The 141070-nt window shown below is 43.6% G+C and overlaps 12 protein-coding genes across 12 annotated transcripts; 3 read left to right on the top strand and 9 right to left on the bottom strand.

The window, feature by feature from the left end:
• Window positions 1-1497: 1497 nt before the first annotated feature.
• Window positions 1498-2439, bottom strand: LOC134497424 (olfactory receptor 10C1-like). The gene has a single exon (XM_063303083.1). It carries the CDS (start codon window positions 2437-2439, stop codon window positions 1498-1500), a length of 942 nt encoding a protein of 313 aa, XP_063159153.1.
• A 5599-nt stretch (window positions 2440-8038) lies between these two features.
• LOC134496812 (olfactory receptor 10AG1-like) lies at window positions 8039-8980 on the bottom strand. Its single transcript, XM_063302525.1, has one exon. It carries the CDS (start codon window positions 8978-8980, stop codon window positions 8039-8041), a length of 942 nt encoding a protein of 313 aa, XP_063158595.1.
• Window positions 8981-20571: 11591 nt separating this feature from the next.
• LOC134496811 (vomeronasal type-2 receptor 26-like) lies at window positions 20572-23672 on the bottom strand. The gene is made up of 4 exons (XM_063302524.1): window positions 23571-23672; window positions 22560-22787; window positions 21752-21878; window positions 20572-21476 (listed from the first exon to the last, which is right to left on the bottom strand). The coding sequence occupies exons 1-4, from the start codon at window positions 23670-23672 to the stop codon at window positions 20572-20574; spliced, it is 1362 nt and encodes a 453-aa protein (XP_063158594.1).
• A 4323-nt stretch (window positions 23673-27995) lies between these two features.
• LOC134497423 (olfactory receptor 10C1-like) lies at window positions 27996-28937 on the bottom strand. Its single transcript, XM_063303082.1, has one exon. It carries the CDS (start codon window positions 28935-28937, stop codon window positions 27996-27998), a length of 942 nt encoding a protein of 313 aa, XP_063159152.1.
• A 5569-nt stretch (window positions 28938-34506) lies between these two features.
• On the bottom strand, window positions 34507-35448 carry LOC134496810 (olfactory receptor 10AG1-like). The gene has a single exon (XM_063302523.1). The coding sequence runs from the start codon at window positions 35446-35448 to the stop codon at window positions 34507-34509; it is 942 nt and encodes a 313-aa protein (XP_063158593.1).
• A 5881-nt stretch (window positions 35449-41329) lies between these two features.
• LOC134496809 (vomeronasal type-2 receptor 26-like) lies at window positions 41330-42650 on the bottom strand. The gene is made up of 2 exons (XM_063302522.1): window positions 42572-42650; window positions 41330-42234 (listed from the first exon to the last, which is right to left on the bottom strand). The coding sequence occupies exons 1-2, from the start codon at window positions 42648-42650 to the stop codon at window positions 41330-41332; spliced, it is 984 nt and encodes a 327-aa protein (XP_063158592.1).
• Window positions 42651-51396: 8746 nt separating this feature from the next.
• On the top strand, window positions 51397-67049 carry LOC134496808 (vomeronasal type-2 receptor 26-like). The gene is given in 6 exon segments (XM_063302521.1): window positions 51397-51537; window positions 55550-55789; window positions 63852-64079; window positions 65577-65703; window positions 66155-66757; window positions 66760-67049. Coding segments are annotated over 6 exon segments (1629 nt in total).
• Window positions 67050-78042: 10993 nt separating this feature from the next.
• LOC134496807 (vomeronasal type-2 receptor 26-like) lies at window positions 78043-87591 on the top strand. The gene is made up of 5 exons (XM_063302520.1): window positions 78043-78167; window positions 80142-80433; window positions 84366-84593; window positions 86091-86217; window positions 86669-87591. The coding sequence occupies exons 1-5, from the start codon at window positions 78043-78045 to the stop codon at window positions 87589-87591; spliced, it is 1695 nt and encodes a 564-aa protein (XP_063158590.1).
• Window positions 87592-98581: 10990 nt separating this feature from the next.
• On the top strand, window positions 98582-114746 carry LOC134496806 (vomeronasal type-2 receptor 26-like). Its single transcript, XM_063302519.1, has 5 exons — window positions 98582-98706; window positions 100679-100970; window positions 110319-110546; window positions 113246-113372; window positions 113824-114746. Exons 1-5 carry the CDS (start codon window positions 98582-98584, stop codon window positions 114744-114746), a joined length of 1695 nt encoding a protein of 564 aa, XP_063158589.1.
• Window positions 114747-119087: 4341 nt separating this feature from the next.
• On the bottom strand, window positions 119088-122181 carry LOC134496805 (vomeronasal type-2 receptor 26-like). Its single transcript, XM_063302517.1, has 4 exons — window positions 122080-122181; window positions 121076-121303; window positions 120268-120394; window positions 119088-119992 (listed from the first exon to the last, which is right to left on the bottom strand). Exons 1-4 carry the CDS (start codon window positions 122179-122181, stop codon window positions 119088-119090), a joined length of 1362 nt encoding a protein of 453 aa, XP_063158587.1.
• Window positions 122182-126502: 4321 nt separating this feature from the next.
• Window positions 126503-127444, bottom strand: LOC134497422 (olfactory receptor 10C1-like). The gene has a single exon (XM_063303080.1). The coding sequence runs from the start codon at window positions 127442-127444 to the stop codon at window positions 126503-126505; it is 942 nt and encodes a 313-aa protein (XP_063159150.1).
• A 5508-nt stretch (window positions 127445-132952) lies between these two features.
• Window positions 132953-133894, bottom strand: LOC134496804 (olfactory receptor 10AG1-like). The gene has a single exon (XM_063302516.1). The coding sequence runs from the start codon at window positions 133892-133894 to the stop codon at window positions 132953-132955; it is 942 nt and encodes a 313-aa protein (XP_063158586.1).
• Window positions 133895-141070: the final 7176 nt, after the last annotated feature.

The following is a 141070-nucleotide window of genomic DNA, read 5'->3' as shown; positions in this document are numbered from 1 at the left end:
GTTCAGACATCTGCTGGAAGGATCACTCAGCCCTCCTATGACCACAATTACATGAAGAGCTAAGCCCCAACCCAACCGTGCCATGCTGATAGTCAGCCCTCACCTGCAACATCTGTCTCGGCAGAAGATTTGGGAAAAAGAAGGACAGAACTGTGGTGCCATCCAGTGCAGCTCATGGGTGGGTGGGAAAAGACCTTTGAACAAGGTTTTTATAGACTGAGCACAATTTAGCAGACTTGAAGTGAGCTCTGGAGACCACGATTTTCTAGCTCTCAGCTAGTTCTGAAATTTGTTCCACTAAGCACAGTAATTGTAGTAATTATAGGGCACAGATGCAGTTTTGGTAAAGAAAGCAATCTCCGTATAAGCCATAGGGGATGCTGATGTTAGTCCCACAGAGGAGAGAAATAGAAATTTATAATTTACTATAATTCAGTGGCCTCCCAGTTCCAAATGTCTCTGGGCAGCTTATGCTTAAAACAAAGTAAAAGAGAGAGAGAGAGAGAGAAAGAGAAATCATCAGCATCTAGAAGGCAAGCTCTCTAGAACAAACAAAATGTCCCACAGAAGCTCAACCACCATCTTGCCCCAAGGCCTGGGAGAATACCCAAGTCTTTGGTGATTTTTCTGAATGGCATCTGGGCAGGAGTCATGGAGATCTCTGGTAGGTTGCTATTCCAGAGGAGAGGCACCACAGCAGGTAAGGCATGTTTCCTAAGTCCTGAAGAACCACACTGTTTAATGGAAGAGACCCAAAGCGCACCCACATTGCCCAGTCTCTGCGGAGGTCTCATTGCAGTCCCTCAAATAGCCAGGACATCTGCCATGAAGGGCTTTATCAGTGGTATTCAGCACCTTGAATTGCACCTGGAAGCCAACTGGTACAATGTATTTGCTATCCAGTTTACACAATAAATACCTCCTGACAAATTTACAAGTTCTCCTTGTACTTCCATTGAGCCAGATAAGAAGTAAGAATTAAGAGAAGAAAATTGTAGAACAGAAAAAAGTTTATCAGGATCTATTAATAAAGGACGTCCCTGGCCAGGAACAGACAGATCACACAAAGGGGCCAGACTGGTTAACGGACAGGAAAGCACACTCATGGCTGGTAGAATCGGGGCTTCTGCTAACCTGAGGAAACAGAGTGGGTCCAAAGTCTCAGCCTCCTTGCCTCTGACCTTGGTCCCTCTAGCCCTCACGCTGCCCTCTTCTCTCTTTCAGCCACATTTTCTCCTAATTGTCTGAGTTCTATGGTAGACTTCCTTCTGAGGGAATGGCCAGTGAATCCTTTACTTGCGTTCTAGCAGGATATTCAACTTAGGTTTTCTGCAGGGCTTCTCCCATTGTTTTCCATACCTCTGTCTCCAACTGTGGGTTATTCCACAGTTAAGCGTAACATCTGCCACTGGCATCTCCTAGAATTCATTCCACTGCCTAAATATGTGCATAATAACTGTAATCTGATGAAGAGGTGAAAGAGGTATAATTGGATTATTACCTAAGGAAGACCTGTTTCCTTACTGCTGATTTCATGAAAGCAGCTTTAATCTCTTTATTCCTCAAGCTGTAAATGATGGGGTTCAAGCTTGGGGTCACTACTATGTACAGCACTGCAAGGAATCTGTTACTGTCCATGGAATATGCTGAGTTGGGACGAATGTAGGTAAAAATGCCAGTTCCATAGAAAATGCAGACCACAGTGAGATGTGAGGAACACGTGGAAAATGCTTTGCGCCTGTTCTTGGCCACTGGCATCCTGAAAATAGTGGAGATGATGAGGATGTAGGAAAAAAGGATGAGCAAAAAGGGTACCAGGATAACTAGAACTGCCATTGTGGCAATGGCCACTTCATTTTTGTAGGTATTGGTGGAAGCCAGTCTCAGAACAGGCAAAACATCACAGAAGAAGTGGCTGATTCTATTTGACCCACAGAAGGGAAGAGTCAATATTGAAATGGATTGGCCCAAACCTATGAAAACCCCAATGGCCCATGAGGCAGCAGCAAGCTTAGTACATTCCCTGTAGTTCATGATATAGGGATATTGCAAGGGTTTGCAAATGGCAACATAGCGGTCATAAGCCATGACACAAAGAAGACAACAATCAGTGCTACCAAAGAGAATGAAGAAACACATTTGACATCCACAGCCCCAAAAAGATATAGTCTGGTTCTCTGATAATAAATTCATTAGCAAATTTGGGCCGATGGTCGAGGTGTAGCCGATTTCCAGAAAGGACAAGTTCCAGAGGAAGAAGTACATTGGAGTATGAAGGGTAGGATTGAGAATGATGAGGATCAAAATCAGGCTGTTGCCCATCAAGGCCATGAAGTAGAATGTCAGAACCAGGCAAAAGAGAAGTTCTTGCAGAGTCTGGAAATCAGAGAAGCCCAGCAGGGCAATCTCAGTGAAGCAGGTGCCATTGTCTTTTTTCATGGTACCACCCAGATAGGACCTTGGGAACACAAGAGAAGTATGAAATAAGAAATTAAATAATTCTTTTAAGCATTTTTTTAAAAAATAAATCAGCTTGTCATACTTCGCAACCTATATCCTAATTCTTTCATGTTTACTCAGAAGTGGTAAATTGAATCAAGTGATTAGTTGGTTCAAGTAGTAAACTGGATGACTGCAATGTTAGTTTAATGTTGTCTGCATTCCGTGTATAATTCCATCATCTTAGTGAATCATGCAAGCACTGTAGGATACTTTCTCACAATTCATTTTTAGCATTTTCAATCCTGTTTAAGACACAGGTTTGATTGCATGTGCTGCCCGCTTATGATTTCTTTCTTCATCATTTCAGGGATTCTGTCCAGAATAGGAAGTCTATAAGAATAAAGTCCAATTTTAAAGTATTGTCTTGGAATAACACCCTTTTCATACCTGAAATTATGCACGTATGTTTTAACTCAGAATTCTGAAATGCTAATGTAATGGGAGGATTGCCAGAAAAGGGAACTGGGTCATACTGAAGGCAGCTCAGTTTCCCATTAAATGTGACTTCTGCCTATTGTTTACCATCTACAGTGAGCCATTCCTGTTAGGTAAAAAAGGTCCCTTTCCATCCAAGGCAGAATATCAACTTGTGCAGAAATTTCAGGCATGATCTCTTCAAGCATCAAAAGAATCAAATATTAACCATAAGCAAAAAGCTGACAATAAAACTCTCTTAATGTTCCCCTAAATATCACTTAAAATTAAAATTCCTTTTCATGAAGTTCCAGAATGGGAGGTACCAACCCAACAATCATGACCTTTAGCAAATTATGAGGTATTGATCTTACTTTGCAAAGGGTTTTCTGACGATTTCAGATCGATGGGCTATTGCTTCTTAAGGAACTCTGAAAGTGCTGTATTATTCACTGGCAATTTGAGGGCTTCAATGCCCCTGCCATACCTAAGTCTTCACGCAGTCTCTCCTCTGGAAAAAAAAAAAATGATACTATGTAGGGTTCTTACATCAGCCGACATCAAGGACTCTGAAGGAGTCACTGGATTCCTAGAGGGTCTGAAACTCCAGAGAAACTAGAGGACTTTTTCTCTAACAAGATCTCATGACAGAAGCCCAAGGATTCATCCTGGGGATTTGGTAAATGAACACCAGAGGACAATCTAGACCTGGGGAAAGCTGCCCAGAGTCACTTGCTGAGATGGGCAGCTATAGAAATCAAATAATTAATAGATAGATAGATGATTGATAGATAGATAGATAGATAGATAGATAGATAGATAGATAGATAGATAGATAAATTCCTTACAGCAGAATTAGCAAACCCAGTCCCCTCAGAAGCTGGATATTTTCGGGTCCAGTTTCTATGATTCTCTGACCGTTCACCATGATTATTTGTCTTACAGGAATCGGAGAGCCAAGCCAGTTTGGTGTAGTGGTTAAGGCACCAGGCTAGAAATGGGGAGATGGTGAGTTCTAGTCCCATCTTAGTCACAAAGCCAGCTGGGTGACTTTGGGCCAGTCACTCTCTCTCAGCTCTAGGAAGGAGACAATGGCAAACTGCTTCCCAAATCTTATCAAGAAAACTTCAGGGACTTGTCCAGGCAGTCGCCAGGAGTCAGCACTGACGCAAAGACACCCCCAAAAGTCCAAAAGATAATACCTTCGGTGATATCGTTGATATTGCTCCTGCACTTCCTGCCATGGTGATCAATAACCACATGGGAGATATAGCATTTGCCCAGAGCACCATTTTAATATGTCTCCTCCTCTTCCCTGAACTCAGAAATGCCTGTTAAGTTCAGATCCATTCATATTTCTTCCCTACTCATTGATACCCACACTGTTTGAATCTCAAAGTGCACGCTTTGCTCGTCATAATTAAACTACGCCTTTTGTTGGGTTTAACACAAGTCCATCACCAAAACCCTGAATGACTGGGCAGGCCTTGATCTGGAGCTTCTAGCAATCAGTCTTGGCCTTGCAATCTTGAGAGTGCATGAACAGCTCTTCTAGTGGCGGCAGATTTGTTACGTTATTCCAAGTCAGGTGGTACAGAGCAGATCCCGGCAGAAGGAACATTTGTTGACATTACACATTCATCTAAACTTTAAAGGCTGCCTATCTAGCTGTGCTGTTCAGACTGAGCACCAGACAGGTTCTCCAAGAACAATCTTTATTAGATAACTGTTTACAATAATGAAGTGCTTGATATGCTATTCTTGGTTAAGCAAGCCCAACTGGGCCAACTGGAGGCAAAGTGCATTGGCACTTTGCTGGGCAGCCCTGATCAAAAGCAGACCCAGGGCTTATATACCCTCGTCCTACTACATTGCAAAGACAAGACAAAGAACAAGGCAGACACGTGGAAATTACAGCAGGAGGTTGGAATGTTTTTGATAAAGCCATCGGTGCAACCTTATTGATCCCTTCCCAGTAGGTCAGCATGGCAGCCATACCGTCTCTGAGATATGGTCGGTGAATAAAAACCATTTGCCTTACCAGGCCACAGGTTCCTGGCTGATTTTTCTCTCTGTCACCACTCTGGGTCACTTCAGCTTGCTGTGAATGTTTTCCAGCAAGGGCACCTTAAGTGGTTCACATGTATTGGGGTGCATCACATAGACTTGGTACTGAATGCAGTTCACATGTGTGGGGGGGATAACTTTTACCACCACACCCTGAAGTTGAAAGTATTTAATCCCCAACAGCAGAAGTCCCCAATTCAGGAGATGATATTATTGATAGCCACGTATGCAGTATCCCCACCCTTTATCTGATTGTCTCATCTGGGCCAGCTTCGGCTGTGGAAAAAGAAGAAAAAATTCTAAAGGCAGCCCCTCAACAGCAGTGGGCCAAAACGCCCCTTTTTGCTGCACTCCTGGGTGGGGCTGAGCTAACTTTGTGTTCAAAACAGGAAAAAAGCCTCAGCAGTCGCTTTGCAGAGCTGCTGGGTGGGGCTGAGATAAAGAGCTGCTGAGCTTAGTTTAGCTTAGCTTAGCTTAGCTTAGCTTAGCTTAGTTTAGCTTATCTTAGCTTAGCTTAGCTTAGCTTAGTTTAGTTTAGTTTAGCTTAGCTCAGCCCCGCCCAGCAGCTCTTTGCAACACCCAGCCCAGCCTGGCCCAGCAGCAAAGGTCAGCTGGAGCGGCAAAGTGCAGAGCGCCAGGGACTCGGAGTGCAGGGTGGAAGGGCAACTGCTGCTGGGGCTGGGCTGGGGCAACTGTGGCTTCACAGGGCATGGCAAGCAGCCTCAGAGCCACGTGGTTCTGGGGCTGCTTGCTGCCCTGCAAGGCGGGGTGCAGGGCAACCAAAAGGGCAGAGATATGGGGAAGATAGGTGGGGGGAGAGTTGGAGGCAGTCCCCTACCTTATTGAGAATCAGGGCTGGGAAGAACTCAGGTGCTTGGCTAAGGACCAGTAAAATTCACTTAACAACAGCAAGGGGAATTGCCAGGATTGCCGTCACTAAGTGATGCAGTCACCTGACACCTTACTTTACAGCCACATCGTTTAGCGATGGAAATTCCAGTCCCAAGTACTGTCATTAAGGGAGGACCAGCTGTTATGCTTTCTGGGTGTCTGCAGAGTGATTTCTGGGGATAGCTCATCCATGACAATGATGGTAATTCAAGGTCACCAGAGTGAAGTGGAAAGCGCTGACTGAGAAGGCCTTCTACTTCCCTGCTAAGGAGTTTCTCAAGATGACCAGTGGAACTAAATGGATGCTACAGTGATAAACACCAAGGCTGCCAAGGTCACATTCATGCAGAGAAGAAGGATATGCGTCTCAGGATGGTTGTTCTGCAAGTAGAAGCTGCTCATAAGTGAAATGGTTTATTCCCTTGGGTCTCCAAAAATATAACACCAACAATGCTGCACTGCTAGGGAAGCTATGGTGAGGCCTGAGAAACAGGAAGCTTGAAGTTCATAATGACCTTGTAGTAGAGTAGTTTGCTGATGAGCAAGTTATGATGTTAAAAGTTAGCACGCATCACAAGGAAAATCACCGTACGATGGAGAGAGAAATATACCTGGTTTTTTTCACAGAGTAAATGCTTTTCCTTCTTCATTTCCTGGTTGCTGGAGGGGGGAATGAGATTTGAAATGTCTGCGATATACCTGATACTTTCTAGGTCTTGGAAAGGTTATATTATGGGTTGTAGTTCACACCATTCTGTTTGCGTTATAGGAGAAAACAGAATTAAAATGAATTAAAATCAACCCATTTATTAGAAGTTCCTTTTTGCATTAGGACCAAAGGGCCTGGTTCGTTAACTGGGTGAGGCTTAATTTCTTCTGTTTTGAGGATGAACAGACATACTAGAAAATCCCAGTGCTACCACCCAAAACTCATACTGCACATGGATCTGATATTGTTAGCTCCCCTCTTCTCAATTCTTCTCTTACTAATGCAGTACCTCAGACAGAGAGACTGGGGCAAAAGGCCTGTTATATTCCACCTGCTTTATACAGAGGATCAGTTATTTATCAACAATGAAAGCATTAATAACATTGTTTGAAGAGAGAGTATAATTGTTCCTCTTTGAAGGATGCATCATCCAAACTCCTTGTTTGTTCTTTGTTAAAACAAAACAAACAAACAAAACAAGGCTGCTTGATTAATCACAAGAGCTACCGGAGCCTCTTCCCTTCTTGTCACCTCTTTTTTGTTTCTTTCTTTCTTTTGGATTCCATCCAGCTTTCAACTTGCCTGTTCGGCTTCACTCAGACCATTTAATAATACAGATATTAGAGAAACCAAAACAGAGCAGGGAACTGGCAGCTGCCAACTCTAGGCCTCAAACCACATATACAGCAGTCCCGCAGTTGAGATCTTCTGCTTCTTTCTGCTGCACAAGCACCTTGAAGGAGACTTTTCAGGGTCAAGTTAAAAGCCCCTAACCCACATATATATCTTCCCAGGGAGAGCAAAGCACTGGCCCGACTATATATTCGCAAATTAGGCAGCTACCCCTTCTACAAAAAACACTTTCCCAGGGTAATTAAAAGTATCCGCTCAGTCATAAAACTTGGAGAAGGCCAAGGAAAGATGGTAAATTTGAAGAAAGAGAAGATACCACCAGATGAGCAGAGCTCTGGGAAAGCAAAAGATAGTAACTCCCTACACAGAAACGATGTTCATAGAATATTGCCTCTTTGTTTTTTCAAAAACTATCTTCATAGTCTTCCCCATTGCTTCATAGTTACACACTAATTACCTCATGGACCTCACTAGGCCCCTGATATGTTCCATCCAAGGAAATAAGTTGTTGCTGTATCCAGTCACATGTCTATTCTAATCTGAATAAGACTTTAACCCCATGCCTCTTCATGCCTGCCTTTTCATCCAGTGCTGTCAGTAAATCAACTTACACTTCAATGTGCTTGTGCCCTGCTCTCTGATTCAAATGTAACCCTAAGAAATCCTTCTACAACCCCAATGGACCAAGAGCCCCCTGTTCCTCAATCAGAGAAGAGGTTGACATCCGTGCATTGTTCTTGCAGATGACCTGTATGGTCTCAAGCTCCTTGCATTGACTTGTAATCTGATGAAGGGATGAAAACAGTTCATGCAATTGTATGATTACATAAAGAAGATTCGTTTCCTTGCTACCGATTTCTTGAAAGCAGCTTTTATCTCTTCATTCCTCAAGCTGTAAATGATGGGATTCAAGGCTGGGGTCACTACCGTGTAGAGCAGGGCAAGGAACCTGTTCCTATCCAAGGAAGAAGCCAAATTGGGACGAATGTGGGTAGCAGTGATGGCTCCATAGTAAAGGAAGACAACAATTAGATGTGAGGAACAGGTGGAAAATGCTTTGTGCCGATTCCTGGCCACTGGCATCATGAGAACAGTGGAGATGATAAGGATGTAGGAATAGAGGATGAGTAAAAGGGGTACCAGGACAAAAACCACAGTTAGTATGGCATTGGCTACTTCATATTTGTAGGTATTGGTGGAAGCCAGCCTTAGAACTGGCATAAGATCACAGAAGAAATGGCGAATTCTATTCAACCCACAGAAGGGAAGAGTAAAGATTGAAATGGAGTGCCCCAAACCCATCAAAATCCCAAAGGTCCATGAGGTGGCAGCAAGCTTAGCACACTCCTTATAGTTCATGATATATGGGTACTGCAAACGTTTGCAAATGGCAACATAGTGGTCATATGCCATGACACAAAGAAGACAACACTCAGTGACACTAAAGAGAACAAAGAAACACAATTGAAACCCACAACCGCAAAGGGATATACTCGGTTTCTCTGTTAACAAATTCACTAGAATCTTTGGGCTGATGGTCGAGGTGTAGCCAATTTCCAAAAAGGACAAGTTCCAGAGGAAGAAGTACATTGGGGTGTGAAGGGTGGGACTGACAATAGTGAGGGTCAAAATCAGGCTGTTGCCCATCAAGGCCATGACATAGAACATTAGGACCAGACAAAACAAAAGTTCTTCTATCATCTTGAAATCTGAGAAGCCCAGCAGGACGATCTCGGTCAAGCAGGTCCAGTTGTCTTTTCTCATGATTTCATCCAGATAGCACCTTGGGAATACAACAGGAGTATGAAATAAGGCATTATACAACGTTTTTTTACCATTTGGGTTTTGAAGAAGCAGGATGGCAAGAGTATTGGAGCTTTTGAACTTGGTGTTGCAGAACACTTCTGAGAACACCAGGAAAACAAACAAATGGCTCATCAAACAAATCAACCCAGAGTTCTCACTTGTGGCACAAATGACCAGGCTGAAGTTACCCTAATTGATTTGTCAGAATTTTCAGTGCCCAGTATTTAAATATGGCCTCTGGAGATCAGGGGACAGAGATGTTTGCAACATGCTGCCTTCTTTGTTTATTTATTTTGCTTGTTTATTGTTGCAAGCATTCTGTCCATAGTAAGAATTCAGTAAGAATTATCTTCATGTTTACAGATGTCCCTTGAATTAAAAACCGTTCATAACCGTACTAAACTCAAAGTGAAAATTTGACAATAAAACTCCCTTAATATACCACCAAACTTCAATTAAAAGTAAAACTCCTTTTCATGAAGTTGCAGACCAGGAGGAACCATCCCACCCAACATGACCTTGGTAATTACAAGGTATCAATCTTACTTTGTGAATCGTTTTCTGATGTTTTTTATATAGAGGGGGTATTTCTCCTTAAGGAAAACTGGAAATGCTCTAATATTCTCTGCCTAGAGATGGTCCTGAAGATTCCACTGCCCTATATGAGTCTTCATGTATTCTTTCCTCTGGAAAAAAATAATTGATATTATGTAGGCTGTTTACATCAGCCAACATCAATGATCCAAAGGAACCACTGGATTCCTAGAGGATCTGAAATTCCAGAGAGACTGGAAGACTTTTTCTCTAACAAGGCCTCATGACGGAAACACGAGGATTCATCCTGGGGATTTGGTGAATGGACACCAGAGGACAACCTGGATCCTGGGGGAAGCATTCCTTCCAGAAGAGCGAGGAAACCTCGTGCCCTCAGATGCTAGATATTTTGGTTTACAGTTTACATGACTGCCTGACCATTTGGGGTGCTGGCTGCTCTTATAGGAATTGTAGTGTCAAAGTTAATGCCTACCATATCATAACTGACATTGTCCCTACATTTCCTGCCAGGGGGATCCATAAGCACATGGAAAATCTTTGGGCAGAGCACCATTGTAACATCTCTCCTCTTCCCTGAGCTCTAGAAATGCCAGTTGATTTCAGTCCCATTCACATTCTTTCCGTACCACCTGATGCTCACGTCATCTGAATCTCAAACAGTGTGGTTTGATGCCGTACTTACTGCATATGGCATTTCTTCTACTTCTTGCTTTGAAATACCCAGGAAATGTTGCTGCCAATGGATACTGGGAACATCTGGATAGGGAGCTGGTCAGATTGGGAATTAGCCCATCTTTGTCTAAATTTAATAAAATATAGTATGATTCAGAATTAGTTATCTCTTGGGATGCATATATGGCCTTCTGTTATCGTTGCCTAAAGCTTTTCCCATCTTTAATAAATCTGTTTTTATTTGAAATGCTGGCGAATCTCTTGCTGAAACACAGTAATTACCTTGTAATTTAACAAGGGACAGGTTTGGTGAGTTGGTACCTCCCGTTCTGGAACTTCATGAAAAGAAGGTTGGTTTTTAAATAATATTTAGTGGAACATTAAGAGAGTTTTATTGTCAGGGTTTGGTGTTGCTATTGTTGTTGTTAGGGTTAATATTTAATTCTTTTGAGCCTGGTACGGACCATGCCTGAAATGTTGATGTTCTGTCTAGGTGGAAAAGGCCATTCTTTATGTAACAGGAATGGCTGATGAATGATGGTAAACAATGAAAGCAAATTACATTTAATAGAAAACTAAGCTGCCTTTGGTCTAAATCAGTTTTCTCCAATCTGCAATCCTCCCACTACATTAGGATTTCAGAATTTCCAGCTAGAATGTCAGTGCACAATTTCAGATATGAAAAATACGTAGTTTGGTCTAGTGGTTACGGTGCCGGGCTAGAAACCAGGAGTCTGTGAGTTCTAGTCCCGCCTTAGGCATGAAAGCCGGCTGGGTGACCTTGGGCCAGTCCCTCTCTCTCAGCCCAACTCAACTCACAGGGTGGTTGTCGTGGGGAGAATAGGAGGAAGAAGGAGTATTAAGTATGTTTGCCGCCTTGAGTTATTTATAAAAATAATAAAGGAGGGATAAAAATTAAATAAATAAATAAATCAGTAAAAATAGACCTGATTTTTATTTAATTATCATTACTGACAGTATCCTTGCAATAATAACAGAACTTATTAGAGACCATACCAAACAAATCAAACATAAACTTGAGGGGCCATATTGACAGTTTGAGGACTGAACATTCTGAGAAATCAATTCTGAGAAAAGGTCCTAGAATGGTTGTGTGATTCACTAAGATGATGTAATCACACAAAAATTGCACATGACACTACATTAAAACTGCGGTCTCCCTTTCCTATTAAGGAAAGTCTCCTATTAAGAACTTAATCAAAGGTGCTATTTCTGAGTAAATATACAGGAAGCAATATAGAGGTCTCTAGTATGAGAAATGTGTTTAGTTGTTAATAATTGTTTGAATTCATTCTTCAGTTCCTTTCCAAACATTTCTCTTATGTTCTCAAGCTTTGAACTGGATGATACCATAAAAAAAGACAACCAGACCTGCTTGACCAAGATTGTCCTGCTGGGCTTCTCAGACTTCCAGACTAGGCGAGAACTTCTGTTTTGCCTGGTTCTAATGTTCTACTTCATGGCCTTGATGGGCAACAGCCTGATTTTGATCCACATCATTCTCAGTCCTAACCTTCACTCCCCAATGTACTTCTTCCTCTGGAACTTGTCCTTTCTGGAAATTGGCTTTTGTTTGTTGTTTATTCGTTTAGTCGCTTCCGACTCTTCGTGACTTCATGGACCAGCCCACGCCAGAGCTTCCTGTCGGTTGTCAACACCCCCAGCTCCCCCAGGGACGAGTCCGTCACCTCTAGAATATCATCCATCCATCTTGCCCTTGGTCGGCCCCTCTTCCTTTTGCCTTCCACTCTCCCTAGCATCAGCATCTTCTCCAGGGTGTCCTGTCTTCTCATTATGTGGCCAAAGTATTTCAGTTTTGCCTTTAATATCATTCCCTCAAGTGAGCAGTCTGGCTTTATTTCCTGGAGGATGGACTGGTTGGATCTTCTTGCAGTCCAAGGCACTCTCAGAATTTTCCTCCAACACCACAGTTCAAAAGCATCGATCTTCCTTCGCTCAGCCTTCCTTATGGTCCAGCTCTCGCAGCCGTATGTTACTACAGGGAACACCATTGCTTTAACTATGCGGGCCTTTGTTGTCAGTGTGATGTCTCTGCTCTTAACTATTTTATCGAGATTTGTCATTGTTCTTCTTCCAAGGATTAAGCATCTTCTGATTTCCTGACTGCAGTCAGCATCTGCAGTAATCTTTGCACCTAGGAATACAAAGTCTTTCACTGCTTCTACATTTTCTCCCTCTATTTGCCAGTTATCAATCAAGCTGGTTGCCATAATCTTGGTTTTTTTGAGGTTTAGCTGCAAACCAGCTTTTGCACTTTCTTCTTTCACCTTCATCATAAGGCTCCTCAGTTCCTCTTCACTTTCAGCCATCAAGGTGGTATCATCTGCATATCTGAGATTGTTAATGTTTCTTCCAGAGATTTTAACTCCAGCCTTGGATTCCTCAAGGCCAGCTTGTCGCATGATGTGTTCTGCATACAAGTTGAATAGGTAGGGTGAGAGTATACAGCCCTGCCGTACTCCTTTCCCAATCTTAAACCAGTCTGTTGTTCCGTGGTCTGTTCTTACTGTTGCTACTTGGTCGTTATACAGATTCTTCAGGAGGCATACAAGATGACTTGGTATCCCCATACCACTAAGAACTTGCCACAATTTGTTATGGTCCACACAGTCAAAGGCTTTAGAATAGTCAATAAAACAGAAATAGATGTTTTTCTGAAACTCCCTGGCTTTTTCCATTATCCAGCGGATATTGGCAATTTGGTCTCTAGTTCCTCTGCCTTTTCTAAACCCAGCTTGTACATCTGGCAATTCTCGCTCCATGAACTGCTGAAGTCTACCTTGCAGGATCTTGAGCATTACCTTACTGGCATGTGAAATGAGTGCCACTGTTCGATAGTTTGAACATTCTTTAGTGTTTCCCTTTTTTGGTATGGGGATATAAGTTGATTTTTTCCAGTCTGATGGCCATTCTTGTGTTTTCCAAATTTGCTGGCATATAGCATGCATTACCTTGACAGCATCATCTTGCAAGATTTTGAACAGTTCAGCTGGGATGCCATCGTCTCCTGTTGCCTTGTTATTAGCAATGCTTCTTAAGGCCCACTCAACCTCACTCTTCAGGATGTCTGGCTCTAGCTCACCGACCACACCGTCAAAGCTATCCCCAATATTGTTATCCTTCCTATACAGGTTTTCTGTATATTCTTGCCACCTTTTCTTGATCTCTTCTTCTTCTGTTAGGTCCTTGCCATCTTTGTTTTTGATCATACCCATTTTTGCCTGGAATTTACCTCCAATGTTTCTAATTTTCTGGAAGAGGTCTCTTGTCCTTCCTATTCTATTGTCTTCTTCCACTTCCGCGCATTGCTTGTTTAAAAATAATTCCTTATCTCTTCTGGCTAACCTCTGGAATTTTGCATTTAATTGGGCATATCTCCCCCTATCACTGTTGCCTTTTGCTTTCCTTCTTTCTTGGGCTACTTCTAGTGTCTCAGCAGACAGCCATTTTGCCTTCTTGGTTTTCTCTTTCTTTGGGATGTATTTTGTTGCCGCCTCCTGAACAATGCTGCCAACTTCTGTCCAGAGTTCTTCCGGGACCCTATCTACTAAGTCCAGTCCCTTAAATCTATTCTTCACCTCCACTGCATATTCCTTAGGAATATTAGTGAGCTCATATCTAGCTGATCTGTGAGTCTTCCCTAATCTCTTTAGTCTGATCCTAAATTGTGCAAGAAGAAGTTTGTGATCTGAACTACAGTCAGCTCCAGGCCTTGTTTTTACCGACTGTACAGATGTCCGCCACCTTTGGCTGCAAAGGATGTAATCAATCTGATTTCGGTGTTGTCCATCTGGTGAAGTCCATGTATAAAGCCGTCTCTTAGGTTGTTGGAAGAGAGTGTTTGTTATGCAGACTGAATTGTCTTGGCAAAATTCTATCAGCCTGTGTCCTGCTTCGTTTTGTTCTCCCAGGCCATACTTACCTGTAATTCAAGGTGTCATTTGACTGCCCACCTTAGCATTCCAGTCTCCTGTGATGAAAATAACATCTCTTTTAGGCGTGTTGTCCAGTAGGTGCTGCAGATCCTCATAGAACTGCTCTACTTCAGCTTCTTCAGCATTTGTGGTTGGGGCGTATATTTGGATCACTGTGATGTTAGATGGCTTGCCCTGAATTCGAATTGAGATCATTCTGTCATTTTTTGGGTTGTATCCAAGCACTGCTTTAGCCACTTTACTATTAATTATGAAGGCTACTCCATTTCTTCTGTGGTCCTCTTGTCCGCAGTAGTAGATCTGGTGGTCATTTGATGTGAAGTGGCCCATTCCAGTCCATTTCACTTCACTGATGCCCAGAATGTCTATCTTTAATCTTGACATCTCACCAATAACCACATCCAATTTGCCCTGGCTCATAGATCTTACATTCCAGGTTCCGATGGTGTGTTGATCCTTAGAACATCGGATTCGCCGTTCACCACCAGCACCGTCGGCCGCTAGCCGTCCTTCCGGCTTTGAGCTAGCTGCGTCATCACGTCTGGGGCTAGTTGAGCTCATCCTCTGTTCCTCCCCAGTAGCATTTTGACCATCTTCCGACCTGGGGGTCTCATCTTCCGATGGTATACCGACATATCTCTGGTTGTACTGATCCATTTAGTTTTCACGGCAAGAATACTGAGGTGGGTTGCCATTACCTTCCCCAGGGATCGCATTTAGTCTGACCTCTCTGTCATGACCTTCCCGTCTTGGGTGGCCCTTCACGGTTTAGCTCATGGCATCATTGAGGTGCTCAAGCTCCAGCACCACGACAAGGTAACGATCCTTTGCTGAAGGGAAATTGGCTACACCCCGTCTATCAGCCCAAAGATCCTAGTGAACTTATTATCAGAGAACCAGACTATATCATTTTGGGGGTGTGGATGTCAAATGTGTTTCTTCCTTCTCTTTGGTGACACTGAACGTTGTCTTCTTTGTGTCATGGCATATGACTTCTATGTTGCCATTTGCAAACCCTTGCAATATCCCTATATCATGAACTACAAATTTTGTTCAGTATCTACCCTCCCCTTTTCGGGGAAGGTGGTGGAGATGGTCGTCGCACAGCAGCTTTAGAGATCTCTGGATGAAGCGTATTATCTGGATCCCTTTCAGTCAGGATTCAGGCCTGGGTATAGGACAGAAATGGCATTCGTCGTGCTTTTTGATGACCTCTGGCAGGAATGGGATGGGGTTTGTGCATCCACCCTTGCTCTGCTTGACCTCTCAGCGGCCTTCGATACCATCAACCAGGGTCTCCTTCTAGACCAGCTCCAGGGATTGCGGGTGGGCAGTGTGGTATGATGCCGGTTCTCCTCCTTTCTACGGGATCAATACCAGTCAGTGGTGATTGAGGGGGAGAGATCCTGCCCTCAGCCCCTATTTTGTGGGGTGCCGCAGGGTTCAGTACTCTCTCCGCTCCTATTCAACATCTGCATGAAGCTGCTGGGTGAGTTCATCCATCACCATGGAATCATCCTGAGGAATCATCAGGATGCTGATGATATCCAATTATACATCTCTGCCCATGGTGAATTAAGAGGGACTGTTGAGGTCCTATCCCATTGTCTGAAGGCTGTGGGGAACTGGATGGGGAACTACAGGCTTCAACTGAACCTTAGTAAGACTGAGTGGCTCTGGGTTTTGGGCCTTCTTGTTCTGGGACTATACCATCCTTGCTACTGAATGGGGTTGCACTGCACTGCCCCAGACAGACCTGGTGCACAACTTGGGGGGTCTTCACCTTGAAGAGCAGGTGGCAGTCATGGCTAGGAGGCCCTTTGTACAGCTTCGAGTTGTGCATCAGTTGTGCCCATGCCTTCATCAGGAGGCTCTGCTCATGGTCACTCATGCCATGATCACCCCCTGGGTGGACTATTGTAATGCGCTCTTCATGGCACTGCCCTTGAGTGCAGTGCCATGAAGCTTCAGCTAGTACAAAATGCAGCAGCGCAGGCAGTTATTGTGCCTCTAGGACAGCACACATTACACCTCTTCTCCACAAGTTGCATTGGCTGCCAGTTTGCTTCTGAGTCCAATTCAAGGTGCTGGTTTTGACCTTTAAAGCCCTTCATGGCATGGGGCTGGGTTATCTGAGGGATCACCTCTTCCCGATTACTTCCACCTGTCCCATCAGGTCTGGCAGAAAAGGCATGCTCCAGGTCCCATCTCTTAAGGAACTACATTTGGTGGGACCCAGGAGACAGGCTTTTTCTGCCATGGTGCCCACCCTGTAGAACATCATCCCCTCCAGGTAAGACTGGCCCCTTCTTTGACATCTTCTGTCCTTCAAGGGAAGACCCTTAAAACTTCGTTATGTCAACACACTTGGGGGTTTCATGGAAATGAGGATTTAGTGAGGTGGCCACATTCTGTGTAACATCTGTGGTGTCTCCACCCTTTTTAGTTTTTTTTTATAGTAATAATATTTATGTTTTAATTTTAGAGTATTTTTGTAATAATTGTTTTTTATAGTTTTATTGTACACCGCCCAGAGTCAGGTTTCTGTGAGATGGGCAGCATATAAACATGATTGATTGATTGATTGATTGATTGATAGATAGATAAATAAATAAATAAAGACAAAGGGAAGAAGAGGATGAGCCTAGGATTGAGGGCAGAGCCTGCCAAGGGATGGGGTGACATTAAGAAAGGAGGGTGATTAAAAGTACAAGAAAGCAGTAGAGACCCATATAAAGGTAACAGACATTGATTAGAGAGGAAGATTGATACATGAGAAAAGCAGAAAAATGTCACTGTTTCTCTCTCTTTGCTGTTTACTTAATAAACGTTCTCTGTTTCATCATTTTTTTTCTGTTTTTCCAAAATCTTCCAATATTGTCTTAAACAAAGAATAACTTTTTTTTAATCAAAGTGCGGCCCAAGAATTGTAAGGAGAAAAAAAAAAAGTATTTACTTGCATACAGAAAATAAATGTGTATGCAAGTAAATGGCATAGTACAGTGCAGGAGAAAAGATGGCCTTCGTTAGGGCAAGCAAAACATCCTCCTCCTTGCTTCGAATTACTCACATTCTATTCTCTATTTAATGAATGTTTTGAATTCTCAGGGTTCTCTGAGATCCCTTAGTTAACTATATGAATAAACTGAACCTGAGATATGATGCTTTAAAGAAAAAAAAAACCCTCTGGCCTGGAGATCAAATACTTCATACAGGCTGGTTGTATCCAAAATGTTTGATTCTGTCCATCAGTTCCAGTGAAATGATACATCTAGGATGTAACTCCAATGCTCTATGACTGAGAGCTATCTAAGATAATGTGAAGGAAGAACTGATCACATATTGGGATTTTGTATAGGAGCAATATGGTTAAAATGGACTGTCTTCTTAGAGTGGGCCATTGAGCGCCACAATGTTTCTTTATGCAGCTACAAGCAAGTTCTTCACATGGGAGTAGAGAATCTACAATGACCTTCTAATATTCTCAGTAATATGGGGATGAGTTAAAGAAAGCTTTTCAATACAAGGAAGAAAGAGATTACTTTCTGATGGATTGTGATCAGGAAATTAGGTTCACACTTCTCTTCTTCTTCTGAAATAACTAAGGTCAAACATTTATTAATGTCAAATATTCATTAATTATTTATAATGAGATAGTTAGAAAGATAGATGGCTACATAGATGGATGAATCATGAAGACTTTAGTAAAAAGCAAACAGTTAGCATTCAACCATTCTAAACTGTGCACCTAACAAATGGGCCAATCTTCACTCTGAATCTTTCAGGGATGGCCCTTTTCAGCCACAGGAACAATCGTATTTTTCTATTTTAGAGCTACCACATGCTACTCCTAGCTCCTTCTAATGCAGTATCAATCATTCCTTTTCCTTACCAATTGCTCCTTCTTATTTAATTCAGAAAATTAATGTCAGAAATTAGTGTCAGAAAATGCTAATATCTTCAAATTTAATACAAAAATTAATAATAGGAAAACTATGGTTTACTCTCAATCCTCCTTTATATTTGGAAGGAAAACAAATCCAAAACTTAAAAAAACAATTTAAGTAATCCCAAAAATAAGTTAAGCACCAAGAGAACCAGCTTCTCCTCTCTGTAGAAAGCGTCTCTTGGGGTACATATAATTTTACAAAAATACAAATTGGTGATTTAGAAACAGGGTGGCCGGTCTTAGTGTCCCTTTAAGGCTGCAGTGCAGCATGAAAAGTGATGAAATCCCTCCCCCCCCCCCCCCCGCTGGCTCTTACCAGTTGAATAGGAAACACTGTTTGCAATCTTCTGGCTGCAAGCAGCCATCCGGAAGACAGATGGGATGATTCCAGGTATTCTCCTTTATCTGGAGAATGTTTCTGGGCTTCAGAAAAACCTGCCTGAGCCCAAAAAAGTTACTGCGTTGCCAGCTCCACCCACTGAACCCATGGGCACAGCCGTTCAGTCCGCCATTCCTGCCAGAAGGCCAAGATCTCCTCTCCTCTCGATGGGGCCTTTGCACACTCCTGAAGCCAGTGGTGCAGTCAGAGCTGGGCCTTGGGGCAGAGAGTATAAGGGAGGTATTAAAATACCTTAAGAAAATAAGATACAAGGAATGAAAAGAGAGCCGACTTGAGGATTACCTTTTTACAACTACCAAATGGCCCTCCCTAGAAAAAAAGGGACTAATAAGAAGGAAGGTTCGATGTGTGCTCAGCTATTTGTTTTGCCTCATTCCCTTTCTTCCTGCAATGCCAATTTTGCCTCACCACCACTCAGACTTCTTGGAGGTCAGCCAAATCAGTCCTGTACTTGTGGAAACAATTACTGCCTTCCAGCTTCCTACCATGAAAGGCTGGCAGAGGAAGGCATGCCATAACATACTGAAATCTACATGTCTGGCATGCTATGGATAAACAAAATACAACTGTCACTCTAGATGAGTCTTGGGCTCAGACTTGGAGAAATAAAGGGGAAGTGAATGTTATCACTCAGTGGGTTGGAAAGCATAAGAATGCATTTTAAAGTAGATATGTATTACAGCAAACTAATGATTCATTATTAGCAATATTACTTCAACTTGCAATGTTTATGCAATTTTGTTATATTGCCAAAACACTCTCTTTGCCATCTTGTCTCTTGCATGGTATCATGTCGGAATTACTGAGATCCCGGTTGAAGCCCAAACTAAAAGTGAATAAGAACAGCACATATTTACTCACCTAAGTTAGAATAAAATGAGTGCCCAGCTTGCTGGGGAAGGTGACAACTGGGGAAGGCAATGGCAAATCACCGCGCTATAGTCTGCCAACAAAATATCTGGAAGCAGCATCCCCAAAAAGGGTCAGACATGACTTGGTGCTTGCAGAGGGGACCTTTCACCTTTTTTTTCAAGTTAGAATACACAGTTCTAGCCCAGTCTGTCCTGATGCAAAAAGCTCTATGAAACTCTAGCTATAATTTGTCAAGCAGAACATTACTGCTGCAGCCACACTAGAAAAAGGAATATCCAATGTGGCCATTCTCACATCACACCTGATGTTTGCAGCCAAACCATCATTAGCATTCCAGGCACTGTCTTTTGGACATGGTCATGGGGACAAGGACTCTCAAGCCCTAATTGGGCTAATCAGAATTAAAGAGCAGGCAAGAGAAGACAAGGCAGGCAAAGGATAGCAAGAGAAGACTCTTCTTTATTAAGAATGTGTGTGAGATAATTGATTACACAGATGGAGAGTCTAATAACTTTCAGTTAGTGTCTTGCATCACAAGGACAGGATAGTGTATATGGTGCTTTAATAATAATGGGAAGCAAGGCCACAGTAAGAAAAATCCACCAGAAAGAACTCCAAAGAAACTATCTGTGTTCATGAAATAATGTCTTTGTCTCTCAATAGCCTTTGTTTTTGTACCTCCAATTCACGACATCATCAAATCTACCCTACACCTGACTTCACCACCTGCACCAATCAGAAGTATCCTCAGTCCAGTGGCAATGGTCAATCCTGCATGTAGTCTAATTAGTATCTCCATCCATTCCAAGATTGGTGCTCAATAACACCATCAATTAAGACTCAATTGAATCATCTAAGTGGCTAAGATTCCCATAGAAACTATACAAAGTAACCTTATAGTTCGTTAGAAAGGTAGACAGCCACACAGATAGATGAACCATTAACATTTTTTGTTAGCAAAAAGGCACATAATTAGCATTCCATCATACCAAATTTTGCCCCTAACAAATGGGCCAATCTTAACTCTGAATCTTTCAGGGATGGTCCTTTCAGCCACAGGAGCAATGGTATTTTCCTGTTTTAGAGCTACCACATGCTACTCCTAGCTCCTTCTCATGCAGTATCAATCATTCCTTTTCCTTACCAATTGCTCCTTCTTATTTAATTCAGGCCGCATTAGAATAATGTAGCACTTGGGAAGGAAAATACAACTCAATAAACCAAAAGCAGAGGCTAAGATGGAGAAGATCTCCACGGCTACCATGGATTTTCCCTTTGTGCTCAGGTAGGTGGGGATGAAGGACAACCAAACACTGCAAAACACCAACATGCTGAAAGTGATGAACTTGGCTTCATTGAAACTGTCAGGCAGTTTCCTGGCAAAGAAAGCCACCGTGAAGCTGACAATGGCCAGAAGACCCATGTAGCCCAGCACAACGTAGAACATGACATCTGAGCCTTCATGGCACTGCACTAGGATCTCGCCCACTTGGGAATGCTTCTCTAATTCTGGAAAGGGGGGCTTGTTCACCAACCAAACAGCACAGATGCAAATCTGAATCAAAGAACAAACCACCATGACCAAGATTGCTATCCTCCTTCCCACCCACTTCCTCATCTTATTCCCTGGTTTGGTAACCACAAAGGCCAGAACCACAGTGATCGTTTTGGCCAGTATGCAGGAAACAGCAATGGAGAAGGTGATGCCAAACACAGCTTGCCTGAAAAGGCAGGTCATCTTCCTGGGTCTTCCTATGAAGAAGAAAGAGCAGAGGAAACATAGGAGCAGAGAGGAGAGCAGGATACACGTGATGCTCCAGTTGTTGGCTTTGACAATGGGAGTGTTTGAGTGTAACCTGAAGATCCCCATCACAACGACTGTGGCCATGGAAAGGAGAAGAGCCAAAGATGTCAGAGCTGCTCCCAGGCCATCTTCATAGGACAGGAAAGTCATTACTTTGGGAATACATTTGTGCTGATTCGTGTTAGGATACTGGTCTTCTGGGCACAGCTCACATTCATCTGCATCTGAAGATCACAAGCAGAAATTCAGTATTTGTAGTTTGTAGAAATATTATCCACACCTTGTTATCTTTTGCCTGAGGGAGAAAAGCAAGTTTTGAAGTCTACAATATAATTTTAAAAAACCTGAATCAAGATGAGGATGCCTTAAGATCATCATCTTCAAGAATAGAAATTATGGTAAAGCAACAAGAAGTAGAGAAGGAGAAAAGATGTTCCACTTGATCAAAATTGAACACTTCTGGGTGTTCTCCTAAGAAGCTCAGAGTTCCTTCACTTACCCTTTTGTGTTGAGATCCTCCCTGAGGGGCACGGAATACAATCATAGCAACAGATTTGTTTTCCCTGCTGAATAAGCATGCTGTGTCCAGGATGGCAGCTCTCAACACAGGTAGAATTTGGCACCATCTGTTAATATTTTAAAAAGCAGGATTTAAAATGGGAATTAGTTTGTTTTCTCCTTTCAGTACCAATTCTGAATTACATATGTTTGAAATTACAGAAAGACCTCAGAAATTATGTCAGTGGCACAACCCTGAGGCAGGAATCAGTTTAACTAGTAGTTCCTTGAATGAGTGATGTTAGGATCACAGGCTTAAACCACTCCTTTCAGTCACTAATGGTTAAACTTCACAGATTTCTCTTCTCTTAAGTTAAAATTAATCCAAACACTCTCCTAAAATCAACAGTCACCAAAGAGTGAAGAACACACAGATCTTGGAGATGTCTTCATGTAACTATTTGTCACTCATCACAAAGGAGAAATTCATCCCCATGTGGAATTATCTAGTCAGTGCTCCTCCTTTCTATTTTCTCCAAAAAGGCATTCCTTTCCATCTGTTTCCCCAAAAGCCCAGAGCTTTGATGCTCCAGACATATCAGTCCTTTAAATTTCAGGACCAAATCATACCTAGTTCTGAAATAAAAATATGAAAAGCAGTATTGTCAAACTTGTGTTTTTGTTTCTTCTGATACATCTTCCAAATTCAGATGTCTCAAGCAATCTCCTTGCCACTCTCCAGACTGTATTGGTGACACACCACTCAGATGACACTGTCATTAAACACAGGAAAATATAATCGTTCCAACCTGATGAAACTTGGGATTCCACGTAATGGCACTTGCATTAATGGTGAATTCTTTTCCAGCTGGAACGTGGGAATCGATTCTTCCAACGTGGACTCTCTGGAAGGATTCATTGGGGAACGTCACCAAATTGATGAGGTCATAGCCTATTGCTAAGTCTCTACTTTCATCAAGAAATATTTCATCTCCAATGTTATTGTTAAAGCGGACACGTCTCAAAAAAGAATGAAGCTAGATGGAAGGGGGAAAAGTAGGTGATCATTCTAAAGAGTAGAAAATGTCATCTGAAATGTCAGTCTGATATATAAATAGAGATTTGCCACAATACTGCAAAAGTATGCTTTCCAAGCATGCCAAGTACTGAAATGATTTCTTTAAAGAGAGCATGGAAGTTTAGTCATAATATATTTTAGCTGAATCTTTCCAGCCCACCATAGAGTCATCCCACTTGGTCTCAACCATTTAAGATGACAGAAAGTAACAATATTTTTCCCTAATTTTTTTCTGAGAAAATGAAACTCTGCCTATCACTCAGTTTTCAAATTCATTCTCCAGAGAGCCATCTCCCTGTTTCATGAATGTTATCAAGAAACCTTTTGTTTCAAAGAGATTGTGTTATAGCCAATTCATCTCCTTTTTACTTCTGTCCAGATCACAACTTACAGCTGTTCTGGGGCATTGCAGCTACAAGCAATAATCATACAATTGAGGACCTTTTACTCCTTTATAAATGACAGTCAAAAATAAGCTTCCTTATTTTTCCCTCTCTACATACTGGATATAAGCAATTGAAAGTTTTAGAATAATCAATCAGAAAGAGACTCAGAATGGTTTAAATTATCACCCATTTCCCACTCTTCTACAGTCTTCTACATTTTTTTTAATTGAGAAGTACAAAAACTGCATCTGATAAATTATCAAACAAGATCGTCCATGATAATTTAATAGGGTCATTTTTTTTCATTTTTTTCATTTTGCTTTTCTTCTGTAATTTCCAAATCTGATTCTGCTCACAAGCTTTAGCTGTGAGTACCTGCCAGGGATGAACTTTTTGGAGATCCCATTGGCCTTGGCTACTGCTTCGCTTCCATTTGCTTCTCCAGGAATACAAAGCATGGAGCGAATGTGCTACAATATAAACAGCATTGTAGATGCTGTAGCTCCAACCAGACATGCCCATTTCAAAGACAAATCCAGGGAGGCTCTCCAGCTTCTCTTCCCCAGTGCAGTTTTCCATTTTCCCCTCATACAAGTGGTGGGCATTGAGTGAGCAGAAGAATGTCGATGTCCAGAATTCAGAGAGGAAATAAAATGTCGACTTCAGAGGATTTATTGTCTCAAGAAAATTGTGAAATCCTGGCACGACGTTTGTCTGGAGTGAGAATGACAGTGTGCCATTGAAGGAATTTTTGCTAAATCTGCTCGCAGGGTCCTGAGCAGTGAAATCCCACTCACAGGTTGTGATCCACACCTTCTCGAGAGGACACTTATTCCCAATTTCCATTGAGTATAAAACCATTTGTAATCCCTCCAGAGACTGACCATCTCCATATACAAGGAACACATTGATTTCACTCTGAGAGATAACAGATTGAATTTGATTCATTTCTCTCTTAAGTATCTCCCTCGATAAAAATAGTGACAATGTTGGGATCAACTGTATCCAAGCTATGCAAATATTATGTTGCAAGAGCTTGGGTCTCAGAGTTTGAAGAAAGCTTTCGCCACTCTCATTGTCAGAAACAATGAGGCTAATCCAGTTCCATCCAAAATATCGGAGAAGTCCAACAATCCCCATGTACTGAAGAGCTTCATTGGGGACCATGCGGTAGAAAGAAGGAAAACCAATCTTGTCTCTCAACACGGGGTGAGAGGAGCCATAACTGGCCTGGGGAAAAATGACAATTTTAACTGAAAGAAAAGTACTCAGCCTGTATAAGCTGATTGCAAACAACTGCTAATATTACATTACAAATTTCCTAAATATTCTAGAAAACCCATTTTTGTATATTCTTTTGGTGGGTGGGGGGACTCGATTACATTGTCCGTGGGTGCATCTTTGGAAGACCTGACATGCCAGTTTGGGGAGAGTTCATATCTATGTGGTCACTAAGAGTCAACACCGACTTCATGACACATAATCAGTCAATCAATCAATCAATCAGAGTACTTAAGTTGGGAGTTGTAAAGAGGGTATGGAAGAAATTGGACTTCTCCAGTTTTCTACCCTGCAGCAATCAAAGTGTAGTTTCTTAGTCTTTCCTTTCCTTAGTAGGGAATCATCATAGATGTAAAATGACAATTCAAGCAAGAGAGAAATTTGCTTTTGCGGTGGAGACTTCACAGTCACTCTCCTCCTAGTTCTAGATATCTATTTCCAAACACTGACCTGTGGAACCTTGTAAGTACTTAAGATGTTGGCCATGTGAATTGAATTCTGGGAGGTGAGTCCCCCAACGACGGCCATGGTATTCTCCTCGGTGGCACAGAGGTAATTGAGTGGATTTCCTTGTCTGAGGAAGAGAAGATCCAAAGTGGTCCAAGTGGTGCGCCATGAATTGTATGCATTGTCATAAATCTGGGACCCTAATGTGGCGTTGGGTAACAGATCAGGATCCTTGTTGATCTCTTGAATGGCAAAAAGAAAAGCAAGGACATGCTGGTAGTTTTTAGGGATCAGGCTGCAGAAATAAAAATAATTTTGTAAGCTTAAATCTCACCTGAGGATCAGGTGGCTTACAGCTGAGATCCTCTGTCTTTACACATAAAATGCATGTTGCTGTCTGTATGATCAGGAAATCTTTTTCAACTAATTTCTCCTCATTCTCTCAGTGTGTTCATTTGTGTGCTATACAGATTACATTTTAAAATTCATTGTGATTTTGTCTGTATTTTATTGTTTGTCCAATTCTTTAACATTTGGAGCTCCTGTGGTCCTCAGAGGTAGCAGTCAGCTTCTCCCACTAGAGAAGGAACGCTCTCCTTGAAGGAGTGGACATTGGAAAAACACATGGTATTCAAACACGCCACCTCTCTTACCTGCCTCTGTAAAAATGAGAACACAGGACAGCTTCTCTCTTCACCTATAAACTTCCTTTCCTTTATATAAAAACTAATAGCTGATCTTTTGGAAATGTCCTTAATACCAGCTTATCATTCTGTCTACACACTTTGAAAGGGGACCTGAAAAATGTGACGTCCCTTTGACAATTAGCTCATAATGTTCTTACACCTGGTGCTCTCGGGTGGCACCAGGGATGCCGGTTGAGGCCATCCTATCTCATGGACCAATAGAATTTCAAGCAAAATTGTACGTTTCAGTGAGAAAAGGATAAATAATCTTCAGTGAATATAATGCCTTAAGAGAACATGTTCATTATAATTCCTGTCACAGTGGGGGGGGGGGTGTCTAAACCCTACAAGACAGACACTCAGGTTCCTTAGCAAATCCATCTTCACATCCAAACGTTTCACCAAAACAAATCACAAGCAGAGACCTCAAGAGATTCCGTAAGAGTCAGATGTGGAACAAGTTTCCTCTTGGCTGAATTGGTGCTGCTGGAGTGGTGAGGAAATAGCTGAGGTATAAATACGCAAAAACTGGACAAGTGTGAAAGAGAGATGCCTGCGTTTAAATACGGTGATTTATTTTGTGAAATTAAAAATTAAGGGGTACATCTAATACATTATTTCCAAGGAACAAAGAACCACTGCATCAGTGTTTTAATGGAAGATGATGATCAGGTCAAGTCCAGGATTCCAAAATAAATCAATCAATGAAGAATTACTTACTAAGCAGATCTAGCAGAAGAATCTGGACTTTCCTCAAAGCTCTGCAGCCCGAAATTGCCAAGAGTCAGGGATACAAATTCACCAATTATAATTTCATCTGAAGGATCGGATGGATTGGAAGAACTTTGCCTCCTCCAAGGATTGTTCGGGTTCAGACATCTGCTGGAAGGATCACTCAGCCCTCCTATGACCACAATTACATGAAGAGCTAAGCCCCAACCCAACCGTGCCATGCTGATAGTCAGCCCTCACCTGCAACATCTGTCTCGGCAGAAGATTTGGGAAAAAGAAGGACAGAACTGTGGTGCCATCCAGTGCAGCTCATGGGTGGGTGGGAAAAGACCTTTGAACAAGGTTTTTATAGACTGAGCACAATTTAGCAGACTTGAAGTGAGCTCTGGAGACCACGATTTTCTAGCTATCAGCTAGTTCTGAAATTTGTTCCACTAAGCACAGTAATTGTAGTAATTATAGGGCACAGAAGCAGTTTTGGTAAAGAAAGCAATCTCCGTATAAGCCATAGGGGATGCTGATGTTAGTCCCACAGAGGAGAGAAATAGAAATTTATAATTTACTATAATTCAGTGGCCTCCCAGTTCCAAATGTCTCTGGGCAGCTTATGCTTAAAACAAAGTAAAAGAGAGAGAGAGAGAGAGAAAGAGAAATCATCAGCATCTAGAAGGCAAGCTCCCTAGAACAAACAAAATGTCCCACAGAAGCTCAACCACCATCTTGCCCCAAGGCCTGGGAGAATACCCAAGTCTTTGGTGATTTTTCTGAATGGCATCTGGGCAGGAGTCATGGAGATCTCTGGTAGGTTGCTGTTCCAGAGGAGAGGCACCACAGCAGGTAAGGCATGTTTCCTAAGTCCTGAAGAACCACACTGTTTAATGGAAGGGACCCAAAGCACACCCACATTGCCCAGTCTCTGCGGAGGTCTCATTGCAGTCCCTCAAATAGCCAGGACATCTGCCATGAAGGGCTTTATCAGTGGTATTCAGCACCTTGAATTGCACCTGGAAGCCAACTGGTACAATGTATTTGCTATCCAGTTTACACAATAAATACCTCCTGACAAATTTACAAGTTCTCCTTGTACTTCCATTGAGCCAGATAAGAAGTAAGAACTAAGAGAAGAAAATTGTAGAACAGAAAAAAAGTTTATCAGGATCTATTAATAAAGGACGTCCCTGGCCAGGAACAGACAGATCACACAAAGGGGCCAGACTGGTTAACGGGCAGGAAAGCACACTCATGGCTGGTAGAATCGGGGCTTCTGCTAACCTGAGGAAACAGAGTGGGTCCAAAGTCTCAGCCTCCTTGCCTCTGACCTTGGTCCCTCTAGCCCTCACGCTGCCCTCTTCTCCCTTTCAGCCACATTTTCTCCTAATTGTCTGAGTTCTATGGTAGACTTCCTTCTGAGGGAATGGCCAGTGAATCCTTTACTTGCATTCTAGCAGGATATTCAACTTAGGTTTTCTGCAGGGCTTCTCCCATTGTTTTCCATACCTCTGTCTCCAACTGTGGGTTATTCCACAGTTAGGCATAACATCTGCCACTGGCATCTCCTAGAATTCATTCCACTGCCTAAATATGTGCATAATAACTGTAATCTGATGAAGAGGTGAAAGAGGTATAATTGGATTATTACCTAAGGAAGACCTGTTTCCTTACTGCTGATTTCATGAAAGCAGCTTTAATCTCTTTATTCCTCAAGCTGTAAATGATGGGGTTCAAGCTTGGGGTCACTACTATGTACAGCACTGCAAGGAATCTGTTACTGTCCATGGAATATGCTGAGTTGGGACGAATGTAGGTAAAAATGCCAGTTCCATAGAAAATGCAGACCACAGTGAGATGTGAGGAACACGTGGAAAATGCTTTGCGCCTGTTCTTGGCCACTGGCATCCTGAAAATAGTGGAGATGATGAGGATGTAGGAAAAAAGGATGAGCAAAAAGGGTACCAGGATAACTAGAACTGCCATTGTGGCAATGGCCACTTCATTTTTGTAGGTATTGGTGGAAGCCAGTCTCAGAACAGGCAAAACATCACAGAAGAAGTGGCTGATTCTATTTGACCCACAGAAGGGAAGAGTCAATATTGAAATGGATTGGCCCAAACCTATGAAAACCCCAATGGCCCATGAGGCAGCAGCAAGCTTAGTACATTCCCTGTAGTTCATGATATAGGGATATTGCAAGGGTTTGCAAATGGCAACATAGCGGTCATAAGCCATGACACAAAGAAGACAACAATCAGTGCTACCAAAGAGAATGAAGAAACACATTTGACATCCACAGCCCCAAAAAGATATAGTCTGGTTCTCTGATAATAAATTCATTAGCAAATTTGGGCCGATGGTCGAGGTGTAGCCGATTTCCAGAAAGGACAAGTTCCAGAGGAAGAAGTACATTGGAGTATGAAGGGTAGGATTGAGAATGATGAGGATCAAAATCAGGCTGTTGCCCATCAAGGCCATGAAGTAGAATGTCAGAACGAGGCAAAAGAGAAGTTCTTGCAGAGTCTGGAAATCGGAGAAGCCCAGCAGGGCAATCTCAGTGAAGCAGGTGCCATTGTCTTTTTTCATGGTACCACCCAGATAGGACCTTGGGAACACAAGAGAAGTATGAAATAAGAAATTAAATAATTCTTTTAAGCATTTTTTAAAAAAATAAATCAGCTTGTCATACTTCGCAACCTATATCCTAATTCTTTCATGTTTACTCAGAAGTGGTAAATTGAATCAAGTGATTAGTTGGTTCAAGTAGTAAACTGGATGACTGCAATGTTAGTTTAATGTTGTCTGCATTCCGTGTATAATTCCATCATCTTAGTGAATCATGCAAGCACTGTAGGATACTTTCTCACAATTCATTTTTAGCATTTTCAATTCTGTTTAAGACACAGGTTTGATTGCGTGTGCTGCCCGCTTATGATTTCTTTCTTCATCATTTCAGGGATTCTGTCCAGAATAGGAAGTCTATAAGAATAAAGTCCAATTTTAAAGTATTGTCTTGGAATAACACCCTTTTCATACCTGAAATTATGCACGTATGTTTTAACTCAGAATTCTGAAATGCTAATGTAATGGGAGGATTGCCAGAAAAGGGAACTGGGTCATACTGAAGGCAGCTCAGTTTCCCATTAAATGTGACTTCTGCCTATTGTTTACCATCTACAGTGAGCCATTCCTGTTAGGTAAAAAAGGTCCCTTTCCATCCAAGGCAGAATATCAACTTGTGCAGAAATTTCAGGCATGATCTCTTCAAGGATCAAAAGAATCAAATATTAACCATAAGCAAAAATCTGACAATAAAACTCTCTTAATGTTCCCCTAAATATCACTTAAAATTAAAATTCCTTTTCATGAAGTTCCAGAATGGGAGGTACCAACCCAACAATCATGACCTTTAGCAAATTATGAGGTATTGATCTTACTTTGCAAAGGGTTTTCTGACGATTTCAGATCGATGGGCTATTGCTTCTTAAGGAACTCTGAAAGTGCTGTATTATTCACTGGCAATTTGAGGGCTTCAATGCCCCTGCCATACCTAAGTCTTCACGCAGTCTCTCCTCTGGAAAAAAAAAAAATGATACTATGTAGGGTTCTTACATCAGCCGACATCAAGGACTCTGAAGGAGTCACTGGATTCCTAGAGGGTCTGAAACTCCAGAGAAACTAGAGGACTTTTTCTCTAACAAGATCTCATGACAGAAGCCCAAGGATTCATCCTGGGGATTTGGTAAATGAACACCAGAGGACAATCTAGACCTGGGGAAAGCTGCCCAGAGTCACTTGCTGAGATGGGCAGCTATAGAAATCAAATAATTAATAGATAGATAGATGATAGATAGATAGATAGATAGATAGATAGATAGATAGATAGATAGATAGATAAATTCCTTACAGCAGAATTAGCAAACCCAGTCCCCTCAGAAGCTGGATATTTTCGGGTCCAGTTTCTATGATTCTCTGACCGTTCACCATGATTATTTGTCTTACAGGAATCGGAGAGCCAAGCCAGTTTGGTGTAGTGGTTAAGGCACCAGGCTAGAAATGGGGAGATGGTGAGTTCTAGTCCCATCTTAGTCACAAAGCCAGCTGGGTGACTTTGGGCCAGTCACTCTCTCTCAGCTCTAGGAAGGAGACAATGGCAAACTGCTTCCCAAATCTTATCAAGAAAACTTCAGGGACTTGTCCAGGCAGTCGCCAGGAGTCAGCACTGACGCAAAGACACCCCCAAAAGTCCAAAAGATAATACCTTCGGTGATATCGTTGATATTGCTCCTGCACTTCCTGCCATGGTGATCAATAACCACATGGGAGATATAGCATTTGCCCAGAGCACCATTTTAATATGTCTCCTCCTCTTCCCTGAACTCAGAAATGCCTGTTAAGTTCAGATCCATTCATATTTCTTCCCTACTCATTGATACCCACACTGTTTGAATCTCAAAGTGCACGCTTTGCTCGTCATAATTAAACTACGCCTTTTGTTGGGTTTAACACAAGTCCATCACCAAAACCCTGAATGACTGGGCAGGCCTTGATCTGGAGCTTCTAGCAATCAGTCTTGGCCTTGCAATCTTGAGAGTGCATGAACAGCTCTTCTAGTGGCGGCAGATTTGTTACGTTATTCCAAGTCAGGTGGTACAGAGCAGATCCCGGCAGAAGGAACATTTGTTGACATTACACATTCATCTAAACTTTAAAGGCTGCCTATCTAGCTGTGCTGTTCAGACTGAGCACCAGACAGGTTCTCCAAGAACAATCTTTATTAGATAACTGTTTACAATAATGAAGTGCTTGATATGCTATTCTTGGTTAAGCAAGCCCAACTGGGCCAACTGGAGGCAAAGTGCATTGGCACTTTGCTGGGCAGCCCTGATCAAAAGCAGACCCAGGGCTTATATACCCTCGTCCTACTACATTGCAAAGACAAGACAAAGAACAAGGCAGACACGTGGAAATTACAGCATGAGGTTGGAATGTTTTTGATAAAGCCATCGGTGCAACCTTATTGATCCCTTCCCAGTAGGTCAGCATGGCAGCCATACCGTCTCTGAGATATGGTCGGTGAATAAAAACCATTTGCCTTACCAGGCCACAGGTTCCTGGCTGATTTTTCTCTCTGTCACCACTCTGGGTCACTTCAGCTTGCTGTGAATGTTTTCCAGCAAGGGCACCTTAAGTGGTTCACATGTATTGGGGTGCATCACATAGACTTGGTACTGAATGCAGTTCACATGTGTGGGGGGGATAACTTTTACCACCACACCCTGAAGTTGAAAGTATTTAATCCCCAACAGCAGAAGTCCCCAATTCAGGAGATGATATTATTGATAGCCACGTATGCAGTATCCCCACCCTTTATCTGATTGTCTCATCTGGGCCAGCTTCGGCTGTGGAAAAAGAAGAAAAAATTCTAAAGGCAGCCCCTCAACAGCAGTGGGCCAAAACGCCCCTTTTTGCTGCACTCCTGGGTGGGGCTAACTTTGTGTTCAAAACAGGAAAAAAGCCTCAGCAGTCGCTTTGCAGAGCTGCTGGGTGGGGCTGAGATAAAGAGCTGCTGAGCTTAGTTTAGCTTAGCTTAGCTTAGCTTAGCTTAGCTTAGCTTAGCTTAGCTTAGTTTAGCTTAGCTTAGTTTAGTTTAGCTTCGCTCAGCCCCGCCCAGCAGCTCTTTGCAACACCCAGCCCAGCCTGGCCCAGCAGCAAAGGTCAGCTGGAGCGGCAAAGTGCAGAGCGCCAGGGACTCGGAGTGCAGGGTGGAAGGGCAACTGCTGCTGGGGCTGGGCTGGGGCAACTGTGGCTTCACAGGGCATGGCAAGCAGCCTCAGAGCCACGTGGTTCTGGGGCTGCTTGCTGCCCTGCAAGGCGGGGTGCAGGGCAACCAAAAGGGCAGAGATATGGGGAAGATAGGTGGGGGGAGAGTTGGAGGCAGTCCCCTACCTTATTGAGAATCAGGGCTGGGAAGAACTCAGGTGCTTGGCTAAGGACCAGTAAAATTCGCTTAACAACAGCAAGGGGAATTGCCAGGATTGCCGTCACTAAGTGATGCAGTCACCTGACACCTTACTTTACAGCCACATCGTTTAGCGATGGAAATTCCAGTCCCAAGTACTGTCATTAAGGGAGGACCAGCTGTTATGCTTTCTGGGTGTCTGCAGAGTGATTTCTGGGGATAGCTCATCCATGACAATGATGGTAATTCAAGGTCACCAGAGTGAAGTGGAAAGCGCTGACTGAGAAGGCCTTCTACTTCCCTGCTAAGGAGTTTCTCAAGATGACCAGTGGAACTAAATGGATGCTACAGTGATAAACACCAAGGCTGCCAAGGTCACATTCATGCAGAGAAGAAGGATATGCGTCTCAGGATGGTTGTTCTGCAAGTAGAAGCTGCTCATAAGTGAAATGGTTTATTCCCTTGGGTCTCCAAAAATATAACACCAACAATGCTGCACTGCTAGGGAAGCTATGGTGAGGCCTGAGAAACAGGAAGCTTGAAGTTCATAATGACCTTGTAGTAGAGTAGTTTGCTGATGAGCAAGTTATGATGTTAAAAGTTAGCACGCATCACAAGGAAAATCACCGTACGATGGAGAGAGAAATATACCTGGTTTTTTTCACAGAGTAAATGCTTTTCCTTCTTCATTTCCTGGTTGCTGGAGGGGGGAATGAGATTTGAAATGTCTGCGATATACCTGATACTTTCTAGGTCTTGGAAAGGTTATATTATGGGTTGTAGTTCACACCATTCTGTTTGCGTTATAGGAGAAAACAGAATTAAAATGAATTAAAATCAACCCATTTATTAGAAGTTCCTTTTTGCATTAGGACCAAAGGGCCTGGTTCGTTAACTGGGTGAGGCTTAATTTCTTCTGTTTTGAGGATGAACAGACATACTAGAAAATCCCAGTGCTACCACCCAAAACTCATACTGCACATGGATCTGATATTGTTAGCTCCCCTCTTCTCAATTCTTCTCTTACTAATGCAGTACCTCAGACAGAGAGACTGGGGCAAAAGGCCTGTTATATTCCACCTGCTTTATACAGAGGATCAGTTATTTATCAACAATGAAAGCATTAATAACATTGTTTGAAGAGAGAGTATAATTGTTCCTCTTTGAAGGATGCATCATCCAAACTCCTTGTTTGTTCTTTGTTAAAACAAAACAAACAAAAAAAACAAGGCTGCTTGATTAATCACAAGAGCTACCGGAGCCTCTTCCCTTCTTGTCACCTCTTTTTTGTTTCTTTCTTTCTTTTGGATTCCATCCAGCTTTCAACTTGCCTGTTCGGCTTCACTCAGACCATTTAATAATACAGATATTAGAGAAACCAAAACAGAGCAGGGAACTGGCAGCTGCCAACTCTAGGCCTCAAACCACATATACAGCAGTCCCGCAGTTGAGATCTTCTGCTTCTTTCTGCTGCACAAGCACCTTGAAGGAGACTTTTCAGGGTCAAGTTAAAAGCCCCTAACCCACATATATATCTTCCCAGGGAGAGCAAAGCACTGGCCCGACTATATATTCGCAAATTAGGCAGCTACCCCTTCTACAAAAAACACTTTCCCAGGGTAATTAAAAGTATCCGCTCAGTCATAAAACTTGGAGAAGGCCAAGGAAAGATGGTAAATTTGAAGAAAGAGAAGATACCACCAGATGAGCAGAGCTCTGGGAAAGCAAAAGATAGTAACTCCCTACACAGAAACGATGTTCATAGAATATTGCCTCTTTGTTTTTTCAAAAACTATCTTCATAGTCTTCCCCATTGCTTCATAGTTACACACTAATTACCTCATGGACCTCACTATGTTCCATCCAAGGAAATAAGTTGTTGCTGTATCCAGTCACATGTCTATTCTAATCTGAATAAGACTTTAACCCCATGCCTCTTCATGCCTGCCTTTTCATCCAGTGCTGTCAGTAAATCAACTTACACTTCAATGTGCTTGTGCCCTGCTCTCTGATTCAAATGTAACCCTAAGAAATCCTTCTACAACCCCAATGGACCAAGAGCCCCCTGTTCCTCAATCAGAGAAGAGGTTGACATCCGTGCATTGTTCTTGCAGATGACCTGTATGGTCTCAAGCTCCTTGCATTGACTTGTAATCTGATGAAGGGATGAAAACAGTTCATGCAATTGTATGATTACATAAAGAAGATTCGTTTCCTTGCTACCGATTTCTTGAAAGCAGCTTTTATCTCTTCATTCCTCAAGCTGTAAATGATGGGATTCAAGGCTGGGGTCACTACCGTGTAGAGCAGGGCAAGGAACCTGTTCCTATCCAAGGAAGAAGCCAAATTGGGACGAATGTGGGTAGCAGTGATGGCTCCATAGTAAAGGAAGACAACAATTAGATGTGAGGAACAGGTGGAAAATGCTTTGTGCCGATTCCTGGCCACTGGCATCATGAGAACAGTGGAGATGATAAGGATGTAGGAATAGAGGATGAGTAAAAGGGGTACCAGGACAAAAACCACAGTTAGTATGGCATTGGCTACTTCATATTTGTAGGTATTGGTGGAAGCCAGCCTTAGAACTGGCATAAGATCACAGAAGAAATGGCGAATTCTATTCAACCCACAGAAGGGAAGAGTAAAGATTGAAATGGAGTGCCCCAAACCCATCAAAATCCCAAAGGTCCATGAGGTGGCAGCAAGCTTAGCACACTCCTTATAGTTCATGATATATGGGTACTGCAAACGTTTGCAAATGGCAACATAGTGGTCATATGCCATGACACAAAGAAGACAACACTCAGTGACACTAAAGAGAACAAAGAAACACAATTGAAACCCACAACCGCAAAGGGATATACTCGGTTTCTCTGTTAACAAATTCACTAGAATCTTTGGGCTGATGGTCGAGGTGTAGCCAATTTCCAAAAAGGACAAGTTCCAGAGGAAGAAGTACATTGGGGTGTGAAGGGTGGGACTGACAATAGTGAGGGTCAAAATCAGGCTGTTGCCCATCAAGGCCATGACATAGAACATTAGGACCAGACAAAACAAAAGTTCTTCTATCATCTTGAAATCTGAGAAGCCCAGCAGGACGATCTCGGTCAAGCAGGTCCAGTTGTCTTTTCTCATGATTTCATCCAGATAGCACCTTGGGAATACAACAGGAGTATGAAATAAGGCATTATACAATGGTTTTTTACCATTTGGGTTTTGAAGAAGCAGGATGGGAAGAGTATTGGAGCTTTTGAACTTGGTGTTGCAGAACACTTCTGAGAACACCAGGAAAACAAACAAATGGCTCATCAAACAAATCAACCCAGAGTTCTCACTTGTGGCACAAATGACCAGGCTGAAGTTACCCTAATTGATTTGTCAGAATTTTCAGTGCCCAGTATTTAAATATGGCCTCTGGAGATCAGGGGACAGAGATGTTTGCAACATGCTGCCTTCTTTGTTTATTTATTTTGCTTGTTTATTGTTGCAAGCATTCTGTCCATAGTAAGAATTCAGTAAGAATTATCTTCATGTTTACAGATGTCCCTTGAATTAAAAACCGTTCATAACCGTACTAAACTCAAAGTGAAAATTTGACAATAAAACTCCCTTAATATACCACCAAACTTCAATTAAAAGTAAAACTCCTTTTCATGAAGTTGCAGACCAGGAGGAACCATCCCACCCAACATGACCTTGGTAATTACAAGGTATCAATCTTACTTTGTGAATCGTTTTCTGATGTTTTTTATATAGAGGGGGTATTTCTCCTTAAGGAAAACTGGAAATGCTCTAATATTCTCTGCCTAGAGATGGTCCTGAAGATTCCCCTGCCCTAGATGAGTCTTCATGTATTCTTTCCTCTGGAAAAAAATAATTGATATTATGTAGGCTGTTTACATCAGCCAACATCAATGATCCAAAGGAACCACTGGATTCCTAGAGGATCTGAAATTCCAGAGAGACTGGAAGACTTTTTCTCTAACAAGGCCTCATGACGGAAACACGAGGATTCATCCTGGGGATTTGGTGAATGGACACCAGAGGACAACCTGGATCCTGGGGGAAGCATTCCTTCCAGAAGAGCGAGGAAACCTCGTGCCCTCAGATGCTAGATATTTTGGTTTACAGTTTACATGACTGCCTGACCATTTGGGGTGCTGGCTGCTCTTATAGGAATTGTAGTGTCAAAGTTAATGCCTACCATATCATAACTGACATTGTCCCTACATTTCCTGCCAGGGGGATCCATAAGCACATGGAAAATCTTTGGGCAGAGCACCATTGTAACATCTCTCCTCTTCCCTGAGCTCTAGAAATGCCAGTTGATTTCAGTCCCATTCACATTCTTTCCGTACCACCTGATGCTCACGTCATCTGAATCTCAAACAGTGTGGTTTGATGCCGTACTTACTGCATATGGCATTTCTTCTACTTCTTGCTTTGAAATACCCAGGAAATGTTGCTGCCAATGGATACTGGGAACATCTGGATAGGGAGCTGGTCAGATTGGGAATTAGCCCATCTTTGTCTAAATTTAATAAAATATAGTATGATTCAGAATTAATTATCTCTTGGGATGCATATATGGCCTTCTGTTATCGTTGCCTAAAGCTTTTCCCATCTTTAATAAATCTGTTTTTATTTGAAATGCTGGCGAATCTCTTGCTGAAACACAGTAATTACCTTGTAATTTAACAAGGGACAGGTTTGGTGAGTTGGTACCTCCCGTTCTGGAACTTCATGAAAAGAAGGTTGGTTTTTAAATAATATTTAGTGGAACATTAAGAGAGTTTTATTGTCAGGGTTTGGTGTTGCTATTGTTGTTGTTAGGGTTAATATTTAATTCTTTTGAGCCTGGTACGGACCATGCCTGAAATGTTGATGTTCTGTCTAGGTGGAAAAGGCCATTCTTTATGTAACAGGAATGGCTGATGAATGATGGTAAACAATGAAAGCAAATTACATTTAATAGAAAACTAAGCTGCCGTTGGTCTAAATCAGTTTTCTCCAGTCTGCAATCCTCCCACTACATTAGGATTTCAGAATTTCCAGCTAGAATGTCAGTGCACAATTTCAGATATGAAAAATACGTAGTTTGGTCTAGTGGTTACGGTGCCGGGCTAGAAACCAGGAGTCTGTGAGTTCTAGTCCCGCCTTAGGCATGAAAGCCGGCTGAGTGACCTTGGGCCAGTCCCTCTCTCTCTCAGCCCAACTCAACTCACAGGGTGGTTGTGGGGAGAATAGGAGGAGGAAGGAGTATTAAGTATGTTTGCCGCCTTGAGTTATTTATAAAAATAATAAAGGAGGGATAAAAATTAAATAAATAAATACATCAGTAAAAATAAACCTGATTTTTATTTAATTATCATTACTGACAGTATCCTTGCAATAATAACAGAACTTATTAGAGACCATACCAAACAAATCAAACATAAACTTGAGGGGCCATATTGACAGTTTGAGGACTGAACATTCTGAGAAATCAATTCTGAGAAAAGGTCCTAGAATGGTTGTGTGATTCACTAAGATGATGTAATCACACAAAAGTTGCACATGACACTACATTAAAACTGTGGTCTCCCTTTCCTATTAAGGAAAGTCTCCTATTAAGAACTTAATCAAAGGTGCTATTTCTGAGTAAATATACAGGAAGCAATATAGAGGTCTCTAGTATGAGAAATGTGTTTAGTTGTTAATAATTGTTTGAATTCATTCTTCAGTTCCTTTCCAAACATTTCTCTTATGTTCTCAAGCTTTGAACTGGATGATACCATAAAAAAAGACAACCAGACCTGCTTGACCAAGATTGTCCTGCTGGGCTTCTCAGACTTCCAGAGTAGGTGAGAACTTCTGTTTTGCCTGGTTCTAATGTTCTACTTCATGGCCTTGATGGGCAACAGCCTGATTTTGATCCACATCATTCTCAGTCCTAACCTTCACTCCCCAATGTACTTCTTCCTCTGGAACTTGTCCTTTCTGGAAATTGGCTACACCCCATCTATCAGCCCAAAGATGCTAGTGAACTTATTATCAGAGAACCAGACTATATCATTTTGGGGGTGTGGATGTCAAATGTGTTTCTTCCTTCTCTTTGGTGACACTGAACGTTGTCTTCTTTGTGTCATGACATACGACTTCTATGTTGCCATTTGCAAACCCTTGCAATATCCCTATATCATGAACTACAAATTTTGTTCAGTATCTACCCTCCCCTTTTGGGGGAAGGTGGTGGAGATGGTCGTCGCACAGCAGCTTTAGAGATCTCTGGATGAAGCGTATTATCTGGATCCCTTTCAGTCAGGATTCAGGCCTGGGTATAGGACAGAAATGGCATTTGTCGTGCTTTTTGATGACCTCTGGCAGGAATGGGATGGGGTTTGTGCATCCACCCTTGCTCTGCTTGACCTCTCAGCAGCCTTCAATACCATCAACCAGGGTCTCCTTCTAGACCAGCTCCAGGGATTGCGGGTGGGCAGTGTGGTATGATGCTGGTTCTCCTCCTTTCTACGGGATCAATACCAGTCAGTGGTGATTGAGGGGGAGAGATCCTGCCCTCAGCCCCTATTTTGTGGGGTGCCACAGGGTTCAGTACTCTCTCCGCTCCTATTCAACATCTGCATGAAGCTGCTGGGTGAGTTCATCCGTCACCATGGAGTGAGGAATCATCAGTATGCTGATGATATCCAATTATACATCTCTGCCCATGGTGAATTAAGAGAGACTGTTGATGTCCTATCCCATTGTCTGGAGGCTGTGGGGAACTGGATGGGGAACTACAGGCTTCAACTGAACCTTAGTAAGACTGAGTGGCTCTGGGTTTGGGGCCTTCTTGTTCTGGGACTATACCATCCTTGCTACTGAATGGGGTTGCACTGCACTGCCCCAGACAGACCTGGTGCACAACTTGGGGGGTCTTCACCTTGAAGAGCAGGTGGCAGTCATGGCTAGGAGGCCCTTTGTACAGCTTCAAGTTGTGCATCAGTTGTGCCCATACCTTCATCAGGAGGCTCTGCTCATGGTCACTCATGCCATGATCACCTCCTGGGTGGACTATTGTAATGCGCTCTTCATGGCACTGCCCTTGAGGAATATCCAGAAGCTTCAGCTAGTACAAAATGCAGCAGCGCAGGCAGTTATTGTGCCTCTAGAACAGCACACATTACACCTCTTCTCCACAAGTTGCATTGGCTGCCAGTTTGCTTCTGAGTCCAATTCAAGGTGCTGGTTTTGACCTTTAAAGCCCTTCATGGCATGGGGCTGGGTTACTTGAGGGATCACCTCTTCCCGATTACTTCCACCTGTCCCATCATGTCTGGCAGAAAAGGCATGCTCCAGGTCCCATCTCTTAAGGAACTATGTTTGGTGGGACCCAGGAGACAGGCTTTTTCTGCCATGGTGCCCACCCTGTAGAACATCATCCCCTCCAGGTAAGACTGGCCCCTTCTTTGACATCTTCTGTCCTTCAAGGGAAGACCCTTAAAACTTCGTTATGTCAACACACTTGGGGGTTTCATGGAAATGAAGATTTAGTGAGGTGGCCACATTGTGTGTAACATCTATGGTGTCTCCACCCTTTTTAGTTTTTTTTTATAGTAATAATATTTATGTTTTAATTTTAGAGTATTTTTGTAATAATTGTTTTTTATAGTTTTATTGTACACCGCCCAGAGTCAGGTTTCTGTGAGATGAGCAGCATATAAACATGATTGATAAATAAATAAATAAATAAATAAATAAATAAATAAATAAATAAATAAATAAATAAAGACAAAGGGAAGGAGAGGATGAGCCTAGGATTGAGGGCAGAGCCCGCTAAGGGATGGGGTGACATTAAGAAAGGAGGGTGATTAAAAGTACAAGAAAGCAGTAGAGACCCATATAAAGGTAACAGAAATTGATTAGAGAGGAAGATTGATACATGAGAAAAGCAGAAAAATATCACTGTTTCTCTCTCTTTGCTGTTTACTTAATAAACATTCTCTGTTTCATCATTTTTTTTCTGTTTTTCCAAAATCTTCCAATATTGTCTTAAACAAAGAATAACTTATTTTAATCAAAGTGCGGCCCAAGAATTGTAAGGAGAAAAAAAATGAGTATTTACTTGCATACAGAAAAAAAATGTGTATGCAAGTAAATGGCATAGTACAGTGCAGGAGAAAAGATGGCCTTCGTTAGGGCAAGCAAAACATCCTCCTCCTTGCTTCAAATTACTCACATTCTATTCTCTATTTAATGAATGTTTTGAATTCTCAGACTTCTCTGAGATCCCTTAGTTAACTATATGAATAAACTGAACCTGAGATATGATGCTTTAAAGAAAAAAAAAACCCTCTGGCCTGGAGATCAAATACTTCATACAGGCTGGTTGTATCCAAAATGTTTGATTCTGTCCATCAGTTCCAGTGAAATGATACATCTAGGATTTAACTCCAATGCTCTATGACTGAGAGCTATCTAAGATAATGTGAAGGAAGAACTGATCACATATTGGGATTTTGTATAGGAGCAATATGGTTAAAATGGACTGTCTTCTTAGAGTGGGCCATTGAGCGCCACAATGTTTATTTATGCAGCTACAAGCAAGTTCTTCACATGGGAGTAGAGAATCTACAATGACCTTCTAATATTCTCAGTAATATGGGGGTGAGTTAAAGAAAGCTTTTCAATACAAGGAAGAAAGAGATTACTTTCTGATGGATTGTGATCAGGCAAATAGGTTCACACTTCTCTTCTTCTTCTGAAATAACTAAGGTCAAACATTTATTAATGTCAAATATTCAGTAATTATCTATAATGAGATAGTTAGAAAGATAGATAGCTACATAGATGGATGAATCATGAAGATTTTAGCAAAAAGCAAACAGTTAGCATTCAACCATTCTAAACTGTGCACCTAACAAATGGGCCAATCTTCACTCTGAATCATTCAGGGATGGCCCTTTTCAGCCACAGGAACAATCGTATTTTTCTATTTTAGAGCTACCACATGCTACTCCTGGCTTCTCATGCAGTATCAATCATTCCTTTTCCTTACCAATTGCTCCTTCTTATTTAATTCAGGCCTCATTAGAATAATGTAGCACTTGGGAAGGAAAATACAACTCAATAAACCAAAAGCAGAGGCTAAGATGGAGAAGATCTCCACGGCTACCATGGATTTTCCCTTTGTGCTCAGGTAGGTGGGGATGAAGGACAACCAAACGCTGCAAAACACCAACATGCTGAAAGTGATGAACTTGGCTTCATTGAAACTGTCAGGCAGTTTCCTGGCAAAGAAAGCCACCGTGAAGCTGACAATGGCCAGAAGACCCAGGTAGCCCAGCACAACGTAGAACATGACATCTGAGCCTTCATGGCACTGCACTAGGATCTCGCCCACTTGGGAATGCTTCTCTAATTCTGGAAAGGGGGGCTTGTTCACCAACCAAACAGCACAGATGCAAATCTGAATCAAAGAACAAACCACCATGACCAAGATTGCTATCCTCCTTCCCACCCACTTCCTCATCTTATTCCCTGGTTTGGTAGCCACAAAGGCCAGAACCACAGTGATCGTTTTGGCCAGTATGCAGGAAACAGCAATGGAGAAGGTGATGCCAAACACAGCTTGCCTTAAAAGGCAGGTCATCTTCCTGGGTCTTCCTATGAAGAAGAAAGAGCAGAGGAAACATAGGAGCAGAGAGGAGAGCAGGATACACGTGATGCTCCAGTTGTTGGCCTTGACAATGGGAGTGTTTGAGCGTAACCTGAAGATTCCCATCACAACGACTGTGGCCATGGAAAGGAGAAGAGCCAAAGATGTCAGAGCTGCTCCCAGGCCATCTTCATAGGACAGGAAAGTCATTACTTTGGGAATACATTTGTGCTGATTCGTGTTAGGATACTGGTCTTCTGGGCACAGCTCACATCCATCCACATCTGAAGATCACAAGCAAAAATTCAGTATTCATAGTTTGTATAAATATTATCCACACTTTGTTTTATTTATTTGTTTGCTTGCCAACCCAAGGCGGTGAACATACCTAATACTCCTTCCTCCTCCTATACAGTACCTGAAGGAGAAAAACAAGTTTTGAATTCTACAAAACCCATTCAAAAAAACTGAATCAAGATAAGGATAACCTTTGATTTTACCATTCAAGAACCGAATGGTAATAAAGTCACTAGATGTAGGTAAGGGAAAAAGATACTCCGCTAGTACAAAATTGAAAATCTCTGGATGTTCTCCTAAGAAGCTCAGAGTTACTTCACTTACCCTTTTGAGTTGAGATCCTCCCTGAGGGGCACGGAATACAATCATAGCAACAGATTTGTTTTCCCTGCTGAATAAGCATGCTGTGTCCAGGATGGCAGCTCTCAACACAGGTAGAATTCGGCACCATCTGTTAGTATTGTCCAAAAATCAACAACAGGATTTAAAATCTTAGATGGATTCTTTACCACCCACAATCCCCCAATGACCATAAATCTTGATTTACCACTGCCAATATTTCAGTGTTCTCCCCACCTCAAGACAGAGATTAGATTAAGCAGCATTGTCTGAAAAGACCTAATTTTCAAAGCACTCATTTCAATTACAAATGGTTAAGCGGCACAGATTTCTCCTCTCTTAAGTTAAAATCCATCCAATCAGTCTCCTAGAACCAGCAGTCCCCAAAGAGATAAGAACATATGGATCTTGGAGAAGTCTTCATTCACCAATTTCTCCATCATTTCTAATTCGAAAATTATTCTGAGGCTGTCTTAGCTAACTGGTGCTCAGGTAACCCTGTCCATCTTTCTACCCAAAGCCCAGAGCTTATATGCTCTGAACCAGCCTTTCTCAACTTTTTGACCCTGGAGGAACCCTTGAAGTATTTTTCAGGCCTCTGGGAGCCCTGCAGATTCAGGATCAAATCTAGGCCGGAAGTTACAAACTGACTATACTCATTTCATGTGTAGGCCTGTATATAAACTAAAAATAAAGAATGGAACTTACCTCTTTAATGTGAAGTTGCCTGTATTTGAAATACTTTTTAAATAAATTGTGATCTCCCAGGGAATCCCTAGTGACCTCTCGGGGAACCCTAGGGTTTCATGGAACCCTGGTTGAGAAACCCTGCTCTGAACATATCAGTATTCTATCAAATTTGAGGAACAAATCACATCTAGTTCTCAAATTAAAAAAAAAATCATCTGTGTGTCAGTGAAAAGCAGTATGGTTAAAACTGTGTTTTTATTGTTTCTGCTCTCTTCCAAATTCAGATGTTTCAACCAATCTCCTTGCCACTCTCCAGTGGTAGATGACACTGTCATTAAACACAGGAAAATATAATTGTTCCAACCTGATGAAACTTGGGATTCCACATAATGGCACTTGCATTAATGGTGAATTCTTTTCCAGCTGGAACGTGGGAATCAATTCTTCCAACCTGGACTCTCTGGAAGGATTCATTGGGGAACGTCACCAAATTGATGAGGTCATAGCCTATTGCTAAGTCTCTATTTTCATCAAGAAATATTTCATCTCCAACGTTATTGTTAAAGCGGGCATGCCTCAAAAAAGAATGAAGCTAGATGGAAGAAGGAGAAGTTGCTTACCATTCTAACTTGTAGAAAATGTCACCTGAAATGTCAGTGATCCTACATTTAAATGGTGATTTGTTAAAATTTATTTACTATCCCGCCTTTATTATAAATAACTCCAGGTGGCAAACATACCTAATGGTCCTTCCTCCTCCTATTTTCCCTACAACAACCACCCTGTGAGGTGAGTTGGGCTGAGCGAGAGGGACTGGCCCAAAGTAACCCAGCCAGCTTTCATGCCTAAGGCAGGACTAGAACTCTCAGTCTCCTGGTTTCTAGCCCATTGCCTTAACCACTAGACCAAACTGGCTCTGAAAAGAAACGGAAAGGATTTATCCAAAGAAAAGATGGAAGCTAAGCAGTGATAGCAGTCCCCTTCAGCTGAATCTTTCCAGCTCACCATAGAGTCATGGTCTTGGTCTAAACTATTTAAGATGACAGAAAGAAGATGTCTTTTTCCCTGACTCTCTCCTGAGAAACTGAAACTCTGCCTATCACTTCGTCTTCAAATTCCATTCTCCAGTAATTCATCTCCCGGTTTCATGAATGATGTTGAAAAACCTTTTATTTCAATGAAATCATGCTATGGCCAGTTCATATCCTTTCTACTTCTACCTAAATACCAACTTACATCTGTTCTGGAGCTCTCCAACTATAAGCAATGTTTATACAGTTTAGGACCTTTCACTCCTTTATGAATGCCTGTCAGAAATAATCCTCTTTGTTTCTTCCTCTCCTGATAGTGGAATTCAGCAATTGATTGTTTTAGTTAATTCAATAAGTAATAGACTCAGCATGGATTAAATTAGCGACTGTTTCCTACTCTGCTAAATTTAGCATCAGTTTCAAATTAGTATTTCATTTCTACATCCCTACTCTTACATTCTAAATCAAATTAAGTATTTTTTAAGGAAATCTCCCATCTCTTTGATAAATTATAATTGAAAATGCGGCCCTCACCAATTAGATAGAACTCAACACATTCTTCTACATTTTAACCTTGAAGTACAAAAAGTTCATCTGCTAGGTATCAAAGAAGATAGTTAATGAGAAACTAATAGAGCCACATTTTTTGCTTTTCTTTTGTAGTTTCCAAAGTTGATTCGGCTCACTAGCTTTTATCTGCTATTACCGTGTCTATAATGTTGTTTTTCTTCTATTTGATGCTGACTTTATAAATATTTTAATATTTAAATTAGTTGACCCATTTATTTGTGAGTACCTGCCAGGGATGAACTTTTTGGAGATCCCATTGGCCTTGGCTACTGCTTCGCTTCCATTTGCTTCTCCAGGAATACAAAGCATGGAGCGAATGTGCTACAATATAAACAGCATTGTAGATGCTGTAGCTCCAACCAGACATGCCCATTTCAAAGACAGATCCAGGGAGGCTCTCCAGCTTCTCTTCCCCAGTGCAGTTTGCCATTTTCTCCTCATACAAGTGGTGGGCATTGAGTGAGCAGAAGAATGTCGATGTCCAGAATTCAGAGAGGAAATAAAATGTCGACTTCAGAGGATTCATTGTCTCAAGAAAATTGTGAAATCCTGGCACGACGTTTGTCTGGAGTGAGAATGACAGTGTGCCATTGAAGGAATTTTTGCTAAATTTTCTTGCAGGGTTTTGTGCGGAGAAATCCCACTCACAGGTTGTGATCCACACCTTCTCGAGAGGATACTTATTCCCAATTTCCATTGAGTATAAAACCATTTGTAATCCCTCCAGAGACTGACCATCTCCATATACAAGGAACACATTGATTTCACTCTGGGAGATAACAGATTGAATTTGATTCATTTCTCTCTTAAGTATCTCCCTCGATAAAAATAGCGACATTATTGGGATCAACTGTATCCAAGCTACGCAAATATTATGTTGCAAGAGCTTGGGTCTCAGAGTTCGAAGAAAGCTTTCGCCACTCTCATTGTCAGAAACAATGAGGCTAATCCAGTTCCATCCAAAATATCGGACAAGTCCAACAATCCCCATGTACTGAAGAGCTTCATTGGGGACCATGCGGTAGAAAGAAGGCAAACCAATTTTGTCTCTCAACATGGGGTCAGAGGAGCCATAACTGGCCTGGGGAAAAACGACAATTTTAACTGAAAGAAAAGTACTCAGCCTGTATAAGCTGATTGCAAACAACTGCTAATATTACATTACAAATTTCCTAAATATTCTAGAAAACCCATTTTTGTATATTCTTTTGGTGGGTGGGGGAACTCGATTACATTGTCCATGCATGCATCTTTGGAAGACCTGACATGCCGGTTTGGGGAGATTTCATATCTATGTGGTCACTAAGAGTCAACACCGACTTCATGACACATAATCAGTCAATCAATCAATCAATCAATCAGAGTACTTAAGTTGGGAGTTGTAAAGAGGGTATGGAAGAAATTGGACTTCTCCAGTTTTCTACCCTGCAGCAATCAAAGTGTAGTTTCTTAGTCTTTCCTTTCCTTAGTAGGGAATCATCATAGATGTAAAATGACAATTCAAGCAAGAGAGAAATTTGCTTTTGCGGTGGAGACTTCACAGTCACTCTCCTCCTAGTTCTAGATATCTATTTCCAAACACTTACCTGTGGAACCTTGTAAGTACTTAAGATGTTGGCCATGTGAATTGAATTCTGGGAGGTGAGTCCCCCAATGACAGCCATGGTATTCTCCTCGGTGGCACAGAGGTAATTGAGTAGATTTCCTTGTCTGAGGAAGAGAAGATCCAAAGTGGTCCAAGTGGTGCGCCATGAATTGTATGCATTGTCATAAATCTGGGACCCTAATGTGGCGTTGGGTAACAGATCAGGATCCTTGTTGATCTCTTGAATGGCAAAAAGAAAAGCAAGGACATGCTGGTAGTTTTTAGGGATCAGGCTGCAGAAATAAAAATAATTTTGTAAGCTTAAATCGTACCTGAGGATCAGGTGGCTTACAGCTGAGATCATCATTTGTCTTTACAGATAAAATGCATGCTGCTGTGTATATCGTCAGGAAATCTTTTTCAACTAATTTCTCCTCCTTCTCTCAGTGTGTTCATTTGTGTGCTATACAGATTACATTTTAAAATTCATTGTGATTTTGTCCGTATTTTATTCTTTGTCCAATTCTTTGACGTTTGGAGCTCCTGTGGTCCTCAGAGGTAGCAGTCAGCTTCTCCCACTAGAGAAGGAACGCTCTCCTTGAAGGAGCGGACATTGGAAAAACACAGACATATTCAGACCTGCCACCTCTCTTACCTCCCTCTGTAAAAATGCTCACAGCCATCCCTCCAGCATGGCAGGCTGTCTGCCTTTTCGGCTCCTCGATCCCTCACAAACTACCTCCGTCCTGGCCCATCTCAGTCAAGTCTGCTTTTCCTTCTCGCAGCCTCTGGAGGCCACCATCCGCCCCCAGCCAAACCCACTCCTTGCTCTCCGCTGGGGAAATTTTCCCAGTTTCTTTATCCACCTTGACCAAATCTGCTAACCAATACAAACCCCTCTATTTCCCAGCTCTCTGGTAACTTTCTGGGGTGCATGCATGTTACATGCACATCTCTCAGGGGTTTTAACAAAGGCCTTTGGAACTTCTTGCCCCCGGAGATGAGGCTTGACCCATCGCTCCTGGCCTCTCGGAGAAACTTGAAGACTTCGCTCTGCCAGCTGGCCTGGGGCGGGGAGGAGAGGACTCATGCCTGGGGTTGGCTAGTGCCTTGAAGCACCCCTTCCATGCACAGACTGAATGAGATACAGCCCTCATTCAGGGCTGGACTTTATTTTTATCTATATTATTAACAGGATATAATTTTATAGTGCATTTTATATATTTATGGTTTTATTGAGTATTCTGTTGTAAACCGCCCAGAGTCCCTCCAGTGGGAGGAGATGGGTGGTGACAAATTAAATAAATAAATAAATAAATAAATAAATAAATAATATGCTACAAAATGAGAGAAGACCTGGCATGGATCCAAAGTTCCATGTGTGGGTCTTTTGCTTAACTTTGACTTTACACTTTGGAAACCCCGAACAGCTTCTATTTTCACCTATCAAACTTATTCCGTTTTCTTTCCTATGTATAAAAACTAATAGCTGCTATTTTGGAAATATCCCTAATACCAGCCTATCTTTCTGTCCATTCCCTTTGAAAGGGGACCTGAAAAATGTGACGTCCCTTTGACAATTAGCTCATAATGTTCTTACACCTGGTGCTCTCGGGTGGCACCAGGGATGCCGGTTGAAGCCATCCTATCCCATGGACCAATAGAATTTCAAGCAAAATTGTACGTTTCAGTGAGAAAAGGATAAATAATCTTCAGTGAATATAATGCCTTAAGAGAACATGTTCATTATCATTCCTGTCACATTGGGTGTGTGTCTAAACCCTACAAGACAGACACTCAGGCTCCTTAGCAAATCCACCTTCACATCCAAACGTTTCACCAAAACAAATCACAAGCAGAGACCTCAAGAGATTCCGTCAGAGTCAGATGTGGAACAAGTTTCCTCTTGGCTGAATTGGCGCTGCTGGAGTGGTGAGGAAATCGCTGAGGTATAAATACGCAAAAACTGGACAAGTGTGAAAGAGAGATGCTTGCCTTTAAATACGGTGATTTATTTCGTGAAATTAAAAATCAAGGGGTACATCTAATACATTATTTCCAAGGAACAAAGAACCACTGCATCAGTGTTTTAATGGAAGATGATGATCAGGTCAAGTCCAGGATTCCAAACTAAGTCAATCAAAGAAGAATTACTTACTAAGCAGATCTAGCAGAAGAATCTGGACTTTCCTCAAAGCTCTGCAGCCCGAAATTGCCAAGAGTCAGGGATACAAATTCACCAATTATAATTTCATCTGAAGGATCGGATGGATTGGAAGAACTTTGCCTCCTCCAAGGATTGTTCGGGTTCAGACATCTGCTGGAAGGATCACTCAGCCCTCCTATGACCACAATTACACAAAGAGCTAAGCCCCAACCCAACCGTGCCATGCTGATTGGCAGCCCCCACCTGCAACATCTGTCTCGGCAGAAGATTTTGGAAAAAGAAGGACAGAACTGTGGTGCCATCCAGTGCAGCTCATGGGTGGGTGGGAAAAGATCTTTGACAAGGTTTTTATAGACTGAGCACAATTTAGCAGACTTGAAGGGAGCTCTGGTGACCATGATTTTCTAGCTATCAGCTAGTTCTGAAATTTGTTCCACTAAGCACAGTAATTGTAGTAATTATAGGGCACAGAAGCAGTTTTGATAAAGAAAACAATCTTGGAGTAATGCTGATGTTACCTCCACAGGGGGCAACAACATCATAGTTGGATCTTTCCAGTGTTTAGCTAGAGACATTTGGGCAGCAGTCCACAAGAAATTACCACTAGTTCTTTAGCGTTAATATCTGCAGAGAAAGATGTTCAAGGAAGCAAGCTGTGTGCAGACATGACTTCTTTTATTTATAAGTACTAATCTTTGAGAACACCTTAGACCAGCATGCTGGCTGGGGAATTCTGGGAGTTGAAGTCCATGCTTCTTCAAGTTGCCAACTTTGAAAAACACTGCCTTACACCACAGTGAAAAAGCATGGGGACAAGACCATCACGGATGCACTTATTCCTCGTAAGCATTCCAACATGCATTCATACATTCTAATTTATAAGGAGCTGTCTACTATCCATGAAACCATTTAAGAAAATTTTCTTTAATTTCTGCTGAAGAAGAAGCTGTTGGTTTCCATTTCCATACTTTATTCCACTCTTGATCTTTCATTTTTTGTTGACCAAGAGTGGAATAAAGTATGGCAAAGGAATATAATATATATCCATAAGGGATATGCAGTTTCAGACTGAAGTTAATAAGCTGCCCCAACATGGCAGAAATTGGATTAATAGGGGCACTTGGAGCCAGCAAGCTAGCTACAAAATCTGACTTTCCCCAAGCTGGGGATGGCAGTTTTCAAATCTGAACATAACGTCTTACCATCCGCACTGCTGCAAGGCAGAGACTCCAAAATCCCGTTAACCAAGCATTCCTGTCCATGTGGTGACAAGGAGATGGAAACCATTTTGCATGTATTATTACATTGTACATTCTACAAGGATATCAGGTCTGCTTATATTCTGCTCCTAATATGTAAATTTCCAGGAAGTCCAGACAATTTCTATGTGAACCCCCTTCTAGAAGATTCAAAAGCCTTTATCACTTGTGAAATAGCCAGATTCTGTATTGCCAGGATGAAAATAAGGCATAACTGGTTACAGAAAAAACCACTTCCGTTTTATTTATCATTTCAGGTTTAATACATGCTAGTTAGCAATCTCGCTTTAGGTGATATATATTTTTACTTCATAGATTATAATATTTTAAATTTACACTTGCACAGGCAATCAACACATCATTATAGTAGTGTCTGTCACATTTTATCTGTTCTATTATCTTTGTGATGCTAGTATTTTATCACATCTACTTCATTTTACTTTGGTGGTGTATTTTTTCCATATTTTGCTGCTCATTGAGCGAATAAACAGCAGTTCTTCTTCATCTCTTGTTAGAAATCCTTTTCCCAGGCCATTTTCAGAACAATTAGAGGCTGATAGGTTTGTTCCCTAATAACATTGTTCCCTAATATAATTTAGAATTAAGGGCTTTAGATGAACCTGGGAGGTTCAATATCACCATTTCAGAATTTGTCAAGCATCTCTTGGCTTGGGCCTTTTTTCTGAACTTAAAATTAAAGAGGAAAGATCTAAACTGTAAATGGTGTAACTAAACCAGGACTGTTTGAGAGGAGTTAGCTCATCGGCTATCACTTCTAAATTAATAGGTTTTCCAGGAATAATGTAAGTCCTTCAGTCTATATATAATTGCTTATTAGCCCCTGGCTGAGAAAGGGACAGGTATAAGGACTTTGGGAAGCCTAAAAATAGAAACAAGAAGAGAGCAAGGGGGAACTTAAAAAAAATAGGTGTTTTCCACCCATTTTAAAATTAGCACTCCAGAGAGGATCAACTTTACACTTTTTAACAGGGTTGGGTAAAAATGGTAAGTTTTCATATAGGGCCTCCATTTCAACCCAGTGTTTGGTTCCCACTTCTACTAATATCCATGCAATCTTTTGTAAATGGATCGCTTCTTAATAAAAATTTAAATTTGGAATTCCAAAGCCATCCTGAGATGTTTTTAAATGTAACACTGTATTACAAAAGTCTTGACCTTTCCCAGGGAATATAAAGGTAAGGAATCTGCCATCTTTGAAGAGTTGACAAAGGTAAATGAATCAATAAAATGCAAAACAGAAATAATAATTTAGGGAGTGACACCATCTTAGAGGTAGCAGTTCACCCAAGCCATGATGGTTGATCATTATTCCATTCTGAATTTTCATTTTAATAGATTTTATTCCTGGGATAACATTCCAGGAATAAGTGTTTGGTATATCTGTTGTAGTAACTAGTATGTATGCCTGAAAGCAGGTACTGCACTAAAATATGGAATAAAGGAAAAACTATCCTTGAATAAAATCCTTTGAGTCACTCATCCCTGTCATGCCCCGCCCAGGCTCCTTGGGAGATGAAGAGGAGTTCCAGGAGAGTCATCGGCCTGAGGGGATTCAGCTGAAAGAGTCACAGGGAGGGAAAGCAGCGTTGCCCAGCAACCAGGAGAGGCAGTTTTGCTTGCCTCAGAAGGTGAAGAGGAGGAGCTAATACCTCCCCCCAATGCAAGGGCCTGTCACAAAGAAAGAAGGGCTGACAAAAGGTGCTCAGCAAGATGATTGGCCAGAAACAACCCCACCCCACCAGAGGAACAAATCCAGGTCACACCACCCCTATAAAAGGAGAGCGGCACACCTCACAGCTCTGTTGGTGGCAACTCTCCATGTACCTCACCACTGTGTTCTTCAGCTCCTTAGCTTGCCTTCTCAAGTAGTGACCCTGCACCCTCATATTACATGTGTTTGACCCTCTAGTACCTTGTTACAATTTTACTTTGTTACTCTTTCTTGCCTCTAATTTAAGCTGGTTGAGCTTTTGTGGGCTGCATATTTTGGGCATGAGGCACTACAATTCTTTGTTCAAATCTTTTTGCCACTAGAGTTCTGGTTGAAAACCTTTTTAGTAAATATATAAAACTTACCTGTGTCTCAGTGGTTTCCATGGGCCAAGACAGGTCAGACTGTCACCAACACAAACTCCCAGTCACCTCAGGAGAGTAATTAACTACCATCCAAGTGGCAATGGAAATCAGCACAGATCTACTTGCTGCTGAAAACACCCAGCTCAGGCAGCAGGTTGTGCTACTTACAGCATAGCTACAAGCTCTCGAAGCCTGGGAACTGCTTGGGTTTTAATGGGGAGAAATCCCATGGTTTTACTATTCTCAGCTTTGCTTGTGATCCTGCATACTATTCATTATTACATCAGATATCCATAAAAGCCTTGGGTGTGTCTGATAGTGATTTTGAATAGGCAATCGTTACACCAAGCTCATCACCTTCAGTGGTCTTCTGAAGTGTTTGGGCATCCTTTGTATCCACCTACTTGAGCACCAAGGAGAAATCTATGGTGGCTGTGGAGGTCTTCTCCATCTTGATGCCATAATTTACTCTATGTAAAATGTTAAAGTGCCTGTGCCCACTATATTCATCATTCTCTGGAAGGGAAACATATCGAGTATCTGGAAGCAGTTGTAGTGCCAAGAAGGAGCTGTGGATTGTGTTCTTTACAATTAAAATATTCCATGTGGCCTTTCCAAGCACCTCTCCAGGAAGTCCAAGTCAAACATGATGTGGCTGCACCACTGCCTGAAGTGCATTTGTCATCTTTGCCACATCTGTTCTCGTTTTCTCTCCTATGTACTCTGTGGACTATCTCCTTTGCTTAAATATGAACTAAACCAATTCTTTTGAAGCCTTAACAGTTTAAGTGATTAAAAGGCTGATTATTTCTAGCAGCAAGATTATTTTATGCACAAAGATGGAAAGATTCGGCACTACCCACAATGGAGGAATGGTTGGTGAATATGATGGGACTTGCTGAGATGGCTACATTGACTTCTTTGATCAGACAAAAGACAGCCTCTACATTTATTGCTGACTGGAAACCCATTATGGACTTTTTGCATAAAACAGAAAAAAATGAACTTATGATTTGTGGGTCTGATGAGTAGACAGGATAGATTATAGAAAGAAGAGAGCTAAATTGTAATCATAGACTAAGAGGTAACTTTATATTATATCTATAACTATTGTAAAGAGGATAGGAAGCTACTTTGTATCTTTTTTCTTTCTTTTTTCTTTTTCTTTTACATTATTTCCTTTCTTCAATTTTCAGCTTTCTCTTTGATTTCTTTCTTTTTCTTTTTTTTTCTTACTTTATATTAGTTTGTATTAGTTTTTATCTCCCTTCTTAAAAATCTTTCATAAAAATTATATTTTTTAAAAAGGCTGATAATTTCTAGAAGGCCCACAATGGAAATATCATTAATAGTCTATAACAATTATTAAATAATGCTTGAGGTTAAAGGCCTTGGTTGTTGTGTGTCATCATGTCCATGAGTTGTGAAACTGTGATTTACATGATTTTAGGAATTGCTTAATTTATGCATGTATTATACTTAACATTATTTATATTGTGACTGATTTACCATGGACCTTTTGTTGTCAATACATTTTGTTGTTGTAAAGTGCAATGAATCTGAATGGATCTGGAGGTATAGCAGTTGAATAAATGAATAAACAAACAATAAGGAATTAATAATTTATGTGGAATTAAGCACAAAAACCCTTTGAGACAGTCATACTAGGAAATCAAAGAAGCAGCAGTTATAAGCTATAAGATTTTAGCGCATTATTCAATTCATTGAGGGAAAGGCCCAAAGTTCAGTGAGGGTCAGAAGAAATGAGTGATGGTGGTTCCACAACTGATTCGTCCTCTAAAGCTATAGAAGGGGAAGGTGGAAAGACAAACATAGAGACCACAGCTACAAGAAGGATAGGCAGAATTATGGGTATTTCCTGCCACAGCAAAGAGGAAGAAACATGGAATATTTCAAGATGTAATATAAGCATGATAAGATGTAGTATTCACACAATTGCGCACACAATCACACACACACAGACGCAAATGTTGTTTAACTAACATGTCTTTCTTTGTATTTGGAAATGAAGACTCGGTTCCCAACATCTGCTACAATCCCAAGGGAATCAATACATTTCTCTCTTTAACTGATGAAGATCAGACAAAGGACATGTTTGGACCCGATAATTCTCCTAATTGGGAAAACAGCTTTGGGAAAGGTGATTATCAACATCTTAGTTATCCAAATCACAATGATTGAACTTGTTTTTTGTGGAAGCCCAGAGGCTAGTGAGACTTAGCAGATGTTAGTGATAACAACATAGTGCTCTGAAGGTTGTATTTTGAATCCCTCTAGTGCTAAGTGATGTAACTGTAGCTATACAGAGGGCCAACAGAGATTGTATCTCATTGTTCCAGAGAAAGTGGGGTGATGAAGATGTGGCTGCTCTGCGGTGATTGGGGCCAACTTACTTTGCCATTCAAAGGCTGGGTGTTCCTGCTCTCCCTCCTTATCCTGCCTCAGACTTCGTTCAGCAAGATCCTTACCTCCACGTGTGGCAGCAAGCCAAGGTTTCCGTACAATTCCCCTGCTCCCTCCAGTGACATTACCATTGCAGAATTTGTATCTACTGTATTTCCTCAACTGTCTGTACTCAACTTTATGGAACGCCCAGCAGGATCCTTCAGAGCATGGCAAGTACTCCTTTAAAAACAAAATGTGATCTGCTTTTCCAGTCAGCTTTACTGGGATCGAATTCAGGTGAATCTGGTAAAAATTGTTCCACTTTAGATGACAATTAAAACTGGTTTAGACGGGACTCTTATTTATATCTCTCTCTTGGTTAAGAATAACTCAGCTATTGGAATAGTCCCTTGTAGTCCCCTGGTTTTTCATCTGGGTGTTGCTATACTTGAATTAATCTGCTTATGGAAAAAACTTCTATCTGGCAAGGACCCACCGGAGCACAATCACTCCCCCCCCTTCTGTATTTCAAATTAATGCTTGCTTTTATTTTAAATAGATTGAGGTTGTCTGACTTCTCTACTTTTCATGTAGTAAGCCTCCTTGATTGATTGATTGATTGATTGATTGATTGATTGATGCATGCAAAGGTGGGACATATTTAAATAAATGAACGTGATAAAATGTTACATCTTGAGTAACAAATTCCCCAACAGTTGGCACAGCCCATCGATTTCTGAGTGTCAAATTGCATAGCTGCCCAACACATATGAAATTACCCTTTTTATGGCATGACCTGTTTTAAACTGCTCAAAATGCGATGCCCAAATAATCTTCAAACGACATTCAGACACTCCCCTTCAGCTCCTCATTCCATGCCTGCTTCAGCCCTGGGACATTTTAACTACTGCATTTCAACAATTAGAGTTTTTCTTTTCCAAAGGAGTGCTTCAGAAAACAAGGGCATACTTCACCTCTTTAATACTCATAAAGCAGACAGACACATCCTTTTTTGGCACAGAGAAAAGCATTATGAAAGCAGGCTATTTAATTAAAATGCCTGTCTCATTCTACGACGGTAGAACTAAATGAAACTCTTCTTGCAGGCTATTGCCTAAAAACTTTCAGCATGTCCTCGCCTTCACTTTTGCCATTCAGGAGATCAACATGAATGAGATCTTGTTACCCAACATCACCTTGGGCACAAAAGTCTATGAAAATGCATTTAATTCACTGAAAGCCAGTGGGTATCTTTTGGACCTCCTGTTCATGGAACAAAGCTGTCCTCCCAATTATAACTCTGTAAAGGATCAGAAGCTCATGGCTGTCATTGGTGACCTCCCCTCTCCGAACACCATCCAGATGGCCAACATCTTGAATGCCTACAAGATTCCACAGGTATCTGGGCTCACATAATGCACAGGAAAGAAAAGAGGTGGTGGCTACAAAAAACTATATGAGGACAAAAAAAAAAGGGGGGGGGGGAACCAGAGAAATGCAAAGAATCAATTACCATTACAACAACAGTAATTCTTAATGAATATTGAGTTTAGAATGGAAGAAACAGTGTAGCTGTCATTGTTTCCATGTTGCCACCGCAGTTTAAACCTCTTTATCATTAAATCAAATAAATGTAGCACTAGATATCTTACTGTTATAATATAAAATGCCAGATGAACGTTATGTGACTGCCACAATGGGTAACCAATACTGTCACATTCTTAATGAATAAGAACCCTCTCTAGTTACTCAGTACTGTCTGCTCTCTATTTCGGGTGAGCACAATCAAAGCCTGAGATGACTTTGTCCAAAAAGTGGCGTTTTGTTGTTTATTTGTTTAGTCGCTTCCGACTCTTCGTGACTTCATGGACCAGCCCACGCCAGAGCTTCCTGTCAGTCGTCAACACCCCCAGCTCCCCCAGGGACAAGTCCGTCACCTCTAGAATAGCATCCATCCATCTTGCCCTTGGTCGGCCCCTCTTCCTTTTGCCTTCCACTCTCCCTAGCATCAGCATCTTCTCCAGGGTGTCCTGTCTTCTCATTATGTGGCCAAAGTATTTCAGTTTTGCCTTTAATATCGTTCCCTCAAGTGAGCAGTCTGGCTTTATTTCCTGGAGGATGGACTGGTTGGATCTTCTTGCAGTCCAAGGCTCTCTCAGAATTTTCCTCCAACACCACAGTTCAAAAGCATCGATCTTCCTTCGCTCAGCCTTCCTTATGGTCCAGCTCTCGCAGCCATATGTTACTACAGGGAACACCATTGCTTTAAATATGCGGGCCTTTGTTGTCAGTGTGATGTCTCTGCTCTTAACTATTTTATCGAGATTTGTCATTGCTCTTCTTCCAAGGATTAAGCGTCTTCTGATTTCCTGGCTGCAGTCAGCATCTGCAGTAATCTTTGCACCTAGGAATACAAAGTCTTTCACTGCTTCTACATTTTCTCCCTCTATTTGCCAGTTATCAATCAAGCTGGTTGCCATAATCTTCGTTTTTTTGAGGTTTAGCTGCAAGCCAGCTTTTGCACTTTCTTCTTTCACCTTCATCATAAGGCTCCTCAGTTCCTCTTCACTTTCAGCCATCAAAGTGGTATCATCTGCATATCTGAGATTGTTAATGTTTCTTCCAGAGATTTTAACTCCAGCCTTGGATTCCTCAAGGCCAGCTTGTCGCATGATGTGTTCTGCATACAAGTTGAATAGGTAGGGTGAGAGTATACAGCCCTGCCGTACTCCTTTCCCAATCTTAAACCAGTCTGTTGTTCCATGGTCTGTTCTTACTGTTGCTACTTGGTCGTTATACAGATTCTTCAGGAGGCATACAAGATGACTTGGTATCCCCATACCACTAAGAACTTGCCACAATTTGTTATGGTCCACACAGTCAAAGGCTTTAGAATAGTCAATAAAACAGAAATAGATGTTTTTCTGAAACTCCCTGGCTTTTTCCATTATCCAGCGGATATTGGCAATTTGGTCTCTAGTTCCTCTGCCTTTTCTAAACCCAGCTTGTACATCTGGCAATTCTCGCTCCATGAACTGCTGAAGTCTACCTTGCAGGATCTTGAGCATTACCTTACTGGCATGTGAAATGAGTGCCACTGTTCGATAGTTTGAACATTCTTTAGTGTTTCCCTTTTTTGGTATGGGGATATAATTTGTTTTTTTCCAGTCTGATGGCCATTCTTGTGTTTTCCAAATTTGCTGGCATATAGCATGCATTACCTTGACAGCATCATCTTGCAAGATTTTGAACAGTTCAGCTGGGATGCCGTCGTCTCCTGTTGCCTTGTTATTAGCAATGCTTCTTAAGGCCCACTCAACCTCACTCTTCAGGATGTCTGGCTCTAGCTCACCGACCACACCGTCAAAGCTATCCCCAATATTGTTATCCTTCCTATACAGGTTTTCTGTATATTCTTGCCACCTTTTCTTGATCTCTTCTTCTTCTGTTAGGTCCTTGCCATCTTTGTTTTTGATCATACCCATTTTTGCCTGGAATTTACCTCCAATGTTTCTAATTTTCTGGAAGAGGTCTCTTGTCCTTCCTATTCTATTGTCTTCTTCCACTTCCGCGCATTGCTTGTTTAAAAATAATTCCTTATCTCTTCTGGCTAACCTCTGGAATTTTGCATTTAATTGGGCATATCTCCCCCTATCACTGTTGCCTTTTGCTTTCCTTCTTTCTTGGGCTACTTCTAGTGTCTCAGCAGACAGCCATTTTGCCTTCTTGGTTTTCTCTTTCTTTGGGATGTATTTTGTTGCCGCCTCCTGAACAATGCTGCCAACTTCTGTCCAGAGTTCTTCCGGGACCCTATCTACTAAGTCCAGTCCCTTAAATCTATTCTTCACCTCCACTGCATATTCCTTAGGAATATTAGTGAGCTCATATCTAGCTGATCTTTGGGTCTTCCCTAATCTCTTTAGTCTGATCCTAAATTGTGCAAGAAGAAGTTCGTGATCTGAACTACAGTCAGCTCCAGGCCTTGTTTTTACCGACTGTACAGATGTCCGCCACCTTTGGCTGCAAAGGATGTAATCAATCTGATTTCGGTGTTGTCCATCTGGTGAAGTCCATGTATAAAGCCGTCTCTTAGGTTGTTGGAAGAGAGTGTTTGTTATGCAGACTGAATTGTCTTGGCAAAATTCTATCAGCCTGTGTCCTGCTTCGTTTTGTTCTCCCAGGCCATACTTACCTGTAATTCGAGGTGTCATTTGACTGCCCACCTTAGCATTCCAGTCTCCTGTGATGAAAATAACATCTCTTTTAGGCGTGTTGTCCAGTAGGTGCTGCAGATCCTCATAGAACTGCTCTACTTCAGCTTCTTCAGCATTTGTGTTTGGGGCGTATATTTGGATCACTGTGATTTTAGATGGCTTGCCCTGAATTCGAATTGAGATCATTCTGTCGTTTTTTGGGTTGTATCCAAGCACTGCTTTAGCCACTTTACTATTAATTATGAAGGCTACTCCATTTCTTCTGTGGTCCTCTTGTCCGCAGTAGTAGATCTGGTGGTCATTTGATGTGAAGTGGCCCATTCCAGTCCATTTCATTTCACTGACGCCCAGAATGTCTATCTTTAATCTTGACATCTCACCAATAACCACATCCAATTTGCCCTGGCTCATAGATCTTACATTCCAGGTTCCAATGGTGTGTTGATCCTTAGAACATCGGATTCGCCGTTCACCACCAGCACCGTCGGCCCCTAGCCGTCCTTTCGGCTTTGAGCTAGCTGCGTCATCACGTCTGGGGCTAGTTGAGCTCATCCTCTGTTCCTCCCCAGTAGCATTTTGACCATCTTCCGACCTGGGGGTCTCATCTTCCGATGGTATACCGACATATCTCTGGTTGTACTGATCCATTTAGTTTTCACGGCAAGAATACTGAGGTGGGTTGCCATTACCTTCCCCAGGGATCGCATTTAGTCTGACCTCTCTGTCATGACCTTCCCGTCTTGGGTGGCCCTTCACGGTTTAGCTCATGGCATCATTGAGGTGCTCAAGCTCCAGCACCACGACAAGGTAACGATCCTTTGCTGAAGAAAAAGTGGCGTATGGAATGCTAATGGTGGTCGGGTTGCAAAAGTAGTGAGGATGGACTTGTTGATCCCCAAATTTAGTATTTATCTCTCCCCATCAAGACTTTTTATGGAAGCAAGGGCCAAAAGAAATCTGCTTACCCCCTGCTTTTGGTGTGTCTGCTGAAACACATACCATACCTCACCTAAAATACATCATTATTATTCCCCAACTGCAGCTCAGTTACGGCTCTTTTGACCTTGCGTTGAGTGACAAAATTCAGTTTCCTTCTTTCTTCTGGATGACTCCAAATGAAAACCTCCAGTATGTTGGGATTATTCAGCTCTTGCAGTATTTTGGATGGAATTGGATTGGCCTCCTCATCCCAGAAGACATCACTGGAGAGAGGTTTTTCAGATTTATGAGACCCAGATTCATCCAGAGTGATATTTGCATTTCTTTAATTCAATTTATCCCAAGAGTGACAGATTATGAGCCCAGTACCTTCCGAAAGAATAACATAAATGGCATAGCACTCTCCCTATGGCACAGTAAGCTCAATGTAATACTTGTTTATGGAGATATGCAATCTATGGAAGGCTTACGAATAATTCTGGAATGTTATGAAATTAATAACATGCTCCCAATAGAGAGGATTTGGATCATAACCGCTCAGTGGGATGTCACTTCTGTTTTTGAGCCCCAGAAATTCACAGCATTGTCCTTCAATGGCAGCTTGTCCTTTGCTCTACACACAAATGTGGTACCAGGCTTTCAGGAGTTCCTTGAGAACCTAAGCCCACATCACTCTAAGGTGTCTTTCATACACAACTTCTGGTGTACTGCATTTCTCTGTTCACTTCCAATGTATAATATAAATGTGCCAGACAAAGCAAACTGCACTGGGAAAGAGGATCTGGGGAGGCTCCCTGGAACTGTCTTTGAAATGGAGATGTCTGGCCAGAGCTACAATATTTACAATGCTGTCTATGCTGTGGCACATGCTATCCATGCCATGTATTCATCCAGAGCCAGGCAGAAGACAATGGACAAAGGAGAGAAGTTGAATTTGCTGGAAGTCCAACCTTGGCAGGTTAGTTATGGTGCCTTTCAATGGGAATGTAGCTATAATAACATGCTTATTTCAATGTACACAAACATCCTTAACAATATATGCTTTGAGTCCAATCCCAGCCACATTTACCTGGAAGGGTCTGATTGAATGAAACATGATTTAGTTTCAAGTAGGCATGGAAGGAGTTACATCACCAGGCTCTTCATTCAGCTGCTCCTCTAGAGTAGCTAAAATTATATTTGTAATGTATGCTTTAAAGTTCTATTTCATGGTGAGTGATTTTTACTTGTGTGGAAGCTTTATGGTAACTTGGCAAAATGCTGATTTCCTGGACTTCTGGTGGGGACCAATAGTGGCTTGAGCTGTTTTTTCTGCTATCTGCAGACTGACCTGTCAGAGCGGCTTTTTTTCTAGGGCTCAGGGAAGCTTCCTTGGAGCCCAGAGGCATTCTCTGGATTCAAGGAGGACCCCAGGAATCACCCCTTGTCTTCTCCAGACAGCTGGTCACAGCCAGAAGACCGCAAAATGGCCTTTCATGATCAACTGGCAAGCAATCAGCTGGGAGGCAGGGCTGTCATCTTCTTCCCAAGCTGCTCTGGACTTTAAAGCTGCCCACCCCATTTCTATAGCACTAAGGTTTTTTTGTTTGAATTTTACCAAAGAGAGGCTTTCTACACCAAAGAAATGCGGAATCTCTTGCTGATTCTCATTATTTTATAAAATTATTAACTTGGTAATTTGGCTTTTTCAATATAATTTGTTAAATTGAGATTTAAAGAGTTTTAGGTTTTTTTTATTCCATTTTTATTAAAGTGGTTTTTGAGCAATATAAAACTCTCTTCTTCATTGAATCTGCAGATTGGAGTTCTGATCTATTTGCTCTCACTTTCCCATGGGAATGCTGTTTGTTATTTCTTTTTATTTTCCTGATTGGCCACACTGGAGATAAAAAGGCTGTTCAGTTACAGCATGAATGGCTTTACCTTCCCGGGGCACTAGCAGGCGCCATAATCGATCTTACTGTTAAGGAATAGGGAGGAAAATAGTTTGATACTTAAAGATCGCTACAACGCTGTTATTCAAGTCTCGGAGCATTTCTCAGAATTTGTGGAGTCCAAATTATCCCAAGAATTGAGATAAATTGATTGGGCTGAAAACTACCTGAAGGCTAAAGTGGTTTCTCCAAAGAAAAAGATGAGAATTGGTGACTTATGTTTAGATAGTCAAGGGAAAATTGATTTGAAGATAGGAAGATCGTGTTGCCACAATCCTGATCAAGAAAGAGAATTAAATTCTAGAAGCTGGAAGATTTTGGACAAATATTGGGGTTTTTTAAAGCAGGTTGTAGAATGTGAAATTGACAAGAAGAAAGCTCTGTACATTCTCCTGAGATATGTCAATGCCTTGGTTTACTTGGAAGTGGGATCATTGTCTAAATGTGTTTACCAGGACGGTTTCTCAAAGGTTTGGGTAAATAGTTATGCTCTTTTGAAAATGCTTACATTTTTGGCAAATGCTTAGGTTATTGTTTAGATGTGGTTATTGTTAATGTTTTCTACTACAGATTAAGGTTACTATGGCAACTAATCATTTTGGCCGGGTGCAGAGGTTGAATTCAACTGTCCCCTTTTCAAATGTTAATTTTTGCACCTGGGGGGAAAGAACTTGCTTGGACTTGTTTTAGTTTCTTTTTCCCTTCTGTATAGGCATGTAGCTGCTCTGAGAGCCTGCAAGAATGCAGAAGCTTTTAAATATGTTTTGCTTTCTGTAAATAAAAATGTTTATAGAAATGCCTGGTGTGTGACTTTTCTGATCTCTCCTGGGCTAAAGGCTTTCCCAGCAATCTGCCAGCAGTTATCAGGATGGTTTTTAAGGGTTTAGATAAATGTCCATGCTGTTTGGAGAAGTCGTTAGGTTAGTTTTTGTTCGTTTAGTTGGCAGATGGGAGCAAATTGTAGTGAAGAAGGGTAGTGTTTGTTACTCTATGAGGTGCCAAATTATGTTTGAAGGGGTTTTATACATTTTTCTTTACTTGGGAGGGTAATCTTGTTTTAGAAGGGAATGTCATAATGGGAATCTAAATGCTTTCTAGAAATGTGTTTACTATTGGAGTCAGAGATTGATATTTATGTATATCTTAGTTATAGAAAGTTGGGAGCCACTTTGTAGCAGTTTGTTTTGTGTTTTTTCACACCTTTTTCATTCTGTTTCTTTTCTTTGTAGGCTTCTTTGTTTCAATCTTTTTCATTTGTATTTATACTGTGAAAATGTTTTAATACAGTTCTTTAAAAAAAAAGGAAAGTGCTTATTTCCTTTTGCAATTCTGACTTTTCGGAGTGGTTATATTAGGAATGGGAGCAATTTGTCCCCCAGCGGCCTCAAGGCTCCCTTTCCAATCTTCAGGCCAACGAACCCTCAAAATCCAGTAAAAGACCAGCCTTTTTTGCAGCACTTTGGGGTTGAGTAGCAGAATAAAAATTCTCTAAGGAACAGAGAAGGAAGAATTCCTGTGGGGGAAAAATGGACTGTAGTTGGGGGCAGGGGTAGGATAGGATGGCAATACTTGTCTTACTCTAAGACAGGGTTTCTCAACCAGGGCTCCGTGGAAGCCTGGGGTTCCGCTAGAGGTCACTAGGCCTTCCCTGGGAGAATCCGATCTATTTAAAACATTATTTCAAATTTGGGGAACTTAACATTAAAGAGATAACTTTCATTCTTTATTTTTAGTTCAAGAACACTGTTAATGCATATATAGAGGCCTTCACATGAAACAAATATAATACTTTTGTAACTTCTGGCCTATATTTCAGCCTGAATGTGCTGGGGTTCCCCAAGGCCTAAAAATATATCAAGGGTTCCTCCAGGGTGAAAAGCTTGAGAAAGGCTGCTCTAAGATCTGTCTGTGAAAGCTTTTTCTCTCTCACGCTTGAAGAAAAACTGATTTAATCTGCCAAGGCTGCAATGGAACTTCTTAGCCATTTTATCTGGGACAGAATTCCAACGAATATGATGCTTTCTTGTGACCTCCATTGATTTCATGGCCATTTTGCTCTGGAATTGTGGGAAATATCATTTTTTGGCAATCGGAATGCTTCAGGAGATATTTACGCCTCATGAAGTCCCAATTTTGCTTGGGGAATCTATCTGATAAAATGTCTAATAATAATAAAGAAAAAGGAAAAATATATGAACATAGTCCTGCAAGGTAGAGTTTCCAATTTGGAACACAGAAAACACTATTAACGCAAATGTTCGGATGTTCATAAAGAATCAAGCTCCGCACTATTTGGTAAGTCACAGCACGGAACTGTTATTCCTATTGCCTGCTATTAGCACCAGTTTGTCACTTCTACCTCTTCTCTTTTAGCTTCGCTTCTTTCTGGAAAACCTCCACTTCAACAATAGTGCTGGGGAAGAAATAGCTTTCAATGAGAATGGAAACCTGGCAGCAAAATACGACATCACCAACTTGGTTACGTTTCCCAATCGATCCTTCCAGAAAGTCCAAGTTGGACTGATTGAGCCCCAGAGTTCTCGAAGGGAAGGGCTCACCATAAATGCAACTGCGATTGCATGGAATCCCAAATTTAAGCAGGTGAGTTAAACAAACCCACCAAAAAAAGGGGAGTTCTTTCCTCAGTTCCTGAAATTCAAAGCAAGTAAACTGAGAGTGGTTCCAAGGTCACGTGATACCGTCTCCCTGAATTTAGAACATCTTCTTTAGCCTGGAAAAATGATGAGGTTCTCAATTCTACATTACAATTTCAGGCCCTGGAGAAAGAGAACTCTGCTGACTGCGGCTTTGGATCAGCTTTGGGTCTAGCAGCCTCTTAAGAACTTATGTAACGTTCATGCCTTGAAAGCTGACATGGAAGGGAGGGTTCATCCTTCTTTTTTTAATAGAAATGTTATTAAAAATGACAATTACAGAAATAAAAACTAATACAAAAGAAAAGAATAAAAAGAAAAAATAGAAAGTGCAGAAAAGAAAGAAATAGAAATAGGAAAAAAAGAAAAAATAAGAATATAGTAAAGAAAAAGAAATATATAAAGAAATGACTTCCCCCTTCATCACAACAAGTATACACAATTTTAGTAGCTTAGTGCCATCTCTTAAAACACAGCAAATGATCTATTCTTCCCACGTCTCATCTCTTCTCTATAAAGAAATCCTTAAAGCCTCATCATTTCAGCCCTAATCAGCAAAAGTCTATTAAGGGTTACCAGAAATAACAACATATCTATATAAATCTTGATCAAATAAACCAACTTTATATTCCTTCCTTTTACTTTTAACAATCTTGATCTTTAGTCCCTTCAAGTCATGTCCTAGAACTTGATTTCTTTTCATTTTTTCTTTATCCCTCCTCACAAAGGTCTTCAAAGCTTTAACAAACCTCTTTTGTAAATCCAATATAGGAAAATTGTCCAGGTCACTCTCTTGGTTTGTTATTTGTATATCCCTTTTGATTATTAGGACATCAGCTGGTTTCTTTTGTATGTGCAGTGTAGCATCTTTTTTCATATCACTCTTATAGTGTAATGATTGCCTGTCATTTTTAAATCCACTTTCAAATAGTCTCAGTCTTGTCAGGTAAAACTTGTTCCTCTTTCATAACATCTTTTAAACCCAGCCTATCTACAGAAGCGGGCACCCTTAAAATTAATGTCTAGCTCTATATATCCTTTTATGTCCAATGTTAAAATATTTTTGCTCCATTCTGTATTAGGGAGTGAAATTTAAGCGTTCTTCTCCTTTAATTGTAATCTTTAGTTCCTTCTGGTTCCCTCTAGTATCCAACATTCAAAGTCTCATGCTTTGATCATGGTTTTTTTAAGAGTATTCCAAACATAATTATTTTCCCATGGAAAGGATTCTCATAATTAATTCCAAAATCTTACTTCAAATCCACCGGTTTCCCTCTCCTTTGCCTCAATCCAGAAAGCAGTCCTAGGAATTCAAAGTTGAGTAATAAAAGAAATTATAAGAAGCTGGTTGTTTCAGGGTTGATACTGAGAATGACTGTGGAATGATTGAGTAAACGCTAGGTTACCATCCATCTGAAGTATTTCCTTTTGCCATTCCCATTAGACACCACCTTCTTCGACCTGCGTGGAAAGCTGCCATCCTGGATACCGGAAATTAATTAGGGAGGGGAAACAGGTTTGCTGCTATGACTGTGCCCAGTGTTCAGAGGGAAGGATTTCCATCAAGACTGGTAAGAAAAAAATGTATATATCTTTAAAAAGTGCGCCCTACTCTAAAGTTTGGTTTTTTGGAGATAGTTTTAAAGAAAATAATAGAGTAGGTTTACTGGGATGTCTCACCTGCTTGGTTGTCTTAGTCCTTTTTTTAAATAGGAACTTTTCTTTATCCAGGGGCGTAATGTGTTCTTCAGGAAATGCAGTCTGCAGAACACAAAAATAAATTTTCAAAATGTTTTCCTACAGCAGAATTTTCAGAAGAGGTTTACTCTCTTCATATTAAGCCAATTCCACTTGTCAGATTCCCATTTCAAAGAGCTAACAGGGAAACCTGCTCCAAATACATCCACACTCTTATGTGAGAAAAGTCCAAACATACAGGTAGCTGCAGCAAGGAATCGTTGTTAAATCCTGAAGTACAATTCAGTGTGTAGAATGTTTCAAGATCTTGTTTATGGCTTTTAGATTCCAACCAATGTGAGAAGTGCCCAGAAGAACAATATCCCAATGAGGAACAGCATCAATGTATTCCCAAAGCTTTCTCCTACTTATCCTACCGAGAAGTCCTGGGAACAGTTCTCGCTACCTGTGCAGTTTCTTTCTCTGCAATCACAGTTGTGGTGATGAGGATTTTCATCTGCTACCAGAACACTCCCATCGTCAAAGCCAACAACTGGGGCATCACCTGCACCCTCCTTTTCTCACTCCTGTTGTGTTTCCTCTGCTCCTTCCTGTTCCTTGGCTGCCCAGGGACAGTCACTTGCCTTCTTCGGCAGGCAGTTTTTGGAGTTGTCTTCTCCGTTGCAGTGTCTTGTGTGTTGGCCAAAACCATCACCGTGGTTCTGGCTTTCATGGCCACAAAGCCAGGGAATCATATGAGGAAGTGGGTAGGGAAAAGGCTGGCCATCTCCGTCATTCTTCTCTGCTCCTTTATTCAAATGACCATTTGTGCGGTGTGGCTGACAACGTCTCCCCCTTTCCCAGAGTTGGACATGCACTCCCGGAAGGGTGAGATCTTAGTGCAATGCAATGAAGGCTCAGAAATCATGTTCTATGTTGTGCTGGGCTACATGTGGCCTTCTTTGCCCGGAAGTTGCCCGACAGTTTCAATGAAGCCAAGCTCATCACCTTCAGCATGCTGGCCTTCTGCAGTGTTTGGGTCTCCTTTGTGCCCACCTACCTGAGCACCAAGGGGACATCCGTGGTGGCTGTGGAGGTCTTCTCCATCTTGGCCTCAAGTGGTGGCTTGTTGGGTTGCATTTTCCTGCCCAAGTGCTACATTATCATGTTGAGACCAGAGCTGAACACCAGAGAGCAGCTAGTCAGGAAGAAGAATAGCATGGTTTCAAAAACTGGATAACAGATGCCCTAAATGCTTGGGGGAGGGGGTAGAAATGAAAATGAATGGATCAATGGATTTTATTCAAGAATCGTTATCATTTTTTCCATAATTTGATGTGCAAATTTGCAGATACACTTATTTGGTAGTGAAAGGGTGGTGTGTAACTTTTCCTAGGCTGAGGACCTAGTTAGGTAAAGGTAAAGGTTTCCCTTGACGTAAAGTCCAGTCGTGTCCGACTCTAGGGGGCGGTGCTCATCTCCGTTTCAAAGCCTTGGAGCCGGCGTTGTCCATAGGACACTTCCGGGTCATGTGGCCAGCATGACTCACGGAACGCCGTTACCTTCCCGCCGAAGCGGTACCAATTAATCTACTCACATTTGCATGTTTTCGAACTGCTTGGTGTGCAGGAGCTGGGACGAGCAACGGGAGCTCACCCCGCCCCCGGTTTCGAACCGCCGACCTTCCGATCGACAGCTCAGCGGTTTAACCCGCAGCGCCACCGCGTCCCTTGAGGACCTAGTTGGCCTTTCATAATTTAGCTGGAAATCTCACTCAAGAATACAGTTGTGTGGTTAGGACAAAACTAAATTTGGTATGTTTTGATTGACATTTAATGAGTAATGAGTTTATATGATAGTTTCCAGTTATCTAAAACATATTTCCCCTTTCCAAACTTGTATTGCTATTTACAGTAGAAGTACTACACCTTTTGAAAGTAATCAGGTGCCTTGTTCAAGGCTTCTGGGAACTGCCAAGGCCTCAGCATCTGCTTGTCTGCCCTAATTAATGCTGATCACAACTGTTCAAACCCAACTGAATTTTGAATTTTTCCCAGCCTGGTTGACTGGCCAAGCTTCAACATCTCCACATCCTTTTCACATTATGGCCGGAGCCTTGTACTGCCAATGACCTACAGCAAGCTAATGACAAGGCTGTGGCGGTGGCTGCATTCTGGCAGAGCAAAGTTTGATCTGGACGTGAAATAAGTAAATAAATTCACATTACGCTGAGTGCAGGCGTGTCCCTTTGTTCAGAGCACCAAACACACCAGCAAGAGGGATTGCTTCCCCAGCCTGAAAGCAGTTGGTGTGCTGTGGAACTCTCTCCTCCCCGTCAGGTGGGCTTCGCAAAGTCCTGAAACCAGTGGTGTTTCCAGGGCTCCGCCTTTGGCCTGAGGTCCAGTTATCCACAGTCAGGAGGCTCGCACGTGGCCTTCGATGGCCGCACAACAGACACAATCTGAGTTCAGAAATCGATCCGTTGTGTGGTGGTGAAGGCGGTCAGCCAAGCCAAGACATCTTTAGGGAAGCTCACTTCATGATTTCGATTGATCAGTTTCACACAAAGACGGACATATTCCCCTGGTAAATGTGTTGAAGCATTAGCGTAACAGACGCAACTTCCATGCAATTCCTGAATTTAGATTGGTGCCATTATTAATGTAAAACGTGAAATTGAACCTGCCTGCTATATTCATCATTCTCTGGAAGGAAAACATATCCAGAATGTAGAAGTGGCTGCAGTGCCAAGAGGAAGGAACCTGTGGGTTGGGTTCTGCATGACTGAAATAACACACATGGCCAATGAAAACACCCCTTTAAATAAGAGCCGGGAGTCCATGTTAGATATGATGTGTTTGTACCACTTCCCAAAGTACATTTTTTGTCTTTGGAGCATCACTTCTCAGGTTACCTCACACATTCCCTGCTGACAACTTCCCTTTACTCGAGAGATAAACTGAACTAATGCTGTGAGGAACAGTTTTAACTAGAGGTTATTAGAAAGATTTGTGGGTTCCAGAAATTTAAAAATGGAAATCTAATTCATAACCAGTCCCTAAATTTATAAAATAACCCTTGAAGCTGAGAGTTTTTTGTGGTTATATATTAACTTGTCCATGAGTTGTGGAGCTGTGATTTCTATGATTTCAGGAATTGCTTGACTTATTCATTTATTATACTTAGTCTTATTTATATGTATATTTAACATAATGTATGTCATGTTTATATCTTCCGTTTTCTTTACCCATGGACCTTTGGCTATCATATGTTTCATTGTTCTAAACTGTTCTAAACATTGAATCTGAATGGATCTGTGCAGTAGTTTAATAAGCCAAGAGAGAAACAGTAAGCAATTAACAACCTTAGTTGTTTGAAAAGATGTTTTGGAGAGTGGCTGGAGTCCTGGATTGGGGGCGGGGGGTTACCTCAGGCGAGATTGGAAATTGGGGAGTTGTTTGCTTGTAGCTAGAATTGCGTTAGGGTTTATGTTGTTGTTGTTTTGTATTTTATCTCTCTTTCACTGTGTGTTGAGTGTGTAGAACTTCGTCTTCCTTTGTCACCTTCAATAAAGTTGACTTTTGGGGGGAGGGAATCCTGGATTTGACTGGTTGCCTTCTAACACCCACCTCAGCTTGACTGAATGATCGACTCCCCAAAGTTTTGTTTGTTGTCTCTTCCCATAGTTTAGCCAAACTCAGGGCAAGGTGAGGATTTCCCCTTCAGTCCTCCCCTGGTTCCCTGTCTGGTGGGGAAGTAAGAAACTGGTCATAATGAAGTGGGGTGGTAGCGGAGGGGCCTCCTTTTCCACTCACCGTGTATGCCCAAGTGGGGGCTGTCTCAGAACTGGAGGGCCTGAAGGAAGGGGCTGGCTCAACACCAAGTGTGCCTTCATTATTGTACCATCCTTCCTCTTTATAACGTCCTTTTTCTGGCCAGCATTCTCTGTGGCAGAGAGACACAAGCTGAGCGACCTGTAGCCCCTCAAACCTTGAATGAGGCCCCTCAGGAACCTTCAGACAATTTACTGAATCATGACTGAAGGAGAAGTCATTAAATATAGGACTGGAAAGCAATCATTAATGGCATTTTAAAATAAATCAAATGAAATGAAATTTTGTTTCGTCCTGGCCACACTTACTACACTGTTGAGCACAGATCCCAGCCAACTGGTTCAGACCCAATAGGTGCTCAGCCTAAACAAAGTGGCATGCATCTCCTCTGAATCAAAAGCTAAAGAAGAGAACACTTGGCTGAGGGAGCTTTTCCAGTCCACTGGAAGGATTAGCCCTTTGTACAGCAATCCCTGAATTGCATTGTCGTGACAAAATGCTGCCCAAGTGCTGCAGCAGTGAGTAAAGACTGGGATTCAGAAACAACCCAAAAGCCTTTGAGGGCTTCAGGGCAGGCATGGGGTGGAGGGGAATGTTCTCCTTTTGCTGCCTGTGCAACCTGTGTTGTCCCACCAAAAGCAATTGTCAGAGCAAGACCTTTAGATCACCCTCAGTAGATCTTCAGTTGTAAAGCCAGATCGTCATTGCATTCCTGACATTTAAGTTCATCATCCTTCACTTTTCTCTCCCATTGTTCTGTATGTTGCCTCCCCAAATCTTTTCTTGGGCCCCAGTAGAAGCCCAAAAGGTACCCATTAATATCTGCCACCGCCCTGGTAAAGAGTGGTCAAAGGCAAGACTGGGATCATCGGTATTTTCTATAATTGGGTAAGAACTGGTGTCATGCACTGCCTACTGCTGAGTAAAGCACAGACACTGGTTCAGTTGAAGCAGGTTCTGTTTTATTCATCACGTAGTGTCAGTAGTAGAAAAAAGCTGAGAGTGACAGGAGCGCGCCGGTGCGGGGTTTAAATACCCCGCGCCGGTCAGCGCCCCCTCACTCAGGGTTACGTCATCCCCCCTTTGTCCAACATGCTGTCTTGCCGGTAGGTGAGGGGTTGCGAGGCCCCGCTGGTGCTCCGGGATCGCCCATCATCGGTTTCCTTATTCATCCGGTGATTGCTGTCAGCTGGGCGATCTCTGTTGCGCTAGCGCTAACAGCTTGGGTGTGCCTCGCGATCCGCTTAGCCTTTGTCTCTTCTTCTTTCTTCTTTGTGAGCTGATGGCTGCTTATCTTGAGCCCCTTCCCCTGCTTCCTCGTTATTGTCATGTGTGCCATTGCGCTGATGTCTTCAGCTCAACGGCACTCATGACATACTGCCCCCCTGTCCGAATAGTGCCCCCCCCCCCGGCTTTCCGGTTTTTTACCAGGAGAGCTGTCAAAATGTTTTGTTTTTTTTTGAATTTCCCGCCGGAGTGTTTTCGACCCTCCCTTTGTTCCGCCCTCTACCTCGTGTCCATCTAGGGTGTGTTCCCAGTGCACATGCCCCGATCACACCCTGGGCGTGCGCATGCTCCGGCCACACCCTGCTTGTTTGGCTCAGGTCGGCGAGGAGAGAGGCGTGGCTGGTCGGGTGCTTATCAGCTCCAGGTAGGGCCCTTATTTTTATTCCATGTGCGTCGGCTTTGTTATGTGTGCTCCTGGGCGTTGCCCCCAGGCATGCACTGTTGACTTGATTGCCCCTCCCCCATGGGCCCGGGGCGGGGGGAGGGTGCTGGCGACCGCTTGTCACTCCCTCATGGGCCCAGGGCGGGGGGGTGAGTCCCGGGGGGGGGAGGTCCACCCAAGTCGCGGGCTTGGGGGGGCCCTTTCCCTTGGGGTGTGGTAGGCGGGGGGGCGTGGGGGAGGGGGTGTGCAGGTGCCGGTTTGCTTGTCTCGCCTTAGGCTTGTCGGGGTACGCCCGGTGAAATGCCCGGGTCAGGTCAGGCGCTTTAACGTTGTGCGCCGCCACCCATTCTGGGTGGGGGAAGTGTTTCCACCTGACCAAATAGTGTAAAGTTCCCCGTTGCCTGCGGGAGTCGAGTATGTCCCTTACTTCGAAGTGATGTTGGCCGTCGATCATCACCGGTGAGGGCAGTGGCGTGCTTGGGTGCCATCGAGAGGTAGTTGCAGGTTTCAGGAGGCTGGTGTGGAATACCGGGTGGAGTCTCCGTAGGTTGTGCGGCAGGTCCAGGCGTATTGCCACCGGGTTCACTATCTGTGTGACTCGGAGCGGCCCGATGTACTTAGGCCCCAGTTTTTTCGAGGGTTGGGGCGACTTTAGGAATTTGGTGGATAGGTAGACCATATCCCCAGCCTGGAACGTCGGTTGCTGGCGCCAGTGCTTGTCGACCTGCTCTTTGTAGGCCGCCTGTGCTTCCTTCAGCGCTGCCGTGATTATTGGCCACGATTCTGCAATCTTCCGTCCCCAGTCACTAGCGTCCACCTGGGGTCCCGGGGGTTGTGGTAGCTCCGGTATGGGGATGAAGTCGCACCCCGAGACTACTTCAAACGGAGTTTTCCCCATGCTCGTGTGGACGGCGTTGTTGTATGCGACTTCGGCGAACGGGAGCAGTTCGACCCAGTCGTCTTGGTGGTAGTTGGTGTATGAGCATATAAATTGTTCTAGGGTGGCATTGAGGACCTCTGTGGCTCCATCCGTCTGGGGGTGCCAGGCCGTGGATAGGGCTTGTTGGGTGCCCGTCAGCTTTAGGAAGGCCCGCCAGAATTTAGAAGTGAATTGTGTGCCCCTGTCAGTCACGACACATGCGGGACATCCGTGTAACCTGTACACGTGTATGAGGAAGAGTTTGGCTAGTTGTTGTGCGGACGGGACCGATGTGCAGGGGATGAAGTGGGCCTGTTTCGAAAAGTAGTCTTTCACCACCCAAATGGTCGTTTTCTTCTGGCTGGGTGGGAGGTCTACTATAAAATCCATGGAGATTTCCTCCCATGGGCGGGAGGGTTCCGCCACCTGTTGTAAAAGTCCCGAGGGCTTGCCTGGTGCCCGTTTGGCTCTGGCGCACGTTGGGCAGGACGCTACGTAGGCTTTCACATCCTGTCTTAGTGCGGGCCACCAGAATTGACGCCTTGTTAGGTGCAGGGTCTTAAGGAACCCAAAGTGTCCCGCTTGCTTGGTGTCGTGGGATCTATGCAAGATCGCTTGGCGTTGCGAGTCCGGGACATAGATTCTGCCTTCTCCCCATGCCAGGTCCTGTGCCATCGTTACCTTGTCGAGGTTTGCTAGGAACCAGGGGTCGGTTTTGAGGGCGGCGGTGAGGTCCGTGCATATCCCCCCTGGTAGTTGCGGTTGGCGTCGTCTGGTCACTGGTTGCCCCGCCGTCGGTTGCGCCATAGAGTTGTGCTGCCTCCGAGCGCCGCTCCTGGTGGTCACAGCCATCCCCAGTTGGGAAGCGGATAGGACCGTCCCGATCGTGTCTAGGGCAGGCTCTTCGTCTTGGGGCAGTCGGGAAAGGGCGTCAGCCAGGAAGTTCTTTTTACCCGGCATGAACTTCAGCTGAAAGTTGAAGCGGCTGAAGAATTGGGCCCATCGGACCTGTTTTGGGCTGAGGCGTCTGGGCGTTCGGAGGGCCTCGAGGTTCCGGTGGTCGGTCCAGACCTCAAATGGTTGGGCGGCTCCTTCGAGTAGGTGTCTCCATGTTTCCAGCGCCAATTTTACCGCGAAGGCTTCCTTCTCCCAGACGTGCCATCGCCTTTCTGTCTCGGAGAATTTCCTCGACAGGTAGGCGCATGGTTTCAGGAGTCCTGTGGGGTCCTTTTGGAGTAGGATGGCCCCCAGGGAGAAGTCTGAGGCGTCGGCTTGGACCACGAACGGCCGTTCTGGGTCCGGGTGCGCGAGGATTGGCTCTGTGGTGAACAGTGCTTTCAGCTTATTGAATGCGGTCTGGCACGCGGGAGTCCAATTCAATACTGTGCCCAGGTTCTTGGCGCGTCGGGTGTCCCCCACCCCTTTGGTTTTGAGGAGGTCCGTTAGGGGGAGGGCTATCTCTGCGAACCCCTGGGCGAATGACCTGTAAAAATTCGCGAAGCCGAGGAAGCTCTGGAGTTGGCGTCTGTTGCAGGGGCGTTCCCAGTTCACCACCGCCTCGACTTTTGCGGGATCCATTTCTATGCCGTCTCCGGAGATTCGGTACCCCAGGTAGTCTAGGTGCGCTTTATGGAATTCGCACTTTGAGGGTTTGGCATAGAGCTGCGCCCTTCTTAGCTTATCGAGGACTTGTCTGACTAGGGTCACATGTTCCTCGTGCATTTTGGTGTAGATAAGGACATCGTCTATGTAGACGAGGATCCCTTTGAACAGGTGTTCATGCAGAACCTCATTGATGAGCTGCATAAACACCCCCGGGGCCCCCGCTAGTCCGAACGGCAGCACTTTGTACTGGAAGGCGCCTAGGGGGCAGTTGAACGCAGTTTTCCATTCGTCCCCCTCCCTGATTCGGATGCGGTAGTACGCCTCGCGAAGGTCCAGCTTGGAGAAGACCTTGCCCGTGGACAGGTGGGCGAGCATGTCTTTTACCAGGGGTAAGGGGTATTTATTGGATAGGGAAGCCGCGTTTAGGCCCCGGTAGTCGGTGCAGAGCCGTAGGGTGCCGTCTTTTTTCTCCCGGAATAAGACGGGGGCTCCGACCAGTGAGCATGCTGGCTCTATGAATCCCCTCTCTAGGTTTTTATTGATGAACTCCCGGAGGGTTGCCATCTCCTTCGGGGTCATCGAGTAGATCTTCGGCCTAGGTAAGGGGACATCGGGCAGCAGGTCAATCTGACAGTCCGTCTTGCGGTGGGGGGGTAGTTGATCAGCTTCTGCCTCTCCGAAGACCTCGGAGAAGTCAGCGTATTGTTCCGGTAGGTCTGCTGTGGTAGCTGTGTTGTCCTGGGTAGCCGCCTCTGCTCGTCCCACAGTGGGGTTGGTTCTGCCCGCCGGAACTGGCGCCCGGTACTCACCGTCGCCGAATAGGAAGGTGCGGGTCTCCCAGTCGATGCGCGGGTTGTTTGTCGCGAGCCATGGCATTCCCAAGACTGTGATGGGTCGTCCGATGTGGGTGACTACGAACGATGTGCGTTCGGTGTGGGTGCCCATTTGCAGGGTGACCGGCTCGGTCTGCATCGTGGCTGGTTTCCCTCCCGCTGTTGAGCCGTACAGCTGGTGGAATGCCAGCGGCGTGGGGAGGGGGGAGCAGCGGAGGTCAAGTTTGGCGACTATGTCGGGGTGGATCAGGTTTTTCGAGCACCCCGAGTCCACTAGTGCCGCGGCCGTGGTGACCCCGTTGCCGGCAGAGAGTTTGATTGCCGCCATTATAACGGAGCTTTCGCCGTTCTGTCGAGGTGGTCCGCGCTGCTGTCCCACCGCCTGCCTCGCAACGTGTTTTAGGGCAGGCGGGGAGCGTTTCCCGCCAGCTGGTCTGGGTCTACGGCATCCTCTCCCCCCCAGTAGGCATCCCAGCCTTCGTCTGGTGTCGCTGTGGCTCCGGTCATTCGGCGGTGGGGGGGCGGCAGCGGGTTAGGTGGTTTGAGGCTAGTTTTCGGGGCGGATTTGGGAGCACTAGCCGGCGGTCGGTTGGCGAAGCAATCTGCCGTCTTGTGCTCCAGTTTTCCACACCTCCCGCAGGGCCCACGATTAAATTTCTTCCTTGGGTATGTGGGACCGGCCGTCCCCACGTGTGGCGCGGGTACCTTTGGGCAGGTGTTGGTCGTGTCTTCCATCGTTGCCATGAGGAAGGTGCGGTGCGCGTGTTCTGCTTTCCCCGCGAGGTGGATCCAACCGTGTAGAGTCTCCGGGTCGTCCCGGTAGAGGGCCCATTGGAGTACGTCGCGGTTGAGCCCCCTTTTGAACATTTCCAGCAGGGTGGTCTCGGACCAGTCGTTGATCTTCCCTGCGAGGGCTTTAAACTCGAGGGCGTAGTCCGGGACAGTGCGTGCGCCCTGTTTGAGTCTTTGGAGTGCGCTTTTCGCCCTCACTTTGGCTAGTGGGTCCTCAAAGTAGCGCTTCATCTCGGTGATGAAGGCGTGGAAGTTGGCAAGGGCGGGGGAGCTGGACTCGTACATTTGGACGTACCAGTCCGCCACCCGGTCTTGTAGTTTGATCGCCACGGCTGCGATCTTGTCCGCTTCCGAGTCATAGGAGTGTCCGTGCCTCCCCATGAACTCCCTGGCGTTCGTAATGAAGAACGACAGTTTCGCAGGGTTCCCATCAAAGAAGATGGGGAAGTCCTTTGGGGCCCGGGCGTTTTGTGAGCCCCCTCCTCTCACTTCCCGGCCTGTGGCGTCGTCCGCCTGGGCCGTTTGTTGATCATTGTCTGGCCCGTGGGAGTGCGACACCCCGCTCGGGGTGTGGACCTGTGCAGGGACGTCGTTGGGCGGTGCAGGGGACATCAACGATTGAAGCATGGTCCGGAGTTCCTTCAGCTGGGCCTCCATGGCCGCAAGTCTAGCTTGTGCGTCCCCGTCCGCGATCTGCGCTGCCGCTGGGGCCAGTTCCATCGGTGTGTCGGCAGGGGTGGGTCGCCGGTGGGGTTCAGGCACTCCCATCCGTTGGTCCGCTTCCTCCGCCATCGGCTGGGTTGCTTCTTCGTCCTCCCCCGTGCTTACCGCCGTTGGGCTGCCACTCCACGCCCGTGGCTGGGGTGCGATGTGGGGCGAGGGGTTCTCCGCTGGTCTCGGGAGGTATGTTGCTCCCTCCCGTGGCCGGGTTGCCTCCATCGTCATCTCCCCCTGGGGTTGGAGCTGAGGCTCGGGTTGGGCCGGGTGGGTGTCCATGGCTCCGGGAGTCCGCGGTGCCTCTGGCCTCGATCGGTCCTCCTCTGCTTCTTGCCATGCGGCTCGCCCCCCTTGTCCGCGTCATGCTGGCCTCATCGTTCCTGGTCTTCTCGCTGTCTACTCCTCCCGCGGCTCGTTGTCGTCCGGTGGGGCTCGGCGAGGCTGAGTTTGTGACTCTCAGCTTTATGTCATGCACTGCCTACTGCTGAGTATAGCACAGACACTGGTTCAGTTGAAGCAGGTTCTGTTTTATTCATCACGTAGTGTCAGTAGTAGAAAAAAGCTGAGAGTGACAGGAGTGCGCCGGTGCGGGGTTTAAATACCCCGCGCCGGTCAGCGCCCCCTCACTCAGGGTTACGTCATCCCCCCTTTGTCCAACATGCTGTCTTGCCAGTAGGTGAGGGGTTGCGAGGCCCCGCTGGTGCTCCGGGATCGCCCATCATCGGTTTCCTTATTCATCCGGTGATTGCTGTCAGCTGGACGATCTCCGTTGCGCTAGTGCTAACAGCTTGGGTGTGCCTCGCGATCCGCTTAGCCTTTGTCTCTTCTTCTTTCTTCTTTGTGAGCTGATGGCTGCTTATCTTGAGCCCCTTCCCCTGCTTCCTCGTTATTGTCATGTGTGCCATTGCGCTGATGTCTTCAGCTCAACGGCACTCATGACAACTGGAAAGTTTTGGAAAAAGTGATTGCAGCCGATGATGATGATGACAACAACAACAACAATCACTATGCCTATGCCTATGCCTATGGCTGAACTATGGAAGACATCACATTCCCTCTAGGAAATAGTGGGAACAAAGCTATTCTGCCAGTAATGGTAGAAATCTTTAAGAGAAAGCCTTGTATTTCTTTAGAAGGGAAATTTGTTGCATTCCTTCAATAAACCCTTAAAAAAGGAGTGGCAGAAATGTGAGACAAATTTATTATTACCTATACACGAGGATTGCCACAATCAAATGTTTAGACTCAAATCTTGGAACCCGCCATGGAAACTTGGACAGCAATTAGTCAGAGAAGACTTTGACATTGAGACAGCATGGCATGCCAGGAGTGGGCAATTTCTAACCCAGATTGGTTTAATTTAGTGTCTGATCCAGCCCTTATGGCTCTGATCTCCCAAGGAAAAACTGGACTGCGCTTAATCAGATTTGAATTAATCATGGCAGGTGCCGATATTGGAAACATAAATGGGGGGCTCGTTGATAATCCTAACTGTGACTGTGGGAGCGTCCCGCAAACTTTACATCACATCACGATGGAATGTCCCCTCAGAAGGTTTCCTGGCTCCCTGCAAGAAGTACATCATCTCGAGGGTACGGCTGTCCAATGGCTAAACGATCTAGCTATCAGGGAGGCGGCTTCAACTGTTTCTGGAATGGGGGTGTCTGGCTGTAGTTAATGGCTTTCAATATGTGTGCAGGATTCCAATCTGAAGTGGGCAAAGCTGCTTTGCCTTCAGTGTGCTTATCAGCCTCCTCCTAAGAAGCCATGCCTTTTCCTGCTCTCACACGGTAGCCAAGTAGGTTCAGAAAACCTAAGGAGGGAGGGGATAGGGAGGTCCCACTTCAGATTGAAATACTGTACACATGGCCTTTGCAATGCTGTCCATACTGCAGCACATCCTCTCCATCCCAGACATTAATCCACCGCCAGACAGAGAGCCATGGGGAGGGAAGATAAAGGGAATCTTCCAGAACTTCAACCGTGGAAGGTAAAAGTTCCTGCAAGATTTTACCCTAAAAGGCTGGAGAGTGTTTCCACTACAACAAGGTAACATTGATCTTTTTGGAAGCATGTAGTGAAAACAGGCTTTAGGTAGGGAAAATCTGGAACTCATCCAGATCTATTTTCGGGAGAGGGAAAGACCTTTTAAAATCTTGCTATCGCCACACAACATAAGAAACATGGAATTTTTATATTGAGCTTCAAACTGCTCTTGATCTAGTCTTTTCTCCTACGGATTCTTTTGCCTGGTAACATAGCATCCTTGACATGGAAGAGGATTATTATAGTCTGTTGCTCATTTGTTGAGAAGACAAATTAACCACAAACACTTAAAACCTTCCTAACAATTGTATAGAAATTAGTCTAGAATACGATGAGGAAAGATAGCCTGGGAGATGAGAAGGAAGGACTTATCTGGTCATATTGGCTACTATCTATGACTTCTTGTTCTAACCACCATTGTTTTCTTTGTATTTAGAGATGAAGACTCAGTTCCCAAAATCCACTATGATCCCAAGGGAATTAATGTATTTCTTTCCTTACCTGATAAAGAACAGACAAGGGTTGTATTAGGACCATACAATTCCTCTAACTGGGAAAGGAATTGGACAGCTTTGGGGAAGGTGATTATCTACCCCCTAATTATCAAAATCACAGTGAATAACCTTGTTTCCTGTGGAAGCCCAGAGGCTAGTGAGACTGAGCAGATGTTAGTAATAACAACAATCACATAGTGCTCTGAAGGTTGTATTTTGAATCCCTCTAGTGCTAAGTGATATAACTGTAGCTATACAGAGGGCCAACCGAGATTGGATCTCATTGTTCCAGAGAAAGTGGGGTGATGAAGATGTGGCTGCTCTGCGGTGATTGGGGCCACCTTACTTTGGCATTCCAAGGCTGGGTGTTCCTGCTCCCCCTCCTTACCCTGCCTCAGACTTCGTTCAGCAAGATCCGTACCTCCACGTGTGGCAGCAAGCTAAGGTTTCCGTACAATTCCCCTGCTCCCTCCAGTGACATTACCATTGCAGAATTTGTCTCTACTCTATTTCCTCTACTGCCTTTACTCAACTTTATGGAACCCCCAGCAGGATTCTTCAGAGGATGGCAAGTACTCCTTTAAAAACAAAATGTGATCTGCTTTTCCAGTCTGCTTTACTGGGATCGAATTCAAGTGAATCTGGTAAAAATTGTTCCACTTTAGATGAGAATTAAATGGGACTATTATGTATATATCTCTCTCTTGGTTAAGGATAACTCAGCTATTAGAATAGTCCCCTGTAGTCCCCTGGTTTTTTCATCTGGGTGTTGCTATACTTGAATTAATCTGCTTATGGAAAAAACTTCTCTCTGGCAAGGACCCACCGGAGCACAATCACTCCCCCCCCTTCTGTATTTCAAATTAATGCTTGCTTTTATTTTAAATAGATTGAGCTTGTCTGACTTTTCTGCTTTTCATGTAGTAAGCCTCCTTGATTGATTGATTGATTGATTGATGCATGCAAAGGTGGGACATATTTAAATAAATGAACGTGATAAAATGTTACATCTTGAGTAACAAATTCCCCAACAGTTGGCACAGCCCATCGATTTCTGAGTGTCAGATTGCATAGCTGCCCAACACAGATGAAATTACCCTTTTTATGGCATGACCTGTTTTAAACTGCTCAAAATGCGATGCCCAAATAATCTTCAAACGACATTCAGACACTCCCCTTCAGCTCCTCATTCCATGCCTGCTTCAGCCCTGGGACATTTTAACTACTGCATTTCAACAATTAGAGTTTTTCTTTTCCAAAGAAGTGCTTCAGAAAACAAGGGCATACTTCACCTCTCTAATACTCATAAAGCAGACAGACACATCCTTTTTTGGCACAGAGAAAAGCATTATGAAAGCAGGCTATTTAATTAAAATGCTTGTCTCATTCTACAACGGTAGAACTAAATGAAACTCTTCTTGCAGGCCATTGCCTAAAAACTTTCAGCATGTCCTCGCCTTCACTTTTGCCATTCAGGAGATCAACATGAATGAGAACTTGTTACCCAACATCACCTTGGGCTCAAAAGTCTATGAAAATGCATTTAATCCACAGAAAGCCAGTGAGTATCTTTTGGGCCTCCTCTTCCTGGAACAAAGCTGTCCTCCCAATTATAATTCTGTAAAGGATCAGAAGCTCATGGCTGTCATTGGTGACCTCCCCTCTCCGAACACCATCCAGATGGCCAACATCTTGAATGCCTACAAGATTCCACAGGTATCTAGGCTCACATAATGCACAGGAAAGAAAAGAGGTGGTGGCTACAAAAAACTATATGAGGACAAAAAAAAAGGAGGGGGGGGACCAGAGAAATGCAAGGAATCAATTACCATTACAACAACAGTAATTCTTAATGAATATTGCATTTAGAATGGAAGAAACAGTGTAGCTGTCATTGTTTCCATGTTGCCACCGCAGTTTAAACCTCTTTATCATTAAATCAAATAAATGTAGCACTCGATATCTTACTGTTATAATATAAAATGCCAGATGAACGTTATTTGACTGCCACAATGGGTAACCAATACTCTCACATTCTTAATGAATAAGAACCCTCTCTTGTTACTCAGTTCTGTCTGCTCTCTATTTCGGGTGAGCGCAATCAAAGCCTGAGATGACTTTGTCCAAAAAGTGGCAAATGGAATGCTAATGGTGGTCGGGTTGCAAAAGTAGTGAGGATGGACTTGTTGATCCCCAAATTTAGTATTTATCTCTCCCCATCAAGACTTTTTATGGAAGCAAGGGCCAAAAGAAATCTGCTTACCCCCTGCTTTTGGTGTGTCTGCTGAAACACATACCATAGCTCACCTAAAATACATCATTATTATTCCCAAACTGCAGCTCAGTTACGGCTCTTTTGACCTTGCGTTGAGTGACAAAATTCAGTTTCCTTCTTTCTTCTGGATGACTCCAAATGAAAACCTCCAGTATGTTGGGATTATTCAGCTCTTGCAGTATTTTGGATGGAATTGGATTGGCCTCCTCATCCCAGAAGACATCACTGGAGAGAGGTTTTTCAGATTTATGAGACCCAGATTCATCCAGAGTGATATTTGCATTTCTTTAATTCAATTTATCCCAAGAGTGACAGATTATGAGCCCAGTACCTTCCGAAAGAATAACCTAAATAGCATAGCACTCTCCCTATGGTACAGTAAAATCAATGTAATACTTGTTTATGGAGATATGCAGTCTATGGAAGGCTTACGAATAATTCTGGAATGTTATGAAATTAAGGACAAGCTCCCAATAGAGAGGATTTGGATCATAACTGCTCAGTGGGATGTCACTTCTGTTTTTGAGCCCCATAAATTCACAGCATTGTCCTTCAATGGCAGCTTGTCCTTTACTCTACACACAAATGTGGTACCAGGCTTTCAGGAGTTCCTTGAGAACCTAAACCCACATCACTCTAAGGTGTCTTTCATACACAACTTCTGGTATACTGCATTTAGCTGTTCACTTCCAATGTATAATTTAAAAAGGTTAGACATAGCAAACTGCACTGGGAAAGAGGATCTAGGGAGGTTCCCTGGAACTGTCTTTGAAATGGAGATGTCTGGCCAGAGCTACAATATTTACAATGCTGTCTATGCTGTGGCACATGCTCTCCATGCCATGTATTCATCCAGAGCCAGGCAGAAGACAATGGACAAAGGAGAGAAGTTGAATTTGCTGGAAGTCCAACCTTGGCAGGTTAGTTATGGTGCCTTTCAATGGGAATGTAGCTATAATAACATGCTTATTTCAATTTACACAAACATCCTTAACAATATATGTTTTGACTACCCTCCCAGCCACATTTATCTGGAAGGGTCTGATTGAACGAAACATGATTTAGTTTCAAGTAGACATGGAAGGATTTACATCACTAGGCTTGTCATTCAGCTGCTCCTCTAGAGTGGAAGAATTATATTTGTAAGGTATGCTTTAACGCTGCTCTTTGTAATCTATTTCACGGTGAGTCATTTTTAGTTGTGTGGACGCTTTATGGTAACTTGGCAAAATGCTGATTTCCTGGACTTCTGGTGGGGACCAATAGCGGCTTGAGCAGTTTTTTTCCGCTGTCTGCAGACTGACCTGTCAGAGCAGCTTTTTTTCTTGGGCTCAGGGAAGCTTCCTTGGAGCCCAGAGGCGTTCTCTGTATTAAGGAGGACCCCAGGAATCACCCCTTGTGTTCTCCAGACAGCTGGTCACAGCCAGAAGACCGCAAAATGGCCTTTCACGATCAACTGGTAAGCGATCAGCTGCGAGGCAGGGCTGTCATCTTCTTCCCAAGCCGCTCTGAAGCCAAGCTGGACTTTAAAGCTGCCCACCCCATTTCTATAGCACTAAGGGGTTTTTCTTTGAATTTTACCAGAGATGCTTTCTACACCAAAGAAATGCGGAATCTCTTGCTGATTCTCATTATTTTTGAAAAATATTAACTCAGTAATTTGGCTTTTTATATATAATGTGTTAAATTGAGATTTAAGGAATTTTTTTTATTCCGTTTTTATTAAAGTGGTTTTTGAGCAATATAAAACTTTCTCTTCTTCATTGAATCTGCAGATTGGAGTTCTGATCTATTTGCTCTCACTTTCCCGTGGGAATGCTGTTTGTTATTTCTTTTTATTTTCCTGATTGGCCACACTGGAGATAAAAAGGCTGTTCAGTTACAGCATGAATGGCTTTACCTTCCCGGGGCACTAGCAGGCGCCATAATCGATCTTACTGTTAAGGAACAGGGAGGAAAATAATTCGATACTTAAAGATCGCTACAACGCTGTTATTCAAGTCTCGGAGCATTTCTCAGAATTTGTGGAGTCCAAATTATCCCAAGAATTGAGAGAAATTGATTGGGCTGAAAACTACCTGAAGGCTAAAGCGGTTTCTCCAAAGAAAACGATGAGAATTGGTGACTTATGTTTAGATAGTCAAGGGAAAATTGATTTGAAGATAGGAAGATTGTGTTGCCACAATCCTGATCAAGAAGGAGAATTAAATTATAGAGGCTGGAAGATTTGGGACGAATATTTGGGTTTTTTAAAGCAGGTTGTAGAATGTGAAATTGACAAGAAGAAAGCTCTGTACCTTCTCCTGAGTGCTCATTTCCTTTTGCAGTTCTGACTTTTAGAGTGGTTGCGCTAGAGATGGGAGCGATTTGTCCCCCAGCGGCCTCCTGCTCCCTTTCCAATCTTCAGGCCAACAAACCGTCCAAATCCAGTAAAAGGCCAGCTTTGTTTGCAACACTTTGGGGTTGAGTAGCAGAAGAAAAATTCTCTAAGGAACAGAGAAGGAAGAATTCCTGTGGGGAAAAAAATGGAATGTGGTTGGGGGCAGGGGTAGGATAGGAGGGCAACACTTGACTTACTCTAAGACAGGGTTTCTCAACCAGGCTTCCATGGAAGCCTGGGGTTCCACAAGAGGTCACTAGGCCTTCCCTGGGAGAATCTGATTTACTTAAAACATTACTTCAAATTTGGGAAACTTAACATTAAAGAGATAACTTTCATTCTTTATTTTTAGTTCAAGAACACTGTTAATGCATATATAGAGGCCTTCACATGAAACAAATATAATACTTTTGTAACTTCTGGCCTATATTTCAGCCTGAATGTGCTGGGGTTCCCCAAGGCCTAAAAATATATCAAGGGTTCCTCCAGGGTGAAAAGCTTGAGAAAGGCTGCTCTAAGATCTGTCTGTGAAAGCTTTTTCTCTCTCACGCTTGAAGAAAAACTGATTTAATCTGCCAAGGCTGCAATGGAACTTCTTAGCCATTTTATCTGGCACAGAATTCCAACGAATATGATGCTTTCTTGTGACCTCCATTGATTTCATGGCCATTTTGCTCTGGAATTGTGGGAAAGATCATTTTTTGGCAATCGGAATGCTTCAGGAGGTTTTTACCCCTCATGAAGTCCCAATTTTGCTTGGGGAATCTATCTGACAACATGTCCAATAATAATAAAGGAAAAGGAAAAAAAATACGAACATAGTCCTGCAAGGTAGACTTTCCAATTTGGGACACAGAAAACACTATTAACGCAAATGTTCGGATGTTCATAAAGAATCAAGCTCCACACTATTTGGTAAGTCACAGCATGGAACTGTGATTCCTATTGCCTGCTATTAGCACCAGTTTGTCACCTCTACCTCTTCTCTTTTAGCTTCGAGTCTTTCTGGAAAACCTCCACTTCAACAATAGTGCTGGGGAAGAAATAGCTTTCAATGAGAATGGAAACCTGGCAGCAAAATACGACATCATCAACTTGGTTACGTTCCCCAATCGATCCTTCCAGAAAGTCCAAGTTGGACTGATTGAGCCCCAGAGTTCTCGAAGGGAAGGGCTCACCATAAATACAACTGCGATTGCATGGAATCCCAAATTTAAGCAGGTGAGTTAAACAAACCCACCAAAAAAAGGGGAGTTCTTTCCTCAGTTCCTGAAATTCAAAGCAAGTAAACTGAGAGTGGTTCCAAGGTCACGTGATACCATCTCCCTGAATTTAGAACATCTTCTTTAGCCTGGAAAAATGATGAGGTTCTCAATTCTACATTACAATTTCAGGCCCTGGAGAAAGAGAACTCTGCTGACTGCAGCTTTGGATCAGCTTTGGGTCTAGAGGCCTCTTAAGAACTTATGTAACGTTCATGCCTTGAAAGCTGACATGGAAGGGAGGGTTCATCCTTCTTTTTTTAATAGAAATGTTATTAAAAATGACAATTACAGAAATAAAAACTAATACAAAAGAAAAGAATAAAAAGAAAAAATAGAAAGTGCAGAAAAGAAAGAAATAGAAATAGGAAAAAAAGAAAAAATAAGAATATAGTAAAGAAAAAGAAATATATAAAGAAATGACTTCCCCCTTCATCACAACAAGTATACACAATTTTAGTAGCTTAGTGCCATCTCTTAAAACACAGCAAATGATCTATTCTTCCCACGTCTCATCTCTTCTCTATAAAGAAATCCTTAAAGCCTCATCATTTCAGCCCTAATCAGCAAAAGTCTATTAAGGGTTACCAGAAATAACAACATATCTATATAAATCTTGATCAGATAAACCAACTTTATATTCCTTCCTTTTACTTTTAACAATCATGATCTTTAGTCCCTTCAAATCATGTCCTAGAACTTCATTTCTTTTCATTTTTTCTTTATCCCTCCTCACAAAGGTCTTCAAAGCTTTAACAAACCTCTTTTGTAAATCCAATATAGGAAAATTGTCCAGGTCACTCTCTTGGTTTGTTATTTGTATATCCCTTTTGATTATTAGGACATCAGCTGGTTTCTTTTGTATGTGCAGTGTAGCATCTTTTTTCATATCACTCTTATAGTGTAATGATTGCCTGTCATTTTTAAATCCACTTTCAAATAGTCTCAGTCTTGTCAGGTAAAACTTGTTCCTCTTTCATAACATCTTTTAAACCCAGCCTATCTACAGAAGCGGGCACCCTTAAAATTAATGTCTAGCTCTATATATCCTTTTATGTCCAATGTTAAAATATTTTTGCTCCATTCTGTATTAGGGAGTGAAATTTAAGTGTTCTTCTCCTTTAATTGTAATCTTTAGTTCCTTCTGGTTCCCTCTAGTATCCAACATTCAAAGTCTCATGCTTTGATCATGGTTTTTTTAAGAGTATTCCAAACATAATTATTTTCCCATGGAAAGGATTCTCATAATTAATTCCAAAATCTTACTTCAAATCCACCGGTTTCCCTCTCCTTTGCCTCAATCCAGAAAGCAGTCCTAGGAATTCAAAGTTGAGTAATAAAAGAAATTATAAGAAGCTGGTTGTTTCAGGGTTGATACTGAGAATGACTGTGGAATGATTGAGTAAACGCTAGGTTACCATCCATCTGAAGTATTTCCTTTTGCCATTCCCATTAGACACCACCTTCTTCGACCTGCGTGGAAAGCTGCCATCCTGGATACCGGAAATTAATTAGGGAGGGGAAACAGGTTTGCTGCTATGACTGTGCCCAGTGTTCAGAGGGAAGGATTTCCATCAAGACTGGTAAGAAAAAAATGTATATTTCTTTAAAAATTGCGCCCTACTCTAAAGTTTGGTTTTTTGGAGATAGTTTTAAAGAAAATAATAGAGTAGGTTTACTGGGATGTCTCACCTGCTTGGTTGTCTTAGTCCTTTTTTTAAATAGGAACTTTTCTTTATCCAGGGGCGTAATGTGTTCTTCAGGAAATGCAGTCTGCAGAACACAAAAATAAATTTTCAAAATGTTTTCCTACAGCAGAATTTTCAGAAGAGGTTTACTCTCTTCATATTAAGCCAATTCCACTTGTCAGATTCCCATTTCAAAGAGCTAACAGGGAAACCTGCTCCAAATACATCCACACTCTTATGTGAGAAAAGTCCAAACATACAGGTAGCTGCAGGAAGGAATCGTTGTTAAATCCTGAAGTACAATTCAGTGTGTAGAATGTTTCAAGATCTTGTTTATGGCTTTTAGATTCCAGCCAATGTGAGAAGTGCCCAGAAGAACAATATCCAAATGAGAAACAGCATCAATGTATTCCCAAAGCTTTCTCCTACTTATCCTACCGAGAAGTCCTGGGAACAGTTCTCGCTACCTGTGCAGTTTCTTTCTCTGCAATCACAGTTGTGGTGATGAGGATTTTCATCTGCTACCAGAACACTCCCATCGTCAAAGCCAACAACTGGGGCATCACCTGCACCCTCCTTTTCTCACTCCTGTTGTGTTTCCTCTGCTCCTTCCTGTTCCTTGGCTGCCCAGGGACAGTCACTTGCCTTCTTCGGCAGGCAGTTTTTGGAGTTGTCTTCTCCGTTGCAGTGTCTTGTGTGTTGGCCAAAACCATCACCGTGGTTCTGGCTTTCATGGCCACAAAGCCAGGGAATCATATGAGGAAGTGGGTAGGGAAAAGGCTGGCCATCTCCGTCATTCTTCTCTGCTCCTTTATTCAAATGACCATTTGTGCGGTGTGGCTGACAACGTCTCCCCCTTTCCCAGAGTTGGACATGCACTCCCGGAAGGGTGAGATCTTAGTGCAATGCAATGAAGGCTCAGAAATCATGTTCTATGTTGTGCTGGGCTACATGTGGCTTCTGGCCATCATCAGCTTCACGGTGGCCTTCTTTGCCCGGAAGTTGCCCGACAGTTTCAATGAAGCCAAGCTCATCACCTTCAGCATGCTGGCCTTCTGCAGTGTTTGGGTCTCCTTTGTGCCCACCTACCTGAGCACCAAGGGGACATCCGTGGTGGCTGTGGAGGTCTTCTCCATCTTGGCCTCAAGTGGTGGCTTGTTGGGTTGCATTTTCCTGCCCAAGTGCTACATTATCATGTTGAGACCAGAGCTGAACACCAGAGAGCAGCTAGTCAGGAAGAAGAATAGCATGGTTTCAAAAACTGGATAACAGATGCCCTAAATGCTTGGGGGAGGGGGTAGAAATGAAAATGAATGGATCAATGGATTTTATTCAAGAATCGTTATCATTTTTTCCATAATTTGATGTGCAAATTTGCAGATACACTTATTTGGTAGTGAAAGGGTGGTGTGTAACTTTTCCTAGGCTGAGGACCTAGTTAGGTAAAGGTAAAGGTTTCCCTTGACGTAAAGTCCAGTCGTGTCCGACTCTAGGGGGCGGTGCTCATCTCCGTTTCAAAGCCTTGGAGCCGGCGTTGTCCATAGGACACTTCCGGGTCATGTGGCCAGCATGACTCACGGAACGCCGTTACCTTCCCGCCGAAGCGGTACCAATTAATCTACTCACATTTGCATGTTTTCGAACTGCTTGGTGTGCAGGAGCTGGGACGAGCAACGGGAGCTCACCCCGCCCCCGGTTTCGAACCGCCGACCTTCCGATCGACAGCTCAGCGGTTTAACCCGCAGCGCCACCGCGTCCCTTGAGGACCTAGTTGGCCTTTCATAATTTAGCTGGAAATCTCACTCAAGAATACAGTTGTGTGGTTAGGACAAAACTAAATAGGGTATGTTTTGATTGACATTTAATGAGTAATGAGTTTATATGATAGTTTCCAGTTATCTAAAACATATTTCCCCTTTTCAAACTTGTATTGCTATTTACAGTAGAAGTACTACACCTTTTGAAAGTAATCAGGTGCCTTGTTCAAGGCTTCTGGGAACTGCCAAGGCCTCAGCATCTGCTTGTCTGCCCTAATTAATGCTGATCACAACTGTTCAAACCCAACTGAATTTTGAATTTTTCCCAGCCTGGTTGACTGGCCAAGCTTCAACATCTCCACATCCTTTTCACATTATGGCCGGAGCCTTGTACTGCCAATGACCTACAGCAAGCTAATGACAAGGCTGTGGCGGTGGCTGCATTCTGGCAGAGCAAAGTTTGATCTGGACGTGAAATAAGTAAATAAATTCACATTACGCTGAGTGCAGGCATGTCCCTTTGTTCAGAGCACCAAACACACCAGCAAGAGGGATTGCTTCCCCAGCCTGAAAGCAGTTGGTGTGCTGTGGAACTCTCTCCTCCCCGTCAGGTGGGCTTCGCAAAGTCCTGAAACCAGTGGTGTTTCCAGGGCTCCGCCTTTGGCCTGAGGTCCAGTTATCCACAGTCAGGAGGCTCGCACGTGGCCTTCGATGGCCGCACAACAGACACAATCTGAGTTCAGAAATCGATCCGTTGTGTGGTGGTGAAGGCGGTCAGCCAAGCCAAGACATCTTTAGGGAAGCTCACTTCATGATTTCGATTGATCAGTTTCACACAAAGACGGACATATTCCCCTGGTAAATGTGTTGAAGCATTAGCGTAACAGACGCAACTTCCATGCAATTCCTGAATTTAGATTGGTGCCATTATTAATGTAAAACGTGAAATTGAACCTGCCTGCTATATTCATCATTCTCTGGAAGGAAAACATATCCAGAATGTAGAAGTGGCTGCAGTGCCAAGAGGAAGGAACCTGTGGGTTGGGTTCTGCATGACTGAAATAACACACATGGCCAATGAAAACACCCCTTTAAATAAGAGCCGGGAGTCCATGTTAGATATGATGTGTTTGTACCACTTCCCAAAGTACATTTTTTGTCTTTGGAGCATCACTTCTCAGGTTACCTCACACATTCCCTGCTGACAACTTCCCTTTACTCGAGAGATAAACTGAACTAATGCTGTGAGGAACAGTTTTAACTAGAGGTTATTAGAAAGATTTGTGGGTTCCAGAAATTTAAAAATGGAAATCTAATTCATAACCAGTCCCTAAATTTATAAAATAACCCTTGAAGCTGAGAGTTTTTTGTGGTTATATATTAACTTGTCCATGAGTTGTGGAGCTGTGATTTCTATGATTTCAGGAATTGCTTGACTTATTCATTTATTATACTTAGTCTTATTTATATGTATATTTAACATAATGTATGTCATGTTTATATCTTCCGTTTTCTTTACCCATGGACCTTTGGCTATCATATGTTTCATTGTTCTAAACTGTTCTAAACATTGAATCTGAATGGATCTGTGCAGTAGTTTAATAAGCCAAGAGAGAAACAGTAAGCAATTAACAACCTTAGTTGTTTGAAAAGATGTTTTGGAGAGTTGGCTGGAGTCCTGGATTGGGGGCGGGGGGTTACCTCAGGCGAGATTGGAAATTGGGGAGTTGTTTGCTTGTAGCTAGAATTGCGTTAGGGTTTATGTTGTTGTTGTTTTGTATTTTATCTCTCTTTCACTGTGTGTTGAGTGTGTAGAACTTTGTCTTCCTTTGTCACCTTCAATAAAGTTGACTTTTGGGGGGAGGGAATCCTGGATTTGACTGGTTGCCTTCTAACACCCACCTCAGCTTGACTGAATGATCGACTCCCCAAAGTTTTGTTTGTTGTCTCTTCCCATAGTTTAGCCAAACTCAGGGCAAGGTGAGGATTTCCCCTTCAGTCCTCCCCTGGTTCCCTGTCTGGTGGGGAAGTAAGAAACTGGTCATAATGAAGTGGGGTGGTAGCGGAGGGGCCTCCTTTTCCACTCGTGTATGCCCAAGTGGGGGCTGTCTCAGAACTGGAGGGCCTGAAGGAAGGGGCTGGCTCAACACCAAGTGTGCCTTCATTATTGTACCATCCTTCCTCTTTATAACGTCCTTTTTCTGGCCAGCATTCTCTGTGGCAGAGAGACACAAGCTGAGCGACCTGTAGCCCCTCAAACCTTGAATGAGGCCCCTCAGGAACCTTCAGACAATTTACTGAATCATGACTGAAGGAGAAGTCATTAAATATAGGACTGGAAAGCAATCATTAATGGCATTTTAAAATAAATCAAATGAAATGAAATTTTGTTTCGTCCTGGCCACACTTACTACACTGTTGAGCACAGATCCCAGCCAACTGGTTCAGACCCAATAGGTGCTCAGCCTAAACAAAGTGGCATGCATCTCCTCTGAATCAAAAGCTAAAGAAGAGAACACTTGGCTGAGGGAGCTTTTCCAGTCCACTGGAAGGATTAGCCCTTTGTACAGCAATCCCTGAATTGCATTGTCGTGACAAAATGCTGCCCAAGTGCTGCAGCAGTGAGTAAAGACTGGGATTCAGAAACAACCCAAAAGCCTTTGAGGGCTTCAGGGCAGGCATGGGGTGGAGGGGAATGTTCTCCTTTTGCTGCCTGTGCAACCTGTGTTGTCCCACCAAAAGCAATTGTCAGAGCAAGACCTTTAGATCACCCTCAGTAGATCTTCAGTTGTAAAGCCAGATCGTCATTGCATTCCTGACATTTAAGTTCATCATCCTTCACTTTTCTCTCCCATTGTTCTGTATGTTGCCTCCCCAAATCTTTTCTTGGGCCCCAGTAGAAGCCCAAAAGGTACCCATTAATATCTGCCACCGCCCTGGTAAAGAGTGGTCAAAGGCAAGACTGGGATCATTGGTATTTTCTATAATTGGGTAAGAACTGGTGTCATGCACTGCCTACTGCTGAGTAAAGCACAGACACTGGTTCAGTTGAAGCAGGTTCTGTTTTATTCATCACGTAGTGTCAGTAGTAGAAAAAAGCTGAGAGTGACAGGAGCGCGCCGGTGCAGGGTTTAAATACCCCGCGCCGGTCAGCGCCCCCTCACTCAGGGTTACGTCATCCCCCCTTTGTCCAACATGCTGTCTTGCCGGTAGGTGAGGGGTTGCGAGGCCCCGCTGGTGCTCCGGAATCGCCCATCATCGGTTTCCTTATTCATCCGGTGATTGCTGTCAGCTGGGCGATCTCTGTTGCGCTAGCGCTAACAGCTTGGGTGTGCCTCGCGATCCGCTTAGCCTTTGTCTCTTCTTCTTTCTTCTTTGTGAGCTGATGGCTGCTTATCTTGAGCCCCTTCCCCTGCTTCCTCGTTATTGTCATGTGTGCCATTGCGCTGATGTCTTCAGCTCAACGGCACTCATGACATACTGCCCCCCTGTCCGAATAGTGCCCCCCCCCCGGCTTTCCGGTTTTTTACCAGGAGAGCTGTCAAAATGTTTTGTTTTTTTTTGAATTTCCCGCCGGAGTGTTTTCGACCCTCCCTTTGTTCCGCCCTCTACCTCGTGTCCATCTAGGGTGTGTTCCCAGTGCACATGCCCCGATCACACCCTGGGCGTGCGCATGCTCCGGCCACACCCTGCTTGTTTGGCTCAGTTCGGCGAGGAGAGAGGCGTGGCTGGTCGGGTGCTTATCAGCTCCAGGTAGGGCCCTTATTTTTATTCCATGTGCGTCGGCTTTGTTATGTGTGCTCCTGGGCGTTGCCCCCAGGCATGCACTGTTGACTTGATTGCCCCTCCCCCATGGGCCCGGGGCGGGGGGAGGGTGCTGGCGACCGCTTGTCACTCCCTCATGGGCCCAGGGCGGGGGGGTGAGTCCCGGGGGGGGGAGGTCCACCCAAGTCGCGGGCTTGGGGGGGCCCTTTCCCTTGGGGTGCGGTAGGCGGGGGGGCGTGGGGGAGGGGGTGTGCAGGTGCCGGTTTGCTTGTCTCGCCTTAGGCTTGTCGGGGTACGCCCGGTGAAATGCCCAGGTCAGGTCAGGCGCTTTAACGTTGTGCGCCGCCACCCATTCTGGGTGGGGGAAGTGTTTCCACCTGACCAAATAGTGTAAAGTTCCCCGTTGCCTGCGGGAGTCGAGTATGTCCCTTACTTCGAAGTGATGTTGGCCGTCGATCATCACCGGTGAGGGCAGTGGCGTGCTTGGGTGCCATCGAGAGGTAGTTGCAGGTTTCAGGAGGCTGGTGTGGAATACCGGGTGGAGTCTCCGTAGGTTGTGCGGCAGGTCCAGGCGTATTGCCACCGGGTTCACTATCTGTGTGACTCGGAGCGGCCCGATGTACTTAGGCCCCAGTTTTTTCGAGGGTTGGGGCGACTTTAGGAATTTGGTGGATAGGTAGACCATATCCCCAGCCTGGAACGTCGGTTGCTGGCGCCAGTGCTTGTCGACCTGCTCTTTGTAGGCCGCCTGTGCTTCCTTCAGCGCTGCCGTGATTATTGGCCACGATTCTGCAATCTTCCGTCCCCAGTCACTAGCGTCCACCTGGGGTCCCGGGGGTTGTGGTAGCTCCGGTATGGGGATGAAGTCGCACCCCGAGACTACTTCAAACGGAGTTTTCCCCATGCTCGTGTGGACGGCGTTGTTGTATGCGACTTCGGCGAACGGGAGCAGTTCGACCCAGTCGTCTTGGTGGTAGTTGGTGTATGAGCGTATAAATTGTTCTAGGGTGGCATTGAGGACCTCTGTGGCTCCATCCGTCTGGGGGTGCCAGGCCGTGGATAGGGCTTGTTGGGTGCCCGTCAGCTTTAGGAAGGCCCGCCAGAATTTAGAAGTGAATTGTGTGCCCCTGTCAGTCACGACACATGCGGGACATCCGTGTAACCTGTACACGTGTATGAGGAAGAGTTTGGCTAGTTGTTGTGCGGATGGGACCGATGTGCAGGGGATGAAGTGGGCCTGTTTCGAAAAGTAGTCTTTCACCACCCAAATGGTCGTTTTCTTCTGGCTGGGTGGGAGGTCTACTATAAAATCCATGGAGATTTCCTCCCATGGGCGGGAGGGTTCCGCCACCTGTTGTAAAAGTCCCGAGGGCTTGCCTGGTGCCCGTTTGGCTCTGGCGCACGTTGGGCAGGACGCTACGTAGGCTTTCACATCCTGTCTTAGTGCGGGCCACCAGAATTGACGCCTTGTTAGGTGCAGGGTCTTAAGGAACCCAAAGTGTCCTGCTTGCTTGGTGTCGTGGGATCTATGCAAGATCGCTTGGCGTTGCGAGTCCGGGACATAGATTCTGCCTTCTCCCCATGCCAGGTCCTGTGCCATCGTTACCTTGTCGAGGTTTGCTAGGAACCAGGGGTCGGTTTTGAGGGCGGCGGTGAGGTCCGTGCATATCCCCCCTGGTAGTTGCGGTTGGCGTCGTCTGGTCACTGGTTGCCCCGCCGTCGGTTGCGCCATAGAGTTGTGCTGCCTCCGAGCGCCGCTCCTGGTGGTCACAGCCATCCCCAGTTGGGAAGCGGATAGGACCGTCCCGATCGTGTCTAGGGCAGGCTCTTCGTCTTGGGGCAGTCGGGAAAGGGCGTCAGCCAGGAAGTTCTTTTTACCCGGCATGAACTTCAGCTGAAAGTTGAAGCGGCTGAAGAATTGGGCCCATCGGACCTGTTTTGGGCTGAGGCGTCTGGGCGTTCGGAGGGCCTCGAGGTTCCGGTGGTCGGTCCAGACCTCAAATGGTTGGGCGGCTCCTTCGAGTAGGTGTCTCCATGTTTCCAGCGCCAATTTTACCGCGAAGGCTTCCTTCTCCCAGACGTGCCATCGCCTTTCTGTCTTGGAGAATTTCCTCGACAGGTAGGCGCATGGTTTCAGGAGTCCTGTGGGGTCCTTTTGGAGTAGGATGGCCCCCAGGGAGAAGTCTGAGGCGTTGGCTTGGACCACGAACGGCCGTTCTGGGTCCAGGTGCGCGAGGATTGGCTCTGTGGTGAACAGTGCTTTCAGCTTATTGAATGCGGTCTGGCACGCGGGAGTCCAATTCAATACTGTGCCCAGGTTCTTGGCGCGTCAGGTGTCCCCCACCCCTTTGGTTTTGAGGAGGTCCGTTAGGGGGAGGGCTATCTCTGCGAACCCCTGGGCGAATGACCTGTAAAAATTCGCGAAGCCGAGGAAGCTCTGGAGTTGGCGTCTGTTGCAGGGGCGTTCCCAGTTCACCACCGCCTCGACTTTTGCGGGATCCATTTCTATGCCGTCTCCGGAGATTCGGTACCCCAGGTAGTCTAGGTGCGCTTTATGGAATTCGCACTTTGAGGGTTTGGCATAGAGCTGCGCCCTTCTTAGCTTATCGAGGACTTGTCTGACTAGGGTCACATGTTCCTCGTGCATTTTGGTGTAGATAAGGACATCGTCTATGTAGACGAGGATCCCTTTGAACAGGTGTTCATGCAGAACCTCATTGATGAGCTGCATAAACACCCCCGGGGCCCCCGCTAGTCCGAACGGCAGCACTTTGTACTGGAAGGCGCCTAGGGGGCAGTTGAACGCAGTTTTCCATTCGTCCCCCTCCCTGATTCGGATGCGGTAGTACGCCTCGCGAAGGTCCAGCTTGGAGAAGACCTTGCCCGTGGACAGGTGGGCGAGCATGTCTTTTACCAGGGGTAAGGGGTATTTATTGGATAGGGAAGCCGCGTTTAGGCCCCGGTAGTCGGTGCAGAGCCGTAGGGTGCCGTCTTTTTTCTCCCGGAATAAGACGGGGGCTCCGACCAGTGAGCATGCTGGCTCTATGAATCCCCTCTCTAGGTTTTTATTGATGAACTCCCGGAGGGTTGCCATCTCCTTCGGGGTCATCGAGTAGATCTTCGGCCTAGGTAAGGGGACATCGGGCAGCAGGTCAATCTGACAGTCCGTCTTGCGGTGGGGGGGTAGTTGATCAGCTTCTGCCTCTCCGAAGACCTCGGAGAAGTCAGCGTATTGTTCCGGTAGGTCTGCTGGGGTAGCTGTGTTGTCCTGGGTAGCCGCCTCTGCTCGTCCCACAGTGGGGTTGGTTCTGCCCGCCGGAACTGGCGCCCGGTACTCACCGTCGCCGAATAGGAAGGTGCGGGTCTCCCAGTCGATGCGCGGGTTGTTTGTCGCGAGCCATGGCATTCCCAAGACTGCGATGGGTCGTCCGATGTGGGTGACTACGAACGATGTGCGTTCGGTGTGGGTGCCCATTTGCAGGGTGACCGGCTCGGTCTGCATCGTGGCTGGTTTCCCTCCCGCTGTTGAGCCGTACAGCTGGTGGAATGCCAGCGGCGTGGGGAGGGGGGAGCAGCGGAGGTCGAGTTTGGCGACTATGTCGGGGTGGATCAAGTTTTTCGAGCACCCCGAGTCCACTAGTGCCGCGGCCGTGGTGACCCCGTTGCCGGCAGAGAGTTTGATTGCCGCCATTATAACGGAGCTTTCGCCGTTCTGTCGAGGTGGTCCGCGCTGCTGTCCCACCGCCTGCCTCGCAACGTGTTTTAGGGCAGGCGGGGAGCGTTTCCCGCCAGCTGGTCTGGGTCTACGGCATCCTCTCCCCCCCAGTAGGCATCCCAGCCTTCGTCTGGTGTCGCTGTGGCTCCGGTCATTCGGCGGTGGGGGGGCGGCAGCGGGTTAGGTGGTTTGAGGCTAGTTTTCGGGGCGGATTTGGGAGCACTAGCCGGCGGTCGGTTGGCGAAGCAATCTGCCGTCTTGTGCCCCAGTTTTCCACACCTCCCGCAGGGCCCACGATTAAATTTCTTCCTTGGGTATGTGGGACCGGCCGTCCCCACGTGTGGCGCGGGTACCTTTGGGCAGGTGTTGGTCGTGTCTTCCATCGTTGCCATGAGGAAGGTGCGGTGCGCGTGTTCTGCTTTCCCCGCGAGGTGGATCCAACCGTGTAGAGTCTCCGGGTCGTCCCGGTAGAGGGCCCATTGGAGTACGTCGCGGTTGAGCCCCCTTTTGAACATTTCCAGCAGGGTGGTCTCGGACCAGTCGTTGATCTTCCCTGCGAGGGCTTTAAACTCGAGGGCGTAGTCCGGGACAGTGTGTGCGCCCTGTTTGAGTCTTTGGAGTGCGCTTTTCGCCCTCACTTTGGCTAGTGGGTCCTCAAAGTAGCGCTTCATCTCGGTGATGAAGGCGTGGAAGTTGGCAAGGGCGGGGGAGCTGGACTCGTACATTTGGACGTACCAGTCCGCCACCCGGTCTTGTAGTTTGATCGCCACGGCTGCGATCTTGTCCGCTTCCGAGTCATAGGAGTGTCCGTGCCTCCCCATGAACTCCCTGGCGTTCGTAATGAAGAACGACAGTTTTGCAGGGTTCCCATCAAAGAAGATGGGGAAGTCCTTTGGGGCCCGGGCGTTTTGTGAGCCCCCTCCTCTCACTTCCCGGCCTGTGGCGTTGTCCGCCTGGGCCGTTTGTTGATCATTGTCTGGCCCGTGGGAGTGCGACACCCCGCTCGGGGTGTGGACCTGTGCGGGGACGTCGTTGGGCGGTGCAGGGGACATCAACGATTGAAGCATGGTCCGGAGTTCCTTCAGCTGGGCCTCCATGGCCGCAAGTCTAGCTTGTGCGTCCCCGTCCGCGATCTGCGCTGCCGCTGGGGCCAGTTCCATCGGTGTGTCGGCAGGGGTGGGTCGCCGGTGGGGTTCAGGCACTCCCGTCCGTTGGTCCGCTTCCTCCGCCATCGGCTGGGTTGCTTCTTCGTCCTCCCCCGTGCTTACCGCCGTTGGGCTGCCACTCCACGCCCGTGGCTGGGGTGCGATGTGGGGCGAGGGGTTCTCCGCTGGTCTCGGGAGGTATGTTGCTCCCTCCCGTGGCCGGGTTGCCTCCATCGTCATCTCCCCCTGGGGTTGGAGCTGAGGCTCGGGTTGGGCCGGGTGGGTGTCCATGGCTCCGGGAGTCCGCGGTGCCTCTGGCCTCGATCGGTCCTCCTCTGCTTCTTGCCATGCGGCTCGCCCCCCTTGTCCGCGTCACGCTGGCCTCATCGTTCCTGGTCTTCTCGCTGTCTACTCCTCCCGCGGCTCGTTGTCGTCCGGTGGGGCTCGGCGAGGCTGAGTTTGTGACTCTCAGCTTTATGTCATGCACTGCCTACTGCTGAGTATAGCACAGACACTGGTTCAGTTGAAGCAGGTTCTGTTTTATTCATCACGTAGTGTCAGTAGTAGAAAAAAGCTGAGAGTGACAGGAGTGCGCCGGTGCGGGGTTTAAATACCCCGCGCCGGTCAGCGCCCCCTCACTCAGGGTTACGTCATCCCCCCTTTGTCCAACATGCTGTCTTGCCAGTAGGTGAGGGGTTGCGAGGCCCCGCTGGTGCTCCGGGATCGCCCATCATCGGTTTCCTTATTCATCCGGTGATTGCTGTCAGCTGGACGATCTCCGTTGCGCTAGTGCTAACAGCTTGGGTGTGCCTCGCGATCCGCTTAGCCTTTGTCTCTTCTTCTTTCTTCTTTGTGAGCTGATGGCTGCTTATCTTGAGCCCCTTCCCCTGCTTCCTCGTTATTGTCATGTGTGCCATTGCGCTGATGTCTTCAGCTCAACGGCACTCATGACAACTGGAAAGTTTTGGAAAAAGTGATTGCAGCCGATGATGATGATGACAACAACAACAACAATCACTATGCCTATGCCTATGCCTATGGCTGAACTATGGAAGACATCACATTCCCTCTAGGAAATAGTGGGAACAAAGCTATTCTGCCAGTAATGGTAGAAATCTTTAAGAGAAAGCCTTGTATTTCTTTAGAAGGGAAATTTGTTGCATTCCTTCAATAAACCCTTAAAAAAGGAGTGGCAGAAATGTGAGACAAATTTATTATTACCTATACACGAGGATTGCCACAATCAAATGTTTAGACTCAAATCTTGGAACCCGCCATGGAAACTTGGACAGCAATTAGTCAGAGAAGACTTTGACATTGAGACAGCATGGCATGCCAGGAGTGGGCAATTTCTAACCCAGATTGGTTTAATTTAGTGTCTGATCCAGCCCTTATGGCTCTGATCTCCCAAGGAAAAACTGGACTGCGCTTAATCAGATTTGAATTAATCATGGCAGGTGCCGATATTGGAAACATAAATGGGGGGCTCGTTGATAATCCTAACTGTGACTGTGGGAGCGTCCCGCAAACTTTACATCACATCACGATGGAATGTCCCCTCAGAAGGTTTCCTGGCTCCCTGCAAGAAGTACATCATCTCGAGGGTACGGCTGTCCAATGGCTAAACGATCTAGCTATCAGGGAGGCGGCTTCAACTGTTTCTGGAATGGGGGTGTCTGGCTGTAGTTAATGGCTTTCAATATGTGTGCAGGATTCCAATCTGAAGTGGGCAAAGCTGCTTTGCCTTCAGTGTGCTTATCAGCCTCCTCCTAAGAAGCCATGCCTTTTCCTGCTCTCACACGGTAGCCAAGTAGGTTCAGAAAACCTAAGGAGGGAGGGGATAGGGAGGTCCCACTTCAGATTGAAATACTGTACACATGGCCTTTGCAATGCTGTCCATACTGCAGCACATCCTCTCCATCCCAGACATTAATCCACCGCCAGACAGAGAGCCATGGGGAGGGAAGATAAAGGGAATCTTCCAGAACTTCAACCGTGGAAGGTAAAAGTTCCTGCAAGATTTTACCCTAAAAGGCTGGAGAGTGTTTCCACTACAACAAGGTAACATTGATCTTTTTGGAAGCATGTAGTGAAAACAGGCTTTAGGTAGGGAAAATCTGGAACTCATCCAGATCTATTTTCGGGAGAGGGAAAGACCTTTTAAAATCTTGCTATCGCCACACAACATAAGAAACATGGAATTTTTATATTGAGCTTCAAACTGCTCTTGATCTAGTCTTTTCTCCTAGTTCTTTTGCCTGGTAACATAGCATCCTTGACATGGAAGAGGATTATTATAGTCTGTTGCTCATTTGTTGAGAAGACAAATTAACCACAAACACTTAAAACCTTCCTAACAATTGTATAGAAATTAGTCTAGAATACGATGAGGAAAGATAGCCTGGGAGATGAGAAGGAAGGACTTATCTGGTCATATTGGCTACTATCTATGACTTCTTGTTCTAACCACCATTGTTTTCTTTGTATTTAGAGATGAAGACTCAGTTCCCAAAATCCACTATGATCCCAAGGGAATTAATGTATTTCTTTCCTTACCTGATAAAGAACAGACAAGGGTTGTATTAGGACCATACAATTCCTCTAACTGGGAAAGGAATTGGACAGCTTTGGGGAAGGTGATTATCTACCCCCTAATTATCAAAATCACAGTGAATAACCTTGTTTCCTGTGGAAGCCCAGAGGCTAGTGAGACTGAGCAGATGTTAGTAATAACAACAATCACATAGTGCTCTGAAGGTTGTATTTTGAATCCCTCTAGTGCTAAGTGATATAACTGTAGCTATACAGAGGGCCAACCGAGATTGGATCTCATTGTTCCAGAGAAAGTGGGGTGATGAAGATGTGGCTGCTCTGCGGTGATTGGGGCCACCTTACTTTGGCATTCCAAGGCTGGGTGTTCCTGCTCTCCCTCCTTATCCTGCCTCAGACTTCGTTCAGCAAGATCCGTACCTCCACGTGTGGCAGCAAGCTAAGGTTTCCGTACAATTCCCCTGCTCCCTCCAGTGACATTACCATTGCAGAATTTGTCTCTACTCTATTTCCTCTACTGCCTTTACTCAACTTTATGGAACCCCCAGCAGGATTCTTCAGAGGATGGCAAGTACTCCTTTAAAAACAAAATGTGATCTGCTTTTCCAGTCTGCTTTACTGGGATCGAATTCAAGTGAATCTGGTAAAAATTGTTCCACTTTAGATGAGAATTAAATGGGACTATTATGTATATATCTCTCTCTTGGTTAAGGATAACTCAGCTATTAGAATAGTCCCCTGTAGTCCCCTGGTTTTTTCATCTGGGTGTTGCTATACTTGAATTAATCTGCTTATGGAAAAAACTTCTATCTGGCAAGGACCCACCGGAGCACAATCACCCCCACCCCTTCTGTATTTCAAATTAATGCTTGCTTTTATTTTAAATAGATTGAGCTTGTCTGACTTTTCTGCTTTTCATGTAGTAAGCCTCCTTGATTGATTGATTGATTGATTGATGCATGCAAAGGTGGGACATATTTAAATAAATGAACGTGATAAAATGTTACATCTTGAGTAACAAATTCCCCAACAGTTGGCACAGCCCATCGATTTCTGAGTGTCAGATTGCATAGCTGCCCAACACATGTGAAATTACCCTTTTTATGGCATGACCTGTTTTAAACTGCTCAAAATGCGATGCCCAAATAATCTTCAAACGACATTCAGACACTCCCCTTCAGCTCCTCATTCCATGCCTGCTTCAGCCCTGGGACATTTTAACTACTGCATTTCAACAATTAGAGTTTTTCTTTTCCAAAGAAGTGCTTCAGAAAACAAGGGCATACTTCACCTCTCTAATACTCATTAAAGCAGACAGACACATCCTTTTTTGGCACAGAGAAAAGCATTATGAAAGCAGGCTATTTAATTAAAATGCTTGTCTCATTCTACAACGGTAGAACTAAATGAAACTCTTCTTGCAGGCCATTGCCTAAAAACTTTCAGCATGTCCTCGCCTTCACTTTTGCCATTCAGGAGATCAACATGAATGAGAACTTGTTACCCAACATCACCTTGGGCTCAAAAGTCTATGAAAATGCATTTAATCCACAGAAAGCCAGTGAGTATCTTTTGGGCCTCCTCTTCCTGGAACAAAGCTGTCCTCCCAATTATAATTCTGTAAAGGATCAGAAGCTCATGGCTGTCATTGGTGACCTCCCCTCTCCGAACACCATCCAGATGGCCAACATCTTGAATGCCTACAAGATTCCACAGGTATCTGGGCTCACATAATGCACAGGAAAGAAAAGAGGTGGTGGCTACAAAAAACTATATGAGGACAAAAAAAAAGGAGGGGGGGGACCAGAGAAATGCAAGGAATCAATTACCATTACAACAACAGTAATTCTTAATGAATATTGCATTTAGAATGGAAGAAACAGTGTAGCTGTCATTGTTTCCATGTTGCCACCGCAGTTTAAACCTCTTTATCATTAAATCAAATAAATGTAGCACTCGATATCTTACTGTTATAATATAAAATGCCAGATGAACGTTATTTGACTGCCACAATGGGTAACCAATACTCTCACATTCTTAATGAATAAGAACCCTCTCTTGTTACTCAGTTCTGTCTGCTCTCTATTTCGGGTGAGCGCAATCAAAGCCTGAGATGACTTTGTCCAAAAAGTGGCAAATGGAATGCTAATGGTGGTCGGGTTGCAAAAGTAGTGAGGATGGACTTGTTGATCCCCAAATTTAGTATTTATCTCTCCCCATCAAGACTTTTTATGGAAGCAAGGGCCAAAAGAAATCTGCTTACCCCCTGCTTTTGGTGTGTCTGCTGAAACACATACCATAGCTCACCTAAAATACATCATTATTATTCCCAAACTGCAGCTCAGTTACGGCTCTTTTGACCTTGCGTTGAGTGACAAAATTCAGTTTCCTTCTTTCTTCTGGATGACTCCAAATGAAAACCTCCAGTATGTTGGGATTATTCAGCTCTTGCAGTATTTTGGATGGAATTGGATTGGCCTCCTCATCCCAGAAGACATCACTGGAGAGAGGTTTTTCAGATTTATGAGACCCAGATTCATCCAGAGTGATATTTGCATTTCTTTAATTCAATTTATCCCAAGAGTGACAGATTATGAGCCCAGTACCTTCCGAAAGAATAACCTAAATAGCATAGCATTCTCCCTATGGTACAGTAAAATCAATGTAATACTTGTTTATGGAGATATGCAGTCTATGGAAGGCTTACGAATAATTCTGGAATGTTATGAAATTAAGGACAAGCTCCCAATAGAGAGGATTTGGATCATAACTGCTCAGTGGGATGTCACTTCTGTTTTTGAGCCCCATAAATTCACAGCATTGTCCTTCAATGGCAGCTTGTCCTTTACTCTACACACAAATGTGGTACCAGGCTTTCAGGAGTTCCTTGAGAACCTAAACCCACATCACTCTAAGGTGTCTTTCATACACAACTTCTGGTATACTGCATTTAGCTGTTCACTTCCAATGTATAATTTAAAAAGGTTAGACATAGCAAACTGCACTGGGAAAGAGGATCTAGGGAGGCTCCCTGGAACTGTCTTTGAAATGGAGATGTCTGGCCAGAGCTACAATATTTACAATGCTGTCTATGCTGTGGCACATGCTCTCCATGCCATGTATTCATCCAGAGCCAGGCAGAAGACAATGGACAAAGGAGAGAAGTTGAATTTGCTGGAAGTCCAACCTTGGCAGGTTAGTTATGGTGCCTTTCAATGGGAATGTAGCTATAATAACATGCTTATTTCAATTTACACAAACATCCTTAACAATATATGTTTTGACTACCCTCCCAGCCACATTTATCTGGAAGGGTCTGATTGAACGAAACATGATTTAGTTTCAAGTAGACATGGAAGGATTTACATCACTAGGCTTGTCATTCAGCTGCTCCTCTAGAGTGGAAGAATTATATTTGTAAGGTATGCTTTAACGCTGCTCTTTGTAATCTATTTCACGGTGAGTCATTTTTAGTTGTGTGGACGCTTTATGGTAACTTGGCAAAATGCTGATTTCCTGGACTTCTGGTGGGGACCAATAGCGGCTTGAGCAGTTTTTTTCCGCTGTCTGCAGACTGACCTGTCAGAGCAGCTTTTTTTCTTGGGCTCAGGGAAGCTTCCTTGGAGCCCAGAGGCGTTCTCTGTATTAAGGAGGACCCCAGGAATCACCCCTTGTGTTCTCCAGACAGCTGGTCACAGCCAGAAGACCGCAAAATGGCCTTTCACGATCAACTGGTAAGCGATCAGCTGCGAGGCAGGGCTGTCATCTTCTTCCCAAGCCGCTCTGAAGCCAAGCTGGACTTTAAAGCTGCCCACCCCATTTCTATAGCACTAGGGTTTTTTGTTTGAATTTTACCAGAGATGCTTTCTACACCAAAGAAATGCGGAATCTCTTGCTGATTCTCATTATTTTTGAAAAATATTAACTCAGTAATTTGGCTTTTTATATATAATGTGTTAAATTGAGATTTAAGGAATTTTTTTTATTCCGTTTTTATTAAAGTGGTTTTTGAGGAATATAAAACTTTCTCTTCTTCATTGAATCTGCAGATTGGAGTTCTGATCTATTTGCTCTCACTTTCCCGTGGGAATGCTGTTTGTTATTTCTTTTTATTTTCCTGATTGGCCACACTGGAGATAAAAAGGCTGTTCAGTTACAGCATGAATGGCTTTACCTTCCCGGGGCACTAGCAGGCGCCATAATCGATCTTACTGTTAAGGAACAGGGAGGAAAATAATTCGATACTTAAAGATCGCTACAACGCTGTTATTCAAGTCTCGGAGCATTTCTCAGAATTTGTGGAGTCCAAATTATCCCAAGAATTGAGATAAATTGATTGGGCTGAAAACTACCTGAAGGCTAAAGCGGTTTCTACAAAGAAAACGATGAGAATTGGTGACTTATCTTTAGATAGTCAAAGGAAAATTGATTTGAAGATAGGAAGATTGTGTTGCCACAATCCTGATCAAGAAGGAGAATTAAATTATAGAGGCTGGAAGATTTTGGACAAATATTGGGGTTTTTTAAAGCAGGTTGTAGAATGTGAAATTGACAAGAAGAAAGCTCTGTACCTTCTCCTGAGTGCTCATTTCTTTTTGCAGTTCTGACTTTTAGAGTGGTTGCGCTAGAGATGGGAGCGATTTGTCCCCCAGCGGCCTCCTGCTCCCTTTCCAATCTTCAGGCCAACAAACCGTCCAAATCCAGTAAAAGGCCAGCTTTGTTTGCAACACTTTGGGGTTGAGTACTAGAAGACAAATTCGCTAAAGAATAGAGAAGGACGAATTCCTGTGGGGAAAAAAATGGAATGTGGTTGGGGGCAGGGGTAGGATAGGAGGGCAACACTTGACTTACTCTAAGACAGGGTTTCTCAACCAGGCTTCCATGGAAGCCTGGGGTTCCACAAGAGGTCACTAGGCCTTCCCTGGGAGAATCTGATTTACTTAAAACATTACTTCAAATTTGGGCAATTTAACATTAAAGAGGTAACTTTCATTCTTCCTTTTAATTTAAGAACTGTCCTAACAGTCAGGAACCATGCTGAGACAAGGAATAGATCTCTAGTGTTTTATTACCGCTACATTAGACAGAAAATCCTAACAAACTGAAGAAGCGTGAGAAAACCCAGACAGATAAAGCCCAGAAGTTAAGGCGGCTCTGATCTGTGTCTCTTTGAATGGCTCTTAACTCCTCAGTACTACGCATGCATCTTCCCCCCTGGATAGGGGCCCCCTCCTGCTCACCATCAGTACTCATGACATCACCCTCCCCTCCAGATTCACATTCCATTTCAGCCCCCTCCCTTTCCAGAGGTCTCATGAGAGTCCATCTCCCCCTCCAAGCTCCCATGGGAACTGGGCAACGATGGAAATTCTTCAAAGGAAAACTCCTCAGGACGAATCAGTGCTGCTCTCCAGGTCTGATAACGCTTCTGGCCCAGGTGGCTGCTGCTGGAAAATAGCTAGATAATTAGAAGATTCTTCCCCCCTCCCCCTTGGGAAATGCAAGCCCGAGGTGGAGGGCTTCGGCTTTCCCTCCTCCTCTCGCTCTGGCCTCAGAGCCTCTGGCGGGGGTGGAGGTTGCCAACTTACGACCTCCTCTGCTTGGGATTCCTCTGCTTGCTCAGTCAAGTGAGGAATCTCTGGTAGAGTGCGAGGGTTGGGTTTGTGAGGGAAAAGCTGATGGAATCGATGAACCAGCGTTGGTGCATGCACATCTCTGGCATTCTCCCATGTGCGCTCTTCCTCAGGGTACCCTTTCCAGTGTATTAAATATTGCATGTTCCTTCCCCTCCTCCTAGGGTCCAGAATTTCCTCGACTTTGTATTCCTCCTCCCCTCCACAATTACTGGAGGTGGGGGGGGGGGGATTTGCGATCGTAAGGTACTTGGGGGAGGGTCTTTGGCTAGCAAGGCTCTGTGAAAAACTGGATGGATTTTCATGGATGCTGGCAGCTTTAAGCGATAAGCCACTGGATTATCTGCTGTAGCACAGTGAAAGGGCCCACAGACTTAGAGTCCAACTTCTTGGAGGGCCTGGTAGAGGTCAAAAATTTGGTAGAGAGCCACACCTTGTCTCCTACCGCCATCGCTGGCCCCTCTTGTCTCTGAGCATCTGCAGCTCTCTCATAAGCACTCTTTGCCCTGTTCAGCTGCTCCTTTAACAACTCCTGTGTGGCTTGTTGCTCTTTAAGAAAATCAGCCATGGCTGGAACAGTTCCCTGCTGGGAGGAGGTGGGCAACACCCGAGGGTTAACCCCGTAGAGTGCTTGGAAGGGAGACATCTTGGTAGAGGATTGCACAGAGTTGTTATAAGTAAATTCTGCCATGGGGAGCAGGGCTGGCCAATTGTCTTGCTGATAAGTGGTGTAACACCTGAGATACTGCTGTAACCCTTGGTTAATTTTCTCAGCTTGCCCGTTACTAGCCGGATGATGTGATGATGATAGGTGGATCTGGACCCCTAATGACTGGAAAAGGGCCCTCCAGAACCTGGAAGTGAACTGAGGGCCTCTGTCACTCACCAAGTGATTTATCATGCCTCTATACCTAAAAACATGGTCCATAAACAACCGCAATGAGGCTTGCGCAGGTGGGAGGCCCTTGCAAGGAATAAAATGTGCCATTTTAGTGAAAAGGTCCAGCACCACTAGTATGGAAGTCAGTCCCTGGACCGGGGGTAAATCAGTGATGAAATCCATGGAGATTGTATCCCAAGGCCTACTGGGGGTGGGTAGGGGTTGCAAGAGTCCTGTGGGCTTCCCTGGGAGAGGCTTGGCTCATCTACAGGTATGACAAGAAGCAACATAACCCTTTATGTCTGCAGTCATCTTAGGCCACCAGTAGTCTCTCAGAGCTCTATGGAGAGTTTTGAAAACACCTCCATGGCCTGCCATTTGATGGTCATGGCAAAGTCTCAGTACTTCTTCCCTCAATGAGGGGGGATGTATAATTGCCCCCTATGCCAGAGGATTCCTGCCTCCACATTAAATGGGGAGGCAGTGTCTTGCGGGCCCCTCTGGAGGTCATCCATCCTGGCCCTGGCATACAGGTCCTGTTGCTGCTGAGCTCTGACTCTTGTAAATAGGTCCTCTGCTTGTCTGCCTGCTGCTAAAATCTTTGTCTTGTTCCCCCTCATAGACCGCTGAAAGTTGTGAGGTTGTAATATAGTAGCCTATACCTCCTGGTGAATAGCAGGGGTTGCCTGAATGGATCGAGACAGGGCATCTTCCAAACGGTTCTGTGCCCTGGGAACATAAGAAATAACAAAATTGAAACGGGAGAAAAACTGGCTCCATCTGATTTGGCGTGGGGTGAGGGATCTGGTGTTTTGTAGAAGCTGTAAATTCTTGTGATTGGTGCAAACTTTCACAGGAAAGGTTGCACCTTCTAGCCAGTGCCTCCACTCTTGAAATGCTGCTTTAATTGCTAGCAACTCCTTGTTAAAAACATCATAGTTTCTCTCTGCTGTTGAGAGCGTGCGGGAGAAAAATGCACAAGGTAGCAATGTATTCTCTGTTTTGTTTGTATATTGGAATAAAACAGCAGCAATAGCAAAATCTGAAGCATCTGAATGCGTTATGAATTGCTTTGTGGGATCAGGATGCTTCAAAAGCGGCTGGGATGCAAAGAGCTGCTTAAATTCTTGGAAGGCTGCTTGCTCCCTCTCCCCCCAAATGAATTTTGATCCTTTCTTCAAAAGCTGTGTGAGGGGTTTAGCCCTGTCACTAAATTTATTTATGAATCTCCTGTAAAAATTGCAGAACCCTAGAAATTTTTGTACCGCTTTCACATTTCAGGGGGGTTGCCTGGACCTTAGAAGGATCCATGGATATGCCTTCCATTGATATTTTATAGCCCAGGAAATCTAATTCAGTTAAATCGAAGGCACACTTCTCTAGCTTGGTGAACAGCTTGTTCTCTCTCATTCTTGCTAAGACGTTATGTACATGGGTTACATGAGTTGTAGCATCCTCAGAGAATATTAATATGTCATCTAGATAAATGACCAGATACTTATCTAGTAAATCAGAGAAAATTTGATTCATAAATCGGGAAAATATGGCTCCTGCATTAGACAAGCCAAAGGGCAAAACAAGGTACTCAAATTTACCAAACCTGGTATCAAAGGCAGTCAGATATTCATGTCCCTCTTTCATCCGGATCAGATTGTACGCATTCCTGAGGTCCAACCTAGTAAAAATGCATGCTTTCTGTAAGCGATCCAGCAGATCAGATATTAGGGGGAGTGGGTAATTTTCCTTGACCGTGACTTTATTGAGGGAACTGAAATCATGCACCACTCTCATGGGTGCCTCCTGGTTTGCCAGTGCCAACGGGTTAGGCTTCTTCAGTATGAAGAAGGTAGGAGCGGATGCTGGGGAAGTAGATGGTTGGATGAACCCCTTTTGGAGATTAGAATCCAAGTCATCCTTTAAGGTGGCTAGTTCCTTGGGGGACATGGGATATTGTTTCCTTGCTGGAATCTTGGCTCCTGGTATCAACTCAATGGTGCAATCACAGTCCCTATGGGGGGGTAGTGCTGTGGCCTCTTGTTCGCTGAAAACGTCTGCGAAATCTGCATACTTGGCTGGCAACTGGACCCCCCCTGCTTCCGTGACTGCGTTGGTTGCTGGAGAGAGAAGAGCGGCTTGAATCTTGTGGTGCTGGCATTCCTTAGCTGGGAAGGAGATTGCTCCCGTAGTCCAGTTCAGCAATGGGTTGTGGATCTTCAGCCAAGGTGTACCCAGGACTATAGGCACCAAAAGTGATGCAGTAACATAAAGTTGGATCCACTCAGTGTGGTCTCCCGTTGTTAGTTGCAAATGTTCTGTGAAACTTCTAATCGGCCCTGCCTTGAGGGGCTGGCCGTCAATGGTCTCCACTTCTATAGGACGTGGCAATTCTATGGTCAGGATGTTGAGGTCTTGTACAGTCTGTACATCAATAAAATTGGTGGAAGCTCCAGAATCCACGAGGGCCTCTAGCTTGACCTGGTGCTCTGGGTTTATGTGCATTATGACTGGTAAGTAGTAAAAGGATTGCCTGGAATCCTCGGAATGAGCCCTTCTTAATTGATTGATGGTCTCCCTGCTGAGCTCTGTGGAGGGAGACCGACAGAGTTTCCCTGGTTGGAAGTAGAGGCGGAGGTGGCTCTTGGTTCTGCTGCTTGCCCTGCGGCTCTTGAGGAATTTGCTTGGCTTCTTGCTGGGCAAGCTCTCACCATGTGCCCCTGGACTCCGCAGTAGAAACAGAGGGCTCTCTCTCTCCTTCTCTGTCTCTCAGCCTTGGAAATAAGCCTCCTGCTCACCCCGATCTGCATCAGATCCTCTGATCCTGAGTAAAGGGATGCTGTGGAGAGAGCTGGAAATCCTGGAAGTGCTCTGAGGCCCCTGTTTCTCCCTGGCTGCATCTGTCTGAGCTCTTCTAGCCTGGCATCTACGACCACAGACAGTTGATATAAACCTTCTAGGGTAGCTGGTGTGCCCTGGTGCACTAATTCATTTTTAATTTCTTCATCCAGCCCCTGTTTGAATTGGTCTTTCAAGGTGCTCTCATTCCAGTCCAGATCTCCTGCTAACAGCTTGAAATCAGCAATGTAAATTCCCACCCTCTTGTTGCCTTGCTTGAGCTTCCGAATTTCCCAGCTGGCAGTGACCTCTCTGATCGGGTCGTCAAAGTGTGCTCAGAACCCTGCCAGAAAATTCTGGTAGTCGTTGAGAATTGAGTCGTTGTTCTCCACCATGGGAATAGCCCATTTGGCCACTGGGCCCTTTAGCAGACTTAAAATGAAGGTGACTCTGGTTCTGTCTGTGGGAAACTCTGCCGGTCTGCTGTTGAAAAACATTGTACATTGTGTGAGAAAGGTTCCCAACTGTCCTGCTTCTCCTCCAGACTTCTCTGGTAGACTGCCCTGGGATCTCAAGACTACTGGCAGAGCTGCTGCTGCTGGCACCGGTTGTGGGTTAATCGGAGCTGGTTGTTGTAACTGCTGTAGCATGGCTGCTTGTAATGTGTTGATCTGGAGATCTACTTGTTGTTGATGTTGTTGCAATGCTGCTGCCAGTTGTTGGGTGGCTTGCCGAATTTCCTGGTTTTCCAAAGACATTTTTCCAAATGGCTCTTCCTTTTTTTTTTTTTTTTGTTCCTCCCTCTTTCAGTGGGAGTAGGGGGTTTGTTAGGATTGATGTCCTAACAGTCAGGAACCACGCTGAGACAAGGAATAGCTCTCTAGTGTTTTATTACTGCTACATTAGACAGAAAATCCTAACAAACTGAAGAAGCGTGAGAAAACCCAGACAGATAAACCCCAAAAGTTAAGGCGGCTCTGATCTGTGTCTCTTTGAATGGCTGCTTAATTCCTCAGTACTACGCATGCGTTTTCCTCCCTGGATAGGGACCCCCTCCTGCTCACCATCAGTACTCATGACAAGAACACTGTTAATGTATATATCCAGGCCTACACATGAAGCAAATATACTTTTGTAATTTCTGGCCTATATTTCAGCCTGAATGTGCAGGGGTTCCCCAAGGCCTAAAAATATATCAAGGGTTCCTCCAGGGTGAAAAGCTTGAGAAAGGCTGCTCTAAGATATGTCTGTGTAAGCTTTTTCCCTCTCAGTCTTGAAGAAAAACCGATTTCATCTGCCGAGGCCGCAATGGAACTTCTTAGCCATGTTTTCTGGGACAGAATTCCAATATATATGATGCTTTCTTGTGACCTCCATTGATTTCTTGCCCATTTTGCTCTGGAATTGTGGGAAAGATCATTTTTTGGCAATTGGAATGCTTCCGGAGAAGGTTTTACCTCTCGTGAAGTCCCAATTTTGCTTGGGGAATCTATGACAAAATGTCTAATAATAAGGGGGGGGAAGAAAAAAAAAGCGGTATGAACATAGTCCTGCAAGGTAGAGTTTCCAATTTGGAACACAGAAAACACTATTAACGCAAATGTTCGGATGTTCATAAAGAATCAAGCTCCGCACTATTTGGTAAGTCACAGCACGGAACTGTTATTCCTATTGCCTGCTATTAGCACCAGTTTGTCACTTCTACCTCTTCTCTTTTAGCTTCGCTTCTTTCTGAAAAACCTCCACTTCAACAATAGTGCTGGGGAAGAAATAGCTTTCAATGAGAATGGAAACCTGGCAGCAAAATACGACATCATCAACTTGGTTACGTTCCCCAATCGATCCTTCCAGAAAGTCCAAGTTGGACTGATTGAGGCCCAGAGTTCTCGAAGGGAAGGGCTCACCGTAAATACAACTGCGATTGTATGGAATCCCAAATTTAAGCAGGTGAGTTAAACAAACCCACCAAAAAAAGGGGAGTTCTTTCCTCAGTTCCTGAAATTCAAAGCAAGTAAACTGAGAGTGGTTCCAAGGTCACGTGATACCGTCTCCCTGAATTTAGAACATCTTCTTTAGCCTGGAAAAATGATGAGGTTCTCAATTCTACATTACAATTTCAGGCCCTGGAGAAAGAGAATTCTGCTGACTGTGGCTTTGGACCAGCTTTGGGTCTAGCAGCCTCTTAAGAACTTATGTAACATTCATCCCTTGAAAGCTGACACGGAAGGGGGGGTTCATCCTTCTTTTTTTTATAGTATTTTTTATTAAAAATGACAATTACAGAAATAAAAACTAATACCAAATAAAAGAATAAAAAGAAAGAATATAAAGTAGCATCTTCTCTTAAGATACAACAAATGACCTATTCTTCCCATATCTCATCCCTTATCTATAAAGAAATCCTTAAAGCCTCATCATTTCAGTCCTGATCAGAAAAAGTCCATTAAGGGTTAACAGAAATAACAACATATCTATGTTAATCTTGATCAAATAAGCCAACTTTATATTCCTTCCTTTTACTTTTAACAATCTTGATCTTTAGTCCCTTCAAATCATGTCCTAGAACTTCATTTCTTTTCATTTTTTCTTTATCCCTTCTCACAAAAGTCTTCAAAGCTTTAACAAACCTCTTTTGTAAATCCAATATAGGAAAATTATCCAGGTCACTCTCTTGGTTTGTTATTTGTATATCCCTTTTGATTATTAGGACATCAGCTGGTTTCTTTTGTATGCCCAGTGTAGCATCTTTTTTCATATCATTCTTATAGCCTGTCATTTTAAAATCCACTTTCAGATCAGTCTCAGTCTTGTCAGGTAAAACTTGTTCCTCTTTCATAACATCTTTTAAACCCAGCCTCTCTATAGAAGCAGGCACCCTTCTAGCTCCATACATCCTTCAATATGTCCAATGTTAAAATATTTTTGCTTCATTCTCTATTAGAAAGTCAAATTTAAGTGTTCTCCTCCTTTAATTGTAATCTTTAGTTCCTTCTGGTTCCCTCTAGTATCCAACATTCAAGGTCTCATCCTTTGATCATGGTTTTTGTAGGAGAGTTCAAAACAAAAGAATGTTCCCATGGGAAGGATTCTTATATTTAATTCCAAAATTTTATTTCAAATCCATCTGGACCCTTAGTCCATTTGTAACATTCCAAAATCAAAGTTCTAATCACCCTTTTGCTGTTTATTCTAAAATAATTGTTTTAAGTCCTGAAACTTCTATTCAAAACGTCTTTTGCTAAGGATTGAAGGAAACTCACAGGTGCTATCCAACCTGCCAATCCAGATGTTCCTAACAGCTGAAAAGCAGTTAACAAGCAATTTCTGAAAGGGATTAGAAAGGGAAGTATGTGAGCCCAGTGTCCTTCTGAAGGCACTAACTGTGGTTTAAGCAAAATGGCCATTCCCTTTCCTCCCAGTGCTCTAAACCCACCCACACTCCTTGTGAGGAGCAATTGTCCAGAGTACTGGTGGGCAATCTCAAGGCCTCTCCTTGCCTGCAGAGGAATTATGAAGAGCTGGTCTACTTGCCAGCTCTTCATTCCACCACGGTCATTGGCTCTGCTTTTAGAGGAGCCACCTTCAGTTCACCATTTCTTCCCTGGAAGTTCCTGGAGGGTTCATCCTTCTGAGTAGGGTGAGGCTTCTCCACCCCCTGCTTTCCTCCTGTCTTGATACAGACATGCAGTAGGAAGCAAATCTTGGAACAGACCAGATATCAATTCTGATCAGTGAACACACTATTACTAGACTTATTCATGTTACCCATACTGTCACTTGCTCATTTTCCACTTTGGTACATGCTAGTACACTATTGTGCTCTACATTGGACAAACTAGCCACCCTTCTAATGAATCAGTGAGCACAGAGCTGAAATCTGAAATGGCAATATTGAACAAAGAAACCCCATTTGAGAATTGGAGTTCTCCTGGGCACTCTGCCTCTAGATGGAGAGATGGATCGGACACCTACCGAAGCTGATTATCTCCCCAAGCCACATCCTCACCAAACCCTTCATCCCTCTCCAGATTGGCAGGTGGTTTCTTGATGACTGAGGATGTTCAGAAAGAGGGAGGCCAGCAAAGCCAGAGAGTTTGGCCAATTGTTTTGCTTGACCCACCCTATACATGGAGAATCAGGACACCACTCTCCGGGGACAATGCAAAACAGATAACTGAGGCAGGACAACCAATGTTAGGCAGGAATATTTTTGACTGTCAATTTAAGGAAAGGGAGAAGAATAAATATGGATTGCATTACAAACCAAAAGCCTTCAGCAGGTTCAACATCCTTTCCCATGGCTTACAAGTTTATTTGGGATTTTCTTCTTACTGTTCAAATTGAAAACAACTCATTAAGCCTCTGAGAACGACACTCCTTCAGGAGACTCTTTGGGACATCTCAGTTTCCATGATGCACTGTGTAGGGGTCATGAAAGGATTTCTGCCCTTGTTTTCAACGTGAGAGAAGTGTTCAGGGGTTTCCCTCTCCCTTGCCTCAATCCAGAAAGCAATCCTAGGAATTCATTATTAGAAATTATAAGAAGCTGGTTGTTTCAGGGTTGATACTGAGAATGACTGCGGACTGATTGAGCAAACGCTAGGTTACCATCCATCTGAAGTATTTCCTTTTGCCATTCCCATTAGACACCACCTTCTTCGACCTGCGTGGAAAGCTGCCATCCTGGATACCGGAAATTAATTAGGGAGGGGAAACAGGTTTGCTGCTATGACTGTGCCCAGTGTTCAGAGGGAAGGATTTCCATCAAGACTGGTAAGAAAAAGATGTATATTTCTTTAAAAATTGTGCCCTCCTCTAAAGTTTGGTTTTTTGGAGATAGTTTTAAAGAAAATAATAGAGTAGGTTTCCTGGGATGTCTCACCTGCTTGGTTGTCTTAATCCTTTTTTTAAATAGGAACTTTTCTTTATCCAGGGGCGAAATGTGTTCTTCAGGAAATGCGGTCTGCAGAACACAAAAATAAATTTTCAAAATGTTTTCCTATAGCAGAATTTTCAGAAGAGGTTTACTCTCTTCATATTAAGCCAACTCCACTTGTCAGATTCCCATTTCAAAGAGCTAACAGGGAAACCTGCTCAGAATAGATCCAAGCTTTTATGGGAGAAAGGTCCAAACATACAGGTAGCTGCAGCAAGGAATCGTTGTTAAATCCTGAAGTACAATTCAGTGTGTAGAATGTTTCAAGATCTTGTTTATGGCTTTTAGATTCCAGCCAATGTGAGAAGTGCCCAGAAGAACAATATCCAAATGAGAAACAGCATCAATGTATTCCCAAAGCTTTCTCCTACTTATCCTACCGAGAAGTCCTGGGAACAGTTCTCGCTACCTGCGCAGTTTCTTTCTCTGCAATCACAGTTGTGGTGATGAGGATTTTCATCTGCTACCAGAACACTCCCATCGTCAAAGCCAACAATTGGGGCATCACCTGCACCCTCCTTTTCTCACTCCTGTTGTGTTTCCTCTGCTCCTTCCTATTCCTTGGCTGCCCAGGGACAGTCACTTGCCTTCTTCGGCAGGCAGTTTTTGGAGTTGTCTTCTCCGTTGCAGTGTCTTGTGTGTTGGCCAAAACCATCACCGTGGTTCTGGCTTTCATGGCCACAAAGCCAGGGAATCATATGAGGAAGTGGGTAGGGAAAAGGCTGGCCATCTCCGTCATTCTTCTCTGCTCCTTTATTCAAATGACCATTTGTGCGGTGTGGCTAACAACATCTCCCCCTTTCCCAGAGTTGGACATGCACTCCCGGAAGGGTGAGATCTTAGTGCAATGCAATGAAGGCTCAGAAATCATGTTCTATGTTGTGCTGGGCTACATGTGGCTTCTGGCCATCATCAGCTTCACGGTGGCCTTCTTTGCCCGGAAGTTGCCCGACAGTTTCAATGAAGCCAAGCTCATCACCTTCAGCATGCTGGCCTTCTGCAGTGTTTGGGTCTCCTTTGTGCCCACCTACCTGAGCACCAAGGGGACATCCATGGTGGCTGTGGAGGTCTTCTCCATCTTGGCCTCAAGTGGTGGCTTGTTGGGTTGCATTTTCTTGCCCAAATGCTACATTATCATACTGAGACCAGAGCTGAACACCAGAGAGCAGCTAGTCAGGAAGAAGAATAACATGGTTTCAAAAACTGGATAACAGATGCTGTAAATGCTTGGGCAGGGGTAGAAATGAAAAGCAGCTAGTCAGGAAGAAGACTGGTGTGATTTCAAGGGCAACATAAACAGTCGCCTCATTCCTATGATTTGGCTGTAAAGAACATGACAATAAGTCAAGGAATGTTATTCAAGAATAGTTGGCTTTTTCACCTGTTTTTTTTTTAAATGTAAGAAACTTCACATACACACAATAGCAAGGAAAATAATGGTGCACAACTTCTCCTAGCTTGAAGACTTCTTTGTCTTTGACTAAGAAGCTGGAAACTACACTCAGAAATATAGTGGGTAGAATCACCAAAGCTAATCTTGTTTATTAAATAAATTTTCCTCTTATTGATATTGAATTACAATAAAATGTTCCTATGATGAGTTTATAGTCATGTATTTATTGATGTCCTCTTTTCAACTCATCTCACCCGTGTCAACTCATGACTGGACTATTGCAAAGTGCTCTACATGGGGCCGCCCTTGAAGATCATCCAGAAGCTACAGCTGGTCCAAAATATAGTAGCTCAGGCAGTAATGGGTATATCGCAATACTGGCACTTCTATTGAACAGTATTAATTGGGGAGGAGTTTGCATTGGGTGAAGTTCTCTCTTTTTTTATATAGTAAATTTTATTCAGTTTCAAGAGAAGAATAAACTACAGAAAAACAAAAAAATCCAAGGAAAGAAAAAACTAAAAAGGTTCAGAAACACAAGAGAATTTTTTTTGAAATTTACAAAAAGATGTGGCTTCCGACTTCTAACAGCAAGAATATACAAAAATTTCCATAATCAATCTCTGACTCTATATTAAACCAAAACACCTCACTCTTTCTATAAGTCATTCCACTTTAACACATAATAAAAATCACTAAGTACAGTTACTCCTCCCCCTTATATTAAAATAAAGGAGGGAAAGTTCATATAAACCTCTTGAACATCTTTCTCCCCTCCAAAACATAACACCTTTTTAATCATTCCCTTCCTACCACTATTCTATACCTTTCTGTCTACTATAATAAGAATCAAATTAAAAAGCACATAAGTTGTGTGCTATTATACTTAATAATACAACAGTTTTAATAATCCCAATCTTAATAAACCCAAAAATCAAAGACAATTCAAAACAGTATTTCCATATCATTAAAAGCAAATAACATCAATCAAATCCTTAAAGCAAACCAGATAAACATTCTTTAACCCTAATACAACAGTTTTAATCATTTTAATCTTAATAAGCCCCCAAAACAACGCCAATTCAAAACAGTAAATCCAAATCTTTAAAGACAAATAGCATCAAGCAAATCCTTAAAGCAAACCAGATGAACATGCTTCCACCCTTATCCCACTTAAAAATAAAGCAGAGCAGTTATATATCCACACAATGTGCACAGAGCTTTCCTCTTGAAAGAATCAAACAGCCCAACTGCCCCCCTCAAAGACTCCAGGTTCTTTTCATGGCATTTCACCAGGAGATGGATTTTACTTATGGCTTGCAGATCACTCTCTCCCTTAGATTTCTCCAACTATCCAATCTTCATCCAGCACCTCTATATAAATCCCAATCTCACTCTTAAAAAAGACCTTTCTATCACTCTTAAATTCTAGAATTTCATCTACCGCATCCCCAACCTGATGGCACTTTTTAGATCTCATATTTTCCACAATGTCCTGGATTGCATACAAGCTTGATAGAAGTCAGAAGAAATCTGTTTAAAATCTTGGTGGAAGTCAGAAAGAATCTGTTTGAAATCGTCTATGTCTCACACAGTAGATTATGGTGCCCCCTAGGAGCTTAACCAGTAAAAGTTGAAGATATGGAAGAGTTCCAAAGCGTGTTTAAATGAAGTGAAAGTGAGATAGCAGACAGTTCTCAAGGGAAAGGGAAAACAGGAAGCTGAAGGTTCAAATCATCTGATTCAACGTGTCAGAAAATGCTAATATCTTCAAATTTAATACAAAAATTAATAATAGGAAAACTATGGTTTACTCTCAATCCTCCTTTATATTTGGAAGGAAAACAAATCCAAAACTTAAAAAAACAATTTAAGTAATCCCAAAAATAAGTTAAGCACCAAGAGAACCAGCTTCTCCTCTCTGTAGAAAGCATCTCTTGGGGTACATATAATTTTACAAAAATACAAATTGGTGATTTAGAAACAGGGTGGCCAGTCTTAGTGTCCCTTTAAGGCTGCAGTGCAGCATGAAAAGTGATGAAATCCCTCCCCCCCCACCCACCCCCCGCTGGCTCTTACCAGTTGAATAGGAAACACTGTTTGCAATCTTCTGGCTGCAAGCAGCCATCCGGAAGACAGATGGGATGATTCCAGGTATTCTCCTTTATCTGGAGAATGTTTCTGGGCTTCAGGAAACCTGCCTGAGCCCAAAAAAGGTACTGCGTTGCCAGTTCCACCCGCTGAACCCATGGGCACAGCCGTTCAGTCCGCCATTCCTGCCAGAAGGCCAAGATCTCCCCTCCTCTCGATGGGGCCTTTGCACACTCCTGAAGCCAGTGGTGCAGTCAGAGCTGGGCCTTGGGGCAGAGAGTATAAGGGAGGTATTAAAATACCTTAAGAAAATAAGATACAAGGAATGAAAAGAGAGCCGACTTGAGGATTACCTTTTTACAACTACTAAATGGCCCTCCCTAGAAAAAAAGGGACTAATAAGAAGGAAGGTTCGATGTGTGCTCAGCTATTTGCTTTGCCTCATTCCCTTTCTTCCTGCAATGCCTATTTTGCCTCACCACCACGCAGACTTCTTGGAGGTCAGCCAAATCAGTCCTGTACTTGTGGAAACAATTACTGCCTTCCAGCTTCCTACCATGAAAGGCTGGCAGAGGAAGCCATGCCATAACATACTGAAATCTACATGTCTGGCATGCTATGGATAAACAAAATACAAATGTCACTCTAGATGAGTCTTGGGCTCAGACTTGGAGAAATAAAGGGGAAGTGAATGTTATCACTCAGTGGGTTGGAAAGCATAAGAATGCATTTTAAAGTAGATACGTATTACAGCAAACTAATGATTCATTATTAGCCATATTACTTCAACTTGCAATGTTTATGCAATTTTGTTATATTGCCAAAACACTCTCTTTGCCATCTTGTCTCTTGCATGGTATCATGTCGGAATTACTGAGATCCCAGTTGAAGCCCAAACTAAAAGTGAATAAGAACAGCACATATTTACTCACCTAAGTTAGAATAAAATGAGTGCCCAGCTTGCTGGGGAAGGTGACAACTGGGGAAGGCAATGGCAAATCACCGCGCTATAGTCTGCCAACAAAACATCTGGAAGCAGCATCCCCAAAAAGGGTCAGACATGACTTGGTGCTTGCAGAGGGGACCTTTCACCTTTTTTTTTCAAGTGAGAATACACAGTTCTAGCCCAGTCTGTCCTGATGCAAAAAACTCTATGAAACTCTAGCTATAATTTGTCAAGCAGAACATTACTGCTGCAGCCACACTAGAAAAAGGAATATCCAATGTGGCCATTCTCACATCACACCTGATGTTTGCAGCCAAACCATCATTAGCATTCCAGGCACTGTCTTTTGGACATGGTCATGGGGACAAGGACTCTCAAGCCCTAATTGGGCTAATCAGAATTAAAGAGCAGGCAAGAGAAGACAAGGCAGGCAAAGGATAGCAAGAGAAGACTCTTCTTTATTAAGAATGTGTGTGAGATAATTGATTACACAGATGGAGAGTCTAATAACTTTCAGTTAGTGTCTTGCATCACAAGGACAGGATAGTGTATATGGTGCTTTAATAATAATGGGAAGCAAGGCCACAGTAAGAAAAATCCACCAGAAAGAACTCCAAAGAAACTATCTGTGTTCATGAAATAATGTCTTTGTCTCTCAATAGCCTTTGTTTTTGTACCTCCAATTCACGACGTCATCAAATCTACCCTACACCTGACTTCACCACCTGCACCAATCAGAAGTATCCTCAGTCCAGTGGCAATGGTCAATCCTGCATGTAGTCTAATTAGTATCTCCATCCATTCCAAGATTGGTGCTCAATAACACCATCAATTAAGACTCAATTGAATCATCTAAGTGGCTAAGATTCCCATAGAAACTATACAAAGTAACCTTATAGTTCGTTAGAAAGGTAGACAGCCACACAGATAGATGAACCATTAACATTTTTTGTTAGCAAAAAGGCACATAATTAGCATTCCATCATACCAAATTTTGCCCCTAACAAATGGGCCAATCTTAACTCTGAATCTTTCAGGGATGGTCCTTTCAGCCACAGGAGCAATGGTATTTTCCTGTTTTAGAGCTACCACATGCTACTCCTAGCTCGTTCTCATGCAGTATCAATCATTCCTTTTCCTTACCAATTGCTCCTTCTTATTTAATTCAGGCCGCATTAGAATAATGTAGCACTTGGGAAGGAAAATACAACTCAATAAACCAAAAGCAGAGGCTAAGATGGAGAAGATCTCCACGGCTACCATGGATTTTCCCTTTGTGCTCAGGTAGGTGGGGATGAAGGACAACCAAACACTGCAAAACACCAACATGCTGAAAGTGATGAACTTGGCTTCATTGAAACTGTCAGGCAGTTTCCTGGCAAAGAAAGCCACCGTGAAGCTGACAATGGCCAGAAGACCCATGTAGCCCAGCACAACGTAGAACATGACATCTGAGCCTTCATGGCACTGCACTAGGATCTCGCCCACTTGGGAATGCTTCTCTAATTCTGGAAAGGGGGGCTTGTTCACCAACCAAACAGCACAGATGCAAATCTGAATCAAAGAACAAACCACCATGACCAAGATTGCTATCCTCCTTCCCACCCACTTCCTCATCTTATTCCCTGGTTTGGTAGCCACAAAGGCCAGAACCACAGTGATCGTTTTGGCCAGTATGCAGGAAACAGCAATGGAGAAGGTGATGCCAAACACAGCTTGCCTGAAAAGGCAGGTCATCTTCCTGGGTCTTCCTATGAAGAAGAAAGAGCAGAGGAAACATAGGAGCAGAGAGGAGAGCAGGATGCACGTGATGCTCCAGTTGTTGGCTTTGACAATGGGAGTGTTTGAGTGTAACCTGAAGATCCCCATCACAACGACTGTGGCCATGGAAAGGAGAAGAGCCAAAGATGTCAGAGCTGCTCCCAGGCCATCTTCATAGGACAGGAAAGTCATTACTTTGGGAATACATTTGTGCTGATTCGTGTTAGGATACTGGTCTTCTGGGCACAGCTCACATTCATCTGCATCTGAAGATCACAAGCAGAAATTCAGTATTCGTAGTTTGTAGAAATATTATCCACACCTTGTTATCTTTTGCCTGAGGGAGAAAAGCAAGTTTTGAAGTCTACAATATAATTTTAAAAAACCTGAATCAAGATGAGGATGCCTTAAGATCATCATCTTCAAGAATAGAAATTATGGTAAAGCAACAAGAAGTAGAGAAGGAGAAAAGATGTTCCACTTGATCAAAATTGAACACTTCTGGGTGTTCTCCTAAGAAGCTCAGAGTTCCTTCACTTACCCTTTTGGGTTGAGATCCTCCCAGAGGGGCACGGAATACAATCATAGCAACAGATTTGTTTTCCCTGCTGAATAAGCATGCTGTGTCCAGGATGGCAGCTCTCAACACAGGTAGAATTTGGCACCATCTGTTAATATTTTAAAAAGCAGGATTTAAAATGGGAATTAGTTTGTTTTCTCCTTTCAGTACCAATTCTGAATTACATATGTTTGAAATTACAGAAAGACCTCAGAAATTATGTCAGTGGCACAACCCTGAGGCAGGTATCGGTTTAACTAGTAGTTCCTTGAATGAGTGATGTTAGGATCACAGGCTTAAACCACTCCTTTCAGTTACTAATGGCTAAACTTCACAGATTTCTCTTCTCTTAAGTTAAAATTAATCCAAACACTCTCCTAAAATCAACAGTCACCAAAGAGTGAAGAACATACAGATCTTGGAGATGTCTTCATGTAACTATTTGTCACTCATCACAAAGGAGAAATTCATTCCCACGTGGAATTATCTAGTCAGTGCTCCTCCTTTCTATTTTCTCCAAAAAGGCATTCCTTTCCATCTTTTTCCTCAAAAGCCCAGAGCTTTGATGCTCCAGACATATCAGTCCTTTAAATTTCAGGACCAAATCATACCTAGTTCTGAAATAAAAATATGAAAAGCAGTATTGTCAAACTTGTGTTTTTGTTTCTTCTGATACATCTTCCAAATTCAGATGTCTCAAGCAATCTCCTTGCCACTCTCCAGACTGTATTGGTGACACACCACTCAGATGACACTGTCATTAAACACAGGAAAATATAATCGTTCCAACCTGGTGAAACTTGGGATTCCACGTAATGGCACTTGCATTAATGGTGAATTCTTTTCCAGCTGGAACGTGGGAATCGATTCTTCCAATGTGGACTCTCTGGAAGGATTCATTGGGGAATGTCACCAAATTGATGAGGTCATAGCCTATTGCTAAGTCTCTATTTTCATCAAGAAATATTTCATCTCCAATGTTATTGTTAAAGCGGACACGTCTCAAAAAAGAATGAAGCTAGATGGAAGGGGGAAAAGTAGGTGATCATTCTAAAGAGTAGAAAATGTCATCTGAAATGTCAGTCTGATAGGTAAATAGAGATTTGCCACAATACTGCAAAAGTATGCTTTCCCAGTATGCCAAGTACTGAAATGATTTCTTTAAAGAGAGCATGGAAGTTTAGTCATAATATATTTTAGCTGAATCTTTCCAGCCCACCATAGAGTCATCCCACTTGGTCTCAACCATTTAAGATGACAGAAAGTAACAATCTTTTTTCCCTAATTTTTTCCTGAGAAAATGAAACTCTGCCTATCACTCAGTTTTCAAATTCATTCTCCAGAGAGCCATCTCCCTGTTTCATGAATGTTATCAAGAAACCTTTTGTTTCAAAGAGATCAATTCATCTCCTTTTTACTTCTGTCCAGATCACAACTTACAGCTGTTCTGGAGCACTACAGCTACAAGCAATAATCATACAATTGAGGACCTTTTACTCCTTTATAAATGACAGTCAAAAATAAGCTTCCTTATTTTTCCCTCTCTACATACTGGATATAAGCAATTGAAAGTTTTAGAATAATCAATCAGAAAGAGACTCAGAATGGTTTAAATTATCACCCATTTCCCACTCTTCTACAGTCTTCTACATTTTTTTTTAATTGAGAAGTACAAAAACTGCATCTGATAAACTATCAAACAAGATAGTCCATGATAAATTAATAGGGTCATTTTTGTCTTGTTTTTTTTCATTTTGCTTTTCTTCTGTAATTTCCAAAGCTGATTCTGCTCACAAGCTTTAGCTGTGAGTACCTGCCAGGGATGAACTTTTTGGAGATCCCATTGGCCTTGGCTACTGCTTCGCTTCCATTTGCTTCTCCAGGAATACAAAGCATGGAGCGAATGTGCTACAATATAAACAGCATTGTAGATGCTGTAGCTCCAACCAGACATGCCCATTTCAAAGACAGATGCAGGGAGGCTCTCCAGCTTCTCTTCCCCAGTGCAGTTTTCCATTTTCCCCTCATACAAGTGGTGGGCATTGAGTGAGCAGAAGAATGTCGATGTCCAGAATTCAGAGAGGAAATAAAATGTCGACTTCAGAGGATTCATTGTCTCAAGAAAATTGTGAAATCCTGGCACGACGTTTGTCTGGAGTGAGAATGACAGTGTGCCATTGAAGGAATTTTTGCTAAATTTTCTTGCAGGGTCCTGAGCAGTGAAATCCCACTCACAGGTTGTGATCCACACCTTCTCGAGAGGATACTTATTCCCAATTTCCATTGAGTATAAAACCATTTGTAATCCCTCCAGAGACTGACCATCTCCATATACAAGGAACACATTGATTTCACTCTGGGAGATAACAGATTGAATTTGACTCATTTCTCTCTTAAGTATCTCCGTCGATAAAAATAGCGACATTATTGGGATCAACTGTATCCAAGCTACGCAAATATTATGTTGCAAGAGCTTGGGTCTCAGAGTTCGAAGAAAGCTTTCGCCACTCTCATTGTCAGAAACAATGAGGCTAATCCAGTTCCATCCAAAATATCGGAGAAGTCCAACAATCCCCACGTACTGAAGAGCTTCATTGGGGACCATGCGGTAGAAAGAAGGCAAACCAATTTTGTCTCTCAATATGGGGTCAGAGGAGCCATAACTGGCCTGTGGAAAAATGGCAATTTTAACTGAAAGAAAAGTACTCAGCCTGTATAAGCTGATTGCCAACAACGGCTAATATTACATTACAAATTTCCTAAATATTCTAGAAAACCCATTTTTGTATATTCTTTTGGTGGGTGTGGGGACTCGATTACATTGTCTGTGGGTGCATCTTTGGAAGACCTGACATGCCAGTTTGGGGAGATTTCATATCTATGTGGTCACTAAGAGTCAACACCGACTTCATGAAACATAATCAGTCAATCAATCAATCAATCAGAGTACTTAAGTTGGGAGTTGTAAAGAGGGTATGGAAGAACTTGGACTTCTCCAGTTTTCTACCCTGCAGCAATCAAAGTGTAGTTTCTTAGTCTTTCCTTTCCTTAGTAGGGAATCATCATAGATGTAAAATCACAATTCAAGCAAGAGAGAAATTTGCTTTTGCGGTGGAGACTTCACAGTCACTCTCCTCCTAGTTCTAGATATCTATTTCCAAACACTGACCTGTGGAACCTTGTAAGTACTTAAGATGTTGGCCATAAGAATTGAATTCTGGGAGGTGAGTCCCCCAACGATGGCCATGGTATTCTCCTCAGTGGCACAGAGGTAATTGAGTGGATTTCCTTGTCTGAGGAAGAGAAGATCCAACGTGGTCCAAGTGGTCCACCATGAATTATACGCATTGTCGAAAATCTGGGAACCTAATGTGGCGTTGGGTAACAGATCAGGATCCTTGTTGATCTCTTGAATGGCAAAAAGAAAAGCAAGGACATGCTGGTAGTTTTTAGGGATCAGGCTGCAGAAATAAAAATAATTTTGTAAGCTTAAATCTCACCTGAGGATCAGGTGGCTTACAGCTGAGATCCTCTGTCTTTACACATAAAATGCATGTTGCTGTCTGTATGATCAGGAAATCTTTTTCAACTAATTTCTCCTCATTCTCTCAGTGTGTTCATTTGTGTGCTATACAGATTACATTTTAAAATTCATTGTGATTTTGTCTGCATTTTATTGTTTGTCCAATTCTTTAACATTTGGAGCTCCTGTGGTCCTCAGAGGTAGCAGTCAGCTTCTCCCACTAGAGAAGGAACGCTCTCCTTGAAGGAGCGGACATTGGAAAAACACAGACATATTCAGACACGCCACCTCTCTTACCTGCCTCTGTAAAAATGAGAACACAGAACAGCTTCTCTCTTCACCTATAAACTTCCTTTCCTTTATATAAAAACTAATAGCTGATCTTTTGGAAATGTCCTTAATACCAGCTTATCATTCTGTCTACACACTTTGAAAGGAGACCTGAAAAATGTGACGTCCCTTTGACAATTAGCTCATAATGTTCTTACACCTGGTGCTCTCGGGTGGCACCAGGGATGCCGGTTGAAGCCATCCTATCTCATGGACCAATAGAATTTCAAGCAAAATTGTACGTTTCAGTGAGAAAAGGATAAATAATCTTCAGTGAATATAATGCCTTAAGAGAACATGTTTATTATCATTCCTGTCACAGTGGGGGGGGTGTCTAAACCCTACAAGACAGACACTCAGGTTCCTTAGCAAATCCATCTTCACATCCAAACGTTTCACCAAAACAAATCACAAGCAGAGACCTCAAGAGATTCCGTCAGAGTCAGAAGTGGAACAAGATTCCTCTTGGCTGAATTGGTGCTGCTGGAGTGGCGAGGAAATAGCTGAGGTATAAATACGCAAAAACTGGACAAGTGTGAAAGAGAGATGCCTGCCTTTAAATACGGTGATTTATTTTGTGAAATTAAAAATCAAGGGGTACATCTAAGACATTATTTCCAAGGAACAAAGAACGACTGCATCAGTGTTTTAATGGAAGATGATGATCAGGTCAAGTCCAGGATTCCAAACTATGTCAATCAAAGAAGAATTACTTACTAAGCAGATCTAGCAGAAGAATCTGGACTTTCCTCAAAGCTCTGCAGCCCGAAATTGCCAAGAGTCAGGGATACAAATTCACCAATTATAATTTCATCTGAAGGATCGGATGGATTGGAAGAACTTTGCCTCCTCCAAGGATTGTTCAGGTTCAGACATCTGCTGGAAGGATCACTCAGCCCTCCTATGACCACAATTACATGAAGAGCTAAGCCCCAACCCAACCGTGCCATGCTGATTGGCAGCCCCCACCTGCAACATCTGTCTCGGCAGAAGATTTGGGAAAAAGAAGGACAGAACTGTGGTGCCATCCAGTGCAGCTCATGGGTGGGTGGGAAAAGACCTTTGAACAAGGTTTTTATAGACTGAGCACAATTTAGCAGACTTGAAGTGAGCTCTGGAGACCACGATTTTCTAGCTCTCAGCTAGTTCTGAAATTTGTTCCACTAAGCACAGTAATTGTAGTAATTATAGGGCACAGATGCAGTTTTGGTAAAGAAAGCAATCTCCGTATAAGCCATAGGGGATGCTGATGTTAGTCCCACAGAGGAGAGAAATAGAAATTTATAATTTACTATAATTCAGTGGCCTCCCAGTTCCCAATGTCTCTGGGCAGCTTATGCTTAAAACAAAGTAAAAGAGAGAGAGAGAGAGAGAAAGAGAAATCATCAGCATCTAGAAGGCAAGCTCCCTAGAACAAACAAAATGTCCCACAGAAGCTCAACCACCATCTTGCCCCAAGGCCTGGGAGAATACCCAAGTCTTTGGTGATTTTTCTGAATGGCATCTGGGCAGGAGTCATGGAGATCTCTGGTAGGTTGCTATTCCAGAGGAGAGGCACCACAGCAGGTAAGGCATGTTTCCTAAGTCCTGAAGAACCACACTGTTTAATGGAAGGGACCCAAAGCGCACCCACATTGCCCAGTCTCTGCGGAGGTCTCATTGCAGTCCCTCAAATAGCCAGGACATCTGCCATGAAGGGCTTTATCAGTGGTATTCAGCACCTTGAATTGCACCTGGAAGCCAACTGGTACAATGTATTTGCTATCCAGTTTACACAATAAATACCTCCTGACAAATTTACAAGTTCTCCTTGTACTTCCATTGAGCCAGATAAGAAGTAAGAACTAAGAGAAGAAAATTGTAGAACAGAAAAAAAGTTTATCAGGATCTATTAATAAAGGACGTCCCTGGCCAGGAACAGACAGATCACACAAAGGGGCCAGACTGGTTAACGGACAGGAAAGCACACTCATGGCTGGTAGAATCGGGGCTTCTGCTAACCTGAGGAAACAGAGTGGGTCCAAAGTCTCAGCCTCCTTGCCTCTGACCTTGGTCCCTCTAGCCCTCACGCTGCCCTCTTCTCTCTTTCAGCCACATTTTCTCCTAATTGTCTGAGTTCTATGGGAGACTTCCTTCTGAGGGAATGGCCAGTGAATCCTTTACTTGCATTCTAGCAGGATATTCAACTTAGGTTTTCTGCAGGGCTTCTCCCATTGTTTTCCATACCTCTGTCTCCAACTGTGGGTTATTCCACAGTTAAGCGTAACATCTGCCACTGGCATCTCCTAGAATTCATTCCACTGCCTAAATATGTGCATAATAACTGTAATCTGATGAAGAGGTGAAAGAGGTATAATTGGATTATTACCTAAGGAAGACCTGTTTCCTTACTGCTGATTTCATGAAAGCAGCTTTAATCTCTTTATTCCTCAAGCTGTAAATGATGGGGTTCAAGCTTGGGGTCACTACTATGTACAGCACTGCAAGGAATCTGTTACTGTCCATGGAATATGCTGAGTTGGGACGAATGTAGGTAAAAATGCCAGTTCCATAGAAAATGCAGACCACAGTGAGATGTGAGGAACACGTGGAAAATGCTTTGCGCCTGTTCTTGGCCACTGGCATCCTGAAAATAGTGGAGATGATGAGGATGTAGGAAAAAAGGATGAGCAAAAAGGGTACCAGGATAACTAGAACTGCCATTGTGGCAATGGCCACTTCATTTTTGTAGGTATTGGTGGAAGCCAGTCTCAGAACAGGCAAAACATCACAGAAGAAGTGGCTGATTCTATTTGACCCACAGAAGGGAAGAGTCAATATTGAAATGGATTGGCCCAAACCTATGAAAACCCCAATGGCCCATGAGGCAGCAGCAAGCTTAGTACATTCCCTGTAGTTCATGATATAGGGATATTGCAAGGGTTTGCAAATGGCAACATAGCGGTCATAAGCCATGACACAAAGAAGACAACAATCAGTGCTACCAAAGAGAATGAAGAAACACATTTGACATCCACAGCCCCAAAAAGATATAGTCTGGTTCTCTGATAATAAATTCAGTAGCAAATTTGGGCCGATGGTCGAGGTGTAGCCGATTTCCAGAAAGGACAAGTTCCAGAGGAAGAAGTACATTGGAGTATGAAGGGTAGGATTGAGAATGATGAGGATCAAAATCAGGCTGTTGCCCATCAAGGCCATGAAGTAGAATGTCAGAACCAGGCAAAAGAGAAGTTCTTGCAGAGTCTGGAAATCAGAGAAGCCCAGCAGGGCAATCTCAGTGAAGCAGGTGCCATTGTCTTTTTTCATGGTACCACCCAGATAGGACCTTGGGAACACAAGAGAAGTATGAAATAAGAAATTAAATAATTCTTTTAAGCATTTTTTTAAAAAATAAATCAGCTTGTCATACTTCGCAACCTATATCCTAATTCTTTCATGTTTACTCAGAAGTGGTAAATTGAATCAAGTGATTAGTTGGTTCAAGTAGTAAACTGGATGACTGCAATGTTAGTTTAATGTTGTCTGCATTCCGTGTATAATTCCATCATCTTAGTGAATCATGCAAGCACTGTAGGATACTTTCTCACAATTCATTTTTAGCATTTTCAATCCTGTTTAAGACACAGGTTTGATTGCATGTGCTGCCCGCTTATGATTTCTTTCTTCATCATTTCAGGGATTCTGTCCAGAATAGGAAGTCTATAAGAATAAAGTCCAATTTTAAAGTATTGTCTTGGAATAACACCCTTTTCATACCTGAAATTATGCACGTATGTTTTAACTCAGAATTCTGAAATGCTAATGTAATGGGAGGATTGCCAGAAAAGGGAACTGGGTCATACTGAAGGCAGCTCAGTTTCCCATTAAATGTGACTTCTGCCTATTGTTTACCATCTACAGTGAGCCATTCCTGTTAGGTAAAAAAGGTCCCTTTCCATCCAAGGCAGAATATCAACTTGTGCAGAAATTTCAGGCATGATCTCTTCAAGCATCAAAAGAATCAAATATTAACCATAAGCAAAAAGCTGACAATAAAACTCTCTTAATGTTCCCCTAAATATAACTTAAAATTAAAATTCCTTTTCATGAAGTTCCAGAATGGGAGGTACCAACCCAACAATCATGACCTTTAGCAAATTATGAGGTATTGATCTTACTTTGCAAAGGGTTTTCTGACGATTTCAGATCGATGGGCTATTGCTTCTTAAGGAACTCTGAAAGTGCTGTATTATTCACTGGCAATTTGAGGGCTTCAATGCCCCTGCCATACCTAAGTCTTCACGCAGTCTCTCCTCTGGAAAAAAAAAAAATGATACTATGTAGGGTTCTTACATCAGCCGACATCAAGGACTCTGAAGGAGTCACTGGATTCCTAGAGGGTCTGAAACTCCAGAGAAACTAGAGGACTTTTTCTCTAACAAGATCTCATGACAGAAGCCCAAGGATTCATCCTGGGGATTTGGTAAATGAACACCAGAGGACAATCTAGACCTGGGGAAAGCTGCCCAGAGTCACTTGCTGAGATGGGCAGCTATAGAAATCAAATAATTAATAGATAGATAGATGATAGATAGATAGATAGATAGATAGATAGATAGATAGATAGATAGATAGATAGATAAATTCCTTACAGCAGAATTAGCAAACCCAGTCCCCTCAGAAGCTGGATATTTTCGGGTCCAGTTTCTATGATTCTCTGACCGTTCACCATGATTATTTGTCTTACAGGAATCGGAGAGCCAAGCCAGTTTGGTGTAGTGGTTAAGGCACCAGGCTAGAAATGGGGAGATGGTGAGTTCTAGTCCCATCTTAGTCACAAAGCCAGCTGGGTGACTTTGGGCCAGTCACTCTCTCTCAGCTCTAGGAAGGAGACAATGGCAAACTGCTTCCCAAATCTTATCAAGAAAACTTCAGGGACTTGTCCAGGCAGTCGCCAGGAGTCAGCACTGACGCAAAGACACCCCCAAAAGTCCAAAAGATAATACCTTCGGTGATATCGTTGATATTGCTCCTGCACTTCCTGCCATGGTGATCAATAACCACATGGGAGATATAGCATTTGCCCAGAGCACCATTTTAATATGTCTCCTCCTCTTCCCTGAACTCAGAAATGCCTGTTAAGTTCAGATCCATTCATATTTCTTCCCTACTCATTGATACCCACACTGTTTGAATCTCAAAGTGCACGCTTTGCTCGTCATAATTAAACTACGCCTTTTGTTGGGTTTAACACAAGTCCATCACCAAAACCCTGAATGACTGGGCAGGCCTTGATCTGGAGCTTCTAGCAATCAGTCTTGGCCTTGCAATCTTGAGAGTGCATGAACAGCTCTTCTAGTGGCGGCAGATTTGTTACGTTATTCCAAGTCAGGTGGTACAGAGCAGATCCCGGCAGAAGGAACATTTGTTGACATTACACATTCATCTAAACTTTAAAGGCTGCCTATCTAGCTGTGCTGTTCAGACTGAGCACCAGACAGGTTCTCCAAGAACAATCTTTATTAGATAACTGTTTACAGTAATGAAGTGCCTGATATGCTATTCTTGGTTAAGCAAGCCCAACTGGGCCAACTGGAGGCAAAGTGCATTGGCACTTTGCTGGGCAGCCCTGATCAAAAGCAGACCCAGGGCTTATATACCTTCGTCCTACTACATTGCAAAGACAAGACAAAGAACAAGGCAGACACGTGGAAATTACAGCAGGAGGTTGGAATGTTTTTGATAAAGCCATCGGTGCAACCTTATTGATCCCTTCCCAGTAGGTCAGCATGGCAGCCATACCGTCTCTGAGATATGGTCGGTGAATAAAAACCATTTGCCTTACCAGGCCACAGGTTCCTGGCTGATTTTTCTCTCTGTCACCACTCTGGGTCACTTCAGCTTGCTGTGAATGTAACTTTTACCACCACACCCTGAAGTTGAAAGTATTTAATCCCCAACAGCAGAAGTCCCCAATTCAGGAGATGATATTATTGATAGCCACGTATGCAGTATCCCCACCCTTTATCTGATTGTCTCATCTGGGCCAGCTTCGGCTGTGGAAAAAGAAGAAAAAATTCTAAAGGCAGCCCCTCAACAGCAGTGGGCCAAAACGCCCCTTTTTGCTGCACTCCTGGGTGGGGCTGAGCTAACTTTGTGTTCAAAACAGGAAAAAAGCCTCAGCAGTCGCTTTGCAGAGCTGCTGGGTGGGGCTGAGATAAAGAGCTGCTGAGCTTAGTTTAGCTTAGCTTAGCTTAGCTTAGTTTAGCTTAGCTTAGCTTAGCTTAGCTTAGCTTAGTTTAGCTTAGCTTAGTTTAGTTTAGCTTAGCTCAGCCCCGCCCAGCAGCTCTTTGCAACACCCAGCCCAGCCTGGCCCAGCAGCAAAGGTCAGCTGGAGCGGCAAAGTGCAGAGCGCCAGGGACTTGGAGTGCAGGGTGGAAGGGCAACTGCTGCTGGGGCTGGGCTGGGGCAACTGTGGCTTCACAGGGCATGGCAAGCAGCCTCAGAGCCACGTGGTTCTGGGGCTGCTTGCTGCCCTGCAAGGCGGGGTGCAGGGCAACCAAAAGGGCAGAGATATGGGGAAGATAGGTGGGGGGAGAGTTGGAGGCAGTCCCCTACCTTATTGAGAATCAGGGCTGGGAAGAACTCAGGTGCTTGGCTAAGGACCAGTAAAATTCGCTTAACAACAGCAAGGGGAATTGCCAGGATTGCCGTCACTAAGTGATGCAGTCACCTGACACCTTACTTTACAGCCACATCGTTTAGCGATGGAAATTCCAGTCCCAAGTACTGTCATTAAGGGAGGACCAGCTGTTATGCTTTCTGGGTGTCTGCAGAGTGATTTCTGGGGATAGCTCATCCATGACAATGATGGTAATTCAAGGTCACCAGAGTGAAGTGGAAAGCGCTGACTGAGAAGGCCTTCTACTTCCCTGCTAAGGCGTTTCTCAAGATGACCAGTGGAACTAAATGGATGCTACAGTGATAAACACCAAGGCTGCCAAGGTCACATTCATGCAGAGAAGAAGGATATGCGTCTCAGGATGGTTGTTCTGCAAGTAGAAGCTGCTCATAAGTGAAATGGTTTATTCCCTTGGGTCTCCAAAAATATAACACCAACAATGCTGCACTGCTAGGGAAGCTATGGTGAGGCCTGAGAAACAGGAAGCTTGAAGTTCATAATGACCTTGTAGTAGAGTAGTTTGCTGATGAGCAAGTTATGATGTTAAAAGTTAGCACGCATCACAAGGAAAATCACCGTACGATGGAGAGAGAAATATACCTGGTTTTTTTCACAGAGTAAATGCTTTTCCTTCTTCATTTCCTGGTTGCTGGAGGGGGGAATGAGATTTGAAATGTCTGCGATATACCTGATACTTTCTAGGTCTTGGAAAGGTTATATTATGGGTTGTAGTTCACACCATTCTGTTTGCGTTATAGGAGAAAACAGAATTAAAATGAATTAAAATCAACCCATTTATTAGAAGTTCCTTTTTGCATTAGGACCAAAGGGCCTGGTTCGTTAACTGGGTGAGGCTTAATTTCTTCTGTTTTGAGGATGAACAGACATACTAGAAAATCCCAGTGCTACCACCCAAAACTCATACTGCACATGGATCTGATATTGTTAGCTCCCCTCTTCTCAATTCTTCTCTTACTAATGCAGTACCTCAGACAGAGAGACTGGGGCAAAAGGCCTGTTATATTCCACCTGCTTTATACAGAGGATCAGCTTTTTATCAACAATGAAAGCATTAATAACATTGTTTGAAGAGAGAGTATAATTGTTCCTCTTTGAAGGATGCATCATCCAAACTCCTTGTTTGTTCTTTGTTAAAACAAAACAAACAAACAAAACAAGGCTGCTTGATTAATCACAAGAGCTACCGGAGCCTCTTCCCTTCTTGTCACCTCTTTTTTGTTTCTTTCTTTCTTTTGGATTCCATCCAGCTTTCAACTTGCCTGTTCGGCTTCACTCAGACCATTTAATAATACAGATATTAGAGAAACCAAAACAGAGCAGGGAACTGGCAGCTGCCAACTCTAGGCCTCAAACCACATATACAGCAGTCCCGCAGTTGAGATCTTCTGCTTCTTTCTGCTGCACAAGCACCTTGAAGGAGACTTTTCAGGGTCAAGTTAAAAGCCCCTAACCCACATATATATCTTCCCAGGGAGAGCAAAGCACTGGCCCGACTATATATTCGCAAATTAGGCAGCTACCCCTTCTACAAAAAACACTTTCCCAGGGTAATTAAAAGTATCCGCTCAGTCATAAAACTTGGAGAAGGCCAAGGAAAGATGGTAAATTTGAAGAAAGAGAAGATACCACCAGATGAGCAGAGCTCTGGGAAAGCAAAAGATAGTAACTCCCTACACAGAAACGATGTTCATAGAATATTGCCTCTTTGTTTTTTCAAAAACTATCTTCATAGTCTTCCCCATTGCTTCATAGTTACACACTAATTACCTCATGGACCTCACTAGGCCCCTGATATGTTCCATCCAAGGAAATAAATTGTTGCTGTATCCAGTCACATGTCTATTCTAATCTGAATAAGACTTTAACCCCATGCCTCTTCATGCCTGCCTTTTCATCCAGTGCTGTCAGTAAATCAACTTACACTTCAATGTGCATGTGCCCTGCTCTCTGATTCAAATGTAACCCTAAGAAATCCTTCTACAACCCCAATGGACCAAGAGCCCCCTGTTCCTCAATCAGAGAAGAGGTTGACATCCATGCATTGTTCTTGCAGATGACCTGTATGGTCTCAAGCTCCTCGCATTGACATGTAATCTGATGAAGGGATGAAAACAGTTCATGCAATTGTATGATTACATAAAGAAGATCCGTTTCCTTGCTACCGATTTCTTGAAAGCAGCTTTTATCTCTTCATTCCTCAAGCTGTAAATGATGGGATTCAAGGCTGGGGTCAGTACCGTGTAGAGCAGGGCAAGGAACCTGTTCCGATCCAAGGAAGAAGCCAAATTGGGACGAATGTGGGTAGCAGTGATGGCTCCATAGTAAAGGAAGACAACAATTAGATGTGAGGAACAGGTGGAAAATGCTTTGTGCCGATTCTTGGCCACTGGCATCATGAGAACAGTGGAGATGATAAGGATGTAGGAATAGAGGATGAGTAAAAGGGGTACCAGGACAAATACCACAGTTAGTATGGCATTGGCTACTTCATATTTGTAGGTATTGGTGGAAGCCAGCCTTAGAACTGGCATAAGATCACAGAAGAAATGGCGAATTCTATTCAACCCACAGAAGGGAAGAGTAAAGATTGAAATGGAGTGCCCCAAACCCATCAAAATCCCAAAGGTCCATGAGGTGGCAGCAAGCTTAGCACACTCCTTATAGTTCATGATATATGGGTACTGCAAAGGTTTGCAAATGGCAACATAGTGGTCATATGCCATGACACAAAGAAGACAACACTCAGTGACACTAAAGAGAACAAAGAAACACAATTGAAACCCACAACCCCAAAAGGATATAGTCTGTTTCTCTGTTAACAAATTCACTAGAATCTTTGGGCTGATGGTCGAGGTGTAGCCAATTTCCAAAAAGGACAAGTTCCAGAGGAAGAAGTACATTGGGGTGTGAAGGGTGGGACTGACAATAGTGAGGGTCAAAATCAGGCTGTTGCCCATCAAGGCCGTGACGTAGAACATTAGGACCAGACAAAACAAAAGTTCTTCTATCATCTTGAAATCTGAGAAGCCCAGCAGGACGATCTCGGTCAAGCAGGTCCAGTTGTCTTTTCTCATGGTTTCATCCAGATAGCACCTTGGGAATACAACAGGAGTATGAAATAAGGCATTATACAACGGTTTTTTACCATTTGGGTTTTGAAGAAGCAGGATGGCAAGAGTATTGGAGCTTTTGAACTTGGTGTTGCAGAACACTTCTGAGAACACCAGGAAAACAAACAAATGGCTCATCAAACAAATCAACCCAGAGTTCTCACTTGTGGCACAAATGACCAGGCTGAAGTTACCCTAATTGATTTGTCAGAATTTTCAGTGCCCAGTATTTAAATATGGCCTCTGGAGATCAGGGGACAGAGATGTTTGCAATGTGCTGCCTTCTTTGTTTATTTATTTTGCTTGTTTATTGTTGCAAGCATTCTGTCCATAGTAAGAATTCAGTAAGAGTTATCTTCATGTTTACAGATGTCCCTTGAATTAAAAACCGTTCATAACCGTACTAAACTCAAAGTGAAAACTTGACAATAAAACTCCCTTAATATACCACCAAACTTCAGTTAAAACTAAAACTCCTTTTCATGAAGTTGCAGACCAGGAGGAACCATCCCACCCAACATGACCTTGGTAATTACAAGGTATCAATCTTACTTTGTGAATCGTTTTCTGATGTTTTTTATATAGAGGGGGTATTTCTCCTTAAGGAAAACTGGAAATGCTCTAATATTCTCTGCCTAGAGATGGTCCTGAAGATTCCCCTGCCCTAGATGAGTCTTCATGTATTCTTTCCTCTGGAAAAAAATAATTGATATTATGTAGGCTGTTTACATCAGCCAACATCAATGATCCAAAGGAACCACTGGATTCCTAGAGGATCTGAAATTCCAGAGAGACTGGAAGACTTTTTCTCTAACAAGGCCTCATGACGGAAACACAAGGATTCATCCTGGGGATTTGGTGAATGAACACCAGAGGACAACCTGGATCTTGGGGGAAGCATTCCTTCCAGAAGAGTGAGGAAACCCAGTGCCCTCAGATGCTGGATATTTTGGTTTACAGTTTACATGACTGCCTGACCATTTGGGGTGCTGGCTGCTCTTATAGGAATTGTAATGTCAAAGTTAATGCCTACCATATCATAACTGACATGGTCCCTACATTTCCTGCCAAGGGGATCCATAAGCACATGGAAAATCTTTGGGCAGAGCACCATTTTAACATCTCTCCTCTTCCCTGAGCTCTAGAAATGCCAGTTGATTTCAGTCCCATTCACATTCTTTCCGTACCACCTGATGCTCACATCATCTGAATCTCAAACAGTGTGGTTTGATGCCGTACTTACTGCATATGGCATTTCTTCTACTTCTTGCTTTGAAATACCCAGGAAATGTTGCTGCCGATGGATACTGGGAACATCTGGATAGGGAGCTGGTCAGATTGGGAATTAGCTCATCTTTGTCTAAATTTAATAAAATATAGTATGATTCAGAATTAATTATCTCTTGGGATGCATATATGGCCTTCTGTTATCGTTGCCTAAAGCTTTTCCCATCTTTAATAAATCTGTTTTTATTTGAAATGCTGGCGAATCTCTTGCTGAAACACAGTAATTACCTTGTAATTTAACAAGGGACGTGTTTGGTGAGTTGGTACCTCCCGTTCTGGAACTTCATGAAAAGAAGGTTGATTTTTAAATAATATTTAGTGGAACATTAAGAGAGTTTTATTGTCAGGGTTTGGTGTTGCTATTGTTGTTGTTAGGGTTAATATTTAATTCTTTTGAGCCTGGTACGGACCATGCCTGAAATGTTGATGTTCTGTCTAGGTGGAAAAGGCCATTCTTTATGTAACAGGAATGGCTGATGAATGATGGTAAACAATGAAAGCAAATTACATTTAATAGAAAACTAAGCTGCCGTTGGTCTAAATCAGTTTTCTCCAATCTGCAATCCTCCCACTACATTAGGATTTCAGAATTTCCAGCTAGAATGTCAGTGCACAATTTCAGATATGAAAAATACGTAGTTTGGTCTAGTGGTTACGGTGCCGGGCTAGAAACCAGGAGTCTGTGAGTTCTAGTCCTGCCTTAGGCATGAAAGCCGGCTGGGTGACCTTGGGCCAGTCCCTCTCTCTCTCAGCCCAACTCAACTCACAGGGTGGTTGTCGTGGGGAGAATAGGAGGAAGAAGGAGTATTAAGTATGTTTGCCGCCTTGAGTTATTTATAAAAATAATAAAGGAGGGATAAAAATTAAATAAATAAATAAATCAGTAAAAATAAACCTGATTTTTATTTAATTATCATTACTGACAGTATCCTTGCAATAATAACAGAACTTATTAGAGACCATACCAAACAAATCAAACATAAACTTGAGGGGCCATATTGACAGTTTGAGGACTGAACATTCTGAGAAATCAATTCTGAGAAAAGGTCCTAGAATGGTTGTGTGATTCACTAAGATGATGTAATCACACAAAAGTTGCACATGACACTACATTAAAACTGTGGTCTCCCTTTCCTATTAAGGAAAGTCTCCTATTAAGAACTTAATCAAAGGTGCTATTTCTGAGTAAATATACAGGAAGCAATATAGAGGTCTCTAGTATGAGAAATGTGTTTAGTTGTTAATAATTGTTTGAATTCATTCTTCAGTTCCTTTCCAAACATTTCTCTTATGTTCTCAAGCTTTGAACTGGATGATACCATAAAAAAAGACAACCAGACCTGCTTGACCAAGATTGTCCTGCTGGGCTTCTCAGACTTCCAGACTAGGCGAGAACTTCTGTTTTGCCTGGTTCTAATGTTCTACTTCATGGCCTTGATGGGCAACAGCCTGATTTTGATCCACATCATTCTCAGTCCTAACCTTCACTCCCCAATGTACTTCTTCCTCTGGAACTTGTCCTTTCTGGAAATTGGCTTTTGTTTGTTGTTTATTCGTTTAGTCGCTTCCGACTCTTCGTGACTTCATGGACCAGCCCACGCCAGAGCTTCCTGTCGGTTGTCAACACCCCCAGCTCCCCCAGGGACGAGTCCGTCACCTCTAGAATATCATCCATCCATCTTGCCCTTGGTCGGCCCCTCTTCCTTTTGCCTTCCACTCTCCCTACCATCAGCATCTTCTCCAGGGTGTCCTGTCTTCTCATTATGTGGCCAAAGTATTTCAGTTTTGCCTTTAATATCATTCCCTCAAGTGAGCAGTCTGGCTTTATTTCCTGGAGGATGGACTGGTTGGATCTTCTTGCAGTCCAAGGCACTCTCAGAATTTTCCTCCAACACCACAGTTCAAAAGCATCGATCTTCCTTCGCTCAGCCTTCTTTATGGTCCAGCTCTCGCAGCCGTATGTTACTACAGGGAACACCATTGCTTTAACTATGCGGGCCTTTGTTGTCAGTGTGATGTCTCTGCTCTTAACTATTTTATCGAGATTTGTCATTGCTCTTCTTCCAAGGATTAAGCGTCTTCTGATTTCCTGACTGCAGTCAGCATCTGCAGTAATCTTTGCACCTAGGAATACAAAGTCTTTCACTGCTTCTACATTTTCTCCCTCTATTTGCCAGTTATCAATCAAGCTGGTTGCCATAATCTTGGTTTTTTTGAGGTTTAGCTGCAAACCAGCTTTTGCACTTTCTTCTTTCACCTTCATCATAAGGCTCCTCAGTTCCTCTTCACTTTCAGCCATCAAGGTGGTATCATCTGCATATCTGAGATTGTTAATGTTTCTTCCAGAGATTTTAACTCCAGCCTTGGATTCCTCAAGGCCAGCTTGTCGCATGATGTGTTCTGCATACAAGTTGAATAGGTAGGGTGAGAGTATACAGCCCTGCCGTACTCCTTTCCCAATCTTAAACCAGTCTGTTGTTCCGTGGTCTGTTCTTACTGTTGCTACTTGGTCGTTATACAGATTCTTCAGGAGGCATACAAGATGACTTGGTATCCCCATACCACTAAGAACTTGCCACAATTTGTTATGGTCCACACAGTCAAAGGCTTTAGAATAGTCAATAAAACAGAAATAGATGTTTTTCTGAAACTCCCTGGCTTTTTCCACTATCCAGCGGATATTGGCAATTTGGTCCCTAGTTCCTCTGCCTTTTCTAAACCCAGCTTGTACATCTGGCAATTCTCGCTCCATGAACTGCTGAAGTCTACCTTGCAGGATCTTGAGCATTACCTTACTGGCATGTGAAATGAGTGCCACTGTTCGATAGTTTGAACATTCTTTAGTGTTTCCCTTTTTTGGTATGGGGATATAAGTTGATTTTTTCCAGTCTGATGGCCATTCTTGTGTTTTCCAAATTTGCTGGCATATAGCATGCATTACCTTGACAGCATCATCTTGCAAGATTTTGAACAGTTCAGCTGGGATGCCGTCGTCTCCTGTTGCCTTGTTATTAGCAATGCTTCTTAAGGCCCACTCAACCTCACTCTTCAGGATGTCTGGCTCTAGCTCACCGACCACACCGTCAAAGCTATCCCCAATATTGTTATCCTTCCTATACAGGTTTTCTGTATATTCTTGCCACCTTTTCTTGATCTCTTCTTCTTCTGTTAGGTCCTTGCCATCTTTGTTTTTGATCATACCCATTTTTGCCTGGAATTTACCTCCAATGTTTCTAATTTTCTGGAAGAGGTCTCTTGTCCTTCCTATTCTATTGTCTTCTTCCACTTCCGCGCATTGCTTGTTTAAAAATAATTCCTTATCTCTTCTGGCTAACCTCTGGAATTTTGCATTTAATTGGGCATATCTCCCCCTATCACTGTTGCCTTTTGCTTTCCTTCTTTCTTGGGCTACTTCTAGTGTCTCAGCAGACAGCCATTTTGCCTTCTTGGTTTTCTCTTTCTTTGGGATGTATTTTGTTGCCGCCTCCTGAACAATGCTGCCAACTTCTGTCCATAGTTCTTCCGGGACCCTATCTACTAAGTCCAGTCCCTTAAATCTATTCTTCACCTCCACTGCATATTCCTTAGGAATATTAGTGAGCTCATATCTAGCTGATCTGTGGGTCTTCCCTAATCTCTTTAGTCTGATCCTAAATTGTGCAAGAAGAAGTTTGTGATCTGAACTACAGTCAGCTCCAGGCCTTGTTTTTACCGACTGTACAGATGTCCGCCACCTTTGGCTGCAAAGGATGTAATCAATCTGTTTTCGGTGTTGTCCATCTGGTGAAGTCCATGTATAAAGCCGTCTCTTAGGTTGTTGGAAGAGAGTGTTTGTTATGTAGAGTGAATTGTCTTGGCAAAATTCTATCAGCCTATGTCCTGCTTCGTTTTGTTCTCCCAGGCCATACTTACCTGTAATTCGAGGTGTCATTTGACTGCCCACCTTAGCATTCCAGTCTCCTGTGATGAAAATAACATCTCTTTTAGGCGTGTTGTCCAGTAGGTGCTGCAGATCCTCATAGAACTGCTCTACTTCAGCTTCTTCAGCATTTGTGGTTGGGGCGTATATTTGGATCACTGTGATGTTAGATGGCTTGCCCTGAATTCGAATTGAGATCATTCTGTCATTTTTTGGGTTGTATCCAAGCACTGCTTTAGCCACTTTACTATTAATTATGAAGGCTACTCCATTTCTTCTGTGGTCCTCTTGTCCGCAGTAGTAGATCTGGTGGTCATTTGATGTGAAGTGGCCCATTCCAGTCCATTTCAGTTCACTGATGCCCAGAATGTCTATCTTTAATCTTGACATCTCACCAATAACCACATCCAATTTGCCCTGGCTCATAGATCTTACATTCCAGGTTCCGATGGTGTGTTGATCCTTAGAACATCGGATTCGCCGTTCACCACCAGCACCGTCGGCCGCTAGCCGTCCTTCCGGCTTTGAGCTAGCTGCGTCATCACGTCTGGGGCTAGTTGAGCTCATCCTCTGTTCCTCCCCAGTAGCATTTTGACCATCTTCTGACCTGGGGGTCTCATCTTCCGATGGTATACCGACATATCTCTGGTTGTACTGATCCATTTAGTTTTCATGGCAAGAATACTGAGGTGGGTTGCCATTACCTTCCCCAGGGATCGCATTTAGTCTGACCTCTCTGTCATGACCTTCCCGTCTTGGGTGGCCCTTCACGGTTTAGCTCATGGCATCATTGAGGTGCTCAAGCTCCAGCACCACGACAAGGTAACGATCCTTTGCTGAAGGGAAATTGGCTACACCCCGTCTATCAGCCCAAAGATCCTAGTGAACTTATTATCAGAGAACCAGACTATATCATTTTGGGGGTGTGGATGTCAAATGTGTTTCTTCCTTCTCTTTGGTGACACTGAACGTTGTCTTCTTTGTGTCATGGCATATGACTTCTATGTTGCCATTTGCAAACCCTTGCAATATCCCTATATCATGAACTACAAATTTTGTTCAGTATCTACCCTCCCCTTTTCGGGGAAGGTGGTGGAGATGGTCGTCGCACAGCAGCTTTAGAGATCTCTGGATGAAGCGTATTATCTGGATCCCTTTCAGTCAGGATTCAGGCCTGGGTATAGGACAGAAATGGCATTCGTCGTGCTTTTTGATGACCTCTGGCAGGAATGGGATGGGGTTTGTGCATCCACCCTTGCTCTGCTTGACCTCTCAGCGGCCTTCGATACCATCAACCAGGGTCTCCTTCTAGACCAGCTCCAGGGATTGCGGGTGGGCAGTGTGGTATGATGCCGGTTCTCCTCCTTTCTACGGGATCAATACCAGTCAGTGGTGATTGAGGGGGAGAGATCCTGCCCTCAGCCCCTATTTTGTGGGGTGCCGCAGGGTTCAGTACTCTCTCCGCTCCTATTCAACATCTGCATGAAGCTGCTGGGTGAGTTCATCCATCACCATGGAATCATCCTGAGGAATCATCAGGATGCTGATGATATCCAATTATACATCTCTGCCCATGGTGAATTAAGAGGGACTGTTGAGGTCCTATCCCATTGTCTGAAGGCTGTGGGGAACTGGATGGGGAACTACAGGCTTCAACTGAACCTTAGTAAGACTGAGTGGCTCTGGGTTTTGGGCCTTCTTGTTCTGGGACTATACCATCCTTGCTACTGAATGGGGTTGCACTGCACTGCCCCAGACAGACCTGGTGCACAACTTGGGGGGTCTTCACCTTGAAGAGCAGGTGGCAGTCATGGCTAGGAGGCCCTTTGTACAGCTTCGAGTTGTGCATCAGTTGTGCCCATACCTTCATCAGGAGGCTCTGCTCATGGTCACTCATGCCATGATCACCTCCTGGGTGGACTATTGTAATGCGC

This window comes from Candoia aspera, chromosome 4 (genome assembly GCF_035149785.1).
Source record: "Candoia aspera isolate rCanAsp1 chromosome 4, rCanAsp1.hap2, whole genome shotgun sequence".
In the NCBI taxonomy this organism is placed as follows: Eukaryota; Metazoa; Chordata; class Lepidosauria; order Squamata; family Boidae; genus Candoia; species Candoia aspera.
The sequence above is the reverse complement of the archived record's forward strand: the minus strand, read 5'-3'. Positions and strand labels throughout refer to the sequence as shown.

Excerpts from the sequence above, each read along its gene's own strand:
- LOC134497424 (XM_063303083.1), bottom strand. The coding sequence starts at position 2,439 with ATGAAAAAAGACAATGGCACCTGCTTCACTGAGATTGCCCTGCTGGGC.
- LOC134496812 (XM_063302525.1), bottom strand. The coding sequence starts at position 8,980 with ATGAGAAAAGACAACTGGACCTGCTTGACCGAGATCGTCCTGCTGGGC.
- LOC134496811 (XM_063302524.1), bottom strand. The coding sequence starts at position 23,672 with ATGCTTTGTATTCCTGGAGAAGCAAATGGAAGCGAAGCAGTAGCCAAG. Across the intron at positions 22,788-23,570 it reads GGTACTCACAGCTAAAGCTT|CTTCATTCTTTTTTGAGACG; the intron begins GTGAGCAGAATC and ends CCTTCCATCTAG. Across the intron at positions 21,477-21,751 it reads GAGGATCTCAACACAAAAGG|ATGCAGATGAATGTGAGCTG; the intron begins GTAAGTGAAGGA and ends TGTGATCTTCAG.
- LOC134497423 (XM_063303082.1), bottom strand. The coding sequence starts at position 28,937 with ATGAAAAAAGACAATGGCACCTGCTTCACTGAGATTGCCCTGCTGGGC.
- LOC134496810 (XM_063302523.1), bottom strand. The coding sequence starts at position 35,448 with ATGAGAAAAGACAACTGGACCTGCTTGACCGAGATCGTCCTGCTGGGC.
- LOC134496809 (XM_063302522.1), bottom strand. The coding sequence starts at position 42,650 with ATGCTTATTCAGCAGGGAAAACAAATCTGTTGCTATGATTGTATTCCG. Across the intron at positions 42,235-42,571 it reads GAGGATCTCAACTCAAAAGG|ATGTGGATGGATGTGAGCTG; the intron begins GTAAGTGAAGTA and ends TGTGATCTTCAG.
- LOC134496807 (XM_063302520.1), top strand. The coding sequence starts at position 78,043 with ATGGCCTTTGCAATGCTGTCCATACTGCAGCACATCCTCTCCATCCCA. Across the intron at positions 78,168-80,141 it reads CAGAACTTCAACCGTGGAAG|GCCATTGCCTAAAAACTTTC; the intron begins GTAAAAGTTCCT and ends CTCTTCTTGCAG. Across the intron at positions 84,594-86,090 it reads GGAATCCCAAATTTAAGCAG|ACACCACCTTCTTCGACCTG; the intron begins GTGAGTTAAACA and ends CATTCCCATTAG.
- LOC134496806 (XM_063302519.1), top strand. The coding sequence starts at position 98,582 with ATGGCCTTTGCAATGCTGTCCATACTGCAGCACATCCTCTCCATCCCA. Across the intron at positions 98,707-100,678 it reads CAGAACTTCAACCGTGGAAG|GCCATTGCCTAAAAACTTTC; the intron begins GTAAAAGTTCCT and ends CTCTTCTTGCAG. Across the intron at positions 113,373-113,823 it reads AAGGATTTCCATCAAGACTG|ATTCCAGCCAATGTGAGAAG; the intron begins GTAAGAAAAAGA and ends TATGGCTTTTAG.
- LOC134496805 (XM_063302517.1), bottom strand. The coding sequence starts at position 122,181 with ATGCTTTGTATTCCTGGAGAAGCAAATGGAAGCGAAGCAGTAGCCAAG. Across the intron at positions 121,304-122,079 it reads GGTACTCACAGCTAAAGCTT|CTTCATTCTTTTTTGAGACG; the intron begins GTGAGCAGAATC and ends CCTTCCATCTAG. Across the intron at positions 120,395-121,075 it reads GGAATCCCAAGTTTCACCAG|ATGGTGCCAAATTCTACCTG; the intron begins GTTGGAACGATT and ends AAATATTAACAG.
- LOC134497422 (XM_063303080.1), bottom strand. The coding sequence starts at position 127,444 with ATGAAAAAAGACAATGGCACCTGCTTCACTGAGATTGCCCTGCTGGGC.
- LOC134496804 (XM_063302516.1), bottom strand. The coding sequence starts at position 133,894 with ATGAGAAAAGACAACTGGACCTGCTTGACCGAGATCGTCCTGCTGGGC.